This window comes from Felis catus, chromosome C2 (assembly GCF_018350175.1).
Source record: "Felis catus isolate Fca126 chromosome C2, F.catus_Fca126_mat1.0, whole genome shotgun sequence".
Classification (NCBI taxonomy): Eukaryota; Metazoa; Chordata; class Mammalia; order Carnivora; family Felidae; genus Felis; species Felis catus.
In genome coordinates, this window is record NC_058376.1 from 151,847,940 (window position 1) to 151,976,466 (window position 128,527).

The following is a 128,527-nucleotide window of genomic DNA, read 5'->3' on the forward strand; positions in this document are numbered from 1 at the left end:
GTAGTTCAATGTAGTCACTACTAGCCACATGTAGCTATTTAAATTTAAATTTCCACTATCTCCAGGTGCTCTTTTGGGCAGCATTGGTGGAGACCAGGGATTGGCAAATTATAGCCTGTGAGCCAAATCTAGCTTGCTTTTTGCCTTTTTCTTCTTTTTGTTTTGCTGTTGTTTCATTTTGTTTTGTTGGTTTTATTTGTTCTTTGGTTGGGAGGGGGGGTATAGCCTACAAGCTAAGACAGGTTTCAACTTTTTTTTTTTTTTTTTACATCCCTGGAATAAATCACATCTGATCATAGTGAATGATTTTTTTTTAAGTTTTTCTTTTTAATGTTTATTTATTTTTGAGAGAGAGAGACGCACACAGAGTGCAAGCAGGGGAGGAGCAGAGAGAGGGAGACACAGAATTCGAAGCGGGTTCCAGGCTCTGAGCTGTCAGCACAGAGCCTGATGTGGGGCTAAAACTCATGGACAGCAAGATCATGACCTGAGCTGAAGCAGGACATTTAACTGACTGAGTCACCCATGTGCCCCAGTGAATGATTTTTTTAATGTTATCACTGGATTCAGTTTGCCAATATTTTTTGGAGTAGTTTGAGAATAACAGGTATTAAGTCTTCTTTAAATCTTTTGTAGAACTCACCTGTGAAGCCATCTGGTCCTGGGCTTTTGTTTGTTGGGAGTTTCTTGATTACTGATTCGATTTCATAGCTAGTAATTGATCTGTCCAAATTTTATATTTCTTCCTGATTCAGTTTTAGAAGGTTATATGTTTCCAGGAATTTATCCATTTTTTCTAGATTGTCCAATTTGTTGGCTACACTTTTAAAGGGTTGGGAAGGAGGAGGAGACAAATAGATGTCCCACAAAGGCCTAAAACTGGCCCTTTACAGAAAAAGCCTGCTGACCCCTCACGATTGAAATGGCATAATTGACAACAGGCAAAATCCCCACACTGACTCTTGGATATATGGTGTAAGAGCTATTATAATAGACAGAGCCAAGTAGAAGGTGCTTGAGCTTGCTGTTTATCCAGAGAGTAAACCAAAAGCAATATCACGCCCCGGGGGAATTTAAAAGATTAGTGCCACCAACAAAGAGTTTAAAGATGTAGAGGTAATGACATCTATCACTTTCCATTTAACTCACTAGTTTGGCCTATGCAGGAGGTAGACGGATCTTGGAGAATCACTGTGGATTATTGTAAACCTAACCAGGAGGTGGCTCTAAGGGCAGCTGCTGTTTCAGACATTGTATCTTTACCGGAATAAATCAACATAGCCCCTGGCGCCCATACGTAGCTATTGACCTCGCAAATGCTTTTTCCTCCATATCAATTTGTAAAGATTACCGGAAGCAGCTTGCTTTTACCTGGCATGGCTAGCAATACTACTACATGGTTTTGCTGCAGGGCTAGTAAACTATCTCTGCAGCGATAGTCTGCAGAAATCTTCATCTTATTGGCATTCTACACAACAGCATGCTTCATTCTTGATATTGTGCTGATTAGATCTGATCAGCTGGAAGTAGCAAGTTCTTTAGTTGCCTCAGCAAGACAGATGTGAACCAGAGGATGGAAAATAAACTCCATTAAAATGCATATAACCTCGGTAAAATTTCCAAAGGATCTAGAGCCTGTTGAGATTTCCTCCAAAGTGAAATACAAGCTGAATTTTTTTTTAAAAAAAATATACAATAGCACCAACATTAAATTCATGGCATAAATATAACAAAATATGTACAGGAGATGTAAGTTGAAAACTACAAAACACAATGTAAGAAATCAAAGAAGAAATAAATAAATGTGCATGATCTGAATTGTTCATGAATTAGAAGACTCAATATTGCTAAGATGTCAGTTCTCCCTCAGACGGATCTATAGATTCAACACATTCTCAATCAATCCCAGTGTGATTTTTTGTAAAAACTGATGAGCTGGTTCTAAAATTTATATGAAGAGGCAAAGAAAGTAGAATAGCCAAAACATTTTTCAAGAAAAACAAAGAAGAAAGTTGGAAAATTCTCATTACCTGATTCCTTCACCATAAATCATTAGTAATTGAGAAGTGCAATATTGATAAGAGAAGACATATGTAGACACATTCTGTTAGGGAACAGAATAGGGAGCCCAAAAATAGATGCATGTGTGTATCGTACGTATGGTGAATTGATTTTTGACAAAGGCAATTCAGTGGAGAAAGAAGGAAATTACAATGGTGTTGGGACAATTGGACATCCATACAGAACCTTGATCCATACTTACTTTGTATCATATATGAAGATTAACTCTAAATGGACTGTAAACCCTAGAGCTACAAAACTCCTAGAAGAAGATACAGAAGAAATATTTTTTGACCTTGGACTAGGCCAAGATTTCTTAGATACAGCACAAAAAGCAATATACATAAAAAGAAAATAAATAAAGTATACATCATTAAAATTTATTGTTCCTATTCTGAAAAAGACACTTAAGACATTTAAGAAAAGACAATGGGGCTCCTGGGTGGCTCAGTCGGTGAAGTGTCCGACTTCAGCTCAGGTCATGATCTCGCGGTCCATGGGTTCGAGCCCTGCATCCGGCTCTGTGCTGACAGCTCAGAGCCTGGAGCCTGCTTCAGATTCTGTGTCTCCCTCTCTCTTTGCCCTTCCTGCACTTGTGTTCTGTCTCTCTCACTCTCAAAAATAAATAAACATTAAAAAAAAGAAAGAAAGAAAAGACAATTCTGACACTGGAAGAAAATATCTACAAAACACAAATCTGATAAAGGACTTAGGTCCAGAGTACATTTTTTAAAAAACTCTCAAAATTCAATAATAAGCAAATAACAACCTAATACAAAAAAAATGGCAAAAGATTTGGACAGATGCTTTACCAAAAAAAAAAAAAAAAAAAAAAGATATAAGCATAGCAAATAAGCACATAAAAAGATACTCTACATCATTAGTCATTAGGAAACTGCATATTAAAACTACAATGATTTACCATACATACAGAGTTAACATTTTATTTTTTTAATTAAAAAATTTTTTAAGTTTATTCACTTATTTTGAGAGAGACAGAGCACAAGTTGGGGACGGGCAGAGAGAGAGGGAGAGAGAAACCCAAGCAGGCTCTGTGTTGTCAGCTTAGAGTCCAACGGGGGGCTCGAACCCACGGAACACGACATCATGCCTGAGCCAAAATGGAGAACCAGGCACTCAACCGACTGAGCCACCCAGGTGCCCCAGAGAGTTAACATTGTGAAAGACCACATGTTAGTGAGTATGTAGAGAAAGTGGAACTATCATACGCCGCTGGTGGGAAGGTAAAATGGTACAACCACTTTGGAAAACAATTTGATAATTTCTTAAAAAGTTAAATATACATCTACCATACGATCCAGCCATTTCACTCCTGGATATTTACCCAAAAGAAAAAAAAGCACATAATTATACGAAGACTAGTGTCAAATATTCAGAGCAGCTTTATTTATGAAAGCTAAAAACTGAAAACAAATCAAATGCCCATCAACAGGTGAGTGGATAAACAAACTCTAATACAACCATACAGTGAAATGCTGACACATAGAACAACATGGGTGAATCTCAAAATAATTATGCCTCAAGGAGCCAGACACCACCCCCCCCCCAAAAAAAAAACCAGTATGGTATGAGTCTCTTTTTTTATAGACTTCCAGAAAAATGCAAACTAATCTATAGTGACAGAAAGCACCAGATCAGGGGTTGCCCGGTGATAGGGGTTGGGTGTCTAAGGGTTAAGAAGGGGCCCAGGGGCACAAAGAAACTTTTGAAGGTAATGGATACATTCACTATTTTAATTGTGGCAATGCTTTCATGTATACATGTGTCAAAATTTATCAAATTGTGCACTTTAAGTTTGATTCTATGTAAATTGCATCTGGGTGTTGTATGTAAGCAAGGAATCATGGGAATCTACTTCCGAAGCCAAGAGCACACACTGTATGTTAGCTAACTTGACCATGAATTTTATTAAAAGAGACAGAGAGAAAGAACCCATCACAAACTGTGATCCGAGGATCAGTGTTTAAGTTGTCTACGGCTACATAACAACCTAGCTCTAAAACTTCAATGGCTTAAAACAATTGCCATTTAATTTGTTCATAAGTTTGAGGATCAGGAACCTGGGCAGGGCTCAGCTGGCTGGTTTGCTCCCTGTGCCAAGGGCTGGGGTCATTCACTCAGCTACATTCAGCTGGTGGTTGGAGGAGCTAGAAGACCCAAGAAGGTGCTCCTTCACACGGATGACATCTTTCCACCGGGCAGTCTTGGGCTTCCCCACAGCGTGGGAGTCAGGCTTCTTACATGGTGTTTTGTTTCCAAGAGAGCGTTCCAAAAAATGAAAACAGGAGCTGTAAACCTCTTAAGGGGCAGTCCCTGAGGTTACACAGTATCACTTCGGCTACATTCTGTGGGTCAAGGCAAGTTGTCCTGTGATCCTTCAGAGGAAGGAATCATCTGTCTATCTATCCCGTGATGAGGTTTTGCAAAGAACGTGCCGCCATTTTAATCCACCACAATCAAGGAGCCACAGTGTGCTGCCTGTGCCTCTTCATACCCAGAGATCTGGTCCCAGATCGCTGGAATACTGACGGAGCAAAGCCCCCACCTCTCCCCGACCGTGCTTGCCAGGAGTAACAGCCAAAGCCCTGGGAACACGCTTTCTGCTATTCAGATTTCCTGGAGCACATCTCATTGGCGGAATCTAAATTCCAACCCAGAACTCTGTCTGCAAAAGAATCTAGGAAGTCTAGTTTCTGGCTTGGGTACAGAAAGGAGCACCAGAAAAAACGCTAAAGTGGAAGCTAAGTGCCCTGCCCACTACGTCCGCAGGGACTGGAGGGCACCAGAAACCGTCAGACGGCTCTATTTTGCTCCTAAGTGTGAGCCAACAGGTATGTGAGCCAGGAGACAGATGGGGGCTGCTCGCTGCTCTCCACCCCCAGAGGCCTGGATACAACCCTAGAAGGTGTTCCTGTTGGACGCTTATCTGCCTGGGAAGGGCATCCCAGCTGGCAGCTGGGGGCTGGGGTAACAGACTGAAGATATTCCAGCTGAGGTCTTGGACTCTGGGGACAAGCGAGAGCCATTCCATAGGGATTTCTGAAAGAAGAAAAGCCAGGCCAGGGCTCACCCCCATCTACCCCTCTAAAGGTCTGCTGATAAGACCGTGGCCCTGATGTCAGCCCAGGCTGAAGCCAAGCTCCCTAGGAAGTGTGATCGGGTCCCCAACATTCGTCTCCCAGAATGGGGGTGGCCATACAGATCCTGTCTCCACAGCCCTTAGAAATTATAAGGCTGCCTCCATCAACAGACGAGCCCAGAGCAGCCCCACACTCCCACAATGCACATCCGGGGCTCCAGGTCCCCAGACGCTCCCCCGGGGACCCCAGCAATGGCCACAACCACTCACAGGCCCTAGGAGGTCACTGCTTGTCCTGGGCCTGTCTCCCACTGCCAGCGGGAGTCTCAGCCCCGGAAGCCCGGATGGTGTGAGCTGGTGAGAGTGGGAGGCAGCTCTTGTGTTCTCCTGTCAGTGCTCACTCGAGAAGCCTGCACTCCAGCCCTTGCCTCTTTCGCTTGCCGACAAGAGGCGATTTTTGTCAGTCGTTGCCAGTTCTGTGCGTTTTTTCTGGCCCGAAGCATTGACTTCCGGTGAAAAACCCAATTTCCCGACAAAGTCTCCTGAATTCTCTGGTCAGGTCTGGCACCTTGGTTCCTCTGCTCCCCTTGGGAGCATGCCGACGAGGCGAGGTAGGCGGTCTGCCGGCCAGGGCCACCCGAGACCCGTGTCACCAAGGGCGGCGATAAGGTGGGTAGCCCCAGGCAGAGTTCCTCCTTGGTCCCTGTGGACTTAGGGGCTGCCTTCCTTCATTCCTGGGACACGCTTGCTGAATGTTAGAAGGGGACTTCACAGTCCCGTCTCCTAGAGATGGGGAAACTGAGGCCCAGAGGAGTCTGGCCGTGGGTCTGCTCAGCACTAATCAGTTGGAGCCGCCGACCCCACAACCAGCCCCCTTCCCACAAACCATCGCAGTTTTGTATTTTTAGGAAACTGCGAATGCCGGGGCGGGGCAGGTGCTGGGGAGGCTCAGAGGTTCCCTAAGTGTGAGATAGGGACCCATCCCCTGGCTGCCTCCCTCTTCTCTACCCCCGCTGTACTGGGGGAGGAAATGTCTGACTGGAAAAACAACAAGCAGAAGCAAAACACAAACCAAAAACAAAAATTAAAAAAAAAACAAAAACAAAAAACCACAGTCTTTCGCTTCTAAGTCCATGACCTCTGTTTCTGGGCAACAGAAGCCTCTAGTTCAAGCTCATACACAGAGCAATGGAGATTGAATACCTGAAGTCCAGGGACTACTCCAGCTCTTTGAGGCTCCGAAGAGCAGCTCTGACCTCCATCCTTCAAAAACCACACACACCTGTCTTCTCTTCCGCTCACACACCCACCGACTCACACACTCCTGAGGGAAGTGCCACGTCTGTTGGAAAAGGTAAAGACGTCTTCTTTTTTTCTTTTGGAATTTGTTGCTTATTTACGTTTTAATTCACATGCAGGCAAATCCAACCTTTGTGGTGTACAATTTTATGAGTCCTGACAAAGGCAGGGCCACCAGGATGGTCAAGGCACGGATAGTTCCGTCGTCCTAAAGCATTCTGTCCCTCATGTGGTCCCTTCGTATTGAAGCCTGCCCCTCCCTCCACACCCAACCACCTGGCATCACTGTTCCTTTAAGCCTCCCCTCTCTAGAATGTCATATAAATGCAATGACATAGTATAGGTAACCTTTTGAGGCTGGCTTCCTTCACCGAGCATAACACGCTCATATCCATATTAATATTCGTCCAATACATCAGTGTATGAAAATGAACTGTGCAGAAGAGTCAGTGTCCATCTGGTGGGGGGCGGGGGGGTCCAGCAATGAGCACCGCTCCCCAGCTCCTCTCTAACCAGCATCATCCTCCCCCCCCCAACACGGTCCCGTTCCAGCCCCTGACCTGCCGGATCACCACGACCCGCAGCCCGCCCTAGTTCACGTGACCCCTAGTTCATAGGCTGCTCCCCAGTCCTGTCGGGGCTGCCGGGCCCTAATCCAGGAGGGAGAAACCCAGACACCCGCAGAGCCATGCAGGTAGTGTTAATAAGCCTGATGCAGTCAGGAACGCGGGCAACGCAACGCAACTGGAGAGCGAACATCCCAGCGAAAGACATTCACGGTAGTAGAAACTATCTGATACACTGTTCCTGCCCCACCCCCCAAAAAGCTACATCTGTGGACTGCATTCAGGTGCGGGGACTCTGCCTGCCGCCTCTGACTCTCTTGAACGGAGCCTGTTCCGCCACTCCACCACTGCACCGCTACGAACTATGACAGCACACAGGGCGACCATGTCGCCCTTCTGCAGGAGGCAGAACGCAGGGTGACCACGTGTCCCCCACGGAATGCGATGGAACATGGGGAAGCAGGCGACCCTCTGCGGACTTGGGATACTTTTATGGGATCTGCTCCGTGCAGGTAAAGCTGTGCGAGAGGCCAGCTGAGTGGAAGGGATGATGGCAAGGAGACCCCCCACACACACCCCAGTCACAGCAGTCTGGTGCTTCTTACTCTACGGTAACATTCTTCAGGGTACAGATCGGCCATCTTTGGCTCTTTCCTTACTCCTGCCGTGTCACATCCACCAAGAACAGCACAACCCCCCCCCCCACATATACAACCAAGGGGAGGGGGAGGTGGCGAGCTGCCCAGAGCTCTTGGATAGAGGTACTGTTGCCCCTCCACTGCTGATAGCTCACCACTGTGCCCTTTCCTGGTGTCGCCCTTCGCCCAAGGTTATGGCCGCTTGGCAGGTGCAGCCTACGACCACAACCGGTTGAAGTCGACGTAGAAAAGCCTGCTCACTCTCCTCTGGTCTCAATTTGGAACCACTCCAAGGGGCCATCCAGCTCCAGACCCTTCTATGGGCTTGGATGAGGTCTGTGCTGCAACTCCATTGGAGGGAATTTCTCCCCCCCCCCCCAACCCTGCTTCGCTCAGGCCCTGCACATCGGCTTCCCAAGCGCATCCCTAGAAACCGCTCGCACACAAGCCTCCACCTCAGAGTCGGTTTCTAAGGAACCCACCCAAAGGCAAAGGGTGAACAGGCTTTAGTTAGTACAAATATCAGAGTCACCTGTAAAGTATTTACTCCATCTCTCAATTTTCCAGATGTTATTTCGTTTGATCCTGCAAACAACTCAAAGAGGTGGGTGGGTATATAGTTACTCCATTTATACATGAGTAAAGTAAGGTCCAGAAAGGTTGGGTGTCGCATCCAGGGTCAGTCACATGGACGATAATAATCGGATCTAAGCTTCTGACCCTCCAAGCCCTGCTCTCTAGTTCACTACAATGGCCGGAGCTGTTGGGAGAAAGACAGCCCTTTATAGGGACGAGATGGAACAGGTGGGGGTATGAGCAGGCTGCGACGTACACTTGGGCTTCACACAATCGTGGGGCGCGATGCACATTCCTAGACAACAGAGTTTCACGTCTATTTTCTCTCATCTCTCCAGCAGATGGCAGTCAAGTGACTTGAGGAAGGGGCAGCTCTTCATTTGCAGACCAGCATCACTTGGGTTAGTGGGTAGCCAGCAGAGGCAAGGGACGTGTGTGTGTGTGTGTGTGTGTGTGTGTGTGTGTGTGTGTATGTGAGAGAGAGACAGCGAGACAGAGAGACAGAGAGAGACTAGGGCAGAGGGTACATGTAGGAGACAGCCAATCCCACCAGACAACAATCCCTCAGATATGAGCTAACCTGTTCATTTAGGTATAGGAGGGATCAGGTCACCATCTCCATGGAGGTCCCTCCGTGCCCTTGACCACGAATACATTTCTCTTTTTCTCTGCCCCTCCTAAGATAGAAGGTCTCAACTTCAAACCGCTCAAGCTTCGAAATAAAGCAAACTCTCTTCTGAGGAGAGCTCTGACAACCCACGAGGGTCACCTGTAATCACTTCTTAAAATTACCTGGAGTGAAAAGTGAAATGGAGGACTGTCTTCAAAATATAGCAGGGGCGCCTGGGTGGTTCAGTCAGTTAAGTGTCCAACTTTGGCTCAGGTCATGATCTCACGGTTTGTGAGTTCGAGCCCCGCCTCCGTCTCTGCACTGACATTGCGGAGCCTGCTTGGGATTCTCTCTCTCTTCCTCCCTCTATCCCTCCCCTACTCTCTCTCTCTCTCTGTCTCAAAGTAAATGAGTAAACATTTTTTTTTAATTTTGCAAAATACAGCGGAGTGAAGATACCTCTTAAATTGTCACTTAAAACGGCAGTGCAATGATTTAAAGAGGCATAAACACCACAAAAGTGTGGAAGAGGTGGCAACGGTAGTCGTGACAACTTTTCGGAAGTTGGAGCAGCAAGTGACCTAGCAGAGCCGGAAAGCTGGGTTCGAAGTGCTCTCAGAGGGGGGGGTGCCAAAGGAAAACCAAGGACACCCTCCTCCTCGAAACCCTAGAACGTTCTTGGGATTCCGGCGCTGGCACCAGGTAGCTTTGGAAGTGGGGGGGAGGGGGCGTGGCTGAAAAAAGGAGAGGGCTGGGCAACAGTTTGTATTCAGAGCGCCTGGGCTTCCAGATCCCTCCCCACCAGACACAATCTGGCTACATCTTCAGAGAATCAGTGTCATTCGTTCACACGCAGAGTGAAAAAGAAGTATAGAGGTGTGGGCTTGCAGTTGACTGTCCCTGGGGCCAACCTCTGCAAATCTCCTGGCCTTACCCCCACGCTCGTGCAATGGTCTTGCCGCTCCAAGCAGGGTGGCCTCGTTCAAGGCAGGAAGAAGGGGAAGAGGGAGAGAGCTCATCCAGCTGCCTCTGTCCTCTTGTATCAGGAAAGCAAATGCCTTCCCAGAAACCACCCCTCCCCAGCCAAACTTTGCTCATGATTGGTGGCCATCATGCGGCCACATGGCCAGCCCTGGGTACAGGAGAAATGAGGAGGCAAGTACTTCTCTTGGACAGCCTTCCTGGGAGAGACAGGGAGAAAGGGTGAGGATAAATGTGGAGCGGGCAGAGCTCCCGACAGGTGAGCTTTATGGTGGGGATGGTTGGGGGCCCAGCATTGGAGGTCTTATCTCTCGGGCTGGGCATTTCCTCAGTGTGAAATTCTCCAATCCTTTGCCAGAGTTCCGGCACCTAGCAGAGGCAGGAAACCAAGGGTCCCAGGAGATCTTACTCTCAGTAAAGCCCCTCACTTCCGCCCGATGCCCCCTCCCAGAGTCATATGGTTGGTCACAAATGGGGGAGGACCAGCCCCTGGCTGGGAGGGGCAGGGAGAGGCATCTCTGGGTCCTCCTGGCTTTTGTGTGAGCTTTCCACCAAGCCTCCCGCTTCCAGCCCCGACCTGCACCTCCGCCTTCCAAGATGCCTAGTCCTGAGTGTTTATGGGTTCTGAGCCCCAGACCAGCCTGCCTCTTCACCTGCCCTTACCCCAGGCATTAGCAGAGGGAAGAAAACAGAAGCACAAGCTCATTACCACTCTTCCCTCTAATTACCATCTCCTATCCTACCTGTTGTCCATCTCTAGATAGGACAGAATGGATAGGGGAATGAATAGAAAAACTGTGGTGTGTGCGTGACATAGAATGCTCCGCAGCTGTCAGAGCGAGGAATTAACTGCCCACACTACAATGTGGACAAGAGCTCCCAAGCAGAGTGTCAGGGGAGAAACAGAAGAAGAAGAATGAAAGTTAGAACAATACCCATTTATATAAATGAAAAGCACATATACACAAATGGCCAATAAACCATGAAAAAGTGCCCAATTTCATTAGTCATCAGGGAAATGCCAATTAAAACCACAATGTGAAACCTCTGCACACCCACTCGAGTGGCTAAAAGGAAAAAGATAAAAATACCAAGTACTGGGGGTTGCTGGAGGATAAACTAGATTCTCATATAGTCGCTGCTGGTGGAGTTTACGTTGGTAGAACCACTCTGAAAAACTCTTCGGCAGTGTCTACTAAGAGGGAAAACGCTCTCTCCCATGACCCAGCAGTTCCTTCCCAGAAAGGCATGCTTACGTTCACCAAAATCCATATACTAGAACACTCGTAGCAGTGCTGTTCGTGGGAACCCTGCATGAGAAACTACCAAACCCCCATCAGCAGTAGGATGGATAGATTGTGGTAGTGTCATCCAATGGAATTCTAAAAAGCGATGAGAACAAACACACCGGAACTACAAACAGTGGTAGGGATGTATCTCAAGGATGGTTCTTCAGAAGAAACCAGATACTAGAGTTTATATTTGCTGATTCCATTTATTTTCTTTTAAGATTTTTATTTTTTTTTTAATTTTTTAACGTTTATGTATTTTCGAGAGACAGAGCGAGACAGAGCATGAGCGGGGGAGGGGGAGAGAGAGAGAGGGAGACGCAGAATCGGAAGCAGGCTCCAGGCTCCCGGCTGTCAGCACAGAGCCCGGTGCGGGGCTTGAACCCACGAACCGCGAGATCATGACCTGAGCCGAAGTCGGATGCTTGACCGAGTCAGCCAGGTGCCCCTCTATGATTCCATTTTCTTTTTTTTAATATCAAAAGTAGACAAAACCAACATGGGCAACTCCATTTGAGTGCACGTAGTAGTTACCCACAGGGAGAAGCCGCAGTGACAGGAAGAGGGTGTGGACAGGGCTTCTGGGAGGCTCGTGATGTTTGGTTTCTTGATCTGGGTGCTGGTTATACACAGGTTTTCAACTAGCGACCACCCTTGAGCTGAACATTGAGGGTCTGCACTCTTTTCCAAGTGTAAGTTATAATTCAGTAGAAGTAACACAGAGAAAGAAAAGCCTGGGGCAATAAAAACAGAAAACACATAGGTGCGAACCATATTACACATTTTACAGATCTCCTTTTTCTACTAAGGAGGGAAACTGTGTGGGCCAGGGAACCACGTGATGATGGGAGCAAAGGGAAGAACTAACAGGAAGTAATACAGGAGAAGAGTCTTGACCCGGTGCGCGACTCCAGTGCCCTTAACTTTTGAACCAGAAGTGGGGGAGGGGGGACGGAACAAGGAAACACTAGTCTTAAAAACTTTGATTGTTCTCAGACTCCTGACCGTATGTTCCTGCTTTAATTAAATGGGGTCCCGGCAAGAAAAGAAAGTCGCCCAGATCTTGGCAAGGGCTCCTTGTAGAAGGTCCCAGGCCTGTGCCCTTTCCTGACCCCCTGCGGGCTCTCTCAGACCACTAGATGTGTTAGCTGAATCTCCGCGGTCAGAGGTCAGAAGGTCAAAAGGTCAGAAGGTCAGAATCCTGATTCCTCCTTCCCCTGGGCTTCTCTCCCCTGGTTTACAACTGTGGCGCGTCTAGATTCATGCCTTAACCTACCTCTCCCGCGCACCATCCAAATGCCCAGCGCTAAAGAAGACTCAGAATACTCCATTCTGCTCCATGCAGCTGAAGCAAGGGACCTCTCTAACGATCCCCCCACCCCCTCTCCCCCGCCCCAGCAGCCTCCGCTCCAGCTCAGTCTCCTGCTTGGCCCAATGCCCATTTGTAAGTTCCGATCTTCCTTCTGGGGTCTAGAAGCCGGTGGTGGAAAACCTCGGGAGGACCCGCATTGCACAGCCCTCTCCTCCCGCGTAGGAGGCGAGAGCTCAGGGAAGGCGGTGGGTCCCGCGCCCCCGGCTTGCCGTTGACACTGCCTGCACTTCCCGCTCTGACCGCTAGTGGGAGATGCTGGCCAACCTGAGGCCCGTCAGGGGGCTAGAAGCCGGCTGGCTGTTTGTGATTCATCTGTCTGGCTAGGAGCCATCCTACCCAATCCAGGCCCAGAAAGTGTCCTGTGTCCTAAACTTTCCTGCAGACAGACTTCCTCACCGATCCCCCCACCCTGGTCTAGCCGTCCTGAAAGCAGAGATAGCTCCTCAATATATATAAAAGGCACCAGGGGACACCTGGAACCCCACACGCAGGTCCCAAAGGGACAAAGGCCTCAGGGTGACCTGTCCAATATCCCCGTGGAGGGGCAGGTCACAGCCTCTGAACTCTCAGACCCAGCACCTTGGTGCTTTCTGAGACACCAGGACCCGTTTTGCCCTCCAAGAGCAGCTTTAAAGTCAGGAAGGTAAAATGCTACTGATAAAGAAGACAAAGGCTGTGCGTGTGTGCGTGCATGTGTGTGTGTGTGTGTGTGTGTGTGTGCGTGTGTGTGTGTGTCCGCGCTCCTGCACTCCTGTGACAGCTCTGGGCAGTGGCCACTGCACGGGACAAAGCATCATCCCTTCCAATTATCTTACTGGCCTTTGGGAAAGATCTGGTAGCCTGTCTTGTTTTAAAAAGGCGTGTGTTCCCGGGCATGTGTCCCTATGGGTCAGCCCGGGTGCCCAAGCCCTAGTTTGCAGGGTAGTCTCTGTCCGTGTGTGAGAGGCAGTGTCTAACTCAGTGTCCCCACGTTTGAGTGTGTGTGTGTGTGTGTGTGTGTGTGTCGAGGTGCAGGCTGCGTGTGCCCCACCGAGGTGGGCGTACGTGAGCATGTGTGGGTGTCTGTCTATTTGTTGCTTGTGTCCCTGTCTCTGGTCTGCGTGTGTCTGTGTGTCGGTGCAGGCGTCTGGTACCGTGCGGAACTGGGTGCTGCCCGTGCTTCTGCGGGCCAGTGTGATCCCCGTGTGAGCGTGTGCGCCTCCGCGGCAGCGTGTCAGGGGATGTGCGTCTCCGAGTCGCCTGTCGCTGAGTTCGTCAGAGTGTGTCTGCCGATGTCCATGTGGGTGTCTGTGTGTCGGTGCGCGTCTCTCTCACTGCGCAGGTGTGCGTGTGTCCAGTGCGTCCGCGTGTGTCGTGAGGCCGCATCAGGGTACGTCCCTGTCCAGGGGGCCGAGTATCCCTCGTAGGGTCCCCAGGTCGGTGGCGATGCCTGTGTGTACCCGCCGGTGCGTGCCGCCGTGTGCCCGTCCCCGTCCGCGTGGGTGGCTGCATGTGGCGAAGCGTCCCCGGGTCGGTGAGCGTGCACCCCAGCGTGTGCCCGCGTCTGCGTGTGCCTGTCCGTGTCCGCGTGGGCGGCGGTCTGCGGCCGGGCGCCCCCCGGGTCAGCGTGGGGGTGTGCGCCCCGGCGGGCGCCCAGGGGTTCACCCTCTGAGCGGGCGGAGCGCCACGTGCGGAGTCCGGGGCGCGTCGCTCTGGGGCGGAGCCAGCCCGGGGCCCCAAGCCCCAGGCCGAGCCCAGGCGGGGCCCGCCCCCGACCCCGCCCCCAGCCCGAGCCCGCGCCGCCCGCCGAGCCCCGGAGCCCGAGCGGAGCGGCGGAGCCGAGACGGCGGCGGCGCCCGTGGGATGCGGGGATCGCGCCCCCGGGGCCGCTGAGCCTGCGCCCAGTGCCCCGAGCCCCGCGCCGAGCCGAGTCCGCGCCGAGCCTCAGCCGCCCATCCCGGGGCCCGGGCCGGGGGACCAGCAGGTGAGCGAGCGCCCCCGCGCCCGGGAGCCCCGGCCCGGCCGGAGCCCCCTCCGCCTGCCGCCGCCCAACTTTCCTCCCCGAGGGTCGGACCCTCCAGCCCCTGCGCACCCCCTCCCCTGCCCCGGGTGCGCCCGGCAGTTCCCTCCCCCATCGCTGCCCCCCGAGTCTGGGAGGCGGGAGAAGAAAGGGTGCAGATCTGCCGGGCTGGAGGGGACCCCCGGGGGGGGAGGGGGGCGTCTGTAATCGCCTTGCGCCCCCTCCTCATCCCTTTCCTTCCGGGTTTCCCGGTGCGCTGTCGAGGGCCGGGGGGGGGGGGGGGGGGGTTGGAGGAGCCGCGGCCCCGGCTTCCCGGCCGACCCTGGCGCAGGCTCTGGGAGGGTCTGGGATTGGGACCCGGATTCCCGAGGCCGGAGACCCCAAGGTCAGAGCGGCGACTAGGCGCGCAGTGAGTGTGGTTCCAGAGAGCCGGGGAGCCGACCGAGCAGGGCTGGGGATGGGGGAGGGGGCCAATCACCCCCTCTTTCTGGGCCCCGCCGAGCCGTCCTCTGAGGGTATCCTCTCTGGGACGAGATCTCTGCCCGTCCTGACCTGGGAAAGATCTCTGCGCCCTGAGGGGGCAGAGATTTATATGTGTGTCCTGTCTCTCTGCGCGCTCCGACCACGAAGAGATCTCTGTGCCCTCTGACGCCCCAACGGGGCCGCATCTGGTCTCTGTGTGCCTTGAAGGAGGGAAGAACTCCTTGTGGCCTCGACAGAGGAGATCTCTGTGCGCTGGGACTGGCGAGAGTTCTCTGCCCTCCTCGCTCTGACCTGGGCAGATCCACTCGCCCTGACGGGAGGGAGGCGGCTCTCATTCTCTGCGTTATTTGATCGTCTTTGGTGGCACCGGGAGGAAGTCGTGGTGCCTAGCCTGGTGGAGGCCAGAGATGTGGAGAGTGGTAGTGGTGGGGGGATGCTGGGGAGGAGGCCCCGGCCATAGGCCCGCCTTGCAAACACCTGTTGGAGGCCGGTGCACAGATGAATCAGGAAGCCATGACTGAGGTTGGGGCAGGAGTCAGTCTTCTCTCCTGAGAGCCCCGAGTCCAGTCCCAGGAGGGCAGGATCCATCTCCTCTTAGGGTCCTGGGCTGGCATTCCATCCCCCCAGCTGTCTCCCCCCAGCTCCTGCTGAGACCCTCGTCACCTTCCTCCGTGAGCCTGGACAGCTCAGTGGAGACAGACACACCCTATGACCCCACCGCGCTGCAGCACCTCAGCCTTCTCCCTGATTCCCATCAAACCCCTCAGGGTCTACGGGGACCCTGAGTAGCAGAGGCCCAGGCCACTGGGAGCCCAGCCCTGGGCACTGCTGTCCTCAACTCCATCTCCTTGCCCTCAACTCCTCCCAGTTGGAATTGGGCAGGTGCACGTGAGTGGGTGGTAATGGAGCGGGAAGGCGGAATGAGGGTGACACAGGCTGATAGCTGAGACCATGCCGCAGTCACAGGAGCATCGGAAGGGGAGGGTCAGGGCACAGCCAGACCGTGGAACACAGATTTTATGCTAGAAGGTCCAGCTCTGTGCTGAAATGAGCCTCGTTGAAGTTTCAATCTAATCCTGTCATCACTGCCACATTGTACAGGGGGAAACTGAGGCTGACGGTGGGCCAAGGACTTACCCAAGGTCGTCTAGAGAGTCAGTGGATTTGGCGCACCACCTGGGGTGAAGACTCCTTGAGAGCCACTTCCTGGGGGCCAGAAGGACCTAGGACTGACCAAAGAGGATCTGAGCAGACAGGGAAGGGGCTCTGGAGTGCCGAGAACCAGCATTCAGCCCAGGGTGGTGGGGGCAGCTGCTGTGCCTCTGAGGTGCTTGGCCTGTCTCTGTGTGGTGCTCAGAGCTGCTCTGGAAAAGTTCCAGGATTGACTCACTCAGCATGAAGACTGAGCTCGGAGTGGTGGGAAGCATCAGAGACAGCTGACAGTTGTGGAGCAGTGGAGGCTGGTGCCCCAGCAACCCAAGAAGGGAGTCCTGGGAACGTCCTGGGACAGAGGTCAGGGGCAGTCTCCGTTCTGCTCACAGGAGGCTAGTTCCCGCTCACCCATGGGAAGGTTATCGGAAAGGTGTGTAGCGACAGGAGTGCGTCCCCTTGCTCACCTGAAAGAGGGCTGATTATCTTCCAGCCGGAAGAGTCAAGATTATCTATCTAACAAAAATAACCTTCCACATGGGTTTTGAAGGATGCATAGGAGTTTTCTAGATGAAGGAGCTACAATCTAGCCATCAGGACCAGCTACCCAGTGCCGATTTGTGAGACAACACAATTGTTAGTTCAGCGACCCGTTTGGGTCTCATGGTGTGAGGGAGGGAAGAGCAGAAGCTAAAGCCAAGGTCACAGTCACGGGGGCCCTTGTGAGCTCTACTCAGGAATTGGGAATTTATCCTCAGTAATGGTACTAAAAATAGCTAACATTCACTGAGTGCTTTCTGCCAGCCAGGCATGGCACTAATCACTTTATAAGGCTCATCCCCTGAATCCTTGCGTCAACCCCGGAGGCGGGGGACCATACTAAGGACAGTATTGCAGGTGGTGAAACGGGAGACCCAGAAAAGTTAAATAACTTGCTCACACATCTACTAAGTCACACATCTACTAAGAAGCAGGCCTTGGGTTTGAACCCACGTGTCCATATATCTGCTCTAGACTGTCCTACCCCTCTAGTGCAGACCGTGGGTGCCACCAAAAGCCTTTCAATTGAAAGAGAGGAACAGTCAGGTTACCACAGGTGGTGGAACTTGTCGTGTTCCAACTTTCTTCTCTGTTCAGGGACTCACCACTTCTCCCGTCCCTAACTTCGATTGCTCATTAAGTGAGATTCCCCACCGCCCTCCCACACCGCGAGCGAAGTTTAGGTTGGCAAGCTTGATAAAGGACAAAGGAGAAGCGACGGAGGTTGCGGGGCTCTGACTGGAACCGTCGGTGCTTCCAGAGAGAGATGCCAACGTCCAGCAGTCATTTGGAGGGGAGAGTCCAGCGTTCAGGCAGGAGAGCTGGGCTGGCGGTGGAAACTTGGAATCATCTGCAGAGGCCGGCCATGGGAGCCATGGCAGTGAATTAGACTGTCCAGCAAGAGTGCAGACCAGAGGTTCTCAACCCTGGCGATGTTAGCATCTCTCGGAAAGCGTTTTTAAATTGAAAAAAAAAAAAAAAAAATATATATATATATATATATATGCCCAGGCTCCACCCCCAGAGGTTCTAATTCATCTGGCATCAGAAATGTTGAAAGCACCCAGGTGATCCTAATGTGGGATAGAGGGTGCAACACAACAGGGTGGGGGCAGTCCAACAGTCAAGGCCGGAGAAGTCTGCAGAGGAGCCTGAGAAGGAGCAGTCCGAGGGTGGGAGGCAGGCCAGGAGTGGGAGGTATCACAGAAAGCAAGGAGGGAGCCCGTCCTGGAGGAAGGGGTGTCTTCCGTCTCCTTCTGCCGAAGAGTGAAGAATCCTTCGCATTCTGAGAAGTTCATGGATAGATCAAAAAGAATGCATAATTTCAAAACGAGTGTCTGTTAGATTGAGCAACAGTAAGGGTGCCCGTGACCTTGGCAACAGAAACTTCCTTAACGCCTGCAGAATGTGGTGCCCAGCGCAGCCGGACAGTTGTTGAATGAGTGAATGAATGAATGAATGAATGAATGAATCAGTGAGGGTAGGAGCTAGTTTGGAGTGGATCCAGGAATGAGCATGAGGTGAGGAAGTGGAGACAGCATGTGTAGACAGCTCTTTGCAAGAGTTTGATGGTTTAAGAGGGAGGGAAGAGATAGAGGGGAGCTGGCCGGGGGTGGGGTCAAGGTGGGGGGGGTTGTAGGGAGAGCCTGAAGTGGACTCTAGGCATGTGTGTTCATGCGGTGCACCCACAGGCAGTGCTTATAGGGAAAAATACCTTTTCCTCACAGGGAGGGGCCAGAGGTCTCTGCATTGACGTTGTGCCCATGGGGCCTCAGTTGCTCTCAGAGGGGGATTTTGCGGGCAGGAGCTGTGATTCCTCCTGGGGGTGGGGGGGCACGAAGGAGAAGGAAATCTTGCTGTGAGGAGAGAAAGGTGTTCCAGAAAGCAGTATCTGGGGACACGATGAGGTTGTATGGAGCAGGTACCCAGGAGTAGGGGGGCTAGCGTAAAACTCCCGTGGCAAACTCTACAAAGGAAGCAGAGAGGAGAAGGGGTGAAGCCAGGGGCAGCCATGGAGAGAGGCTGGACATTGCAGGGAACAGTAGGCATGGGGGGGGGGGGCGGCTGCAGAGGAAGCTGGGACTGGATGCCCACTGTCTTCTGCCAGCCCAGACTGGCCTGAGGTGGAGGTCTGAGGCAGAGTTCAGCCTGAGGTGGTTGGGGAGAGCCTGGATAGGACATTCAGGACCTACTCTGTGCCATGGAAGATTCTAGAAGGTGTACAATTCAGACACAATAACTGCTCTCATGGAGTTTACCTGCTCCTGGGGAAAGACAGTCTGGATACCACTTAACAAATAGATACAGAAGATAATTTTAGATCATGATCAGGACGATGAAGGAAGTAAAACAGGATGACGTGATGGAGAGACAAGAGTGACCCTAGACTGGCTGGTCAGGGAAGGCCTCTTGAAGGAGGTGATTGAACTGAGACCTGAATAACAAGAAAGAACCAATTCAGAGGACATCTGGAGAAAGAATATCTTATAAAGAGGGAACTGCATGTGCAAAGGCCCTGAGGCAGTGACAGGCTCCTGAGGCATGGGTGGCTTAGGTGGCCAGAATAGAGATAATGAGGTGGAGCTTGATGCCTCAGTTTCTGACCCCCACCCTTTCCATCATCTGCCCCCTTCTGATATGCACGGGTTATACCACTGCCTGGGACTGGCAGTGGTTCCTGGGGACGAGGCTATTTTTAGACACAACTCTTCTCTTTGTGGGCCTAGAACATACCGTGTCTTTTTAAGATGATCAATATGGAATGGGTGCTATTTGTAGAGCCTCCACGTCAATTCTTGGGGCCTGGGACCCTCAAATGGGGGAGGGAGCCCAGGAGCAGTCTCCTCAGGAGCAAGCCCCATGGCTGGCACAGCACTGGGGCCATGTGACTCATGGACTCTTTGAAACTTGTGTCACCTCCCCTGCCAGGCCACCCTCACCCCACCCTGCAGAATCACAGCCCTGGGCTGGGGAGCTGGGTGCCCACAGCTTCCCCACCACCAGCTTCATTTCCTGGAGGAGTATCTGGTATGCCCCAAGCCCAACAGAAAATTTACTGGTTATTGAAGCTAGAGTCTGGTGGGACAGTTCTGCGAATGTCTCTTGTCCGTTCCTCACTTTTACTACTCTGGATGGGCAGAAAAGGATACCGAAGACCCTCGGGGCCTGGCAGGTTCACCCCCAGGGCCAGAGAGAAGGCTGCTCAGGGCAGAGGAAACATGTGGTTGGGGCTGGGGGCTCAGCCTCCCCGGTGGAGGTCAGTGTGGCCCAGAGCAGCCAGGGGAGGGCGCCTGGAAGAGGTGGGATTAGAGTCCAGCTGAGGCGGAGGCACAGAATTTGGAGAGGTGAAAGCAGGCTGTGCTTGCGGGCCTGTTCTGAGAAGCAAACGTGTGTGCTCTGGGGCTGGAGTTCGGTTCTTCCTCCTCCGTTTCGCCTTCTGACCAAATCTCCAGGGAGGCCGTGGGAAGCCGCACCTCCCCCCGCCCCCCAACACGGGGGTGTTAAGGGAGTGAAAGAACAGGATAGAGGTGCTCTTGTGGCAGTTGTGTGGGCCCCGGGAGGTCCCTCTCCCGCTTGGAGACCCCGCTGGTGTCATCTCCAGGGGCCTGTCCCCTCCTTGCAGCCCTGGAGGCCGAGGGCCAGTGCGGGTCAGCCCGTAGGCTCAAGGTCACACAGGCATTGGGGCGGCGCTAAGCCTGGGCCCCTGTCTCCCTCGCCCCACCCAGGCCAGGCCCGGGCAGTCCCCGTGCTTTCTGGGAATGGATTTTGAAGGGCAGAAAGGCTCTTCCTGGCATTAAAAGATGGTAAATGCCTTTCTGGGGGGTATTGATTCCTCGAAGTCCTGTGTGAAGGAGCCTGACTCCAGAGGCAGTGTTCAAAGGGATGGCAGGGCAGGGAGAGGTTTGGCTAGAAGCACTGATTTCAGTTCCCGGGCTACATTAGCCGTCCCTCCATCTGGCCAGGCTGGGAGATCTAAGATGGGGCGGGGGGGGGGGGGGCTGGAAATCAGGCCACGGGAGGGACCAGCCCAGCCCTCACATCAATACTTGCTGTGTGGCCATCAGAGCCCCAGCCTCATCGACCTGGGCCCATAGCAGGAAAGTGGTCCAAAGAGCTCCTCAGAGCCAGAGTGCCTGCCCTCTGCTGCCCAGCCCTGCTGCCTGCTTCGGGGCCCATCCCCGGGGAGGAATCCAGGCCCTCCAGCCCATTCTCCCATCCTCCGACTAAGGGACACCCAGCTGGTGTGGGGGTGCAGGGAGGCAGAGGGACAGAGGCCTGCCCGCCACAGCCGGACTTGAGCGAAAGAAGGCCCGGGAGCTCAGCTGGCCATTTGCAGTGCCAGCCCAGCCACCACCCCCACCGTGGTGGGCTTGGATGAGGCACAGACTGCCAGTTAAATAAAGCGACAGCTAGTTGCTAACAAAACTGGAAACCCAGGGAAAGCCCCCACTCGCTTGCTGAGCTGGGTGCCTGTTAGATGTATAATTGCTGAGTTTCTGTTTCAGGAAATGTCTGAGGGAAGGAGAGAAAAATACTCCCTAAGGATCCCCCGGGGGCGGCCGTCCCCAGAGATAGCTGGACTTTGGGGCCTTTCCAGCCCTTGCCTTTTATGATTGAGTTGTTTCTGAAGGGCTTGTCCCCAGATGGGTCACTTATGGTCGCTGTGCATTGCAAAGGGAACTTAGATGACTTAGACGGCAGTCACCAACAAATACACGGTAAAAATCTCAGAAGCATTATGTCGAGCAAGAACATTCAATGCCAACAGCCCATACAGTGGGCTTCTATATGTGTGAAGTTCTAGAACAGGCAAAACTAATCTGTGCTGATAGAAATCAGAAACGTTGACCGGAAAGGGACCTTAGGGAACTCTCTGCGGTGATGGGAATGTTTAGGATCTTACCTGGGGAGTGGAGGGGGTAGTTACACAAGTATATAGATTTGTTAAAAGTTGTTCACCTATAGCATCTAAAATCTGTGCATTTTCTTGTTTGTGTATTACACCTCAATTTCAGAGTATTAAGGCAAAAGGATTGCACATCCATACTGTGTCAACAGACACTTTGGTGGCATAGATTTTGTGTATCTGTGGGTGGATTGCCTTATCTCAGAGGAGTAAGGGACCCTACGCTCCCCAGGTTTCACTGGGGGAATTTCTGTCTCCCTCAGTGCACACAGTAGGTGCTCCATAAATGCTTCGGTTGCCATGACATCGGTGCACAAAGGCTTTTTTTTTTTTTTTAAGCCCAGGTATTGAGCAAAATGAGTTGGAAGAAATGGTGCTAGAAAGAGGCTTAGGATGCTGATTGCTGTCTCTTGGGCACCTGTGTGCCCTCAAGGTGATTCCCAGGCCATAGGTGGGCACCTTTCTGGCCCAAATGTGTGTAGATGCATGGGTATAGATGGTCCAGGGCCTGGGGCAGAAGTGCCCTGGTTGACCGAGCCAGCTCTCTGACTTCTGAGTTCTGTGGTCGCATCGTGGATCATTCAGGTCCCCACCCTGGAGACCCAGGGCCTCTAGGCAGCCCTGGGCCTTGACTAACAGCTCAGTGCCTCCTGGCACAACATTATAGATCCCTGTGCACGGAGCAGTGAACAGGATTACAAGGCAGACTCGGGCTTGGGGGGGAAGAGGATGTCGTGTGCCCTGTGGAGGGGCCCCTGAATGACCTGGGAAGTTTGCAGTTCTCCTGACCTGGCACTGGGAACACCACTGACCCCGAGATGAAGGAACCGCTTCCAAGCCCGGTGGGCCCTGTCCTTACTGTGGGGAAGGAGGAGTTTGAAAAAACAGGGGCTTTGGCTGAATCCAGGGCTCAAGCCAAAGGTGCCCCCGCCCCCATTCCAGCTCTCCCTTCAGCGCCCACTCCGGAGAGCACCCCCCCCCCCGTCTCGTCTCAGGGACCCCATTTCATCCTGCCTGGGGAAACACTCGCAGAGCAAGCGGGTGGGGTTTTCCTGTCAGCTGAATTAGCCTCGGCTTCAGCCTGAGTGTTGGAATAAATGAGATGCAAATGAATGTAAATGAGGGCATCCCCAGCTTCTGGGGTGGGCGTGTTCGCCAATGGGAGGGATTTGGGGGGGGATTCTGCAGGACTTCCCCAGATTGCTGGGGGCTGGGATAGGGACTAGAGAAGGAAAGCCCCCTCAGGATCCTCACCCCCTCCCCAGAGATAGGGCTCGGACTAGACAGAGTTAATGCGTGTGCAGCCTCAAAGGAGTGGAGCCTGCAGGGAGCCGGTTAGCTGAGGCCCTGCACAAGGACATGCCAATGTGCCTTTGATCCGGGAGCAAGGACCTGAATGCACAGGCCACGAGCACCAGCTGGCACCCCCGCTGAGCCTTTGTCCAAGCTGGTACCCTGGGAGCGCCAAGACTGTGCAGATAATTGCCTGGGCAGGAGGGATGCTGTAGACCCCTCCCACTTCCCCCCTGTCCCCCACCTCCCTCCCAACCACCCACAGCCACTGCCCCAAACCGGGGTGGCCCCTTTCCGGTCTGCGGAGGAGGACAACTGTCCTTCAGCCCATCCCTACCCCCTCCCTGTCCCTCCCCTCCCCCACCCCCAGCTAGCCTGAGGCCCAGCCCAAAGCGGGTGGAGTTCTGTAAGGGTTTAGAGCCTGGTGGCCGGGACACCGTGGTCACGCCATCAGTGGAGATGTAACGTGAACTACAACCGCAAGTCACATATGCAATGTGAAATGGTCTAGTAGCCACATTTTAAAAAGTCAAAAGTAGCAAGTGAAGTTATTTTGAACATATTTTACTTAACCCAGTATATCCAAAATATCGTCTGTGTAAATCGTAATCCACGTTTAAAAGTTAATGATGGGACCGTTGACATTCTTGACCGTACTAAGCCTTCAGAGTCGGTGTGGAGCGAACAACAGCACATCTCGATGGGCACGAGCCACATTCCACGTGCTCCGTGCCATGGGGGCTGGGTGGCCACCCTGTTGGACAGGGCAGTTGGACAGGGCCGGAGCTGGAGAGAGAAACTGCTAGGGAATCACTTCTGACCAGGGAACTGCTGACTCTCTGGGCATGGGCAGAAATCGGCCAGGGCTCCCTGGGAGCATCTGCCCCCGCGTGGGCACAGACAGGTTGGCCAGCCAGAGGAGACCAACAGGGACTAAGCCAGGGACTCCTAGCTCTGTAGTGGGGATCACAGACATGCCCCACCCACGGTAGACCTTGCCCCTTCCTCCCCACCCTCTGTGCCGTCAGAGGTGGGAGACGAGGTAGGACCTTGGTTAGGCCTGCCTTCGCACAGACTGGGGCTCGCTCACTTGACCTGCAAGCATCAGATTTCCCTTTGTGTAACGGAGATAATAACCTCCCCTCTTCCTGCGATTGTTGCAGGGATGAAAGGTGACCCACAGCAGCACTTAGAGCCGTCTCAGACGTATCATGAGCACGTGATACTGCTGGCATGGCCCACCCAGCTCATGGTTGGGGAAACTAAGGTCCAGAAAAAGGGGGCGTTCTGATGCTGTCCAAGCTCACTGTGTGGGCTAGTGGCTGGGCAATAGGAGGGTTAATCTGGTGCTCATTCACTCATTCATTCATTCACCAGGCCCTTCGAGGCATCTCTGCTGGGCCGGACTGTGCTTTGGGAGCTCAGGACACAGCCGAAGGCAGAGGCAGAACAGAAACAGGGAATCTTCCAGAGAGGGAAGTGGGGGAGCCAAAGGTGGAAGCGGAGTTGGGCACAGGGCCCGGCTCTCTGGCCCAGGGCATCGCTTCCTTGCTAATCTCAGCAAGGCTAAGTGGAAATTTCCTTAGAAGCCACCGAGTGGCATTGCGGATGGCTCGGACTCATTTTCCCATCATGACCTGTTGATTTGGGATCCATCACCTTGGGCAGAAAAGTACTCTAGGAAGTCATTTGTAGGACCATGCACACAGTGGGTGCTGCTTAAATGTTCACTGAATCACTCAGTTGATAAAAGGATTCTATGCGTTGAGGTGTTGATTAGTTTTAACTTGTTGTCCTCAAGGAAGATATAAATTCGCTCCTGGTGCCCTTCCCTCCACCTGTGGGGAGTGAGCCCCGGCTTCCTGAGCACCCACACGCTCTCCCTGAGCTTCTTGCTTTAGGACTGAAGAGCAGTGGAAAGCAGGGCCTTGGGGCAAGGGCACAGGTTGCCCGAGCCTGCAGGGTGGGAGGGAGGAGCACAGAACAGAGGAAGCCGGTAGAGATTTTCTAGGAAGCCTGGGAACCACTTCCACGGAGCGCCTTGCATAAATTTACATGGCAAAGAATATTCTTTGCATGTTGTGTTCCAGAGGCTCCGATTCCAAGGCGACCAAAATGCCAGAGGTGACTCAGGATGCTGGAGCATGCCTGCCTTGGGATCCGGGAGCGGAACAGGCAGGAAGGCACCACAAGGAGAGGTTGGGCTGGAGTCCGGTCCCTCTTTACCTGTCAGGTGACCGACCATTCTGGTTTGTCCGGGACCAAAGGGTATCGCATCTCAGGATGCGGAAACCTTAGTGCTGAAACCAGGGAGGTCCAGAGCATCAGTCCCCAACCCTGGACAGTACCCACGGCTGCACCCTGTCGAGTTCCACGTCATGGCATTGTGACCACCGGGAATTGAGCACCAGCTCTGTGCCCCATACGTTCAGGAAAATCTTCCTTCAGGAAGGCCGCCTAAAGAGACAAAAAATAAGAGACAAGTCCAGAAGGGTCCAGTTTCTGGTGTGGACGCTGGCTGTTCTCCCCCACGGCATCTTCACCCTGTTGTGAATACTGGTATGTATAGGCCAGCGACTCAGAGGAGGGGGGCCTAACCCTTCCCTAAGAAGGGGTTTTCAGGCTGTTAGGTGAAATCAGACTCACCCCAGGGACCATCAGAGAACAGTCGAGGCCAGGAAGCGGGGAAGGGCAGGGTACCCAGAGGAGGGAGGTCAGTGTGCGTGGGCAGTCACAGAGGGTGTCCTGGAGGAGGTGGGTCGGTGAGGAGAGCCTTCAGGGTGGCCCTGCCATCGCACGGGGCAGGGGACAGTGTTTGGGAATGTCTGAGCCAGGGAGTGATGGAGCTGAATGTAAAGGATGGAAGGAAAGAAGGAGGAGGCCAGTGGCCGTGATGTCAGCACAGTGCCAGCCGGGTGAGGAGGCCTGTCCCTGGGCAGCGGCAGTGGGAAAGGAGGCGGGGATGTTTGGTGAGGGTGCAGGGGTGTAACCCGGGTCAGAGGAAAAGATCAGGAGGAACCAATTTGAGAAGGAGGGTTCACGGTCTGCTTCCGTGAAGTCTCGGGAGCCAGAAGAACTTTGGGAGACATGCCCCCAGTAACCAGAAACTGATAAACTTGAGAGAGGATGGAGTCGGGGGCCCCTTGAGCTTGAGTGAAGCTGACAGAACAGGGGCAAGTGGGCCGGGAAGGGTGATCGGCTGGGAGAAGCCTTTCCAGCCTTTCCAGGGAGCGGACAGACAAGCTGTCCCGGACGAGGGGAGAGTCACGGGCGTGCTGCTTCCAGAGAGCATGCTCTTGGAATGAAACCAGGTCTGGGCTCCCCCACACGCTGAAGCTGTGCAAGACAGAGGCCCCCTGCTCCTCCCAGCCAGAGGTGGGGCCTCCCTGGAAAGCCAGGGGCCTGACCTCCCAGGCCCGAAGGCTATAGCCGGGCCTGAGCCTGGAGCGTCCTTGGCCCACCCCCAACCCCTCCTTACCTTGGCTTCACCGGAAACCTTGTAGCCAGGGCCCAGCAGGTCTCGGCCACCGGCAGGGCGTGGGCCCTGAGCTGCTGAAGGAAGGGCAAGGCCAAAGCCAGGTGCAGGCAGGGGAAGAACAAGAGAGAAAACAGATCCATCCTGCCCACCCACCACGCACTGCCTGCGGGGGCCAGAGACAAAGGACACTCTTGACTGGTTTACTTTGGAACCTGAGGCTGCCTGGCTGGGGGGGCAGGGGGGGGGGCGCGCTGGCAGGGAACTTCATCTGGAATCTGGTTTCAGAAACCACAGACTTCCCAGACTTCCTGGGACAAGACCCTTCCTAAGGCCCAGGCCCCCATTGTCAGCGCTTCTTTATGAACGTGTTAAACAATAAGATCTAGCAGTGGGTCTAATAAGCATTGTAATTTTGAAGTATCGATAAGCGTTCATGATATTTGAGATGCTTGCGGCACCTGTCATGGGTCCGGGAAAGATCTGCAAGCTTCTACTGGTCACAGGTACCGCTCACGCTATCGTTTTGCTGCCTACATTCATAATTGAGGGAGGTGCTTAATTGCAGTGAGAAGTTAGTGAGAATGAGGTGTCGTCGTTTCCCCTGCCCCGAACTCTTTCCCGAACTCTTTCCATAGACGAACAAAGGTGTGTCTGGTGTCAGCAGGTCAGAAGAGTGGTCGCCCCGACCAGGGAGGTAGTGACCGGAGGGGAATCTGAGTCTGGGGGACCGGAGACAATTATTTTTCTTGACCTGGGTGCTGTTACCAGGTTTGTTTGGTTTACAGACACTCATCCACCTGTATGCTTGGGAGACGCGCCCCGATCTGCGCGAATCATCGATTTCAATACGCGTTTTAAAAACACCTTTACGGGAACAGACGTATATGCAGGTGTCAGCTTGTGCGTGCATGCACACACACTCTCTCTCTCTGTCTCTCTCTGTCTCTCTCTGTCTCTCTCTCTCTCACACACACACACACCCCAGTATATACCGGTGAGCTTCTGTAGGTCCGTGGGCATACACGTGTCTCCAGAACCCTTGCAGGCATGTGGACACAGATGGATACAGTTGAGACAGAGAACACTATTTTTAGGAAATACTTCCAAGTCAAAGAGGAGGCTTCCTGATTTACTTGACTGGTGATTGCTGATGGTGGAGAGAATTGCCCTGCAAAGGGCTGTTGTCATCCAGGCTGGCTTTTTTTTTTTTCTTTCTTTCTCCCCCCCAACCCCCACCTTTTTTAAAAGAAAGACTAATGACTTTATGGCTTTTGTGAACATAATACAAGATCATCCTAACTAATTCAAGCACTAAAGGAAAGTACAAAAAGGAAAGTGTACAATTACCCAAATTCTTACCAGCTAAGGGGGAAAAAATCATTCACCTTTGGTGATGAGTGTTACAGACACCTTTCTTTGTTCACTCGAAGATGGAAGCTACACAGAGATCGCTTTTAGAAAGTGGGAGCCCACTCCCTCACTTGCTATTTTTAACAGAGATGCTCCTTTAACTTCACTTGGATGGAACAGAAGAACAAGACACCGAAGGATGGGGTGGTTCTTACAGTGCTGGGTCCTAGGACCTCTGCTCTGACTTTCCCTCCACACATTCCTTGCTGCGCTTCCCTGGGGAAGGCTGTGTAGCGCTTGCTCACTGTTTACCTGTCACCTGGCCAGGTGCCTGCCTTCCAGCAATCACGGTGCCTGGTCCTGGGCTCTTTGCGGGCTGTGTGCAAGGGCCGATGCGGCAGATCACTGGGGTCACTGGTGACATGTTTCTCGGGAGTGAGATCAAGGCAAAGCCTGCCTTTGGTTGGCGGAAAGGGATTCTGTCCTGGCAGGGATCTCCAACAGGTGTCCACCCTGCCCTCTTGAGCTGGTGCCCGGCCATTCCTGGGTTTGATGTGGTAATTAGCGACACTGCCTCCCCCTTCCCGGTGGTGTCCCAGTCAGGAGCTGTGCCTACCACATCCTGTTTTGCTGGGACAGTCAGGAGCGCATTCTTTGGCCTCCATGTCATAGGCAGAGCCTGTTCGCACCAGGTCCTGGATCGTTTGAGGCCACTGGGGCCCACATTCCCCCGGTCTGGCGTCATACATGTGTGCCGGCTGGACACCCGCGTGGATGGTGGTCACTGTTGTCCGCTTCTGCTGTCACTTGTTCGGATATGGGAGGAAGGGAGCAGGTGGGGAGGTGTGAGGAGCCTGAGATGCTCCATCTGAGTTTCCCATCTTTGGAAAAATGCTCCCCCTGGGGATCTCGGGGTGGGGGGGGTCCTCTGCTGCAGCCGTATACACCAGGGGGCCAGCACCTGCATGACTGTTACCCTGCTGTTTCCAGAAACCCGTGGGATTTGCCTGCGTCTCATTCGGCAGACACAGATGCCCCTTCAGTTACCAGAGGTTGGCACCCCCGTGCCCCAGGAGAAGTCTGGGCAGCCTTCCCCTGCAGGCGCGTGGTGCTGTGGGGAGACAGAGCGGCCCCCACCCTTTGGCCCCAGCGCCCAGGCTGCATCTGCCTGGAAAAGAGACCCAGAGTTTGGGCATTGTCCCAGGAGGCCTGTGATCACCCTCCACAGGGCCCCAGGGGTCTCTATAGAAGGGACAAGCTTGGGAGGAGGGATGACACAGGGTGTTCTTCACGATTCCCTCCATCACTCGCTTGTTCAGGACCAGCCCTGCCACAGACCTGCGATAAAAAGATGACAGGCCCCATCCCTGCCCTAGGGAGCGTCCCTCCTAGTCCAGAGAGTGTCAGCACCTTGGTGGGAAGTATCTCGGTGGGTTCGGGTAAGGAAGCAACAGGTGCAAGGGCTCCCTTTTGTGTCGAGCGGGGCAGAGCAAAGGGCTTCAGTGAGGCAGCCACTCTTGCCTACTTGCCATCAAGCGTGCCCCCTGGGATGGGAAAGGGACTGTCCCGCGGGTCCCCACGCGGAGCCCACAGCCCGGAGGACACGGGGTTTACCCAGGCCAGGGTCAGCCAGGTGTGTCTCTGGAGAGGTTGGGAGCCGCGCCCGGGACCCTGCCCGCCAACCTCGTCCTCCCCTCCCCACCCCCTGGGTCCGGGCACAGCATCAGCGCCGCGTCTGTGTCTCCTGGCTTCCCCACAGGCCACGCGAGGACCGCCTGGGCCCCAGAAGCAGGATGAGAAAATGGCAGACTTCCTGTTACCTCGGGGCACCAGCAGCTTCCGCAGGTTCACCCGGGAGTCCCTGGCGGCCATCGAGAAGCGCATGGCGGAGAAGCAAGCCCGGGGCTCGGCCGCCTCGCAGGAGAGCCGGGAAGGGCTGCCCGAGGAGGAGGCTCCCCGGCCCCAGCTGGACCTGCAGGCCTCCAGAAAGCTGCCGGATCTCTACGGCAACCCGCCCCGAGAGCTGATCGGGGAGCCCCTGGAGGACCTGGACCCCTTCTACAGCACCCAAAAGGTGACGGCCGCCCACCTCCGTGCCCACGCCTTCCTGCGGCTCCCTGTCGACAGCAGATAGGGAGAGGGCCTCGCCTCCACGTGGGGCTGCGTTCGGGGTAGGCTCCCTGGGCTTCGAGGGAGTGAGTCATTGGTGATCTATATTCCGATCATCTGAATTTTATTCCGGAATAAAAGCCAGAATTACGCAGCCTGATACGGTTTGGTGTTAGAAGGGAAGGAGCAGGCAGAGCCGCGGTTGGTTGTCTTGCCTCCTTGTGGAGAGCCCTATTCTGGAAGTCATCTGTGCTTAGACTTTCCCCTCTGGCAGACTTCTCCCCGTCTTGGGTCCCAGCGCACAGCACGTGGTCCCCTCTCCTACTAAGGACACCCTGTGGCCCGCACGCTCTGGCGGGAGGGTTTGCCGGGCGTTGGCCGTGCCTGGGCAGCTCAGGCTGGGGGCCGAGGCAGTGGCTCCTGGGCCTCGCAGGCTGGCAACGGGGACTGTGAGGGCCGGTGGGACATCCGAGAGGGGTGGGGAGGGAGCTTACTCTGCTATTGTCCCCCTGGGTGTGGGGCGGGGAGGTGGCTTTCGTCCACCGGGAAGGGTGACTCAGGCTTCCTCCCAGTAAGGATTTGCACCCAAGAGGTGAATTCCCCCCATCTGGGTACCCTGCCCCGGCCTCACCTCTCAGACCACCAGCAGACATTTGGTGGAGGCCTTTCCCCAGACGGCCAGGTCCTAAGGAAGAAGGTGGCTGGAGGGCAGACAGAGTCGGTATTCACAGGGCAAGTATGAGCATGCGGCAGTGTAAGTCCTGTGTGTCTGTGTCACCAGGTGCCTGTGTGTGTGTGTGTGTGTGTGTGTGTGTGTGTGACCGTGCCATGAGACTGCATTTAAGAGACCAGGAGCCTGAGGGTGGGTGTGCTGCACAGTTGTCCCCATGTGTGATGTGAGTGGGTGTGCGGGTCAATGGGTAAAGGGAGAGCCCACCCAGTCGACATGCACAGCGAGAGAAGACACCTTGCACCTGCTGGCACTTGCCCCTGGTTCAAGTGACACAGGTGAGGTTGAGGTTGAAGGCTGGGGTGACAGTTGGGCTCAGAGTAAGGCTGGAAGCTGGGATCTGTCAGGGTAGGTGGGCCTAGGTCCCAGTTGGCCAGAGCGGGAGGTAAGAATTAGGGTGAGGGTTAAGGCCAGAGCTGGTGGCCAGTCCGGGTTTCAGTGGCAAATGAGAGCGGCAGTTAGGTGGGAGTCAGCTGGGACAGGCCGGAACCGTGGCAGGAGGACCCAACTGAGGATGGAGGGGAGACTGGGCTGGGCTTTGGGGGGCGGGTAAGAGTTGAGGCTGGAAGCGGCCGGGGACACTGGCTTCCATCCCTGTGATCAGGAATACTTGAACCATGGCCTGGGTCTGACTGTGGCCTCTAACCTTCTGTCTCTCCTTGCTGCCCCCTGGCCACACTGCCTGAAGTCCCGAGGGGTGACACAGGTACCACAGCAGAACTTTTTGTCCTGAGACACCCAGTCAGCTTATCTTTCCAGCTCAGATTAAATAGAACTTTGTCTCACCAGCTCAACCTTCGCAGAAGCACAACCCCTGAGCCACCTCAGCTGTGCCGGGCTTAGCCTGGGTGGTGGCGGCAGGGGGCGGGGGGGCAGGGAAGGGGGGATGCGCTGCTGTCCTCGAGGGCTGTATCTGCACGTGGCTTAGCCTCCAGCACCTCCTGTCCACTCCCACATCCCACGGTGCTGTGTGGACAGTGTCTTCTGGAAGCCTGCAGAAAGGGTCCGCCTTGGGCTGCTCAAGACCCCCCCCCCTGGAGAGGGGGACACCCGGGTGGCTCAGTCAGTTAAATGTCCAACTCTTGATCTCAGCTCAGGTCTTGATGTCAGGGTTGTGAGTTCAAGTCCCACAGTGGACTCTGTGCTGGGTGTGAGGCCTACTAAAAAAAAAAAAAAAAAAAAAAAGAGGGGCGCCTGGGTGGCTCAGTTGGTTGAGTGTCTGACTCTTGATTTCAGCTCAAATCTTGATCTCATGGTGTGTGGGATCGAGCCCTGAGTCCATCTCTGTGCTGATGGCAAGGATCCTGCTTGGGATCCTCTGTCTCCCTCACTCTCTGCCCCTCCCCAACTCGTGTGTGCATGCACACACACAATAAATAAATAAATGAATAAACAAACAAACTTAAAAAAAAAAGACACCCCCCCCCAGTGGGGGGAGACGCTAGGTCATCGGTCATCTCCTCTGGTGGGGGCTGCAGGGCTGACACCTGTCCTGGACTCAAGGAGACAGGGCCTCAGGGCTGGGGTCTGCGTTTTGCCATCCCTGCTTCTCACCTGTCACAGTCTTCTCGAGGACCAGCTCCCTCATCAGTCCCTGTGGCCCCAGCGGGCAGGGAGGGGTCGGCAGGGGGAAGGGGAAGGAGCTGATCCTGGCCAGGTCCTGGCCTCTGCTGTGATAACAGCTCGGCTGGGAGCGTGCGAGGCCTCTTCCTGTTAGGGCCGTAATTTTGAAACGTAATTTTGCCAACCTGGCATTCCCCTCAACTTGACCTGATCCCACTGCAGCCGTGGGCGACACCGTGAGGGCCCATTGACCTGCGAAACACACCAGCTGCCTTCCTTCCTCCCCCTCCCCCTCTCTCAGTCCCTCTTTTTCTCCCACCCCACCCCTTAGCCAGGGTTCTAGGGCTCTGAGCCGACACCTGCCCCCCAGAGTCCTCTCTCCACAAGGGCCGAGGGGCCACCGCCCCAACCTAAAACCCCTCTCTGTTCACAGACCTTCATCGTGCTGAATAAAGGCAAGACCATCTTCCGGTTCAGTGCCACGAATGCCTTGTATGTCCTCAGTCCCTTCCACCCTATCCGGAGAGCAGCTGTGAAGATTCTGGTTCATTCATATCCTTTGCAGTCGGTCCGTGCTGTGCATCTTCTCTGGGCCCCACGAGGAGGTGGGCAGGGTGTTTAAGGCTGAGAGCAGGGCCGTCCCCGTCCCGAGGGCCCAGGCAGCACAGTCATCACCTGGTGGCCGGTGGGATGGGCAGGCTCTTGGGCCCCACCCCACACCTGCCAAGTAAGCCTCTGCGTTTCAACAACCTCCCAGGGGATTCTCGGGCACGGGAAAGTTTGGGAAACCCTGCTTCTTCAGGAGAGAAACGTCCTGGAAGCCGAGCTACTAAGGGATCCTTAGTAGGGATCCTACTAAGAAGACACAGGCCTGTCAGGGTCCCCTGACTCCGATATTGGCTCCAAAGTCCCCTCCCGCTGCCTCCCCACCCCCTTGCAGCAGGTCACCGGGGCTCAGCCAAGGAGAAACCGCTTCCTGGTAAAGAGGCCTCGGGTGCAGTCACACGTGGGCATCCTTCGAGGGAGGCGACACTTGCTTTTTGATTAGGTGTTGACAACATGTTTGCAGTTTCAGAGTTATCTCAAAGAACTCCGGTTAGCGTTAAATTATATAAACCGCAGCCTAAAAAAGCTGCCGGCTGTGGAGGAGCGCTCTGGGACTGCTGCAGTGTAATAAGGGACGGGACTGGCCTTTGGGCCCCAGGGGGGCCTCGTTCCGCCGCGTGGGACGTGGGACGTGGGACGGGGCGCCGGCACCCAATCGCGGCGGTTCTGCGGCCTTCGGAAAAGGGGCCCCACAGATGGGGAGGCGGGGAGGCGGGCAGGCGGGGGTCCGGATGCAGCCGGAGGCATCTGCGGCTCAGTGCGCCCGCCTGGGCAGCCTTCCTTGGGCTGGCGGCTGGCTGGGCTGTTGATCGAATCGGGGCCGCCGGGCTCTGCGGCGGTGCGATGAGTCGTGGGTGTGGCAGGCGGGCCCAACAGCCCTCCCCGAGGGCCCCCCTCCGTTCCCCACTCTGGATGGACCTTTTCTGAGGCCAAGGCAAAGACCCGTTCACCTCTGGGCAGGGCAGGAGGCTTCGGGAAAACACCCTGCCCCGTGTCCGCTAAGAGGCGGACCGCTCAGGGGCTCCTCCTGCCCGGGCGGGGATGAAGGGTGCTGCTTCCCGGCTCCGCTTGCTGGCCAAGTGTGCCTGAGCCTCACCCCAGGGGTTCAGCCGAGGGGCGCTTTGCCAGATTTGCTCTCTGCACGCAGTCGCGCTCTCCCCTCCTCCCGCCGGCTCCTGCCTTTCTCACAGGGCTCCAGAGACCTGTGTGTGTCCAGGGAGAGTCTCACCCGCAGCCCCAGCCGCGGCTGTGGCAACTGCAGGGTGGTCTCCAGGGCGGACAGACGCCGTGGGGGAGGGGCCGTGTTCCGGGGACCGCCTGCCCTTCAAAGCGAGGCGCCAGGAGCTCCAGATTGAGTTTTGAGCCGTTCTGCCCACTGCTTCTAACCGCCCCGTAGATGCCCGGGCACTCTGCTGGGCACCGGGGTGTAGGGAGCTGAATAAGACTCTGTGCTTGGCCCCTTGGGAGTTTTGCAGTCCCCCTAAGAGTGATAAGACAGCTGCAGGAACGGTTGTGGTTGTCGTTCCTGCCAGCGTGTGGGCACAGCCTGGGGGGGACAGCGCAGCAGCGGGAGGGAAGGCCGGCCTTGCTCGCTCTGAGCTGGTCCCCGCCTCACTCCAGGGGCGGGGCCTCCCTGAAAGCATTCTCCGGCTCCCACCTGGGGCTTCTCCTGCAGGTATCTAACCAACCCAGCACTGTTTGGCAGCCGCAGCGGGCCCCCAGGGATGCGACAGCAGCCCCAGGATTCCTCCTGCAAGGCTCTGGGCCGGGCGGGGGCGGGGGCGGGGGCAGGCAGATGAAGCCAGGGAGGCAGTCGGGACACTGGAGTCCCCAGCCTGGCCAGGGTCCATGGAGCAGAGGCCCAGCCTGTGGGGTGCAGGTTCCACCGGCGGGACCCACCCTGAGGCCTCAGCGCCGGCCTGTGTCCCCCAGGGTCGCTGCCCCAGGGAAGTGGCTTGCCATCGTTGAGGCCCCGCGACGGTCTCCCAGGGGCTGCCTTGACAAGCCACTGCGTGGGGATGGGAGCGCTCTGCTGGTGCGCCCCCTGGTGGGCTCAGTGCCGCGGGGGAGAAGAAGGGTCCAGATCCGCAGGATTTGGGAGCAGCCTCCGTGCCCTTGAGCCTTGCCATTCAAAGAGTGGGGCACAGACCAGTAACGCCCGCATCACGAGGGTCTTGGAAGACCTGCCGAATCTCGGGCCCCACCCCACCCCTTGCATTTTCGCCAGGGCCCCGTGATTCGGGCACACGCCGCCCTGGGCAGTCGTTTACAAGTGTCGGTCTGTGAGGGCCCCATCATTTAAAATGCCGATTCCTGGCCCTTTCCAGACCAGAATCCCCGGTGGGAGGCCTGGGAGTCCACTAGCTTTCCGTGTATTCCTTTTCTTCGTAATTGAAATATAATCCACATGCCACACAATTTATCATTTTAAAATGTACCATCACCGCTCTCCAATTCCGGCACATTTCATCACCCCAAAAAGGAACCCTGTGCCCATTAGCAGTCGCTATGCGTTTCGAATGCACACAGATTTCGTGTGTTGAATAGTGAGTTTTCACTCTGCTGACATTCCTTTGTATTGTGGTAAAACACACACACACACACATACACACACCCCCCAAAATTTAGCATCTCGAGCCATATTTAAGTATACAGTTCAGCAGTGTTACTATATGCATATTGTCACGCAGCAAAGCTCTACCTAACCCTTCTGCGTCTTGCAAAACCGAAAGTCTGCACCCATGGTCGGCTCCCATTTTCACATCCGCTGACACCCACCGAGCCACACAGGTGCGCATTTCTGCGCCAGGCCCTTCGGAAAGGGCAAGGGAGCAAAGACAAACTTAAGACAGGGCAGGAGGGCAGCCCCTGCTCTCAAAACCCACTCACTAGTAACAGTCCGGGCACTCACAGGGACGTGCTAGCGAGCGCCCCGTAATTCAGTCCAGCTTCGCTCCGTGCTCCGCCCTTGCAACGCGTCCCTGGGAAGTGGCCTACAAAGTAAATATGGGTATGTAGAATTATTTTTTCCGATGTATTTTTGTTATAATCCTGCAGGATGTGTTCCTGCCAGAATCAAATAAAAGAAACCAACTGAACCCCCGATTGCACCGCAGCCACATTCAGAGAGGCCTCACGTTCACGCCGAGAAGCTTTCTGCCTTCCTGGGTGCACAGGATCTGCTCACAAAATCCTCCCACGTTTCTCTAGCAGATTCAAATGGGCAATCAAACCACATGTTTGTGTGTGTGTGTGTGTGTGTGTGTGTGTGTGTGCATGTTCATTGAATAGCACAAATATATGAACATGCCCCCCACGGCATCCCTTCTGTTTGGGAGGGTTTTTTTTTTTTGACTCCCCGGGATCTGAAGATAGACGGGCCAAGTTTCAGGCATTCCCCACCACCCATGCAGGCAGTCCTTGCTGGCATTTTAATCATGAGGCTGGGAGTGGGTGTTTGGGGACAATGACACGACAGGATTGAAGATGTTCAGCTGAGCTCAGACCTCGAGAGCTGGCCTCTGCCTCTGCCCACACACGGGGCCGGCTCAGTCATCGGCCTGAAACTGCCAGACAATACAAGCAGGTGTGCCCTGGCCGGCCGTGCCCCTGACTCATCCCTCTGGTGTCGGCTGCACGCTGAGCCCCATGGGGGACCTGGGGATGCTCTGGGCAGAGTCATGCGGACTCCAAGCACCTCTAGGCAGGAAGAGACCACACACGTACAGGAGTGACTGAGCGCGGTGGAAGGGCCATGTTCAGGGTCGGGAGAGCCAGGCAGGGTGTCAAGCAGTCAAGTGGCAGAGAGAGTAGAGTTTGCTGCACCTCGTCCTAACCTGTCCTTGTGTCTGGAAGAGCCAGGGCAGGCAGCTCCTGTGATTCGCCATCCCGGGACCCAGGCCCCGGCTGTCTGGCTCTTCCCCAAGCCTTGATGCTGGAGTTCAGCTCACCTATGTCTGTCCAGCCAAGTCTTCTGGTCCAAGGCAGCCTGTCCACCCTGCTGTTCTCTGCCAAGGGGCCTTTCCTTCACTCTAGCGAGATGGGTGAGAGGGGTCCCCCCAGTCAGCCCACCTTGCTTCACCTCCACCGGCCGCGCCGCTGGATTGCTGAAAGAACCCTGCCCAGCCGTGGGTGCCCGTCTAAATGACTCCTCCAGGAAGCCTTCCTGCCCGGCCCGGCCAGAGGCGGGTGTCGTTTCTCATACCGTCCTATCTCGGAGCTCTTCAGACGCCTCCCTGTCTCCCACCCGGGGCCAGGCACACGTGCTCCTTAGGCCTGTTCTTTAAAATGGCAGCTAATTGCGATCCTCCCCCGGGTGGCAGTCTGCTCCCACTTTACAGAGCCCGTCACTCATCGGCTTACTGCCCTGAGAATGGCAGAAGCCAAGTGTGGGGTAGCATTCCCCCTTGGCGGGTGGGGACCTGAGGCAGCGGGACTCCCCCCAGCCCTTCAGGCTGGACCCTCGGTGTCGTCATGCAGAGGCAGGACAGCCGGGCTCAGCGTGGGGGGCTCTGTGCTGGGCCAGCCGGGGCTCCAAGCCAGGCCGTGCATTGACCAGCTTTGCACCGGTCGTCTGTGGCTGCCGCGAGGAATTCCTACAACCGTAACGGCTTAAAACAACACAAATTCATCATCTTCCGGTTCTGGAGGTTAGAAGTCCGAGAAGTTCTCACTGAACTCCAATCAGGGTATCAGTGGGGCTGGTTCCTCTCTGGAGGCACCAGGGAGAATCTGTTTCCTAGTCATTCCCGGTTTGTAGAGGCTGCACGGACTCCTTGGCTTGTGGCCCCTCCGTGTGCAAAGCCAGCAACCGCTGGTGGCGTCTTTCCCACCTGGCTCCTGTGTCCCTCTTCCACTTAGAAGGACCCTGTGCTGACATTGGGCCCACCCAGACAATCCAGGGTAATCTCCCATCTCAAGACCCCCAATTTAATCATACCCACAAGGTCCCTTTTGCCATAGAAATTAACATTCGTGCTTGTCAGGGATTAAGATGTGGTTGTCTGGGTGGTGGGGGGTGGAGGGCTGCGGTTCGACCTGCTGTAGTCACTAGCAGCCTAGCGTTGTGCCTCAGTCTCCCCCCGTACAAAAGGGAGACCAAATCCCCCCTCATAGAGTTGTGGGGAGAATTGAATTCGCTAATGGTTGGTTACAGAGAGCAGAGCCTGGCCCCTAGGAAGGGCTCAATAAATATTTGCTCTTTAGGGTCGTTCCTTTCATATTCCGGCAGTCACCTGGGATCCCCAGTAGTGGATCCGTGGGGGTGAGTAAATCTGGCTGAGGGGCGAGTTACCTGCCCAGTAAGGAAAGCCTTGGCACAGAGCCAGGGTGTGGGGCACGTATGCATGTGTCAGGGAGGAGGAGTTAGGCTCGGCCCTGGAGACCTGAACACAGGCAGAGGGATGGGCAGCTGTCGGGCTGAGGGACATCCCTCCCCCACCCCACCCCCACACCCCACCCCCATCCCCGGAGGGATGTCCTCCCACCTGGGAGGAATCAGGACTTCCTGGAGCCGCGGCTCTGAGCTGAAAGGCTCTGCTTTAACTAAGGGAGATTCCCAAAGCCCGATCTTCTTTTACCTCAGGTGAGAAATTGGAGAATTCATTATAAACTGGGGGTGGGCCTTGGGGTGCTATTTCCTAGTCCCCTAGATTCCCTAGACTGACGACTAGAAGCGCCGAGGGCTCGCACCTAGATTCTCCGAGAGGCCTCCCTCGCCTCCCCTCCCTCCCCAGCTGGGGCAGCGCCGCACTCCCCCCACAAGTCAGCACCCCAGCTCAGCCCAGTCTCCAGTCTGACTGCACCAGGCTCCGGCTCAGACCTTGCAAAAGGGTGGAGCTCTACTGGAGAGGAAAGAGGCAGGCCCCGAGGGCTCAATTACTTCAGCTCCCTGGCAGCCCGTGGGGATCCTGGGGATCGCAGGCGGCCAGCTGCTGCACGCGGGGCTGGGGCCGGGTCCTGAGTCTGGGGGCAGCCAAAGGGAGCCGCGGTCTCCGCCTCTCTTCTTTGGCTGGGGAGGGAATTTGTGAGAGTACCAGAGTGTCCCTGCTCTGGATCAGGCCCCTTGGGGGTGCCCTAGCCCGTAAGCGGCCCAGGGCCTGCCCCTTGCTCCTCCACAGGCCTTGCAGAGGTGAGAGAGACCGTGGAGCCTAGTTACAGCTCCATCCAGCTTGACACAGCAGAGAAGTAGCCAGAGGGTCGGGGATCACCCAAGGCCTGCGGCAGTTCAGTTCAAGGCCAAGGGCCCAGAAGGATGCCCAAGACGCAGTCCCAACATTTGAGGAGCTCCCCTTCTCCTGGGGAACAGATGGGCCTTGCTATTTTGGGAGCAACCACACACGAAAAGAGATGCCCAATGCCCTGGGTCAGAGCAGGCTGCTCAGAGGGGGTGCTCCTGCTCAGAGGGGGTGCTCCTGCTGAGGAGTTTCTTGACAAAGGAGGAGGGCACTAAGTGGAGCGTGTGCAAAGGCAGGAAGCAGTTCGAGAAGCCGTCACCTGCACCCTCGGGCAGTGTCTCCTGATGAGGTATGTGAGTTTTCGCAGCCGATGTTCCTTCAGCGAAATCCTAGGCCAAAGGCGAAAAGCCTTTGGGGCAGTGGGGGAGAGACCTGGGAGCCCCACTGCCAGGGTCTTCCTCTCCCCCCAGCCGTGGCCCCCGAGGAACAGTTTATAAATCCCACCTCCCTGTCACTCCGACGCGGCCGTGGGTGAAAGCCTCTGTGGTCTGGGTGTCTTCCTCCCTGCCCTCCAGGATGGACCCTCCATGGAACTCTATCTACTAAGGGTGCGGTGTCAGCTGCCGGGTCCCTGGTGGGGGCTGCGGGGAGGGAAGGGGACAGGACCCGCCTCGGTGGGAAGAGGCCGGCCGGGACTGGCACAGCCCCAGTGTGTCCCCCTCGGGGCCCCCGCCTCATCGATCTGGTGGCACCGGCCTGGCGGTGACAACCCCAGGGGCAGGACCCTCGGGTGGGAGTGGCCCGGCCGGCCCCCTGCACGTGGCTTTCCTTGACCTCTGCGCCACATTCTTCAGTATGCTCATCATGTGCACCATCCTGACCAACTGTGTGTTCATGGCCCAGCACGACCCCCCGCCCTGGACCAAGTATGTTGAGTGAGTATCTTCAGGCCTCTCCAGCCGGCCCCTCCCTCCCTTCCTTCCCAGCCCTCACGGGGGGCCCCTGAAGTCACCGCAGAAGTCTCCCGAGGGACTTCCCCACCTGGAGGGTCCTTGGCCCAGCCCCTTCCTTCTCTGGCCCCTCCTGGTCCTGCCGACTTCTCCCCTTGAGCTGTGTCATCAGGGGAGGAAGCCCTCCGGGTTAGCAAAGTGGGCGATTCCTCCCTGACCCACCCTAACAAGGACTGAGCACACTGGGGAAGGCTCAGAAATAAAATCCTAATAATTTATCGAGCACTTAGTGTATGCCGGGCCCTGCCACAGAACGGTAAGCCTCATGTGCTTTTACCCTCGGGGCAAGCCAATAGGATGGGTACGGCCACTGTCCCCCTTTGACAGGAGAGGAGGCTGGGAAGGGGAGGCGCACCTCGTCCGACGTGGCGTGGCTAGGGGGTGTGGCAGCCGGGCAAGGCCCAGCACGGTCCCCATTTCCGCCCTGTCTGTACTGCCTCCTGTGACCGTTTGCAGTTTCAGAAAACTGCTTCTAGTCCTTTCTTCTCAAATGACAGTACCTTGCCCACAAGTTCTAAAGAGACCTAATAGGCCCTTGGGGCATTCGGTGCCGGGTTTTCGGGGAACTGACAGAATGTTAGGGAAGCCTCTCTTACCAGAGTGGCTTGCCTTGCGGCTCTCTGTGTTCACACAGGACCCCCAGTGTCCTCGGTGCTTCTGGGACGAGGGAGGTTGCACCGGGGTGGGGCAGCTCCCATTCCAGTCCGTGGGCCACAGCCCTGGCATCCGGGCATTGGGATTCTTCAGCCCAGCCCACCCAGCCTCAGGTGCTACAGCCTCAGCCCCCTTTCCAAGCCCACCCTGGACCGTTGTATACACCCTCCTACAGGAAGTTGAGGATGGGCTGTCTCTAGCCACGGAGGAGCCGCAGCAAGGGGGAGGGAGTGACGTGATCTGAGTGTCCTCCCAGGGCCGACCCAGCGGCCACCATTTTCCCGGTGAGGCACATGACCCCCAGGTCTGGGGTGAGGAGAGGAGTCGAGGGTCTTCTTTGGCCAAGACAGCCAAGGGCCAAAATGGAAAGTTCCGGTGGGCACATGGCGGGCACTCAGCAGCGCTGAAGGAGCACGTGGCTGTAGAATTGGTCCGATGTTTGGAACAAAGCTCCGGCTCACGGGGCATGGCAGAGGCCCCGGTCCGAGGGCTCCTTAAGAGAGGGGCCATCCAGGGCCCGTGGCCCTGTGAGGAACCTGGCCACCCTGGCCTGCGGGCTTCAGCCGCCCTGAGAAGCCTCGCCGGTCTCTCCTCCCAGGTACACCTTCACTGCCATCTACACCTTTGAGTCTCTGGTCAAGATTCTGGCTCGAGGGTTCTGCCTGCACGCGTTCACCTTCCTTCGGGACCCATGGAACTGGCTAGACTTCAGTGTGATTGTCATGGCGTAAGTACCTTGCTCTCTGGGCTGCGCCGTGCCACGCCAGGCCACAGAGAGGGTCGTGTGCACCCTCCCTGGCCCCCGACCGCCGGGCCCTCTCGGCCCCCTACTCCAGTCCGTGTAGAGCTTTGCAAGTTCTGTAGAGCAGCCCATCTCACTGCTATGGCAAGAGGAAGACAGGACGGACGCCCTGAGCTCATCCTGGTGGGCCGTGGCGGGCAGGCTTACGGGCGCCCCTGTGGCCCCGTGGCAGCCAGGGACATCATTAAGATTCAGGCTTAGCATCCTCTGCCCTTTCCACCAAGGGAAACCAGTGTTACAGCCCCAAATCTCTGAGCCACTGTGAACAATGACCTGCATTCCCCAGGGATTAAGAATGAATCAGCAGGAAAGGGAAGGAGCCTGGAGAAGTGACCGGGCATCCCCAGGAGCCCGTGCCAGGCACACCAGTGCTGTCTCCACTCGGAGACTCCCCACGGTGACGTTCTAAGGCACCGGTCACTGACATGATCCAAGGGATCCTCACACCGGCCAGAGAGGTATCGCAGATGGGGATTCCTTGTCCCCGTTTGACAGATGAGAAAACAGATGCCAAGGACACACAAGGAGCCTTCCAGAGAGTGAGTGTGAATATCCGTGGCCCTGCTGCCGTGCAGGCTGGGGCCTCGCTTCTCTGTCTAGAAAGAGACCCTCGCTGAGGCTGGGCTGACGCGTTCCACTCGGGGTGTGCTGGCAACGGATGCTGCGTTCTGGTGGGGTGGCTGATCAGGGCGGGCCTCCTGGGCAGGAGTCGTGGCCCGGGCTCGGTCCTCAAGCCCTTTCTGAAAGCCTGATGTGCGCGCAGGACCCCGTGTGCCCAGGCCTGGGCACCACACCTTGGCAGGAAGCGGAGCCTCCGCTCCCCAACTTTTGGAAGCACAGTGTTGGCCCGGCTGGAATCAAAGGTTCAGTTCAGCCTTCTCGGATTCTCAGATTTACCGCATCCGCCCGTTCGCGACAAGGTCCGCTTCGCCCCGGATATGAGCAGTCCTGCTGTCAGCTCAGCCATGCCATGGGGAAGGGAGGGGAGAGTGGGCAGCCAGACCCTGCTGATGGGGCACTTTCCAGCTAGCTGGAGAGTCTGGTGGTTAGAAAATGCATCAGGACCTGTGTTTCTAGGTGCATTGCTTGCAGACCGACTCCAGCTCACCAGTTTACAGGTAGGGGAACTGAGGCTCAGAGAGATGTTGCCCCTTGCCCAAAGCCAGTGTAAACCTCGGCCTGGGCAGAGCTGAGTGAGCAAGGGAGAGCGTAGTGGGGGAGGAGGCAGCACGGCGGGGGACAGCCGTGTGGCTTTGCAGGCCATCGTGCGAGCCCCAGGGGGTGGGAGCCACGGGCAGTTGAGAGCAGGAAGTGATGTGAGCTAAGCTACATTTAAAAACATTTTTTTAAAGTTTATTTTATTTTTGAGAGAGAGAGAGAGAGAGTGTGAGCAGGGCGAGCGAAGCAGGCTCCGGGCTCTGAGCTGTCAGCCCAGAGCCCCGATGTGGGGCTCGAACCCACAAACCCCAAGCTCATGACCTGAGCCAAAGTCAGATGCTTAACCGACTGAGCCACCCAAGGGCTCCCTGAACTACATTTTATAAGTTCACCCGGAAGCTGGGGGGCTGTTTCAGTAGCTGGGAGAGAGACAGTGGCTGGGACGAAGGTTTAAGTAGAAGAGCTGGGGAACATAGTCAGATTCTGGATGTACTTCAAGGGCTGAAAGGAGACCCCAAGGTGGTTTCGGTTTGGGCAGCGGGGTGAACAGGGTTACCGTTTGTTAAAATGGAGGGTGAAGGGAGGAGCTGGCTGAGGGAGGGAGGAAATCAAGAGTCCAGATCAGAACGCATTAAGTTTGAAAGCAGCCAGGATGAGCTATGGAGCAGGCAACTGGATATTCCGGTCTGGAGATCAGGAAAGAGGTCCAAGGTGGAGGTATATATTTAGAAGCCATCAGGGTGCGGACGATACTTGCAGCCGGGAGACCAGATGAATCATCTAGAGTGAGCATGGCTGGGGAAGGGACAGCGCCTGGGGACCACACCATGGGACGCTCCAGCATCTCGAAGTCAAGAAAGAAGGGGTAAGGAAAGGAGCCTGGAGGGCACTGCCAGAGGGGGTGGAGGAAAGCCTGGACAGAGGACTGTCCCGAAAAGCCAGCTGAGGAGCGTCACTCCACTTGAAAGAAGCCCCGAGAAGGCTGAGGAAGGTGAGATCCACGGCAGGACCGTTGCAGACCACGACGTGACACCGCCGATGACCGTGACAGCATTGATGGCCTTGGCCAGAGGAGTGAGGGGACAGACATACGCCTGATTAAACAGGGCTCAAGAGAGAGTAGGGCACGTGTAGACACCCACCTTGTGGGGTTGGCTATAAACAGGACTGAACATAAGATGCTGGCTGGGCTTGGGGAGACAGGCAGAGGAACACGAGTAAAGAAGGGAGGTGTCTTTGTAAGGGGGTGCGCATGATCCGGGGGGGGGGGGGGCGGAAGGGAAGCTTGGCGATGGAGGGGGATGCGTCGCAGGAGCAAAGCCCTTGAGCTGGCCCGAGGGCTGGGAGTCCAGGGCCCAGGTGGAGTAGGGCACTGGCCTTAAGAGCCGGGAGGGCAGAGTTTCAGACGGATTGGTAGAGTCGGTGACGAGAGAAGAGGAATTTCTCTTCCGATTGCTTCGATTTTCTCCACGGTGAGAAGCAGGATCATCAGCTGAGAACCCAGAGTGGGGAAGAATGTCTGTGGTTTGAGGTGAGAGGGAGCCCTCTCCACGCAGAGCTGAGTTGTTGCACTGACTTGGGAAGGGGGTGGGATTCCCATGCCAGGCCCAGGCCCCGGGGTGCCCTGCGGGAGGCGGGCAGCGATCCATGGGCCCCCTGAGGGCCTGGTGTCACAGGAAGAGGGCTTTGGCAGGACAGGACACGGCATCTGCGTGAGTCTTTCCGACCTTCCCATCCTGGAGCCCGAACAGGACTGTGTCACAGCAGCCGTGCTCCCAGACCCTGGGTCTCTTGTTTGACAGTGGGAGCCAGGCTTTGGCCTGTCTTCAGCCCATGTCTCTGGGAGATGCTCTGCATGACCTCGGGCCTTTAGCAAGTCCTGCTGCCTCGTCTCATGAGAGAATCTCGGTCTCGACCCCCGGGTCCCCCCCCCCCCCCCCCGCCCCAGGACACCGCCTCTTCCACTTGGCATCATAAAGCAGCTAGGTGTGCCTCACCGAGGCCTGCCTGCCTCCCCTCTGTACCGGAGCCTCAGAGGCCGGCAGGCTATTTCCAAGTTCCTGAGCATGTCACAGAAATGGCACTCACTTCCCCTGGGGCCGCACGGACCCACCGGAATGTCAGGTTTCTGCTCCGGGCTGGATTGGCCTGGCAGCTTTGAATGACGGCGGTTCTGCCTTATGAAAACAGGGACTGCCGTGGTGATGCAGCGGCATGCATCCTGCCGCAGCCAAAGGGGTTCGGGAACGTGGGGCTCCCAGGATAATCAGAGGAGCCTTGGGTGGCGGAAATGTTGGAGTCAATGAGACTCCCCATCCTCCGTGGTGCAGATGGGGAACTGGGGCTCCGAGGGAGCCTACCACTTGCCCCAAATTATGGAATGAATCAGCAGCAGTGCGGGAACTAAAACCAGGTCTCCTTACTGGAGAGGCACGGAGGTCTGATGTTTCCGGCCAGGTTTCCACCTGATCCCTCCCTCACTCAGTGTAGAGGCTGTGGGAGGGTCCGGGTTGCCGGGAAGCCTGCCAGGCGACCCCCTCCCCCCCCACCCCGCCCCGGGCCAGAGTTCTTCCCGGTGCCCCTCCCGGCTGGGCATTACCTGCCAGTTAGCACAGCCTCCTACCTCCTGGGGTTGTTATGGAAACCGAACCTGGAGGGGAAGGGAGGCAGGGCAGAGAGGAGAGGGTGGGATCTACCTCTGCCCAGCAGCAGCCCGAGGGGGGGGGGGGGTGTCTGCATCGACAGGAGGGCTACACCGGAAGGTGGGGGTGGAGCGGGAGGGGGGCCAGGGGGGCCCTTGCTCTCGGTTCCTCAGCTTCCAAAAGGGCATCCCCCTGCCCTCGGGCTGGTGTGCCAGCGGGAACCCTCACCCAGCATCCTCTGCTCTTTCAGGGCCCACGATCACCACCCCAGCTGGGCGCCCCTGCCCGGCAACGTGGCCAGAGCACAAAGAATAGAGTGGCTTGGAGGAACGCTTTGCCAGGCCCACAGGGGCAGAGCTGTACCCCCAACCCGGCCACTGATGAGCCTGGCCCTTTGCCAGACACCGGGTCTCTCACCACCCACCTCGGGGCCCCAAGAGAGGCCTCGTTGGAGGTCTAGGGCCGGCCCCCCCGTGGGACGCAGCCAGGCAGAAGGAGCCGGGGCACATAAAAGGGACAGCAGCCCCCCATGTCATAGACACGGCCAGAGACACGCAGAGCCCTCACCCAGCCCCACGTCTCACCTTCGAGACTTCCTTCTCAGGATTGCTCTCCCACACGTGTGCTGCCTTCACAGACACACGGCACTCGGCCGGCCTTAAGCCTGCCGGGAGGGAGCACACACCTCGGGATCTTGGCTCCTCTGTGCTCAGTACCAGCTGCTGAGGAGGCAGACGATGAATGGAGGGCGAGCCTGAGGGTGTGGGGACAGCGGGACAGGCACAGACAGGCAAAATCCAAGCTTCGCACAGACAGGGCTTCCCTGGAGACGTGGGGGGACACGCGGGACCTGTAAGGGACGAGAGCGGAGACGCAGGGACGGTTGACACTCTCCGATCTGCACGGCACTTTGCTCACTCCCTGTGACCGGAAGAGACAACCTCGAAACCAGTGTCCTGAGCAGGAAGAGCTTTTGGCCCCGGCCACGCTCACGTGTCCGGCAGCAGGAAATGGGGCCCAGAGCCACCGGCAGGCTGAACCCGTGGATTCCGTGTGATGGCAACCTCAGCCGCGTTCTAAACCTGACAGGCTTGTGGCAGCACCACATCTGGATGGAGAGTCCAAGCCTGAGAGGAGAATGGGGGGCAGAGGTTTGGGGATCTGCGTCATCACGGAGAATGGAATAGCCGTTACAAGTAAAGAGGGAGCTTGGACCAAATGAATAGGTGTAGATGGGCCAGAACAAGGGAGGTGACGTCTACTCCGCATCGGATGTTGGGGCTGCCTCTGATGGCCGCACCAGAGAAAGATTTACGAGCTGAAGTAGCTCCAGGGGGCGGCACCGAAGCCACACCACAGAAGGGATCTGGTGTAGCCAGAGGGAAAGCTCTGAGAATGTGTCTGCTGACTTCCCATCTCCGAAGGGATGTGGTGAGTTAAGGAGGGAGCAGGCATGGGAAGATGGGAGGGCCATATGAGTGAACATGGAGGAAGCTGGTGTGAACCTAGCGTCCGAGCTGGACCAGGCGGGACCCGGCTGGCTCCAGGACTGTGCCCTGACACAGCCGACCGAGTCCTTCCCTGCCGACACCCATAGCCCAGAAGCAGATACGGAAGCTCTGAGCGAGTGGAGGGGCCTGGAGGTCCAGACTGGCGGACTGATTCCAGCTGCACTGTCAGCCCACCCTTGACACTCCCCTGGCCTCGCTGGCCTGACATCCTGGGTCTGATGGCACTCAGCCACCAGGTCAGACACACTTGGTTAAAAATCAGATATCCTGAGTCCCCCGTCCTTTGTTAAACATCAGACACCGTCGCTTAAATGTCAGATACCCTGGATGTGAACTCTTTGGTTAAATATCACAAGTCGCTTGCCAAGGTCCCGACGGCCCTGGTCGCACACCGTCCACGCAGCTCTTAGACACCCTGGTCACGTGGCCCATCCACGCATGCCCTCACACTCTGCTTGGGCAGTCCCCTGCCCCCCAGAGACCGACTCCGTCCCCCTGTGCCTGTGAGGACCACGCACGGATGTCTGTCCAAGCTGTAGGTAGGATCGCTTCCGTCACCCGGCCCTGGTGAGTGTCCCTCGGGCCCAAGCAGACCTAGAAGGCTGCTCGCTCCTGAGGTCGCTCCTCCTGTGAAGACCCAGGGTCATCCTTGGGAGTCTCCGGAGGTCTTGGGGTGAGACTTGAGGGGGCCTCGGCCCTCAGAGATGCTGCTGTGCCTCCATGATGATCTCAGCCAGGACCCGAGGACCCCACGGCTCAAGGCAGCCAGGCACCAGCTGATCACAGATCCCAGAAGATGCAGAACAAAACCAGGACCAGAAACTGGGCTCCCCTGTCACCTGGCCTGATACCCTGGAAAATGGTTTCCCTATCCACCCTGCTGTGTCCTCAGCCTCAGACCCCGCCGTGTGGCTTCGTGTCGGCATCCCCAGTGGCACGGACAGTGAGGCAGGGTAGTCGCCTCCTGGGGCCAGTTACGGGACCGTCACCGAGAGAGCCGCCTCCTGTGTGGGGCTTCCCGTGTGGACATCCTTAAGTCACCTCACCGAGGTCCTGGCGTCCGGAGGGTTGAAATGAGGAGGAAAGCTTGAGGGAGCCCTGGGCCATCCGGAGCCCTCCCTGTGGGAGGGGGAGAAGGGAGCGGGCTGGTGGGGGAGGGCCGGCTGAGGTGCTGCTTTGTAATTCCCAATAACTGTGGTTTGATTCTGCAGGTATGTATCAGAAAATATAAAACTAGGCAATTTGTCGGCTCTTCGAACTTTCAGAGTCCTGAGAGCTCTAAAAACTATTTCAGTTATCCCAGGTAAGATGCCCAGGTTTGCCTCTCAGATCTCAGCTACAAGTGACTCTCTCTCTGTCTCCCCTCCCTCCCTCCCAACCGTGTGTCTCCTATTGGCCTGTTGTCACTGTCTTGTGTGTGACTTTCCCTTGTTACAGATACACAACTGAATTTGTGGACCTGGGCAATGTCTCGGCTTTACGTACCTTCCGAGTCCTCCGGGCCCTGAAAACTATATCAGTCATTTCAGGTGAAAATCAGGTTAAACGCCAAGGCTGGAGGGACACACTCAGGCCTTCCCAGCCACCCGGGGGCCAAGGCAACCGATGGGAAGGCCCCTCCGAATGTGCCTGTCACCAGAATACCTTTCCCAGAGCTTGGGTGGGGGGGCTGTCGGCGGCGGATACGGCTGTCCCCTCAAAGCCTCACAAAGCGTCTTCGGGGCTACCCACCCCGGCAAAGCCCACCTTCACGGATGCCAGGGGGGCACACGGCACCCCTGGCAGGTCCTGCATTGAACCCAAATTCTTCCCGAGATAGTGATGTCCTTCCCAAAGTGAACTCAGTGCTTTGAATAGCTAAAAGCTTGTATATGAATTGCTTCCACCTGAAGCATCGTCCTCCAATAAGGAAACAAAAAAACTGGATTTGAGAGAAACCGCGCACACACACACACACACACACAGCCAAAAAGGAAAACTCAGGGCTGAGTGCCCGGTCCGACATTGTGCCCCCTCTGGTGACATAGCAGCCACCGCCGCTACAGCCGCCTTTTGTGAGACAACGTGTACTCTGTGGACAGGTGTCATCGGGCCTTGGCGTCTAACAGCCCTCACTGCATGGTGCGGTAGAGGTTTAGCAAACCGTGCATGGTAGCCTCAGGAAGAAATTCTCCTCGACAGATGTTGGCAATTGTACCCGGGAAATCTAAGCCCGGATGGCCTCTCTAGAAAGCCAGGCCACCCCATCCATCCAGGAAGGCTCCCAAGAGGCTTATGATGATTTCACAGCCCAGAGGGCAGTGCCCAGAGGTTCCTTCCAGGGCCTTTTCTGGATGCAGCCACAGTCAGAACCGGAGAAGGCACTTGGTTTAAGAAGGCAGCTAGAGACAGGTTGGATGCCGCTGATCTGGGGAGGTATCAGAGCCGAGGGTAGAAGTAAGTGAACCAGACGGTCGCGTCCATTGCTGATCTGGAAAGCCGTACGTCCTGGGCCCTTGATCTGGGCCCATGGAGCCAGTAGCAGGTGGGGCGGTCTGCGCTCAGGGCACGGAGCCACCTCCATTGGGACAGGCATTGTCATTGGCCTCGGCGCCCACATTCATGCTCAGAAGCCTCAGGGCCTGTCCTCCGGGGTCCCAGGGACAACCTCGCATCACATACCCACAAGATTCGAGAAGCACACTGACCACGGCAGTTGAGAAAAGGCAAGTTCCAGTCTGTTTTATAAGAAAGGCTAGCAGAGGAAACTAGTTCTCAGTCCTGGGGAAAAGGAGGAAGCCTGCCAACCTCAGCCCAGCCCCACCAGGACCTCTTCGAGGCATCAGCAATCCAGTGAGACAGCAGGCAACAGACTCTGAATGTGGCCATTAGAAAAATGCTGTGGTCAGCATTATGGAAGGCTCCCTGGAGGAGGTCCCTTGAGCCGAGGCTTAAAGAACCTTGGCCCTCTCCAGACCTCGGTCTCCTCTCCCACAAAATGGGAATGAAATCGGAACGGTTGGGGCTCTTTGCCCAGCCTGTTAGAACCTCGGTGGCAGGAGAGTTTCCCAGTTGATCCCCGGGACTCTTCCCTTCCTGGGTCTTTTCAGAAAGAAGTCCATTGCTTCATTGGACTCACTCTTGCTGCAAGTGAACTCTGTCATCAATGACAACTATTTAAAGGACTGGATCCTGTGCCTCACCAACTGATTGTCCACACGGACACCATGTCCACAGACCAGGAGGTGCTTTGCTGGGCCTTGAACTGGATGCTCTGGACCAAAGATATTTTAGCCTAACAGCTGAGGTAGGGTCCAGTCTGGGTGTGCAGGTTGCCGCCCACTACCCCTTGCTCTGTGCCCCCCGCCACATACAGAACGGGCAGGGTCCCCGGGCCCGGTGAGCAGGACCAGAGCGCGCTCACTGAGGTGTCCCAGAACCTCTGCTAGAGGTGAGGGGTGCTGGGCGACAGCACGGGGACCCACCTCCACCACTCCAGGCCCGGACCCCCGCAAGGTCCGCGCCTGCCCGGGGCGGTTGCCAACATCTGCCAGGACGATTTCCACAGAGCACGCTGAGAGCCTCTGAGCTGTGGGCAGGCGGCAGCTCCAGTGGCACGGTGGGAGGGCTTCCTCTCCCCCTCTCCCGTTTGCCCCTCGCTGCCTCCCTGTCTCGAGGTCACGGGCACAGCAGCTGTGGGCACGGCCACCACGGGTGCTCCTAACATATTAACCGGCTGGACGACGGACGGATGGAGCTTAATCTGAGATCTGGCCGCTTTGATGCGGGGTGGGGAGTGGGGGTGGGAGGCAGGGCCCTGCTGCTGGCAGAGAAGCCCCCTCACTCCCGATGCTCGGCTCGAACTTGTCATAGGACAGTAGCCCAGTGTCAGACCAAAGGCGTCTACACGTGCTGTTCTGTCACCTCGCTGTGTGGTGCTGGCTTCTGCAGGGAGCTGGGCCGTGCAACTAACGTGTCACGGCCTCTTGGCTTTGGGGGAATGGGATGCATGGGGTTGGGTCCCAGAGGGACAAGGCAGAGGAGGGAAAGGCAAATTAGGTCAGCCCCTTTCTTGTCCGTGAGCCTTTCCCATGGCCAGGACAGACCCCTTAGGACATTACCCACCGTGACCTTGCCACACCTCTTGACAGCCCCCCATCCACCATGCACACGCCGCATTCCTCTGCCAGGAATGGCTTGTGTCTCTCTATCTCCGGGACCGAGGCTGATGCCTTTCCATCGCCCTGGAATGGGCCTGGACCTCCCACGGGTTACCTTTAAGTGTCCTTCCCAAGGGTCACATTTAAAGGACAAGGCCTCGCGTACCTTGGGACCGGCCAGATGGGGACAGGCTTTGGGGGTTTTCTTCCTCAAGAAACCAGCATTTCCCACACCCGTTTCACATATGGCTAGTGAAAAGCGAAAAGAACGGGGCCCTCTGAAAATACAAGGCCAGACTGGACTTCTGCCCTGGGGGAATCAGGGCAGAATCTCAGTCGTGGAGGAAATGGGGGTTTGGGTCTGGAAAGCCCGAAAGAGGCTTGCCTCACCTGCCCCCACCCCGGGATTGCCCATCTGGCCCAGCACCCCCTCAGGCCTGGCCCCCACCCGATGGAGCGGGGAGCACGGTGCCCGTGGGTGACCCCGCCCCCTGCTCGTTCTTGCCTCCCCAGGTCTGAAGACCATCGTGGGGGCCCTGATCCAGTCCGTGAAGAAGCTGGCCGATGTGATGGTCCTCACGGTCTTCTGCCTCAGTGTCTTCGCCCTCATCGGCCTGCAGCTCTTCATGGGCAACCTGAGGCACAAATGTGTCCGCAACTTCACGGCACTCAACGACACCAACGGTTCCGTGGAGGCCGACGGCCTGGTCTGGAAGTCGCTGGACCATTACCTCAACGACCCAGGTGCAGGCTTGGTCTGTGGCCCGGGGAAGGGCTTTGTGAGACCTCACAGGCCTCGCCAGGGGGCAGACCTCCCCGGGGCCGTTCAGGCCCCGCTTGATCCCCCGGAGACCCAGAGGTGTGCTCAGGATCCCCGCCCCTGCCCTTCGGACCTCCGGGAGAGGACGGAAGGGGAGCAGACTTTGGGCCTGCCCTTGTGAGTTCTCAGGCTCGATGGCAAGACGCTTGAGGAACAGGAAGGAGGGAGTGAGCTGGAGAGGCAGACAAGGGATGGCAGCTGCCATGGCTGGAGGTGGGACTGACCCTAGAGAATCGAGAATGGGGAGAAGACCGGCCTGCCTGCCGAGAGGAGGGGTACTGAGCTGGGGTCGCGTGTGAGGCTTCCGAGGGGAGGCCCCGCCTGCCTGACATGGGATGTTTCAGCTGACGACGGTGTTCCGTGCCAGGATGTTGATTCCATACGCGTGCCCCCCAGAACCCCGAGAGGGAGTGGGAACGAACTCCGTGATGGCACAGTTTCGTGCACGCCCCTCCTGTACGTGGTTTTCTGTTCTCCAGGCTGATGACTAGCACCTCTCTTACCCGGTGCCGTCAGCCTGGATCAAGGGTAGACACTGGTGCGAGGCCAGGTTCCAGGCCGCAAGGACCCCAAGGGGCATTCTGAAGTTAGGGCCTCTTCTGTACCCCAGACATCCACTCTGGAAAAAAGGAACAGACAAAAACGCAGTGACTCCGTTTGCTCGCGATTCAGCTGTGGCCGCATAGCAGTGGTTCTCAAACTTCCATGTGTCCCAGTCACCTGGAGGGCTCCGGAAAACACTCGCTGCTGGGCCCCAGCCCCGGAGTTCCTGAGTCAGTAGACGGGGGCGGCACTCCGGGAAGTCACGTTGCTAACCAGGCCCCGATTGGTGCTCGATGCCGCGGGTCCGGGGACCACACTTGGAGAACTGATGCAGAAAATTAAGGCGGGTGGTGGCGGGTGATGGGGACTGACAGACGGCCACAGAGAGGAGGGGACAGGACTGGTGGCATGTATGTCACCCGGTCCAGCCCAGCCCTGTCTGAGCAGACCGAGGCATGCCACGGTGAACGTAACAGGTATCACTTGCACTACCTGTGCACAGAGAAGTGGGCCCAGGCAGGGGTGCCTGGGTGGCTTGGTCAGTTGGGTGTCTGACTCTTGATCTCAGCTCAGGTCTTGATCTCGGGTTCATGAGTTCAGGCCCCGAGTCAGGCTCTGCACTGGGTGTGGATCCTATTTGAAAAAAAAAAAAAAAAAGTGGGCCCAGACAGAGCCGGGCAGTAGCCTTCCAAGAGCACGCAGTGACTCAGCTCCTGCCTCCTGGTTCAGGGCCTCTTTTGGCCCCAGTTGTCCTCCTGAGTGGCTCAGGGCAGGGTACGGAAGAAGCTCCCTGCGGGGACTTCCTGGGTCTTCTGGGACTGTGGGGACCACAGGCAGCTGAATGTCTGAGGAGGAGCAAGAAACAGGCCAGGGAAGCAGCTGGAATTGCCTCAGGCCTAGCCAGGCAGGGGGGCGGGGGGGGTGGTCAAGGGCAGGGCAGAGGAGAGACCACCAGCGGTGTCTCTGCCTCCCCAGAGCCCTGGCTGCCAAGCGAGAACCCTGCGAGTCTGGGCCGCACGTGCCCTTCACCGTCGGATGTTTCTCTTTCAGAAAATTACTTGCTCAAGAATGGCACCTCCGACGTGTTACTGTGTGGGAACAGCTCTGATGCCGGGTATGTGGCACCCATCCCCCGGAGCCACCTCACCCAGAAGGGGTGAGGTGAGGTGAGGGAGGCGGGGGCAGGGGGAGGTGTCCCCCGGTACTTTGTCAACTGACTGTGCTTTGAGTGTATGCCCTTGACCCCAGGCCTTCCCCTACCTCTGTTCCCTGCCGGAGCCCTGGTATCTTGTCCACCCCACCCCCACCACAGGGAAGACAGCTATCAGGGGATTAATAGAAAAAAAGGCAGGGGGCTCAGATCTGCAGGGAGGGCGAACAGAGCCTACAGTGCCTCCCACCAGCCCGACCCCGGTTCCATTCCTTTCCAGAAGCCCCCCCACGCCCAGGGCCACTCTCTTCCCCTCCAGTCTTTTACTCCCTCCCTGCCCATCTGTCCTCTGGGTCAGAAGTGAGTATGGCTACCCCTCAACGGCCTAGACTCTCCACCAGGACAAGCAGAGCCTACACCTGCAGGCTGAGTGTGGTGCCCAGAGATGCCCGGTGACCATGTGCAGCTCCCAGGGCCCCGGGCATACGGGGTCTGGGTCAGCGTGACTGTGCCACAGTTGTGAGGAGAAGGGGACACACAGGCCTACCTGGCGAGGGAGGGGCTCTGTGGGGCTGCAGTCCCCCATCTCTCAGTACGAAGCTCCAGCCCTTCCTGTCCCTAAAGAGATTGTCTGGAAGGTCTTAGGACGTTAGCAAAAGGCGCGGAGGCCCCTTGGCAGCAGCCTCCCGCTCGCCGAGTCCCCCTTCCCCCCACCTCTACGTCTCACGCTCATGAATCCAGCCCAGCAGTCCCTCTGAGCAGAGAGGCTGTCCCATCGAGCCCTGCGAATCATCAACGTGCCTCGCTCTGTCTGCGTGCGCAGTCATGCAAATGGGCATCTTCTCCGGACGTGGCCAGGCCCCAGCCCGTCCGCCCCAGAACCATCCCTCAGCCCCGTGGCCTGGCATTCGCCCTGGGCTCCATGCTGCTCAGCCAAGCCTCCCTGCCCTCCCCCCACCGCAGGCCTGCTCTGTGCCCATCTCCCTGTGGGGTGAGCAGCCAGAGGAAGAGACTTGTGAGCCAGCCCTTGGCACTTCCTCTGTGAGAGGAGAGGAAACTCAGATAGCGGCGGGGATGGTGTATTGTGTGGGCAGAAGGGAGCTGGATTTAGGCCCAGCTGAATACAGATGGGTAGGGAGAAGGGGAAGACGGTGTCCCAGGCTGGAGGCACAGCACGAAAAGCCCCGGTGTCAGGCCCGGCAATGCGGTACCAAGTTCGTGAAACTCAGCCTCGTGAAGCAGTGGGGCCTCTGCTGGGCTGCCCAGGGAGAGGAGTCCGGCCCAGGGAGCATCTCAGGGGGAGGGGGCCCCTTACAGCATGGGACAGAGTCTGTGTGTCTGACTGCAGGACATGCCCAGAGGGTTACCGCTGCCTGAAGGCGGGAGAGAACCCTGACCACGGCTACACGAGCTTCGACTCCTTCGCCTGGGCCTTCCTCGCGCTCTTCCGCCTGATGACGCAGGACTGCTGGGAACGCCTCTACCAGCAGGTACGTGGGCGCGCGGACAGCGGGGGGACACCGGGAACAGGCCAGGGGCCCACTTACAAGTCATTAGCTAGAAGTGACCCCGGCAGCTTCTCCACTGGCAAGAGTTGAGGAGGCTCAAGGAACGGGGGACAGGGACGCTTGCATCCGAGGGAGGGGGACACAGGAAGCCAAGGAACTTTCTTTTTGCTGGTGACCAGGTACCCATTCCTTCATATGGGATACTCTGTGCTCTGTGAGTGGGACCCTTCTCCACCCTGTGTGATGCAATAGTCCCCTCCGTGGATGCAACATTTCCTCCGTTGACTGGAACATTCTGCCTCCCTCTACGGGTGGGACGCTATCCCCTGTGCGTGGGTCGTTCTTCTCTGTGGGTTAGAACACTTGCCTCTCCGGTAGAATATGCTCCATTCCCTCCCCAGGCTGTGGCCATTAGAACCCCTGGCACAGCCAGACCGGACACCTTGAAATTCCGCCACCATGACCCGGAAGGGGCCCCAGTGAAGATAACCTGTCTCCCCTTACTCCCTCAGACCCTGAGGTCTGCAGGGAAGATCTACATGATCTTCTTCATGCTGGTCATCTTCCTGGGCTCCTTCTACCTGGTGAACCTGATCCTGGCTGTGGTTGCCATGGCCTACGAGGAGCAAAACCAAGCCACCATCGCTGAGACCGAGGAGAAGGAAAAGCGCTTCCAGGAAGCCATGGAGATGCTCAAGAAAGAGCATGAGGTGGGTGAGCAGTGCCGCCAGGAAGCCTCCAGACCAACCCCTCGCCTGACCGTGGGTGCCTGTGGGCATGACATCTGCTGGGTAAAGCTGAAACCTGTTACGTGTGGCATCTGCGGGATAAAAGGCAGGTCCTGCTGGGTGAAGCTAGTGCCTGTAAACCTGGTGCCTGCTGGGCAAAGCCGATGACCACGGGCATGGCGCCTGCTGAATAAAGCTGGGGCCTATAAGCGCAGTGCATGCTGGGTGAGGCTGCTGTCTGTGAGTGTGATGCATGCTGGGTAAAACATGCCTGTGGGCATGGCTCCTGCTGAATAAAGCTGGTGCCTGTAAGCGTGGTGCCTGCTGGGTGAATCTGGTGTGTTTAAGTGTGGCATCTGCTGGATAAAAAGCAGTTCCTGCTGGGTAAAGCTGGTGTCTGCTGATAAAGGTATTTTATGTGAATGTGCTGTCTGGTAGGTAGAGCTTTGGTATCTAGGTAAAGACGGTGCCTGCTCACGAGGTGCCTGAGAGGTAAAAGGCGTGCCCCCCGGGTAAAGGTGGGCCCTGTGAGTGTGGTTCGTGCTGAGAGAAGCGCTCCCTATGACCGTGGTGTCTTCTGAGTGAAAGTGGTGCCTGCTGGGTAAAAATGGTGCCTGTTGGGTAAAAATGGTGCCTGCTGGGTAAAAAATGGTGCCTGTTGGGTAAACGTGGTGCCTGCTGGGTAAAAATGGTGCCTGTTGGGTAAAAGTGGTGCCTGCTGGGTAAAAAATGGTGCCTGTTGGGTAAACGTGGTGCCTGCTGGGTAAAAAATGGTGCCTGTTGGGTAAAAGTGATGCCTGCTGGGTAAAGGAGCCTATGCATGCCGGACAAAAGAGAACCACGTGTCCAAGGACTGAGTTTATCCTAGTTAAGGGATGCCTCTGGTAGCTTAGTGAGGAAGGTCCAAGGTTGGAGGCCTGAGCCAGCTCAGAAAATAAGCCCTGGCGGTGCTGCCGTGGTTACTCATAGTTCCACACACAGGTCCTGGAGGCTGATGACAGAGCATGCCTGTTAGAAGCCATGTGGACATCCACTTTCTTCTCCCTGCCTCATGCCACCTCCCCCCAGCCCCTGTTTTAGCCAGCTGAACCTTCTAGATGATCTCCTGCCCTCTAGTTCTGTCACTTCCTCTGCTCATCAACATCCTCCCCCCAGCCGTCCCTCACACTCCCCTCTTCCGAGAGCTGCCCACATCAGCCACTTCTTTCCTCTTCCCGGGACTTTGATTTCTCTGAAAACAGCCTGGGTCTGTTTGGGCTCATCTCTCTGTGACGCCCTTGTCTGGGGTGAGCGTTCAAGCCCACTTCCTGTTGGGGAAACAGATACTGAGAGTTGCCTGGCCTGCCTTAGCCCGAGGCTGCACAAAATCTCAATAACCCAAACATCCCCCTCCCACTTTTTCCAGGCCCTCGCCATCAGGGGTGTGGATACCGTGTCCCACAGCTCCTTGGAGATGTCCCCTTTGGCCCCGGTAACCCATGAAAGAAGACGCAAGAGGAGCAAACGAATGTCTTCAGGGACAGAGGAGTGTGGAGATGACAGGTTCCCCAAATCCGACTCGGAGGACGGTCCCAGAGCAACGGTAATCCCCGGCGGGGGCTCCAGCCCTTTCCGGGTGGGTCTGGCATCCAGAGCCCATCGTGTTGGGCCCCTGGTGCAGTCACAGCCCCTCACGGCTGCTCCCCGAGGAGAGTATCCTCGAGCCCCCTCCCAGCACTTCCTGTTTCCCATGCCCATTCTTGGAGCGGAGGGCGTCTGGGCAGAGAGCCGAGCTAGATTTGGGTGTCATGGTGTCCTCAACCTCAGCGAAGTCCCCAGCGTTGGGGCTAGGGCTGAGACTAGGGCTGAGACCACACCCTGTGGTGTGGACCGGAGGCGCCCGAGGACATGCCCATGTGAGTCAGGTGCCTGGCCGACCGCCCCAGGTCCTGCTCGGGCCGGGCCTCTTTGCACCACGAGGAGCTTTGCTGCCTCCTTCTCCCCGGGCCCAGCCAGAGCCCCATCTTCAGGCCCAGGTAAGCTTGAATGTCGAAGGCCCCTGGCACCAGCTGTAGGTGAGCAGAGATCCCAGGTAGCGCAGGATTGCGCTCTGAACGCACCCTGCCGCAGCCCACCCAGTTCCCGTGTGGCCAGCGAAAGCCCCGGATGCTCTGAGAAGCTCTCTCGGTCTCAGAGAACACGGCAAGGGATAGGCGCGAGTACATGAAGAGCGGGCTTCTCCCTGTGCCCCCAGAACCGTCTGAGCAGCGCCCATGGCCTCAGCAGGACCTCCGTGAAGCCACGCTCCAGCCGTGGGAGCATCTTCACCTTTCGCAGGCGAGACCTGGGCTCGGAGACAGATTTTGCAGATGATGAAAACAGCACAGCGGGGGACAGCGAGAGCCACCGCACGTCACTGCTGGTGCCGTGGCCTCTGCGCCGGCCTAGTGCCCAGGGACAGCCCAGTCCCGGGACTTCGGCTCTCAGCCACGCCCTCAATGGTAAAAGGAACAGCACCGTGGACTGCAACGGAGTGGTCTCCTTGCTGGGGACAGGCGACCCTGAGGCCACCTCCCCGGGGAGCCGCCTGCTCCGCCCTGTGATACTGGATCGCCCCCCAGACACGGTGAGCCAGCCCCGTGATGCAGCCCCAGGGCAGATCTGGTCTCCCAAACTGGCCACCAGTGCCAGGTCCAAAACACTCACCTAGTATATACCGAGCACCTGTTGTATACTGGGCTCTGGGGGTGAATAAACCTAGCAAAAAAAAAAAAAAAAAATCTCTGCCCTCACAGATTTTCCATGATAATGGGGGCAGACAGGCAAAAATCAACAAAAGAAGAAAATTAGGTATATATGTATACGTGGCATATAACGTTGATAAACGGGGTTAATAGTTAAATATGTAGCAACTGGTAAAGCTCGGGCACTGAGATGCCATGGTGACACAGGACTCGTGTCCTGGAGGCCCCGTGTGTGCCAGCCATCAGCCTGTATTGTCGCTGGATCCTGCCTAATGCAGGGGGTTCTGGGAAAGGGGCCAGAGTGGCAAGGGGTTACTTACAGGGTTCTGGGCAACAGTTATTGACCAAGCCTGAAATATTTCAGTAACTTACAAACTGGTCAACATTAGCCCAACTAAGAAGTGCGGTTGTAGGAGGGCAAATAAGTGTGGAAGAGCGGGAGCCCTCACTCATGAGGAGGCATTTAAACAAAGACCTAAAGGAGGCAAGAGTGGGAGCCGGGGGCTGCTTTCTGAAACTCTGTGGGGGGGAGGGTGATATAGCACCCAGATTCGGGACACAAACTGGGTTTGAATCCCAGCTCATAGCTTACGAGCTGAATGGCAGTGGGCAAGTTACTTTCTTTCTCTCTATGTCTGTCATCTGTAAAACGAATTTAAAACACCCATCGCGTCTTGTCATGGGGATGAATGGGCTCACGTGTCTATGGATATCAGGACATCATGAGCCTGCTGAGGCTGTGATAATGTCATAATGATGTATATATAGCATCTGAGGGAAGCATGCTCCGGGCCTAGAGAACAGCCAGTGCAAAGGCCCTGAGGCAGAAGCATGCCCACCCTTTTGAAGGAAATGCCATGAGGTCAGAATAGCTGGAACCCAGGGAGCGAAGAGGAAAGGAGTTGAAGTTACCATCAAAAAGGTAGTGGAGGGACCTGCCAAAGTGTGAAAGGCCAGCCAGAGCTCTTATCACTCGGTCATCTGAGCCCGTGACCGACCGATGACTGCCCAGTCAGCCCTGGAGTGTCCTTGCTGACCCTTGCCCCCCAACAGTGCCCAGGGCAGCCCACCCAGGAAAAGGGCCAATGTGTGGCTTATACGCCAGGGCCTGCAGGAGACGGGGGAGGGGAGACTTTCTAAGGAAGCTAGGACGAGACCGGAGCCTTGATCAGGAAGGTGGAGGGGGGGCTGAAGAGAGACCAAATGGCCAGTTTTGCTCCAGCTCAGACATTGGCTCTGGCTGCGGGACTTGATGTAGGTTAACGAATCTCTCTGTGCCTCAGTTTCCTCATCGCTTAAGTGGAAATAAAATAATATCCACGTCAGCAGGTCGTGGTGAGGACGAAAAGGGTTCAAACGTGTCTGGTGCTGAGACCTGTACTTGCCTCAGGTTCGAGTAATTATTATCTGTTACCATTACTATCGAGGAGGAAGGAGTAAAGATTCCTGGGGTGCGTTGCAGTATGCCAGAGGCCCTCACACTCCTCTGGAGCAGGGGGTCAAGGACAGGGTCCTGGGAGTGCCCTGGGCGCAGATCACAGCGTCTGGGAGGGCCTGGGAAGGCCCTAGCCATCACCTGGAAGGCGGGATGTCAGGCCTCCCAGGAACACCCGACCCTGGTGGTCTAGGCCCCCCGGCAGGTCCAGCCCTGGAGCCTCAGCCTTGTGGAATCAGATTCACCAGCCCAGAACACTAATAGAATTTCCTAATCTCATTAGGGAGAAAATCATCTCATTGTGCTGCACACGTCAGGAGGAATCCAAGTTCAAACACTTCATTACTGGGAACTCTGACTTCACCCTTTCTCACTTCTGTGGGGCCCATTTGTAACCTCAAAGGGATTAGCAGGCCAAGGGGCTTATTTGCAAAGTTAAAGGAATTAGCAGACCAGGATGGAGACATTGTAAAGTTAAAGAGATTAGCAGGCATAGGCCCCTGGGAATGCCTTCGCAGCTTCCACCGCATCGGATTGAGACATGTCTGCTCACTTCTGGTCTGAAAACAGGGTACAGTGTGGGGCACGTAGTGGGTGCTCAGCCAACACAGGAGAGGGGAAGAAGGGCCGTCCCAACAGACAGCTCATGTTTAATTTATCCCGATTGAGGGGGTGGAGGGTGAAAATGTATTCTGTCAGCTGTCTATATGAGAGTGCCTGTCCCAGAAGGCCAGATGGGGGTGGAGAACGGCCATTCTTCCTCCTCCACAGGTTAGACTGCATCCTCCTATCCCCTGGTCATCTAGCAAGTTATGGGCAGAGCTAGAACTAAACCCAAGCCCCTGATTCCCAAGTAATTATTCACCCAACCAACATTTATCCAGTGCCAGCCTTGTCGCGTTGAGTTGGAGGCTCCAGGAATATAGCAGTGAACGGCCAAGAGCTCTGAGCTCATGGAGTTTACACTGTGGTCAGGAAGACAGATGGCAAACTGGTCAATATTTCCAGATAGCGGTAAGGGTCATGGGACAGAACGTTGCTAGGGGGAGGGTTGGCGATGGCTCTTAGACTACTCAGGAAGTCCTTCCTGAAGAGGTGACATTCAAATTGGCAGGCAAATGCTTTGGGGAGCAAGCCACAAAGATACGGAAGAGAAGTGTCGTAGGCAGAGGAAGCAGCAAGTACCCCAGAAGAGTAGGCTTGCCGTGTTCGAGGCATGAGAGGGCCAGGCGGGGTCAGGTGTGGTGGAAAAGAAGGGATTTGGACTGTGCGGCACCTGTAGGCAATTGAGTGTGGGTTTACTCTAAGATGGGAAGCGTGGGGTGAGAGGAGGAGAGAACTGTCATGACTTGATTCACTTTTTAAGGGAATCCCTTTCTGCTGTGTAGGGAATAGAGGGAAGAGATGATAGAGTGCACCAGGGTGGTGTATCGGTCAGCTATTGCTACAATAATGCTGTGTAACAAAGTACCCCGAAAGTCAGTGGCTAACAGTAAGCCTTTATTCTCACGCTCACTTATCTGCAGGTTGACCATGGTTTGACAGATCTAGGTGGGGCTTGGCTGAGCAGCACTGCTTCGGTCTGCACACTGTGGGGCAGGCTCAGCGCTGCTCCATATGTCTCTGTGCCGAGGCTCAGGCCGTAAGGGTGGCAGCTACCTGGGGAGGCTGTGTTCATAGACGGTTACTGGAGCGCGAGAGCAAGGCAGACGGCGTTTAAGGTGCTCTTGCTCACGTCACGTCCACTAACATCCCATTGGCCAAAGCACGTGTGTCATCAGTGGGACAGGGACGGGTACCTCACCCCACAGTGGGAGAGCAGCAAGTAAATACTCACTAACTGATGACTCAGACTATTGCAGAGTGTCAAGGAGGAGAAGAGAAACTGGCAGAATTGAAGACATGCTTGTGAGTTAAGGGGGCCCTGTGTGTGGCTCCACTGGGCCTGAGCCACTACTGTTACAGCAGCCCCCGCGGCCCTCTCAGGAGCCTCTGCTTGAGTACTTCCCCGACTGGGGAGCTCACTCCCTCCCGAGGCAACATTTCAGGCCAGTCCCACCGATCGCAAAGGTTGACTTTGGCCTGAGCGCAGTTGGATGTGGTAGCCACCCCAGGCCCTGGCTCTGCCACCCCGGGGAGCCCAGGCCATCTTGCTTCCGACCCACAGAGATCGTAGAGCCTCACCCTTGCATGCTGAACAGCCCGGTGCCTTGCGCAGCCGCGGCTCGGGCTCGTGGACCCTGGTCACGCAGGGCCATGCCGCCGTGGCGGTGTTGTGGGCTCCCCGCGTGGCGCTGAGAGGCGGGGCTCTGAGCCAGCCCAGAGTGCCTGCTGCCGCCTCCCCTCCTCAGACACCACGTCTCCATCTCTAGACCTTCTTTTACTTACAAAAACGGTGCAGGTGCACCGCGACCAAGTCCCCCAGCGCAGAAGTGCAGAAGTGAAGGGCAACTCCGCCCTCTCCTTGGCCTCCCCCTCTCCTCCCAACCCCAGCCCCCAGAAACACTCCCTTGAACAACTCTGTGTGTGTCCTCCAGACCTTTCTCTTGGCTTTTCCACAAACTGTTCGTCTCGGAGGGGCTCCCGTGGGAACGCACACGGGACTGCGTCGTTGTCTTTATTGTCCGTATCCGAGTCCAGAGTTGGGTTGTATCCATAATTGATCTTAGGATTCTTCCCATTGATTAGTTTTGTTTTTATGGTATTAGGAAGCATGCCGCAGTGAACATCGTTGCGTATATATTTTTGGTGCACGTGTATAATTATTTATGAAGGTAGATTTGCTCGATGAGGAACTACAGAGCCAATTTAACATCTTCTTGGCCGAGAGAGCCAAGCTGCCTCCACAGAAGCTCCCACCAGCTGTGTCTAAGCGTTGTGCTTTATGCTTCTATTAATGTCACCTTAGAGCACGGGAGATTTTTTTTCTGTTTCTTTATGCTCTTGACTCTAGGGACCTTGTGGTCAATTAAGACTCCCAGATTGGTTTTGCATGTCCTAATGGATAATGACAGCATCTGGTTACATGTAGTTTCCTGTCCACGCTCAAGAATCACCACTGACGAGAGCAGATGACGAAAAGGAGAATGAAGGAGATAATGAGTGGCGAGAGGGATGGGGGAGTTATTAACAGGGAGGGAGTTCTCTGGGAGCAGAGAAACCCAGCATCCGTGTCCCATAAGGACCCCCATCCTGTCTCCCTGTGGCCCCCGAGACCCGAGTCCGGGACAGCTGCCCCAGGCCCAGCAGCTTCCCCAGGTTCAGCAGGACCCTGGCGCCCAGACTGATGCCTGTCTGCTGGTTGCACCCAGACCACCCCGTCGGAGGAGCCGGGCAGGCCCCAGATGCTGTACCCCCAGGCTCCACGTGCCGATGGCTTCGAGGGACCAGGAGAGCGACAGCGGGCGCTCAGCGCAGTCAGTGTTCTCACCAGCGCCCTGGAAGGTCAGCACCCCCGGTGTCATCCAAACGCTCCTCCTTAGCCTGACCTGAGCCAAACATCCCCCAGCTGCTTGGCTTGCCTTGGACGTCCCCACAGCTGGCCCAGGCTTTCTGGTCTCTGTTGCCTGTCCGTCCTCACCACGTCTGTGTCTCGTCCAAACCTCCCCCTAGCTGTCCTGGCCTGTCCCAGATGCTTACCAGTCTCATCCCGTCCTCTCCCAAGCATCCCCATGCCTTCCTGGGACCACCCTGGCCCAGCACGCCTGTTCTAGACTCTTCCCAGCCATTCCATGCCTACCACAGGCTATTCCAGGCATCCCACATCTGTCCCGGCCACTCCCACCCTAGGCAACCCCCAGCCATTCCAGTCTGAACTTGGCATCGCTCCCCAGTCTTGTTCCCTCCTGTCCCATATGTGTCCATATCTCTTCTAGCCTGTTCCAGGCACCCGCCATCTGTCCTAACATGTCCCAGATGCCCACGTCTGTTTTTCTGTTTTGCGTGTCCTTAGATCTGAACTTGCCTATCTCAGATGTTGTCTCATCCTCTTCAGCTTGTCCTCCTCTGAGCGTCCCCATGTCTATGTGAGACTGTTGTCTCGAGGGAGCCCAAATCTGTCCTAATCTGCCTTGTCCCAGTTGTCCCCACATCCATCCTGACCTCCTGTCCCTGTGGCCCTCCACTGTCGTATTTCCAGAGTAAGGGGCCAGGACACAAGCCACACCTTTCCTTGGCCTTCCGTGCCCCTCTCACGGTCCCCCTGTCATGTAGCAGCCCTGCCATCTCCCCAGCTAAGTCATATGTCTTTTCTGGAATACCAAATTATATGTGAGCCAGTCCACAAAAACAAACCTGCTCACTGGCTACCCCCAGAGTTGGAAGAGTCTCACCGCAAATGTCCACCATGCTGGACCCGCTTCGCCCAACGCTACCTGATCTGGGAATGCTGCCCGCTGTGGATGTCCATCAAGCAGAGAGTGAAGTTCATGGTCATGGATCCGTTCGCTGACCTCACCATCACTATGTGCATCGTGCTTAACACGCTCTTCATGGCACTGGAGCACTACAACATGACAACTGAATTCGAGGAGATGCTGCAGGTTGGAAACCTGGTAAGGGCCACTGGCAGCCGACTCTCAAATGGGCATCCCAGTGTGAAGGGCTCTTGGCCAGCTGGCTCAGCCTTCGTGGATAGCGAGGGGGGATTCAGAGCACAACAGGATCTTCTGAAGGTGGGAGTCATCATGGAAAACATCTTGGAGCAGGAAGTGTGAGGATCAGGTTTTAAGGAGCTGAGAGATGTAGATGAGAGTGAGAAGTTGGGGGTAAAGATGCCCAGAGGCTAGAAAACAAAAGTGAGTTGGGGGAGAACTTGAAATATGCAGGGACATGAGATACGGCCATTAGTATTGGAGGAGGAGCCTATGCAATAAAAGGCAGTTCTCTTAGGGAAAGGATGAATGGATGGAGAGGTGGGAGGAAGGATAGAAAGATGGATGGATGGATGGATGGATGGATGGATGGATGGATGGATGGATGATGGACTGATGGATAGTTGGGTGTAGTGAATCAATCAGGCAGAGCCAGATTTGCATTCTGACTCAGCTCTTACTATGTGACCTCAAGCAAATTACTTAGTCTCAGTCATTGGCAAAATAAGGATTTGTTTAATTTAATAAATGTAAAATTAGTATGACAATACCAAGCTCATAGGAAGCTAATGAGAATTGAATAAGATAATGTGTGTAATGTGCTTGGCTCAGAGTTTGATAAACAGTAAGCACTCGAAATAAATGATAGCTGTGGTCTGTGGTTATTGTCACTGTTGATGTTATTAAAGAGACTGCCCCTGGAAGTCAGAATGTCTGGGTTCTAATTCTGATGGGTTTTTTTTTTCCCCTGGAGATCAAATCAGTTCCTACCTCTTGATTCTAAAGATGGGAAACTGAGGCTCAAGAGGTGACATAGTAGTGGCAGAGCTGGGCATGTGACTACTGTCTCCTGACTCTGACAGGCAGGGCCCTATGGGCTCTGCCCAGCTAAGCACAGTCAGCCATTCCCAGGGGGTTCCAGGTGAACTCTGGCAAAGTGTCCAGTGGCCTCTGAAAGGAGCTCCTGGGATCATCACCGAGATTGGGTGAAGGAGAGGGTCATTCAGCCCAAGCGTTCTATTACTACAGAGACCGCCCTATCTTGGTTTCACAGGTGGTCCCCTCCCCCCACCCCAGGCAGGCAGGTCTCCTACACCATGGACTGTGAGGATTCTCTTCGTTTATAACTTCCCATATCTAGAACTCTAGATAGTTATCTTGGGGTCTACTCAAATTTTTTTCGCAAATGTGAGTCCATTTTGCTATAATTGTACTTTCGTTCCTTCTTCCATATGCAAATAGAAAGCTATATTATAGTCTGTAGGTGTCTCACGGAACAATTGTGCCTGGCTCGTGTTGGGTGGTCTTCAGGTGGGTTGCAGTTGAAGGCAGTTTTATTGGAATGTGACCAGCTGAGTTGGGCCGAGCAGCAAATCAAGGTGATAAAGAACACTGGTGGCTTCCCTGGATCACTGAGTTGTGACTGAAGTGAAGGTGTGTTAAACTTGGGGCTCTGTTATTAGTAATAAGTCATGTAATTGGATTATAGCTGCATTGTGTTTCATTTGGATAGCTTTATTGCTGCTACGTAAGGTTTCGATTGTCTTGAAGCTAATATATCCTCAGTGGTTTAAATGTTATATGTAAAGAAACAAACCATAAAGATAAGCATGGGAAAATAACCTCGGTATGGGAAAAACCTTTCCAAGCATGTCGTTAAAGACCAATTCCATAAAAGAGAAGATCGAGAGATTTGACTTTTAGCCAATCACTTGGAGAGCAAATGCAACTTTTGTTCCTAACACAGTGAACCAAAAATCCTGATGAGTCTCCTACTAGGAAACAACTAAAAATATAGGGCGTATTCTTTGAAATGCATATCAAAGCTCATGAGAAAAATAACAAAAATCCCCAAGTAACAAAAACAGAAAGGAACTGAAAAGCCATAGCAGTTTACAGGTGAGGTGTTTCTGTAGTTCCCCGGGTGGGGGTCAGGAGCAGGTGATATTACTGATTTGGGTAATCTGGGGATTTGGATTTCAGTGAACATGTAGAGACAAGACAAGTCTTTAGACATTGTGAGTAGGGGTTGGAACTGAGTAGCCCCATGAGAATATAGCCCTACATTTGGCAGAACAGTGAACCAGAAAAAACTCCTGGCACTGAATCTGGGAAATGATATAGAAGGAAGCTTGTCAGTCTCAGCCAGGACTGAAGAGGAGGAAAAAGTAAACCCTGGAAGCTTATGACAATGAATTTGGCCTTCTGTAGATGTGGAGTTCAGGTTTATAGCTGAGTGTTTCTGGAACCTATGCCTAAAGTTTAACAGATAAAGTGATCGTATGATATGTTGATATGTTGCTGCAAGAAGCAAGCACAAAACTTTTCTGAAAAGACACACTTTTAACCCAGGCCAAGTGTATTCTCGAAATTGCAAAATACACAAGGAAATACCCCACTATGAAGAAGAGTCAGCAGACACACACACACACACACACACACACACACACACACACACGGAGGCTTATCCCCTTAAGAATGTCCCATGATATAACTGTCGAATAGAGATTATAAAGTAAGAATGTTTGTAAAAACTAAAGACATAAAAGAAGGAATTAAAGGGGCTCCTGGGTAGCTCAGTCAGTTAAGTGACTGACTTTGGCTCAGGTCATGATCTCACGGTTCATGGGTTCAAACCCTGTGTCAGGCTATAGGCTGACAGCTCAGAACCTGGAGCCTGCTTTGGATTCTGTGTCTTCCTCTCCCTCTCTGCCTCTCCCCCACTTGTGCTCTCTCTCTCTCTCTCTCAAAAATAAATAAATAAAACATTAAAAAAAAGAAGGAATTAAAAACATAAAAGAATAAGACAGCTTTGGAAAGGAACCAAATCAAATCTCTAGAAATGGAAAACAGTCATTGGGATTAAAATCTCAATATATAAATCAAATAGCACATTCATATAGCTGGGGGAGAGAATTAAATTAATATAATTTTAGATCTAAGGAAGTTGCCCAGAATGTAGAACAGGGAAGTAAAGAGACAGAAATTATGAAATCAAGGTTGAGAGACACGGAGTCAGAATGAGAAGGTAAGGCATACAGCTGATAGGAGTTCCAGAAGGAGAAAGTAGGAAAATGGGGGCAAAGGAATATTCAAGGAAAGAATAGGTGAGAACTGATAAAAGAAATGAACCCTTAGATTCAGGAATTACATCCTGCACAGGATAAATAAGATATCTAGACATGCTGCACATCAAAAGCAAAGACATCATACAGCAACCAAAACAAGAAAGACTGCCTACTAAAGGAACAACAGTTAGAAAGACGGCAGAGTCCGCAGTTGCTTCAACAAAATCCAGAAGGCAGGGACATAATCATTTCACAATTCAGGGAGAAAACACTAGACACCCTAGAATTCTATACCCATCATCCTACCATTGACAAAGGTATGCTAAACAAAGACCAAGAGCCTACTACACACAGACTGTCTCTCTGAAACAATAACAAAAATTTATACTTCAGAAAGAGGTAAAAATGACTGCAGAAATAGGAGTTGAGAAGATCCTGAAAGGAATAGTAAGAATGTGGGAAAAACCAAGCAAGCATTGACTGTAAATACAATAATAATAAGGATTGCTGATTGGAGGGTATAAAAAGTAGGAACTAAAATATTGAACAACAGCAGCATCTAAGATAGGCATGGAACAGGGATCGGAGGTAGGATGGCCTAAATTCATGTACACTATGAAATATTAATTTAGATGTTATGAACTCAAGACTGATTGTTAAAACTTTTTAGGGCAACCACTAAGAGGATAGGAATGGAAAGTCTTAACTGCCAAGCCGGTAGAGAGGAAAATAGAGGAATTTTACAATTTTACAATTCAACCTGATAGAAGGAAGCAAAAGGAAAAAAAAAAATAGAAGCACAAAATAAAATGAAGACGTAGGTCCAAATATACCAGAAATCGCAATAAACAGAAGTGGGGACTGCACTCACCAGTTAAAAGACAGATCGTCAGTTTGGCAAAGAAATTACACACAGCTATATGTTTTTTTTACAAAAGACGCCCAAACATATTTTGGGAGACAAATCCCTAAAAGGGATTGAAGAAAAAGAAATGGAAAAAAGATAGAACAGTCAAATACTATCAAGAAAATTAATAGAGTTATATTAATACCAAACAAAAAAATACTTTAAAGCAGAAAGTGTTATTGAGGGATAAAGAGATCCAAAACATAAAGATGGAAGAACGATTCACCAGGAATATATAACTCTAAACCTTCATGCACCAAATTACATAGCTTCTAAATATGTAAAGCAGACAGTGAGATCAATTTAACAAGACCACAGTCTTAGTGAGAGGCCGCCCTCCATAACTGATGGGTCAAGCTTACAAAAGATCACCAAGGATCTAGAGGACTTGAATAACAAGAATAAAAAGTTTCATTTATTGAATGTGCACAGCACAGCACCCAACAATTAAAGAAAATACACATGAAACATTTACAAAATGACCACATTTTATGTCTCAAAGCAAGTTGCAGCAAAGACAGGGTATCATGCATTCTTCAATCTCCAACCACTGTGCAATTACATTAGAAATATATGTGTCAGAATCTCATTGACTATCCAGTTCCATCTCCAGAAATTTATCCTAAGAACAGAACTGGGCAAGACGTTTTCAAACATGTATGTGGATGGATATTTATTATGGCAATATATTTAATAGGAACAAAAGAATGCCCATTGCAGGGAGATGGTTAAACTACTTATGGCATATCTGTACAGTGGAATATTCCACAACTGTTCAGGAAGGGAGGAAGAAAGGGAGGGAGGGAAGGAGGAAGGAAAAGGGAAGGGAGGAAGGAAGGAAGGAAGGAAGGAAGGAAGGAAGGAAGGAAGGAAGGAAGGAAGGAAGATGCCATAGATCATGTTTAATTGGTATTGAAGGACGTTTACAAATAATTAAATTTTAAAAGCAAGTTTATGGTTCCATCAGCACTGCGCAGTGGCCCCCCTGCCAGAAGTCAAGGAAAGCACGTCCCCACCCACACAGCCTCTGCCGACCAGATCCCAGTGAGGCTATAAAACGGGCAGAATTGAAGGCAGACCCTACCTGGGCCTGGCACTCTTGGCCACTCGCATCCATCATAATAAAAGCTGCTGCTGCTAACAATAATGGCCCTCTCATAGGAGCCTCTGCCTTGCATCCATTAGCTCTAACCCTTAGAGATCTCCTCTGGGGTTGTTATTATCCCCATTTTCCATATGAGGACACTCGAGGCTCAGGGAAATGAGGAAACTGGCCCAAGATCATAAAGTGGCAGATCCAGCTTTGAAACCTGGGTCTGGCTGCCATTCTCTGCGTGTCTTAAACCATCAAGCTTTGATCACAAGGCCTTAGAAAACCCGAGCTGGTCCTTTGGAAGGAAGACTCAGGCACCAAAATGTATGCATTTGTAAAGCAATGGTTCACAAGCTTAGCTGGATGTCAGCGTCACCTAGGAAGTTAAAAACAAAAACAAACAAACAAAAGACAACTCAATACCTGGGCTGCACTCCAGTCCAATTTAACCAGAATTTCTGGGAGTGGGACCCAAGCATCAGTATTTTTAAAGCTCCCCAAGTGCCTCAAGTTTGAGAACCAGTGCTCGAATCACCTGGCAATCTAGTCAAAATGTAGGTTCTGCTCGAGCAGATCGGGGCTCTTCAAGATGCTGCGTGTCTAAAGAGCTTCCAGTGATCACTCCCCCAAGAGGCATTCCCCAAGAGCCTCTGCTGTCTTCTTCTTCTGACTTCCAATGCCAGCTAATATCTGCTCTCTTGCGGCCAGAATAGCCTTGCACCCGGGCAAAGTGAGGCAGGGATCTTTCCTGAACTCCTTTCCCAGAAATGAGTGTTAGCATCCGTGGGGCTGTCGAACGGGCCTTAAGAACCCACCTACCCTGGCGTGCTCAGGCAGGTGATGGGGGAGACCAGAGGGCCAGCCGGGGTCAGAGGAAGGGGCTTCCCAGGCCCCACCCTTAGGGGTTCCCAGGGAGACCCAGTGCAGGGAGTGTGGCTGGCAGGACACCGGGCACTGCGGGAGCTGAAGGTCGGAAGCCCAACCATTTGTGTGTTTATTCGACAAATATTGGTGGACTGCCCGCTGGCTGGGCACTGTTCTTGTTGCAGTAAGACAGAAACGGTCCCTCCTGTGGAGATTCCAGTCTAGCCAAATCTGCAGCCACATACACAGTATGTCGGATGGTGGTAAGTGAGGGAAAGAAAAATGGAGCAGGGAAGAGGGATGAGGAGTTTGGTGGGAGGGGGTCATGATTTTAAGCATCAGGAAGCCTCATCCATCAGGTGGCTTTTAAGCCCAAACCTGAAGGGAAGGAGCCCGGTGACTGGGGGAGGAGGGGATGGCCCAGGGAAAGGGAGCGGCACATACAAAGGCCCTGAGGAGGGAAGAGCAGGGAGGAGACCAGCGTGGCCGGAAGAGCAGGAGGAGAATGGAGTCAGGGGGATGGAAAGGTTCTGCGTTACAGAACCCGGAGACCGGCTTGGGTGCGGAGGAAAGGGGCAGAAGAACCCACGGGTGTCTCCCCACATGTGAGGGCAGCCCAGGCATTGGAGCTGAGGCTGAGAGATGTGGGGGGCCCTCCCTTCCCCAAGACCACAGCTGGTGGGGGAACAGTTCCCTCTGGGACCGCTGAAGTCATGGGGCCCGCCCACCTGCCATCTGGTCCCCGCTCCACCCACCCCACCGCTGCCCTACCCCCCACCCTGGCCAGTAGCAATCCCTGCCCCCAGCCCACCCCTTATCCAGACAGCAGGGGGAGGGGCTGATGCAGGTACCCCTCCGTCTCTCCTTTCGGCTCAGAGCCCCCTCAGGGTGCCGAGGGCTAGGTGATCCCCTCCTGTTTACTGACCCCGGCAGGCTACCTCAGGCTCCCATCCTGGCCTCTACCTCCCTCACAGCTGCTGAAGCCCTGGTACTGTCCCCAGGGGTGGTCTGGCCCCTCACCCACAGAACGCCCTAGTGCCTCCTCACTGCCCTCACAATAACCCCCTCAGCTCCAAGAAGGCCCCAACTTCCCGCCAGCCGTGCCTGCACAGGCCATCCCCACCTCCAGGAGCCACGTTCCCGTCGAGGCAGCTGGCACATTGCAGAGCAGTTGGTTATGATCACGGCTGCCTGGCACACCACGCGATGGGCTCCTGGACCGCGGGGCTCTGCTGGCCCAGGCTGGGTGGCTCCGAACTGTGTCAACGAACCAAGGGAAACCCAGCCTCTGCCTCCTGGAGACTTTCTTCGGGAGGCAGAGGCGGTTCCTCTAAATCTTGAAGCACAACACTGAGTTCATTTCCTGCTTCTCGAAGGTACTAGCTACGCGTCCCTGAGCACATTGCTTAACCTCTCTGTGTTTCCGTTTCCTCGCCTGTAAAATGCGGATAATGATCCTTTCCTCGTCGAGTTGTTGGTTGGGTTAAAAGGAGCGTTCCAGCCCGGGGCTGGGACATTGTCAAGGCCTCAAGAAGGGGGGGGGGGGGGGCTGGCTGTTACTGCAGTGACAAGAGTTCAGTGCGTGGACAAGGCAGAGCAGGAACAGCAGGGGCAAAGGCCCCGAGACCTGAGAGCCCTGAGTGTTGGCGGGAATGCGTGTACTTGGCCCTCGCGGAGGGAGAGCGCTTCCGGCGGTGACACGGGCTGGAAGGTGTCAGGCTGGGTGGTGTCACCCCCACCTCGGCCTCCCCTGCCCCCAGGTGCCTCCTAGAGCTGTGAGTCTGCCTAGAGCCTGAGGCGGGCCCGGCTGTTTCTGAGGGCCAGGCCAGCGGGTCGCGGGTGGTGAGCTGAAGAGGGAGCTAGGGCCGCAGGTATCCCCGAGGGGCTGGGCCGTGGCCGAGCAAGCACCCACTGGGAGCCGGGGTGCAGCCAGAGCTGGCAGCCCGGGGGGGGGGGTGTGCCCCCGGGGTTGCAAGAGTCAGAAAGCAGGGCGCCCCTCCTGGCCAGAGGGTCTTTCCAGCCCAAACACTGGGCACCCCGATCTGTGTGCCTCCCCAGGTCTTCACGGGGATCTTCACGGCAGAGATGACCTTCAAGATCATCGCTCTGGACCCCTACTACTACTTCCAGCAGGGTTGGAACATCTTCGACAGCATCATCGTCATCCTGAGCCTCATGGAGCTGGGCCTGTCCCGCATGGGCAACCTGTCAGTGCTGCGCTCCTTCCGCCTGGTACCCGGCTGGGCCCGCTGCAGGGGGGTGGGGTGAGGGCCCGGGGCACTGAGGCCACCCCACCCCCCGAGGTCACCACTCAGTTTCCCCTGCTCGGACCCATCGTGCCTTCACCCAACAGCTATTTGCTGGGTACCCCGGCGCTGGTGACGTGGGGGGTACAGAGAGGGGCAAGATCGGAGAGGTTCCTCTGGGGGGACTATTGGGGTGGCCGTCCTGATGACTTGCAAGGCTCTTTGTGGCTCACCGTGCCTCCTTTAGTCCTCATAGAATCCCAGGACAGGAGCTAGTATTACTGTATACCCATTTCACAGATGAGGAGAGCAAGGCTTAAGTGAAACGAATTTCCCAAAGCCACGTGGCAAGGAACAGGTGGGAGCCGGGTCTGCCGACAGCTCCCCTGGGGCTCTGCCCTCCTGATTTCAGAGTCAGCATGTGGGAACCTCTAATGCACATACAAATCATCTGGGGATCTTGTGAAACCACAGACACTCATTTAGTAGGTCTAGGGTGATGCCAAACTGCTGGTCTGTGGACCACTCTGAGTGCAGAATGCCTGAGACGTCCACGCAGGGGGCTGGAGGAGATCAGGGAAGGCTTCCTAGAAGAGGTCTGGGCAATGTTGGGTTCACTGGGGGCTTGGAAGGCAGGATGGTAGGGGCAGTCGAGAAAGCGGAAGCTATGAGTTCTAACCCCGACTCCGCTGCCATGATCCAATGGACGCAGACAAGTTGCCGCACCTTTCAGGGTTGGCTTCTTCATCTGTCAAAGGAGGTAAGTGCCGGCCTCCTGTGGTTATTGGGAGCTCTGAGTGAGGTGAGCCATCCTAAGCACGGGCCTGGCACAGCAGGTATCCAGTAAGCGCTAAGCGCCTGCCCCCTTTCTCCGTGATAACTGAGAGGAGAGAAGGTTGGAGGCAGTTGGGCAAATCAGAGATGGTTTGACCTGAGAAGGATGAGTCTAGAAGAGGAAGGACATTCCATGCTGGAGGAATCTACTGGGAAGTTCCTGGAAGTGAGCCTGAGTCGGAAGCCGGTGTAGGGACGAAGAGCAGGGCTGATGGGCGGGGGGGGGGGGTGATCTGGACACGGTGACCTGACTCCCAGAGCAGCGCCCGGTGAAGTTGCCCTCAGGCTGTAGAGAGGAACAGCAGTGTCCGCTCTTGGGGAGACGTGCCCACAAGCTCCCTGGGTTTTCAGGCGGGAGCTAGTGGGGCAAGGGTGTCCGTGGGCAGCGGGACAATGACGCCTCCCTCCCCAGCTGCGTGTCTTCAAGCTGGCCAAGTCGTGGCCCACGCTGAACACCCTCATCAAGATCATCGGGAACTCAGTGGGGGCGCTGGGGAACCTGACGCTGGTGCTGGCCATCATCGTGTTCATCTTCGCCGTGGTGGGCATGCAGCTCTTTGGCAAGAACTACTCGGAGCTGAGGCACCGCATCAGCGACTCGGGCCTGCTGCCTCGCTGGCACATGATGGACTTCTTCCACGCCTTTCTCATCATCTTCCGCATCCTCTGTGGCGAGTGGATCGAGACCATGTGGGACTGCATGGAGGTGTCCGGCCAGTCGCTGTGCCTGCTGGTCTTCTTGCTTGTCATGGTCATTGGCAACCTCGTGGTAAGTTGGCCGCACATACACCACACACACACTCACCCGCCCGGTCACCCATCTGTCCATTCACTTGGCCTTCCTTCCATCCATCCACTCGTTCTCTCGGCCTTCCATCAAACCGTCCATCTACCCATCAGTCTCGCATCATCCCTTTACCCGTCCGTCCATCCCCCTGTTCGTTACCTGTCCTTTCGTCTGTCTCCTCATCCACCACCTCTGTACCCATTTACTCATCCACCTACGCGCTGATCACCAGTCCATCGATTCACTTATCCGCTCATTCTTCCAACCCTCTGCCCGTCCATACACCTCCCGACCCAGCCACCAGTCTACTTACCAGTCACCCACCCGCCAACTCGCCCGTCCATTTGTCCACCTCTCTGTCGATCTGTCTACCCAGTTACCAGTCCTATCTATTCATTCACTCCTCCGGCCATCCCCACTTCCTCATTCTTTTACCCCTCCACTTCTCTGCCCATCCAAACCCATCCATCAACCCCTATTCGTTCATAAACACACACGCACACCCCTACCTATTCATCCATCCACCTGTCCATCCATCCATCACCCACATTCTTACTCTCTTATCTGTCCCTCCACTCATTAATCCACCCCACATCCATCTGGCAATGCACTCATCCATTCACTCATTCACCAGTCCTATCCATCCACCCATTATCCGTCCAGCTCTCTCCTTACTCACTCACTGATCCATCCATCCACTCACTTCACTTTTCATTTGCTTTTTCCTTCACTCACCCACCTATTTACCTGTTTATTTATTATATACTCGTTTTATATCCCTTAACTTATTTATTTATTCATCTACCCGCTATTATATTAGTTATTTATGACCAATGATGTATCACATCATTTTTCGGTTCAGCTTAACAGCCATTTACTGAGCCCCTGCTGCATACAAAATATTGTGGCAGATGCCGTTGAGCATGCAGAGGTGAATGTGGCCCTGACATTGCTCTCCAACGGGAGAGTGGGGAAGTGGAGAGTTCAAACAGGCCAGAAATAACTGTCGATCTGGTTAGAAGGATCAGAGGCATTAAGGAAGAGCCCATGGGCACTGATCCCCTCCAGCAGGGGAAATCAAGGAAGGCTTCCTAGAGGAGGATTTGGAGCAGACCTGACAGGTGATGCTAGAGTGGGAAGGAGCAGAGGGAGTAAAGCACAGGTGTAGCAGGTGGTGGCCCAGGTAAGGCAGGGCCCACGGGAGCTCGTATGTCATCCTGGGTAGCTATGCTGGCAGTCCCTGCTACCCTGTCATGAGGGACCCAGGCCTTTGTTCCCATGTCCACCTGTCTGTCCTAGGACATGTGCTTCTTGCCTTGTATCTTTAAATGTGGGGGATTCTGGAGTTGAGGGAGATAAAAAATCCAAATGCCAGAGAATGAGCTCTTGGAAGAGGCAAGTGAGTGGTTCAGGAAGAAGTCACTGTCCACTGCGGACATGAAGCTACCTGCCTGAGCACACAGGTGCTCCGTACGTGCTCAGACATCACACCCGCACGGTCTGACTCCTGTGGTGTGGGCCGTGTAGACTCACAGTATAGGGCTTGTGGTTGGCTCAAGTACCGTGGGCTGTAGGCTCCAGAGCCCTTCCCCAAGCCTGCCCGCTTTCTCCTCCAGTGTGCCCTAACCATGCAAAGGGTGGGCCCGGCTCAGGTTGGGATCAGGCTTCCCCCAGCCCCACAGGTGGAGCCCGGAGAGGGGGCAGGGCATCGGTGCACAGTGCACCCCCCTCCTTTCCTTCTGCTGGCCGCCCCTCAGGATGGAGCCTCACTGAGCCCTGGCCCAGCCCCGGGGCCACCAGACTGTGTATTCCAAGGAGGACGCGGGTATGCCAGGCTCTCAGCCCGGGGCCAGGCCCGCTGCCCTCACACATACAGCCCTGCGATTTCCTAGCGGATCTGCCTGGGGATGAGAAGATTAGAGGCCGCTGGAGGAGGGAAGCTAACGCAGCCCACACAGCCCCCACCCTGGTCGCCTCAGGAATTGGGCCGCTGCCGGGCGTGGGTGGAAGCGAGATTGCCATTGAAATGGGAAGTCATGATCAGGCAGGGGCTGGGGAGCGGCAGCGTGATTGACGGGGAAAGCACTGGAAGAAACCAAGCCTCAGAAGCAGGCCACAAGGGAGGACCTGGCGCCTGGTAAGGGTGGACAGGGCTGCCCAGGCACCCCCCCCCCTCGCTGCCCCCCAGCCTAGACCCCAGATACCTGGAGGCGAGGCACGGGCGAGGGCAGAGGGTCCGGGCTGGGCAACTGGGAGCAGAAGCAGGCCAGGCCTAGGCCAGTGTGGCCGAGGCCAGGGGCCAGGCCAGAGGTCAGTGTAGACAGCAGCCCTGAATCACATCACGTGCCCCACCCCCCCAGGGTGACGTGAAAGGGGCTGCCAGGTGTCAAAAGTGATCATCTCCCCATGTAGAACGCCAGATCCTGCTTCTCAACCTTCCCATACTGTCCTTGTGAATGTGCACTCCTTAAAGGCGCGTTCCTGACTCCCGGCGCTCCAACTTGACTGCTGCTTCTTCAGAATTCTCATCCCTAGCCCTCTGGCTGGCACGAGGCATGTCTTGGGGGCTTGTGAGAAGCCAGAGAGGGGCCCAGAGTGGGTTACTAGTGAGAACTGCACACACATCGTCACACAGCTCCCTGCCGTGGGGACCCCCGTTGAGGGAACTCCCTTCTGGGGGCAGCTGGGAGGAAAAAGCACCAAGCCCCCCCGCCCCAGGTGGGGAGGTTGTGTCTCTGGCCTGTCAGCCTGACGACACGTGTGGGAACAAGCCCACCGCCATTTTCACTTACCCTCCACGAGGCTGGGAAATGGACCCACGGCCACCCTCTTGTCACTCAGCAAAAGTGCTCTCTTTTTTTTTTTTTTAACAAAAGCCAAAGCTTTGCACTTGCAGGATGGTTTAACAGCGAGCAATAGTCCAGACCATGCAAAGAGAGACGGGTTTTGCACACCTCACTTAAGGAGTCTCTTAAGGAACACAGTGTGTTCCACAGCAGAAGCCCCAGATTTTCAGGTGTCGAGCCAGTTCAGGGGCCCATCGCCAGCCCCTTCTTCGCCAACAGATGTAGAGGTCCCTTCCCAGGAAAGTCTCCGGGAATTCTAGACTGCTTCCGGGTGGGATTCTGTCTTGTCCCTGGTGATCCCAGACTGGATCCCACTTCCCAGGGAGCAACGCTGTGCCCCTCCTAACCCCCCAGTCCTCCATTACTCCCAAGGTAGCAAGGCCCCGTCTGCAGGCCCCGTCCGGATGAAGCCATGGTTCTGCCATTGACCCTGGGCCTGAATGCCTTCAACTCAGACTGTATCCGAGCCCTTGGGAAAAGGGATGGGAATTGGTCTTTCATTTATAGCCAAACTCACTATGTTCAAGACAACTGGAGCGTTAGGATGAGGGCCCAGGGCTCGCGCCCAGAGCTGTTTGCCGCGGCAGTCCTTAAGGTCTTTTGGCCTCAGTTTCCCCATAACGGACCCAAGGCCGAATGCCTCTGGTGTGGTGCCCGCCTCGATGAGCCGGATCTGTTGCCTCCACAGGTCTTGAACCTCTTCCTGGCTTTGCTGCTCAGCTCCTTCAGTGCAGACAACCTCACGGCCCCCGACGACGACGGGGAGATGAACAACCTCCAGCTGGCCCTGGCACGCATCCAGCGCGGCCTGCGCTTCCTCAAGCGGACCACCTGGGACTTCTGCTGTGGGCTCCTACAGCGGCGGCCTCAGAAGCCCGCGGCCCTTGCCGCCCACGGCCAGCTGCCCCGCTGTGTGGCCACCTCCAGCTCCCCACCCCCACCGCCCCCAGAGCCAGAGAAGGCGCCTCCGGCCCGCAAGGAGACACGGTTTGAGGAAGACAAGCGGCCGGGCCAGGGCACCCCGGGGGATACAGAGCCTGTGTGTGTGCCCATTGCCGTGGCTGAGTCAGACACAGATGAGCAAGAGGAGGAGGAGGAAAACAGCCTGGGCACAGAGGAAGAGTCCAGTAAGCAGGTGAGTGCCCCCCGCCCACCTGTGCAGCACCTGCGCATACAGGGCCCAGGGCTCTGCTGTCCAGGGATCCCAGCCTCGCTCAGAGCAGCTGCTCCAGCAGGAATGGGATGGAGGTAGACGACAGGCCACTCCCAAAGGGCAGCCTCACACAGGGGTGCTGAGGCCAGCTGTCAACCCTCTCTTCCCAAGCCAGCCCGGAGGGGACCTGGGGACGGGCTACCGTCCATCATTCATCTGATGCTAGCCGTGAGAGCTGATCGCACGGAAAGGGGAACCAAGGTACGGCAAGAGAGAGGCTTGCTAGGAGTTCCTCATGCACCTTCGACAGAGCCAGACATCCCGGACCCCCGACCAGAATGTCCTAGTGGGGAAGGAGTGCAGTCTCCTGACCTCGCCACTGCCCTTTCCCCTCCTCCCAGGCCCAGGGCTAACTCTGAGATTTAAAAATAAGCCTCCCTGAGATGGCAGGTGTCAGAGACAGCACTATCTTATCTCCCAACCTGTTATTTTTAACACTTAGGACCAGAGTCTGCACAAAAGAGATGGTGCCCCCCACCCCCTCAGTTTTCCCGTGGCCTGAGCCAGGCTCGGATGGCTTCTCCTTAGGTCTTCAGGTCAGACAGTGAGTGGTTCTCTGTCCGGTGGGGCCCGTCCTGGCTGCTTCATTTAGGCCTGCCCTGAGCGGCTTTGCTGTGAGGAACAACGGTTCCCCGTGTGTAGAAGCGAATCTGAGGCTTCGGGCTAGCTTCCACAGCTTTCTGCCTCCCAGGGGTCCCGGAGGCCAGCTTCCGCCCCTTGAGTCAGACCAGGCTGCAGGACAGTGACAGTAGGAGTTGGGAGAGGGCAATGTGGGTGTTGCCAGGACCACGGCCTCCAGTTATCTCCAGGATGCTCCTTTTCCTTTTCCTTTCCTTCTCTTGAGCCTGTTGACTCTGGCTCCCTGGTGTGTGTGTGTGTGTGTGTGTGTGTGTGTGTGTGTGTAAGGAGTGCCGTGGGAACTCATGGGAGAAGTCAGCGTATCCTTCCTAAGTGGAGTTGCCAGCATTTTGGAGCTGGGCATCACAGCCCAGCTGCACCCTTCCAGGGAATGGGAGGAGGGGGAGATTTATGCCAGGCTGGCCAGGAGCCTCCCAGCGGCCCGCTTCCGGCCCTGGAGGCCCTTGATCTTCAGTGAGAGGAGGCCCCACGAAGAGGGCAGGAGGCAGTGTTCCAGTCGCGTAGGCAGGGCCCTGGAAAACACTCTGGCTGGGTGGCTCACGGGCTGGGGGGTCTCTTCAGCAGGAATCCCAGCCTGTTTCCGGCAGCCCAGAGGCCCTCCCAAAGCCCAGGGCCTGGAGCCAGGTGTCAGAGACCCCCTCCTCCGAGGCCGAGGCCAGTGTGGCTCAGGCAGACTGGCGGCAGCAGCGGAGAGTGGAGCCCCCGGCCCCAGGGTGCAGTGAGGTAACGCACACCTTTGTCCCTGAAGCCGGCCGGGTGCTGCCGCTTGGACTGGAGCCAGGCCGTGAGAGGCCCTGGCACACGCCTGCATTTGCTGGTGGGAACCATAGCTGCTGTCACAGGCAGTGTGGGAAACCCGTCGGCGGAGGGGAACGTGGGCAGGCCGGGGGAGGGATGGCTTGGGGCCCAGGGCTTCCGGGAAATTCTGGAAGCAGCCAGCCGAGACCCCTGATGCAGGACTAACCCTACACCTCCCTGTGTTCGCCCCAGCTCCCTCGGTTCCTGTGCTTTGCTCCTCTCTGCCAAACGTTTGTCCTATGAATTACACCCCATCCCGGGGAACTTCAGGGGGCCCTGAGAACAAGTTCTTGGCACATCGCCCACCCTCCTTGACACTGGCAGGAGCCCTCTGGTTTGCCACAGACCCCACTTGCCTGACTTCATTCCAGCACCTGCCTGGCCCCTGTAAGCATTGGAGTCGGCAACCCCTGAGCTAAGGGACCATGGCTCTGCCCACTACGCCCCCGACCCTGCACACCCACCCCCACTCACCACGGAAGGGGGAGGTCAAGCGTTCAGAGACAGCGCTCCGTGGCTCTCGCCCTGCAGCCTGGCCCTGGCCGGCAGTCGTGACTTGCCCCGGCAGAGCACTGCCCATTTTGCCGGGTCCCTGTCACGGGATGGGCTCGTGGGAGGCCTTGCGATCATGGTCATCTTTGGAGCACAAGCACCCGCTACAGTCTTCACCCTGACGGTGCGGGTCGCACTTCTCCCCTGGAGGGTCTGACACAGAAAGGCACCTGGAAACAGGAGGGGCACAAAAGTCGCAGAGAAGGGGGGGGAGGGGCTCTCGTACTGGAATGTTGAAACGTCCTCCTTTCCTCAAATCAGTTCGTGGTGGGACCCATCAAAGGGAGAGAGAAGTGGGCTGGGTTTTCCTGGGAGAAGGACCCCTCATCTCACCTGCGGCGGGGTCCTGAAGGCTTGGCTCCCACCGGATGCCCTGCAGACTTTACGCAGCTCCGGTGTCTGAAAAAGTAGCACAGAGACCTCCTCGGGCTCGTGCCTTTCCCAGCTCCGCTGCATAGTGAAGCTGGGGGCAGAAGGAGGAAGCCCTCCAAGGCACAGGGACCCCAAAAGGGCCACGGCTCCACCCTACACCCGGGCCCTCTCGACTTTCCCACCAGCGTCCAGCCCTTCCCCATCACAAACACTAAAACTTAAGAGGACTGTGAGAAACCAGAGGAGTGAGTCATGGGAGGAAGGGAAGAGAAGGCAGCTTCAGGAGCAGAGGCAGGCCCGGGAACTCAAACCAGCTCATCTCCAAGCGGAGCTGGAGATGCGGGCTTGCCCACGTAGCTGGCGGCGTAGATGGGATCCGAAGCCATTGAAGGCTTCCCTTCCTTCTCAGAAGCCCCTGCCTCGGCCGTGCCATGGTTGTCTGTAGAGCGGGCTCCTAGAAGCAGAGTCTGAGACAGGTTTGCTGTGCAAATGATTAACCGAGGGAGCGCCCTCGGAGAAGCCGATAGGGAAAGAAATGGGAGAAGCAGGGTGAGGCCAAGGGAGAAGCTGCGAAAGGCCAGTGCTGGATTCAGGCCTCAGCCTGGTCCGCTGGGAGCCCTGGAGCATGAGCTGCACATGGCCTTGTCCCACCCCAAGGCAAGGGGCTGGCCTTTTGTGTTCCCATATCGGTGCAACACTGTCAGCCGCCCTTGGCTTGGGCTGTAGCCCCCGCGCCATTACCAGGGACGCCCCCCCCCCCCCCCCCCCCGCCCCGGCTGAAGACCGTGCTCTGGAGAAGGAGCCAGCTAAGCAGCCAGCGTTCACGGTGCCGTGGCTAAGAGGGAACTGGGCAGGGCACCAGCAGGCTCCACTACTGCGCCCCTGCACGCTGGAACCCACACGAGACCAACACAGACACTCACAAGGGCAGGCTGCGTGCACATGCCCGGCTATAATCAGGTTATGCAAGGTCAGGGCAGCAGAACCCCGCCTAGCCGGGCAGGGACGTTTCCAATCTTTTCTTGCTTTTACTCCAGACCCTCCCTGTGAACCGGGTGAGAAGTGCGGGCTGGGTTGCTGGCCTGTTCTCTGCGGGTCTGACCCCACACCTGTACGTGCCTGTGCTCCTGGGCCTGACTCTGTTCCCCTTGTGGCATGTCTGTTGGCTCTGTGTGCCAAGCCACTACCGTGTATCCTTGGCCGGATGTGTCGGTGTTGCTGCCCGTGTCCGTTTGTTCCCAGCTGGATGCATTTCCCGTCCCCAGTGCCTTCCCTCCCCACACACCCCCTGCACCCCACACTAGACTCCAGCACAGACTCAGGACCCCCGAGGGGCCTCAGTTCAGCCCGGGGCAGGTCCCCACCCACCCGCCCACCCTGGGCTCAGATTTCCAGGGTGTGTAATGGAAAGTAGTCTGGGCACCTTCCCTTAGGGAGCCCCCGGCTGCCCCAGACTCTGGGCTCCAGGCTGGAGGCTTCCTCATGGCCCTCACCCACCCCACCCCACACCCCTGCCCACAGACTCAGGAGGACAGTTACTCGGAAGGGAGCACAGCAGACATGACCAACACTGCTGACCTCCTGGAGCAGATCCCTGACCTGGGTGAGGACGTCAAGGACCCAGAGGACTGCTTCACCGAAGGTACTGCCCGGCGTGGCCCTTCGCCCCGGCCTCTGCCCCGCCCAGAGGGCTACTGGACGACCAGTAGCAATTTGGGGCCAGGGGCCATGTGGCTCCGCACCCTGTCCCTGATGCCTGCCCTCTCTACCCCATTCCTCGTGACCCCAGGGCCCCTCCTCGTGCCCAGGACTTGAATCACGGCAAGTCTGCCCGCGGAGTGCTGGGCTGGGCAGTGTGGGTCGGCGGCACCGAGGACCAGCGACGTTGCGTTGGTAGTCGTAGTGACACTGTGTTGGTAGCACGGCAGGGACGCCATCGTCTTCGCCTGTGCCCCCAGGTGGGCACGGTGCCCGGCACGCAGTGGGCCGTCTGTAAATACCTGTGGGTGTGACCTGTGGCTGTGCTGGTCGCCGGCGTCTGTCACTCTACGGATGGGTGGTGTATTCGCCAGGCCGCTGGGGCTAAAATGAGAGCTCGCCCTCCACGTGGCCTGTCATCTGGGGCTTTCAGTGAGCGGTCTGCCCTTCCCAAGGTTCAAAAACTGCAAACATGGACCAGGCCCAGGGACAGAGCGCCCCAGAGCACCCCAGGGGTTCGGGAATATTTCCCCAGGGGGAGAGTTTCCCAGATGAGCAGAGGAGAAGCAGGAGCCCATCCCAGCCCCAGCCTTTCCCCCCACCCCAGACCTGCCAGGCCCTTTAGCCACTCACTGGGTGCCCAGTCCACGCGGCCTTTCCCTGGAGTTCCTGCTGAGCGTGGGCCCCGAGGACAGCACCACGGTGCTCCCTGCCGTCCACCACCCCCGCCCGCCCCGTTCGTTACTCCACGTCATACCCTCTTTCTCTCAGTCACTCCTTCCACCATCCGACCTTCCGCCATCAGGCGTGGGCATTGGCAGGCCCCGGCCTGGGCCTGACCCCTCCCCCTCCCCACCCCCGCAGGCTGCGTCCGGCGCTGTCCTTGCTGCGCCGTGGACACCACGCAGGCCCCGGGGAAGGTCTGGTGGCGGCTGCGCAAGACCTGCTATCGCATCGTGGAGCACAGCTGGTTCGAGACATTCATCATCTTCATGATCCTGCTCAGCAGCGGAGCACTGGTACCCTCCTGGGGATGCAGGGTTGGGCAGAGAGGGATGGAGGAGGGGAGGAGGGCGGGGAAGGGAAGTCTCCCGCTGGAGAGGCTGGGGAGGAGACCGGAAACTGGGGCAGAGCCTCTGCTGAAGATGTGCTTCCCCCGCCCCCCCCCCCCCCCCCCAGAGCGGGAGTCAGCCCACAAACTCCCAACACCAGGGCACATATGGAGGTCAGAGCAGGAAGGGCTCACAGAGGTCATCTTTCCAGACCCCTGTGTTCCACAAAAGGGGGGTGATTTGCCCCCAGTTCACAGCACCCAGCTGGCATAGGTCGCAGGTCACCAGCCTCCTACCCCCCAAGCTCCGGTGACACACCCAGCTGCAAACAGCCCCGTCAGGCCGTTTCAGTGCAGGTAACAATGCTGGCTGATGTGACACTGGTAGTTTCACTTATTCCACGTGTTCTAGGGCGAGAGGCGGTGCTCTGCAGTCTACACGGTATCACCTTGGATCCTGACAATAACCCTTTGTAAAAACGTTAAATAACTTGCCTAAGGTCCCACCTCACTCAGCAGCAGACGTGGTATTTGAACCCAGGCGGTCAGATTCCAGAGTCCTTTGTCTTGACCTTCTGTTCGTTCAAGAGGCCTTTTCTAAGCTCTCCTTGTATCTAGGCCTATGAGCCATGGGGGGCAGCAAGAGGAGGAGACCCCAACCCCAGCCTCAGTGGCTCAGAGTCTAGTTGGGGAAACCAGATTCAGTAGGTTTGGGGTAGAGATCAGCTCCAGAGAGACAACGGAACAAGAATGGAGTAAATGGCTGGGAGGTCAGGGGGACTGGAGCGATCAGGAAGATTCCCTGGAGACAGCAAGTGCAGCTGGACCGTGGAGGACAAGGAGGTTTGACCAAGCACCCGATTCTGACCTCTCAGTCCTTCTAGGAGGAGATGGGACAGCCCTGGAGAGAGTTCTAGAAGATGCTGGTGAGCAGGGAGACAGGTGGTCAAGCAGGCAGAAGAGATAGTAACTTTCCTGGCCCAAGGGAGGAAGCGCTTGCTATTGCTGGGGAGGTGAGAACCCCATGGATGAGTAGCAAACAGGGAACGCTTTGAACTATAGAGCGAGAGAGAGGGGCACTTTGACCCAAGGCTATGTGCCTCCACTCTGTGCTGCCTCCTGCGGGGGCAGGCCATGGGGAGGCACTGCGGCTGTCACTCCTAAATCTCTGGGCCTACCCCATTCTGTACTGCCCTCCCCTGTCCCAGAGTGGGCCTGGAGCCATGGCTTGCAGGCTGCATGCTGTTTTACCATCGGCAGCTAGAGCCAAATCTCTGTAGGCTTCAGAGAAGGATGATTTGACAATATGTTAACGAGTTTTGTTTTTAAACAGCCACAAACAAGGGCAGCCAGAGCCATGTAGTCTGGGCTGGGGAGGAAAAACTCAGCCTGGCATAAGTGAGGAGGAGTTTTGGCAAGCAAATGGTGAATCTAATCAGGGTAGACAGCCAAGCACAGTTTAAAAAAAAACCACGTCGATGATATATTGAGAAAAAGAAGTCTGAGTGTGTTATTTAAAGTTATAAACTTGTTTAACAGAAAGCAAACTATATATCCCTTCCAAACTGTTGGAGGGAATTTTCTTTTAAAGAACACAGAGCTCTTACAGCAAAAGATAGGAGAAAAAAGAAGGAACAAGGAAACATGAAACCAGGAAACAGAAAATAATATGGCAGAGGCAAAATCAAATATGTGCTTTAATAATAACAGTAACTGGATAAAATTCATCTTTTAAAAGGAAAGGACTCTGGATTTCTTTTAATACTTATTTATCTATTTTGAGAGAGAGAGAGCACAAGCAGGGGAGGGGCAGAGAGAGATTCCCAAGCAGGCTCCATGCTGTCAACGCAGAGCCCTACCCGGGGCTTGATCTCACAAATAATGAATTCACGACCTGAGCCAAAATCAAGAGTCAGATGCTTAATTGACTGAGCCTTCCAGGTGCCCCTGAATGGATTTAAGACAAAAACAGGGACACCTGGGTGGTTCAGTAGGTTAAGCATCCGACTCCAGCTCAGGTCATGATCTCACAGTCCATGAGTTCAAGCCCTGTGTCGGGCTCTGTGCTGACAGCTCACAGCCTGGAGCCTGCTTCCGATTCTGTGTCTCCCTCTCTCTCTGCCCCTTCCCTGCTCATGCTCTGTCTCTCTCTGTCTCAAAAATAAATAAAAACATTTAAAAAAAAAAGAAACCCTTCCACTATGTGTTTTTAAATGACAAACCAAAATGGTGTCACTCAGAAATATTAAATGTAAAATAATAAGATATATCAGGCAAATGTAAATACAATGACTACAAAACTAGAGTGTTTTTGTTTGTTAACATTAAACAAGGTTTAACTCAACATAAGAAGCTTGAGATAAAACCAAGCAGATCCAAGCTATAATTAAAAAAAAAAACTATTATAAATATATTTTTGCTTGGGATTGCACAGCACTTATATCAAACAAAAACCATTAGAATAAAAAGACAAGAAAAAAGTGGCAACAGTGTAACAGTACAGGGAGATTTTACCACACTTCTATTAGTTCTTGACAAATCACATAGAAAGAACAAAACAATGAGAGATCTAAAATATATGTATATATAATTAATTTTATTTAACCTAATAATAGAAATAATAACATTTAAATAGCACCCACTATGTACCAGACCCTGTTGTAAGCATTTTACAAAGATTCATTCATTTGATTCTCACAATAACCCTAAGAGATAAGTACTAGTATTAAGTCTATTTTACAGATAATGAAAGTGCTAGATATGGCAAAAATAGAAATTAAAAAAACAATAGCAACAACAATCCTTAAAAGTGTAAAAGTCATTCTTAAACTTTGGGTCAAACAGAAAATAGTTTGGTGGTAGGTTCATCAGTGTTCATTATATTAATAAGTAAGTAAATAAGTAAAATATAGAGGCTACTCATGGACCAAAGATGACAGTGTGTTGTAAATCAGAGATTATGATTCAACCAATTCTGTCCACTTGAGATCTAGAAAAATAAGAAAAAAAATTAGAAGGAGAGAAAAAAAGCTGGCTGGGGGAATAAAAAACTAGAAAATAATAATACTGAGAGTACTGCTCATGGGATGCAGCCAAAGCTGTAATAAGAGGAAAATTCATAGACTTAAACACTTTTATTATTAAATAGAAAGAATGTAAATTGATTAATTATTTAACTCAAGAACTTACAAATATAACAACAAAATTATCTTAAGGAAAATGAGGAAATAATTAATAAAATTTTAAAAACAAATTAATCAGAAAATAAATAATAAAACTGATATGAAATTCCAAAGCTGATTCCTTGAAAAATTAAAATAATAAAACAGATAAACCACTAGCTAATCTGATCCCTCACATCTCCAAGCATTAATTCTTCTGCATTCTCAAGGAAGAAAATAATTCCAATCCTATTTAAAATATTCTAGTGTGGGGCACCTGGGTGGCTCAGTCTGTTAAGTGTACAATCTTGGTTTCAGCTCAGCTCATGATCCCAAGGTCATGGGATTGAGCCCTGTGTTGGGCTCCACACTGAGCATAGAGCCTGCTTAAGATTCTCTCTCCTTCTGCCCCTGTCTCCTGCTTGTGTGCTCTCTTTCTCTCTAAAATATAAAATAAAATAATGAAATAAAATAAAATAAAATACAAAATAAAATATAAAAATGTTCTAGTCTATGAAGAAAGTCTATACATGCTTTTTATGTAAGTTAAATAATGTTGATTTTTAAAAACCAGTTTTCATACACCATATTTATAAATAGTGATGCGAAAATCCTGAAATACTTGCAAATAAGATCCAACAATATATTTTTTTAAGTAAGTACATCATAGCCAAGTATATTCTAAAATGGCAGAATAATGCCATACTAGGAAATCTATTTATATGAATAGGACAGAGATGAAAACCATAGTTACCTCAATGAATGCCTGACTTTTAAAACTCTAGTAAGAATAGAAATAAATTATATTTCCTTAGTTTAGAGAAAAACTCATTCTCAACTTAGCTTCTATTATCATCATTAGTAGTAAAGCACTTGAAACATTTTTATTAAAGTCAGGACTAAGAAGATGATTTAACTAGTTTTTAGCGGCTGTTCCATTATTTAGTAATAATTTTGAAGCACTAGCTGCCCAATTAATCAATAAAAGTAAACATAAAAGATAAAAATTAGAAAATAGGAGAATTGGGGGCACCTGGGTGGCTCAGTCCATTAAGCAATCAGCTTCAGCTCAGGTCATGATTTCACTGTTCATGAGTTTAAGCCCCACATCAGGCTCTGTGCTGACAGCATGGAGCCTGCTTGGGATTCTCTCCTTCTCCTGTTTTTCTCTGTCCCTCACCTGCTTGCACTCTCTCTCAAAATAAGAAAGAAAGAGAAAGAGAAAGAAAGAAAGAAAGAAAGAAAGAAAGAAAGAAAGAAAGAAAGAAAGAAAGAAAGAAAGAGAAGAAAGAAAGAAAGAAAGAAAGAAAGAAAGAGAAAGAAAGAAAGAAAGAAAGAAAGAAAGAAAGAAAGAAAGAAAGAAAGGAAGGAAGGAAGGGTGGAAGAGAAAGAAAATAGAAGAATTGGAGTTAAGGTAGTCAAGTATAAAATAAGTTAAAATAATAGAAATAAATATAACTGAAGCATTACTTGTAGATAATGATTGCTAGAAAAATTTTAAAACCTATTACATGGCCAGTTATAAAATAAATACACAAAGAATTGTTGCTGCTGTTTTATTCTAACAGAAACCATTTGGTCATAAGTAGTATTTCTGGAATAGTCCTTATTTGCCAGACATTGTAAACACAAAATAAGTGGGAATAAATATTGCATGAGATGTATAAGAGGTACATGAAGAAAACTCTAAAACTTAGCTAAGCAGTGCAGAAAAAGACCAATAAATATACTATAAATATACTCTGCTCTTGAGTAGGAAGATTCCATGTTACATCCTAATGCAGTTAATGCATTAAGTGCAATAACGATAAGTTTGCAACATTTTTCAGGGAATTGGACGAAAGATTGCTAAATTTTATCTTGAAGATTACTAAAAATGGCCAGGAAAATTCATATGATAGTAATTCAGGACAGCACACAGAGAGGTTCAATAAATTTAAGCAAAGACAGAAATGTAGTTTGTGTGATAAAGTTGACTTCTAATCTGTAGATTGGAAGTGTATTCTTTAATAAAGTGTTGTAGCACTGACAAGCCACTCTGAAAAAAATATTAAAATGGATATTTGCTCTTCACCAAAATATATTGGATTTTTAAAGTTGTAATATAAAATAATGAAACTAGAAAGTTAAAAAGAAAAAAGAAGAAAAGGGTCTTTTGTCCTAGCTTTAGACTAGGTAAGGGCTTTCTTAACGTGATACTGAAGGTTTTAGTAGGTGAAAATAATGAATGATATGATTACATTAGATATAATAATAAATGAAAATGAAGTATGGAACTTCAGTACGGTAAACAAAAATAAACAAGATTTTTTTGTAGGTTGAATTTTTTTTGCTTTTTCAAGTTTTTGTTTAAATTTCAGTGAGTTAACATACAGTGTAATATTAGTTTCAGTGTAATAGTAGTGATTCATCACGTATATACGTGCTCATCACAAGTGCCCTCCTTAATCCCCATCACCTATTTCTCCCATCTCCCCCCCCCCTCCAGCAACCCTCAGTTCGTTCCCTGTCGTGAAAAATCTGTTTCCTGGTTTGCCTTTTTCCCCCCTTCCCCTATGTTCGTTCATCTGTTTTGTTTCTTAAATTCCACATAGGAGTGAAATCATATGTCTTTCTCTCACTGACTTACTTCACTTAGCAAAATACTCTCTAGTTCCATTCATGTCATTGCAAGTGGCAGGATTTCATTCTTTTTTATGGCTGAGTGCTATTCCATTGTATAGATCTACCACACCTTCTTTATTCACCAGTCAATGGATAAACTAAACAAGATTTAAAGGCACACAACTAGGACAAGTTGTATATAACAAAGAATAATGTCTCTGAATAAACCAGACACTCAAGTAAAAAAAAAAAAAAAATTAGAGATGAACAGGCAGGTCGCACAAGGAACACTGCCCATATCCAAGGAAATGATGTCAGGATGGCCAGTAATAAAATATATGAAAATGTAACAAATCGCAGTTTCCATGCCTCAGGCTAGGAAAAGTGACGAGAAACCCCAGCACCGTCAGTGGCGTGGGGAAGAAAGAGCCAGAAAGAGTGGCGTGGGGAAGAAAGAGACTGAACTGTGCAGGGAATGTCTATTGGCTTCCCCTGCTGGAGATCCTGTTCCCCATCTGTACCAAAAGTACACCTTGGACCCGGCACCCCAATTCTGGACATGGATCCTCAACAGATAATCATTCCCGTCGTTCGCTGCGATGTTGTTTCTACTAGTGATAGATTGGAAACAGCTGAAATGTTCGTTCATGGGCATGTGAGCTCAGTAAACAAGAGTTATGTGCAAATTATGAAACAGGATGCGGCCTTCTAAAAGAATGCTAGGTAGATACTGCAGGTCACATTACAGAGTAGGTGAACACTCACAAGAGATTGTTTAGTGGAAAAAGAAGCTTAAAAGCAGAGCATATCTTAGAAAATTGGGTGCTGTGATACGCACACAAATAGCGTGTGTTGAAAAGGATGTTCACCTAAATGTTAGCAGTGGTTACTGTAAGGTCATGAAATCAGAAGGGCCTCCTGTTCTTCTTTAGGATTTCTAGATTATTTAATTTTTTTGTAAGAAGCACACATTTTTGTAATCAGGAAAACACACACACACACACACACACACACACACACACACACACACACCTACTTTTCATCTTGAACAACTCCCAGAGTCCATTTTGGGACCTGAGTTATCCTGTGTCCTGTCTAGGCTGATTGGGCTAGCCATATAGTTGCCTGGGCAGGGCACACCAGGGCTGACAGCGCTGGCCAACCGGGGGCCCCAGTGACTCCCTTGGGCCCCGCGGGCAGGCAGGGAGGCCCAGAGCAACAGGCGGAGGTGGCTCCCCGGGGCCCCCAGTGACGTGTTCAGTTGCCTAGACTGGGATCCCCCGAGCACACCAAGCGGGGACAGATGGGGACAGGAGGGGCAAGAGGGCAACTGGGACGGGGCAAGGGTTCCTCTGTTGGCTCAGGAAGCGGGGCTGAGGCGGGAACGAGGCGGTGGACAAAGACACGTTCTAGAGTGTTAGGAACACTCTAGAGTGCTAGGAAGCGGGAGCTTCCGGATCCCCAGGATAATGAGTCGCGCGTCCTCCAAACGTCTTCTTGACAAACCGCCTTCACTGGCGCTTACCGGAAATTTTCCTTTGGATCAGCTCTCACTGGCTTTTGTGTCTGTACATAAACGCACTGGAGAGAGAGACCTAATGATCGTTACCACTGGAAACCAATTTCATTTCCCGTGAAAAGTAGGTGACCTCGTAAAGAGAGGAACGGCGCAGTGGAATGACAACAACAAAGAGAGGGTTTACGGTGCTCTCGGCCGAAGGGCCGTGGGCCGAGCCCGCGCCCACTCACGCTCCTTGTTAACACGGGGGATCAGCACGTCCGAGGAAGGGCTCAAAGGTGCTCTGGCTCAGAACTGAGCCTCGCTCCTCGGTGGGAAGGGAGAAGCCTTCTCACCGCACGTTGCGCCTTGCTGTCCACGTGCCCCACGAGACCCACGAGCCACCGGCGGAGCGCGCGCTCCCGGGAGAGCGCGCGGATCCAGTCCAGCGTGGTCACCCCGGAAGGGCCCCTCCACTACGTGCCTCCCCTCTGCGCCCGCCCCGTCGGGCCGTGATGAGGGGAGGGAGTCTCGCGCGGGGCGGGATCGGCCGTGGTCTGGACGTCACGGGTGCCGCCCTTGGCCCGGTCTGCAGGCCTTCGAGGACATCTACCTAGAGGAGCGGAAGACCATCAAGGTTCTGCTGGAGTATGCTGACAAGATGTTCACCTACGTCTTCGTGCTGGAGATGCTGCTCAAGTGGGTGGCCTACGGCTTCAAGAAGTACTTCACCAACGCCTGGTGCTGGCTGGACTTCCTCATCGTGGACGTGAGTGTGGACCGGAAGGGACGGGAGGAGGGGAGCTCGGTTGCCAGGGTGGGAAGGAGCTGAAGCGGAGGGACGGAAGGGCAGAATGACAGGGCAGGGGGACAGTCCGCAGGCCGAGGCGGAGGCACACGGCTGGGCCGCAGAGCAGGCCGAGGGGAGGGAGGCCACGCCCCCGTCGCAGGAGAGACCCAGGCCCCGCCCATAACGTTCCCCGTCTGGGGGGAATCGGAGCGTGGGTCTGGCCCTCAGCACCCCAGTTTTGGGAGACAGAGGAGCGGGGGGTGGGGAGAGACCGAGGCTTCTGGGGGAGACTGGACTCCCTAAGGGGGAGAGTGAGGAGCAGTCCAGGCAGGAGCGCGAGCCAGGGCAGGGGTGGGGCCCCCTCCCAGGAGGGCCGGAAGTCAGGGGGCAGACCAGCCTGTATCAGAGCACCCGCTACTCGTCTTGTGAAGCGGCTGTCAGGCCCACTAGTTAGGTCGCCGGTTCGGATCCTCTGCGCCCACACATGGTAGGAGGCCGTGTGCACAGAGTGAGCCAAAGGCCAGAGGGGACAGGGCCGGTGAAGGGATTGTGGTCAGGCAGCGCGGGATCCTCCGGGCTCAGGTAGAAGGTACCACTTGGGGAGGATGAGAAAGGGGTACAGGAAGGCAGAAAGCCACGAACGCTGGCCGAGGGGTTCTGGGTGGGTGCCCTGGACGATTGGGGAGGCGGGCACAGCTTCCCTGCCCGTCCCGGGAGGGTGGAGGGCGGGAGGCGCCACGTCTTCTGAGCGCCCGGTTGGCAGATGGAGCAGGGGTGGGGGGCCTGCCCCACGGCTACCCAGGCCCCAGGACGCTGCCGGGTGCCAAGCACGATGCGTGCAGGGTCCCCCTGGGCTCCTGAGCACAGTGGCGTGTGAGAAGAGCCAGGGGGGAGCCCGAGAGCAGGGTGTGGAACAGCCTCGGGCCTGCACTCACGGAGGGCAGAGGGGACAGCCAGGGGCTCAGGTGAGGGCTCGCCATCTGGTTGCAGCGGGCCCTACAGAACAGAAGGTGGGTCCACATCCGAAGCCCGGTAAGAGCTTTCCAGAGGGCTCCTGTGGCTTCTGGGCTTGGCCTTAGGCTCCGCCCACCAGCAGGGGCGGTCCTTCACGTGGCTGCAGAAGAGGCTCAGGTCTCTGTTCAGTCCCCCCACCCCACACCCCACTCAGAGGCCACAGGGAGGGACTCAGCCTTGCTGGGGGGCCAATCCGTGGGTGGCCGTGACAGGAGAGGCTCTTTGGGTTAGCGTGTGCGTGGAGTCCTCAGAGCCTCCCTGAGAGGGAGGAGAGGGCCTGGGAGGCCTCCTGCCCCAGGGCCGTGGCCGAGCCTGGGATCCTGGCGCCTCTGCCCCGAGGCCCCCACCCAGCTATTTCTACAGCTTCTTGGGAAGCCGGGTCTGCCGAGCGACTCCCGTCGAGGAAGGCAGGAGGCGGTTTGCAAAGACTCCTGGGGAAGCCCACCGAGCCCCTCCCACCTGCCACCGTGGGGAGCTCAGAGCTGAGGCCGGGCAAAGGGGACTGTCAGTGCTTCTTGCCCAGTCCCAGAACTGGAGAATTAGCCTGCAGAGAAGGAAACTGAGGCCCACAGCAGAGAGGGGCCTTGTCCGAGGTCAAGGAGAAGGAAGGGGAGAAGGAGAAAAAGGAAGCGGAGAAGGAAAGGGGATGAGGAGGGCCGGGACTCTGGCGAGGGGAAGGTGTAGATGACAACTTTAAATCAGCCGGCCAGGGTGGGTCCACTGAGACGACGTTGGAGCAAACGTGAAGGAAGTTAGGGTCAGCCGGGCAGACATCTGCAGAACCTTCCAAGCAGAGGTTGGAGGGGCCGTGCAAAGGTCCTGGGGTGGGAGCGTGCCTGGCATACTCGAGGAACGGCAAGGGGGCCCGAGTGGCTGGAGCAGACTGAGTGGGGAAGGGAGGTACAGGAGATGAGGCCAGGCTTCAAGGGGCCGAGGGGAAACCACGGGCTTCTATTTAGAACGAAGTGGGAAGGCATTGCGGCGGCTCTGAGCAGAAGAATGACATGTTCCTGAAGGAGCACAGGGGCTGGGGGGGGGGGGGGGGGTGAGGCCACGTGGAGGCAGGGAGGAGGGTCAGGAGGCTCTGGCGGCGGTCCAGGGGAGAGATGACCGTGGCCTGGCCAGCGTGGTGGCAGTGGAAGTGGTGAGAAATATTTGGACTTCTGATGTATTTTGAAGGCAGAGCCAACAGGAAATCCTGCCGGGTTGGACGCAGGGTGTGAGAGGGAGAGGAGGCGGGGATGACGCCAAGGGTCGCGGCCTGAGCAGCTGGAAGGAGGGAGCTGCGGTCAGCTGAGATGGAAGGGCTCTGAGTGGGGCAGGGCCCCAAGCTTTGAAAGCACAGATGACCAGGGTGCGCTGCTGGGCAGACTGGCCCGACCCGGTCCCTGGGCCATAGACACTCCGCTTGTGCCTACCTTCTTTGAAGATGGCCGATGGCGCGACGTCCGGCTTTGGGGGAAAGCCCCAGGATGGCCTGTCTGCTCACAGTCAACCCAGGATAGTCCTCCCTTCCCAAAAGGAATTTGACCTGAAGGCAAGCCCGCGGGGACCAAAAGCCCAGGCTTTGTGTGCCTGTCCCTCCATGCCAGCGGCTGGCTTTGGAACTCGGTTTTCTACAGGAGAATAGGGATAAGGCACCCCAAGTCCTTGGGTTAGTGAGTGCACAGAGCAGGCCCTTAGTAAAGATCTGAAAGCGGGGACGCACTGGTCTCACGCCCAGCCTCGTGGGCCCCAGCAAGGCCAGCCCAGGGCGCGGCAGCCCGTGAAGACGACGCAGCCAGAAATAGCAAAGATTAGACGCGGGGAAAGCCTGCTGGCCCTCTGACACCAGCCGTGCTTTAGGTGGGCCAGGAGCCCTCCCACCTGCCTCTAGCGCTGTCCCCATGGCGCTCCTGCCCTCCTTACCTCCCACAGGTCTCGCTGATCAGCCTGGTGGCCAACACCCTGGGCTTCGCAGAGATGGGCCCCATCAAGTCACTGCGGACGTTGCGTGCTCTCCGACCCCTGCGAGCCCTGTCCCGATTTGAGGGCATGAGGGTAAGGGGAGTGGCTGCTTTCCTGCCAGGGCAGTGGGAGGTGACTCCACTGAGGGGCCCCCATGTTCACCCGCTGACCAAGCGGCCCAGCCCGGAGCTGGGACCGTGGGCCCCCCCGCCCCGGCCCCAGTTGGAGCATGGTGCAAAACCTCCAGGACAGGGTCAGCTGGGCTCACAGGCACCCAGAGGGTGGAGAGCTGTGAGATCCCTCCCTCGAGGCCTGTCACCTCCAGCCCCGAGGGCCCCGCGAGGGCCAGGAGAACCCGACAAAGAAAAAGAAGTGAGGTCTGGGTGTGGGTTTCTCGGCTGCCGCCCAGCCCCACTGGCCAGGGAGCCCCTCTGCTTCTGCTCCGGGGCGGGGGCCATCCGTGTGTTCTGATTCCATGTGCCCATCTGTGCGCCCTGCCCTCCAGCAGACACAGGCTGTCCTCCTTGGTCTGCGATGGGCAGTAGGGCCGTGGTCATGAAGGTCGAGGAAGCAGAGGAAGCAGCTATATTCTCAGCACCAGCTCTTAGTTGTCATTTGCTTAGTAAACTCTTACACGGATTTCTTTTTCGTTTTTAATTCTTTTCTACATTTATGTATTTCTGAGAGACAGAGTACAACTGGGGGGAGGGGCAGAGAGAGACGGAGACACAGAATCCGAAACAGGCTCCAGGCTCGGAGCCGCCAGCACAGAGCCCGACTCGGGACTCGAACCCGCAAACCGTGAGATCCTGACCTGAGCCGAAGTCAGACGCTTGACCGACTGGGCCACCCAGGCGCCTCTACACGGATTTTTAAGTACAGAGCCCTAAGCATTTTTCAGGTCACCAAATTTTACCAAATATGGCCACGCAGGGCAAATTTAAAAACCCCACCAAGAAAAAAACTTTACCTGTCATACGTAGCAAGAAAACACGCACGTACGTGTACTTGTGTGCGTGTGTGTTTTGCATTACTTGTTTTTTTACAAAACATACACAGTTCTGTTGTGGCTTCAGCAGCCACATCTGTGTGCCTGAGTCTCGCTGACCTTGCAGACACCGCCACACCGCCCCCATTTTGTTGGGGTTTTATTTTTTAAGTTTTTTGTTCTTTTCTTTGGATTCTAGTTAGTTAACATAGAGTGTAGTATTGGTTTCAGGAGCAGAATTCAGTGATTCATCATCACTGAATTGTAACACTCAGTGCTCGTCCCAACAGGTGCCTTCCTTTTTTTTTTTTTTTCCTTTTTTTTTTCTTTTTTTTTTCAACGTTTATTTATTTTTGGGACAGAGAGAGACAGAGCATGAACAGGGGAGGGGCAGAGAGAGAGGGAGACACAGAATCAGAAACAGGCTCCAGGCTCTGAGCCATCAGCCCAGAGCCTGACGCGGGGCTCGAACTCCCGGACCGCGAGATCGTGACCTGGCTGAAGTCGGACGCTTAACCGACTGCGCCACCCAGGCACCCCCAGGTGCCTTCCTTATTGTCGGTTCTGACCTTTGCCCACACCCCCAAGAGAGAAACAAGTCACTTATTCCTGGTGGGAAACCATTCGCAAGTGAATCATCCTGCCTAAGCCAAAGGTCTCTTGGGAGTGAGGGCATCTGTTTCTAGAGGGACACGGGGCGATGTGAGCTGCCAGGAAGGCCTCTGTTGTGGCTGTTGGCCACAGAGCCGGCCGAGGGCAGACCCGGGGGTTGGGTGTCCCACCCTGTTCGTCATGCCTGCCGGGACCAGGGGCCCTCTCTCATCTGCATGTGTCGCACTGCCCGTCCGGCCCCAGGCCCACCACACAGCCCCGCACCAGCCTCCCTTCCCGTCTGCACAGCAAGCACCTTCCCGACTCCCGGACGGCTGGGCGCTTGGGCCCTCAGTGGAGCGGAGTGCCCCATATGCTTTTGCCAGGGGAGCTTCTGCCGGGCACTGTGAGTTTCGATGAAGAGAACGACGCCAGGGCTCCATGGGGTCAGAGAGCCGCTGGCTGCCGGGAGGGAGAGGGGCACCGGGAGTGCCCACACGCCCTGCCCTCCCCGCTCGGCTCTCACCGCAGCCAGAGCACCCGCCAGACACGCCGCACAGAGGTCCCCTGGGCGTGCTTTAGGGAGAACGCCCATCCTTCCTAGTAGCAGCAACCCCAAAATAAACCAGAAACTTAGCTCAGAGAATGTGTCTCCGGGGGCCCTTTCCCAACAGATCGCCGGCACACTCAACCAGACAGACCCTGTTGAAAATTCAGTTTGAAGGTCATGGATTCAGGGCAGGACCAAAAACATAAGAAAGGTGTCTGTGTGTGTTCTCTCCCCGCCCCCCCCCCCCACTCGCCATCATCTCTCCTTTTACTCCCCATCAGGGCTTCCAGCCAGGGGTGGCCCTTCCTTGGGGACAGGAAGTGTTCCACCCCCCCCCCCCCCCACCCCCACAGGGACCTGCAGGCAACAAGTTCAGGGAGGGAGCAGGGGTGGGTCTCGAAAAGGGCCTATGTTCTGGGCACCCCCAGGAACTGAGCCTCTTCTCTGTCTCCTTGAGGTTGTGGTCAATGCCCTGGTGGGCGCCATCCCCTCCATCATGAACGTCCTCCTCGTCTGCCTCATCTTCTGGCTCATCTTCAGCATCATGGGCGTGAACCTCTTTGCGGGGAAGTTTGGGCGGTGCATCAACCAGACTGAAGGAGACCTGCCTTTGAACTACACCATCGTGAACAACAAGAGTGACTGTGAGTCTTTCAATGTGACTGGCGAATTATACTGGACCAAGGTGAAAGTCAACTTTGACAACGTAGGGGCCGGGTACCTGGCCCTTCTGCAGGTGGTAAGTCCTTCTTCCCACTGGTCTTCCAGCAACAGGCACCGTCACCCACAGTGTGGGCAGGAGGGGGACAGTGGGGCCACTCTGGTTCCTCACGATAGGGTCACAGTGCCCAAAGAAGGCTAAGGATTCTCCAGAGACTTCGTGGCTCCTTGGGAAGTCTCTGGATTTTCCATTCTAGAACAGATACCACATTCTCCCAGAGGCACGGCATGGGGTTTCGGCACTGACGCAGAACCAACCCCCCAGCCAGCAGTCAGGTGGACAACCTCACGCCATCAGCTTGGCAATGTGATGGCACAGGTTAAAAATCAAAGACCATAGACATGCAGAGTCGGAACTATTAGCCAAGCTGCGACTCCAGCCTTGTGTTATAAAAGGTAACAATACCTCCTGTGTTGTTTCAGAGAACATATTGACTTCTACCTCTGCTGTGCAAGATGTGTGATGTTGAAACATACATGACCCGACCCAGTCTTTCCAAAGTTTCCATTGATTTGGGAGGACGGTGGCTTCAGTGAGCATGATACATGCCATAAACTTAACCTACAAATAGCCGTAACACATACAGCCACAGCTTCTTGCCACCCCAGTCTTGAGACCAGATACCTGTCTCTCGTCCCCAAAGCAGAGGGACACTCAGTGGACTTAATGTACATCTCCTCACTCTTGCGGGCCTCCCTTAAATCCCAGGGGTAGCTCTCTCCAAAGACTCCCCCTGAAATACCTCCTAGAGGACAAGATTCAAGCCAAACCCAGAGAGCCTTCTGTTCCTGGGACTTCCCTCTGGATGACAGAATTTGAGACTGAGAACTGCCAGCCGTTCCAGACAAAGCAACACAGTGGCTGGAAAGAGAGTCACAAGCATCTCATCACCCTGGATGCTCTCCAGCAGTTTCCAGAGCATTTCCAGGCCTCTCTCCCCAGGGCAGGGCCTCCTGGCACGGCGAGCTGAAGTAGCCTGCCTCCTCTGGGGCAGCCTCAGTTTCCCCATCTGCCCTACCTGTGTCATAAGAACCCTCAGGCCTGAAAGTGTGTGTGGGCAACTGTACCCTGAAAGGAGGCTTGGGCAGGTTTGGAATTCGGCCAAGGACACAAGTGAGATCCCCCTGGGCAGTCGGCCTCGCCACCACACGTCTCTCAGGCCCTTCCTGAACCTTCATAGCAGCCCCGACTGGGGCAGACAGTGTAGCCAACACCGGAGCCCCATTTCGTGCGACCTCCTCCTTTACCGCTCTGGAGGGTGGGCTGGAGCAGGTTTGTGTAGCCTACAAGAGCTGACTGTTGCATTTTCAGATACTTTGCAAGCCCTGATTAAAAATTAGATTTTATAAACTGATAATTCACTAAATGACATTAACACAAAATCATGGGGCGCCTGCTGGCTCAGTCGGGGGAGCACACAACTCTCCGTCTCAGGGTTGTGAGTTTGAGGCCCATGTTGGGTGTAGAGATCACTTAAAATAAATTTAAAAACTCAAAATTCACCATTACTGCCTATTACTCTCTATGCTCTTGAGGTTATTTACATGAGCTATAGCTGTACAGTGGAAATACTGTAATGCTAGGCTCCTGTGCGTGTCTTCCCAAGTCTGTGTTCAGTAAGGAGACGTTGATAACTTGAAATTGGCCGTGAGGGGAGTGTTTACACTGAGAGATTGGCGAACACAACAATCAGGGCTTTGTTTGCTTCTGGAAAGCCATTTGTTAGCCATTCACCAACACACCCATGGCAAGAGGACCCCCGTAGGTCCGAGGGGAGGTTGAGATGTTTCAGGACCTTCCTGAAAGGCCCTGGAGCAGAAGCCACGTGGTTCTCTGAGGGACACGGCAAAGGGGGCCAGGTCAGCGCTGGGGCGGGATGCTAGCTTCTCATAGGAGGATAGTCCCTGGCCTCATCTGTCCAGATAGGAGCCCTAAGTACCTCAATAGATGGAAGTTAAGTGATTGTCTTGTCTTTTCCTTCCAGGCAACATTTAAAGGCTGGATGGACATTATGTATGCGGCTGTGGACTCCAGGGGGGTACGTAACCACGCTGGCCTCTCCCACCAAGTCAGGCACCTGAGTCTCCCGGATGCTTGGCCACTAGGGAATCCGTGTCCACACCCATAAGCCCACCCCATACAGGCCAGATGTCTCGTGTCAACCTGCAGTCGAGCCTGTCTGGAACGCCCAGGCCTGGCCCTGGGGCAGAGTTGCATGGTCTCCCAAGGAGCCCCAAATCCGCAAATGTCTTTCAAATGAAATTCACTGTCATTTGCTTGATTCTTAGTCTTGCCCCAGGAGAGACAGGGTAGAAGGAATAGAAATGCAGATCAAGTTTCTTCTGTGTCTTTGCACCCCACCTAATCACACTGATGGTTCAGTGAAGACTGGGGGTGCTGAACAGACTCGAACCTCCCGACGGCCCAGGGTGGAAGCCAGACGGCACCACCGTGTCAGCCCTGAGCCGTCACCCTCCTGAACCCCTTCCCCACCCACCCTGGCCCTGCTCTGCACGCGCATGCACACACAGCCCCGTGCTGGTGACCTTCCTGTGGACACACCCTCTCACCCGTGGAGGGGACACCTCCAGCCGGCCCTCCCCCGTTCCCGCCTGTCTGATCCCCCTGTCTGATTTCTCCCCCTTAGTTTGAAGAGCAGCCCCAATGGGAATACAACCTCTACATGTACATCTACTTCGTCATTTTTATCATCTTCGGGTCTTTCTTCACCCTGAACCTTTTCATCGGTGTCATCATTGACAACTTCAACCAACAAAAGAAAAAGATACGTAGAGCGCCTGCTCCCTGTGGGCTGGCAGGGCTGGGCCGGGGGCCGGGGCACTGAGGAGCCATTCTGGGCCCCGGCCCCGTGTGGCCTGCCTGCTGCAGGTGGTCCTTTCCCCGCTGCTGCTGGAATGGGTGGGAGAGGGGCGTCCATGAGGTGACAGGCCCAGTCTGTTGGAGTGGAAGGAGGGGCCCCAGGCCTGCCCTGGTCTACCCGACAGGTGAGGCTCCTGAGAGGAGCTGGGCTGATGGGACTATTATTCACCGGGATCAGGAAGGTGGGAAAGGGGGACGGTGGCCCCGGGTCAGGCCATGATTGGGTTGTGGGCAGACCAAGTAGACAGACAGAACCTCCGGGTGGCTGAGCTGAGCCGGTGGGGGGAGGGGGGGAGATGGGGAGTGGATTTGCGTCTCACAAAGCCAGAGAGCCCTCAACGTGAAGGGAGACAGGGACCCTGGAAAAGCAAATTTGGGGAGGAATCTCTGGCGAATCTCCAGCAACATACTTTTCTCCAGCAGGAGAGGAAGTGAGGAGGAGGCCGACCGAGGCACCCTCATCAAGGAGGCAGGATCCCTATGCCCCCCATGCCGGAGCCCCTGGGAACCCCAAAATGAGTCTGGTGCCTGTCTCTCTGCACTTAGGGGGCCAGGACATCTTCATGACAGAGGAGCAGAAGAAGTACTATAATGCCATGAAGAAGCTGGGCTCCAAGAAGCCCCAGAAGCCCATCCCTCGGCCCCTGGTGAGCCAGTTCCCGATTCAGCAGGAGTGGGGAGGATGTGCCGAGGGGGCCTGGGAAGCCCCCCTCCCCAGGACCAGCTATCAAGGCCTCTTCACAGTCTCTCAGCCTAGCCCAGGGCCCTCGGTCAGCCCAGGGACAGAGGGGCTCTGTCAGGCCTCTGACCACACGGAGGCCTCAGACTGCTGGAGAAAGTGAGGAAGGCCTGGGAGGACTGTTACAACCAGGAGCACTCCCTCCCATGGGAGTCCCTCTGCCTCCGAGCGCCCCCTCCCCCCCTGCCGGAGTGCAGCCTTTCCCAGGGAGAGCAGGACGGCCTCTGCACACCCACCCGCATTCACAGCCTCTTCCTGGCAACCCCTGAGTGGGACAGACGTGGCCCAGAGTCCCCTGGCACGTGGGCTGACTGACGAAGCCACTCTCTAGAGAAGGGGGTGGAGGACAGTGTTCAAAGTAATTAGGTGACACAACCCAAATCACTAGCTAGGAAGTGACAGGCCCAGTTTTGAAATCCATCTCATCGATTTTGCCTAATTCCTACCCTTTCACCATGCTTTATTCCAGGTTAGCTGTGTGTGTGTGTGTGTGTGTGTGTGTGTTCACTTATTTTTTTTTAAATGTTTGTTTATTTTTGAGAGGAAGACAGAGCGTGAGTGGGGGAGAGGCAGAGAGAGAGAGGGAGACACAGAATCCGAAGCAGGCTCCAGGCTCTGAGTGGTCAGCACAGAGCCCGACGTGGGGCTTGAACTCATGAACGATGAGATCATGACCTGAGCTGAACTCAGATGCTTAACCCACTGAGCCACTTGGCATCCCTGTGTTCACTTATTTGTAATCTTCTGTTTTTCCCCCAAATAATCGGAGGTGGCTAACAATTAAAGACATACAAATATAGTTAATCGAATAAATAAAATCAATTCCAGGGGCACCTGGGAGGCTCAGTCAGTTAAACATCAACTCTTGATTTGGGCTCAGGTCATGATCTCAGTTTGTGAGGTTGAGCCCTGTGTTGGGCTCTGTGCTGACAGTGTAGAGCCAGCTGGGCATTCTCTCCCTCTCTCTTTCTCTCTCTCTCTCTCTCTCTCCTTCTCCCTCTCCGTCTCCCTCTCCCTCTCAAAATAAATAAACAGCTAAAAAAAGTCAATTCCATAAAGAGTGGAGAAAATTTGTTAACCTGAGGGCCGATCCAATTTCCAGATTGAACTTTAAACCTGACCTTGAGCCATCGGTACAAACAAAAAGAGAAGCACAGTGCGTGTTCTAAGGAAGCTCAGGGTAGGAGAAATCCCTTCCTGAAGGTGCATGGGGAAGACCTCAGAGAAGAGGGGGCCTGAGGGCCGGGCCTGGAAGCAGGAGAGACCGGCTGTTTCCGTTTCCTGACTCCTCCCCTCACCCTGACAGTCTGGCTGGGGTGTCGGCCTCAGCGGAGGGTACAGTAGGAGGGTGGAAGGTCTGGGCAGAGGGGCAGCAACAGGGGGCCTACTAGCCCATCTGAGGCCCCTGCTGAGCCCATCCTTTCCCCCTCCCTTCAGAACAAGTACCAGGGCTTCCTGTTTGACATTGTGACCAAGCAAGCCTTCGATGTCACCATCATGTTCCTTATCTGCTTGAACATGGTGACCATGATGGTGGAGACAGATGACCAGAGCCCCGAGAAGGTCAACATCTTGGCCAAGATCAACCTGCTCTTCGTAGCCATCTTCACAGGCGAGTGTATCATCAAGATGGCTGCCCTGCGTCACTATTATTTCACCAACAGCTGGAACATCTTCGACTTCGTGGTTGTCATCCTCTCCATCGTGGGTGGGTATGCAACTTGGCCTTTCCTCCAGTCCCGGGTCTGTACTTAATGCCAAGTATACTAGTCTTCTTGGTTCTTTTCTCTGCATTCCTCACCTCTCCCTACCACACACACATACACACACAGCCACAGAGAACTTGTCTGGGAAGGCCTACTCAGTCCAGGGGAGCCATTCTGGCAGAGAAGCCGGCAGCCCCTCATGCCCCCCCACTCCGTGGGACCCTGGAACACAGCTTTCTGCTCTCTGTGAGAGCTTCAAGAATGAGTCTGGGAAGGAGAGAAAGGCCCTCCCGAGGGAAAGCCTGCAGCCTAGGTTGAAGGAAGAAGGGGCTTACTCAGGGTGAGGTGAGTCTCCAGGGATGGGAGCAGGTGGCCCTCTAGGCTAGAAGTTATCCCTGGAGATGGAAAATTCTAGAGTCTAGCCACCACATTGTGGGCCAGGCTCCTTCAGACATCACTCACCTCGTGCATTCCGCCTTATAAAGTCAGCGGTGAGACGAGGATATCAGGCAACTGGGAACGGAAGAGAGAGGATTCACACTTAGTCTGTCTGGGGTGCTCTAACCAAACACCAGACTGGCTAACTCAGAAACGACAGAAATTTATTTCTCACAGTCCTGGAGGCTGAAAGTCCCCGATTAAGGCACCAGCACGGTCATGTTTTCTGGTGAGGGTCCTTTTCCTGGTTCATAACCAGCACAACTGTATTGAGCTACAATTCACATACCATAAGATTTACCCTTTAAAGTAGATGTAGTCGTTTTTAATATATTCACAGAGTTGTGCAACCATCACCGCCATACCTTTTAGGCGACTGCCCTCACCACCAAAAGGAACTCCATACCCTTTTAGCAGTCACTCCCCATTTTCCGTCCCCCCAGCCCCTGGAAACCACTAATCTAAAATTTTGAGAGACTGCCACGCTGTTTTCCAAAGTAGACACATTCCCATCATCGATGTATAATGGTTCCAGTTACACCACCCACACCCTCGCCAACACTTGTCGTCGTCTTCAGTTTCTTACTATTAGTCACCTTGGTGGGCACCAAGTGATAACCACGTTGAGGTTTGGGTTCACACTTCCCTAATGACTAATGACGCTGAACATCTTTTCATGTGCTCATTGGTCATTTTCTGTGGTGTGTCTGTCTTGGTATGTAACACGAGAGATGTCTTGGAGAAGCATCTATGCACATCCTTCGCTCATTTTTTAATTGGCTTATTTATGTTTTTGTCGTGGAGTCGCGAGAGTTCTTTACGTATTCTGGATACCGGTCCCTCGCCCGATACACGATTTGCAAATACTGCCTCCCATTCGTGGGCTGTCTTGTCACTTTCTTCGTCATCGTCTCTTGAAGCACAAAGATTTTCATTTTGATTAAGTCCCAATTTTTTTTTTGTCTCTCATCGCTCGGGCTCAGAGCCCAAACTCTTGACCCCTCCACCGTGCAATTCTGCCATGAGGTGGCTGACTTTCCTGTTTCTGCCACGTACAGCTTTTGCCTTTGGTGAACTCAGAGGGAAACACAGGGGCTGAGGCAGGGGCTGTCATAGCCGCAGTGACAGAGGATGGCTAGAAGCTGGAAGTAGAGTGAGGAAGTACTCTGGGAGGTCCCAGGCAAGAGTGAGGGTGAGCACGCCTGGGGGGGCTAGAGAAAAGCTTTAGAGAATGCAGGAGGTCAGCCGCAGCAAGGGGGCCGATGAGGGACACTCTCAGAGGCTTCAGGGAACACTACCGGTCCTGGTCCTTGGCCATACTGCAGAGGCTTGGTTAACAGGTCGACTTGGAGCCAGAGTGTCTGAGTCGAGTCCCAGCGTCTCACTGACTAGGTGACAACATGGGTAAGTTACCTCACTTCTCAGTTTCCTCTTCTGGAAAATGAGGATTATGGTATCAGCTTACTCCCCCCTAGGGTGCCCGGAAGGCCTAAATGGATGGATATAAAATGCTCAGCCCAGTGCCTTCTTGACAGTAAACAGGACACGTGTCAGCCAGTGACATTACGTGAGGAATCTGGAAAGGTCATGTGGGCCAATACAAAGCAAGTGCATTTCACTCTTTCTCCTATAACTTATATCCCTGCCTCTTCAAACTCCAAACCCAGGGTTAGTCAATAGAGACCCAGGGGTGGGAAGCCCTGGATGCGAGCAGGGTTGGGAGGGTGACAGAAGCTATCTCAGAGAGGCTGAGTTGTGACAGGTGTGGCGTGGGGGAGAACCCTGACTTCTGGGCCGGTGCTTCTTGCCCTCCAATGTGCCCGTGAATCATCTGGGCTGATGAAAACACAGTGGGTCTGGAGGTGGAGCTGAGATCCCACATTTGTGATAAGCTCTCGGGAGATCCCAGGGCTGCTGGCCCTCGGACCACACTTTGAGTAATGAGAAGCTGAAAAGCCTGAGCTCTGGTCCATGCTAGGCCACCCAGATGCTGAGCAAGTCCCTTCAGACCTCAGTACCCAAGACCTAGAACATGGGCCCTGTCCAGCTCTGCTGTGCAGGTGGTCCCAGAAGACTAAGGGTCGAGAGGTCTGGGAAGGCACTTTGCAAAGGATGTGGTACTTTGTGCAGGTACCTCCTTTCCTGCATCAGAGATGAGAATGAAAGACCAAGAGAGGTGGGGGGACGCAGGGTCCTTGCTTGCCCCGGTCAACCCAGTCCTCCTGAAGTGGCCTCCTCTCCTTAGCTCCTGGCTGTACAGAGACCCCCTCCAGTGATGTGGGGCTAAAGGCAGGACAGAAGTGCATGGGTGGCCATGGTCTCTGTTGTTTCCCATAGGCACTGTGCTCTCAGACATCATCCAGAAGTACTTCTTCTCCCCAACGCTATTCCGAGTCATCCGCCTGGCCCGAATCGGCCGCATCCTCAGGCTGATCCGAGGGGCCAAGGGGATCCGCACGCTGCTCTTTGCCCTCATGATGTCCCTGCCTGCCCTCTTCAACATAGGGCTGCTGCTCTTCCTCGTCATGTTCATCTACTCCATCTTCGGCATGGCCAACTTCGCCTACGTCAAGTGGGAGGCTGGCATCGACGACATGTTCAACTTCCAGACCTTCGCCAACAGCATGCTGTGCCTCTTCCAGATCACCACGTCGGCCGGCTGGGACGGCCTCCTCAGCCCCATCCTCAACACAGGGCCCCCCTACTGCGACCCCAATCTGCCCAACAGCAACGGCTCCCGGGGGAACTGTGGGAGCCCGGCCGTGGGCATCCTCTTCTTCACCACCTACATCATCATCTCCTTCCTCATCGTGGTCAACATGTACATCGCCATCATCCTGGAGAACTTCAGTGTGGCCACGGAGGAGAGCACTGAGCCCCTGAGCGAGGACGACTTCGACATGTTCTATGAGATCTGGGAGAAGTTCGACCCGGAGGCCACCCAGTTCATCGAGTACTCGGCCCTGTCCGACTTCGCCGATGCCCTGTCTGAGCCGCTGCGCATCGCCAAGCCCAACCAGATAAGCCTCATCAACATGGACCTGCCCATGGTGAGCGGGGACCGTATCCACTGCATGGACATCCTCTTCGCCTTCACCAAGAGGGTTCTGGGTGAGTCCGGGGAGATGGACGCCCTGAAGATCCAGATGGAGGAGAAGTTCATGGCGGCCAACCCGTCCAAGATCTCCTACGAGCCCATCACCACCACGCTGCGGCGCAAGCACGAGGAGGTGTCGGCCACCGTCATCCAGCGGGCCTTCCGGAGGCACCTGCTGCAGCGCTCCATGAAGCACGCCTCCTTCCTCTTCCGCCAGCAGGCAGGCAGCAGCGGCCTCTCCGAAGAGGACGCCCCCGAGCAAGAGGGCCTCATCGCCCACGTGATGAACGAGAACTTCTCCCGGCGCCGCGGCCCGCCCTCCACGTCCTCCACGTCCTCGCCGCCCTCCTATGACAGCGTCACCAGGGCCACCAGCGATAACCCCCAGGTGAGGGTGTCCGACCGCAGCCGCAGCGAGGACCTCGCGGACTTCCCCGCCTCCCCAGACCGGGACCGCGAGTCTATCGTGTGAGCCGCACCCCGGCCGGCCAGGACGCGCCGGGAGGCAGCCACGAGCCAGCACCCCCTGGGCCCTCCTCGCTTTGGGCTCCGGCGTGGGAGACGGGCCTCGGCCCCACGGATCGACGAGGCGGAGTTCTTTCTGTGGCCGCCACGCCGCCGGCCAGAGGCCGTTGGCCGAGCCGACCAGACGGGGCACACGCCGGTGGCCGGGTCTGGCCAGGCAACGCCCCGGCGCTCTGCGAGGCAGCGCCGTCCCAGCTGCTGAGGCGAAGTACAAAGCTGAGACTGTACGTGTCGTGAATGGGCTTTCATAAATTTATTATATTTGATATTTTTTTACTCGGGCAAAGAACTAACGTTTTTTCCACGGACGTCGGCAGTAGTTCACTCTGCCTTTTCTTCACTCCAAACGGGAGTGTCTGTGGAGCTGCTGGAGGTCTGTTCTCAAAGCAAAAGTGAAACCCAGAAGGGGTTTCCCCTGCTGCTGGGGCTGTGGTGCCAGGAGGGCCGACCCCCTTGCCTCACACGCGTGGCCCCGGCCCCCCTCAGGCACGTGTCAGGCAGAGGGGTTCTTGTCAGTGGGGGCTCACTCTGGCCTTCCGTGGTCCCCAGGGTCCTGTTCGCCGCCTGCGTTTTTATGCAGGCCATACCGGGGTCACGTCTACGAAACGGAAAAGCTTCCGGGAGGGAATGGCCCGGGTCTCAGGGCCGGTCCTGGGCACTGATGTTGCCTTTTCTTCCCAGGAGGGCCCGGTCTTCTGCAAGAGTATTAACGTTAAGGTGAAGGGCACAAGGGAACCAGCCCCACGCACAGCCTGGCCCCCAGCTTATCCCAGCTCCCAAATCCGGCAGGCCCTGCCCCACGGGCCGGAAGAGAAGTCTGAGCCCGGCACCGTTAGGGCTAAGAAGCTGAACAGGCTTCAGCCGTGTGAAGAAGGGAATCTGTTGTCATGGCCAGGGCTCTCTTTCCAGACCTTTCCGCCTCTCACCTTGTGTGCGGGTGTGGGGAGGGGGGATCTCCTGCGCGGTGCCCAGCGACGCTCCAGATGGAGCAGGGAGGGCATCACGGGCCCTGTGCCGGGAAGGAAGGAGCCTTGGGGTGGTCAAACTGTTCCCTGCCCTGGGAGGAGCCTGGACTGTGGGCTTCCTTGGGGAAGAGAGAGGCGTGGCCCCGGACCAGCCCCTCTCGCTCAGCCTGGGGTCCTGGTGGCACCTGCCCGCGGGACAGTCCGGGGCAGGGTCCAGGCGGTCCACGGGTCTTGTGAGAAGGCCTTTTCAGGGAAAAATACTTTTTCTAGTCCAATTCCCCCCGGGGGCCTCTTCAGCTGCTGACAATCCTATTTAGCATATGCAAATCTTTTAACGCAGAGACCTGTCACCCCGCGAGTGACAGTGTTGGCTGGCGGAGCGATCCCAGCTCTCCAGCAGAGCCGCCGCCCGCCTCGCGGGGCAGCCCGGGAAGCCGGAAGCCCGCTGCCCCTAACCTACCTCGCCGAGCCGTCGGAGGGCTGGACGATCGTGAGCTCGTGGCAGTGCTGAGGGGGCATTGCCGGCGAGTCAAGTATTACGTTTCTTTTTGTCGCCCCGAGTTCCCTTGGTGGCGGCCCCAGCCCCCACCCCACCCACCCGAGGGACTTCTCTTCTCCCGTGTTCCCCTTGAGTCCAGTGTGGGACGTGGTTTGACCGTCCCAGGCATACTTCTCCGAGTGGAAACCTTATTTTCGTAGCTCCCTGTGCTTTGCTCCGGGCTCCGAGCGGCGTGGGCCCCTCCCCGGCACTCAGTGCCCACTGCAGGGCAGGAATGCGGGTTTGGAGGCAGGCCGGCTGGCCGCCCAGCTGGCCGGAAGGGGCTGTGGTTTCATGTGTCTGCGGACGGCCCGGGAGCCCTGAGACAGGTGCCCGGGCTGTGGCCGAGGCAGGGTGAGCTAGGCCCGACTCCTTAGCTTTTAGCGTGGCTCTCTCTCTCTCTCTCTCTCTTTTTTTTTTTTTTCCAGAACTGCACGATGACCAGCAGGAGGGGAGAGGAGGGTAGGAAGAGGAGGGAGCGTCAAGTGCCAGCTGTTGTCTGAGCTAATCGAGCACTTCTCACCAAACTCCGTGTATAAATAAGATACATATTTTTAAAACAAACCAATAAATGGCTTACATGACCTGGCCTGGGCTCTGTTCTTGTGATTTGATGAGGGTGGCAACCCGGGACAGCGGTGGCGGTACAGGGGGGACGGGATGAGATCCCGAGAATCACGCGGGACTTCCCGTTGCTTTCCCGGGAAAACAGCTGGCAGAGTGGCCGGTCCAGGAAAAGTGGGGTCACCCCGGTCCTGCCTTCCAGGACCCCCAGTCTGGGGCACTGCGGAGAAGCAGGGCCGGGATTTGGGGCTCCCACGATGGGAAGGGTCGGGAAGAGGGAGGTCATGGAGAACAGCCAGATGGTCTCCGTGTCAAGCCAGGCTTGGACCCAGGACACCGGACCCTGGCTTCCTCGCCCTCACCTCCCCCTGGCTCCTCACCACCGCCCCTGCACCCTACCAAATGCGATCTGCGGCCAGCAGAGGCCTCCTCGTGGCTGGGTCTCTGTCCCATCTTGCGGGTCCCCTCCACAGCACCTAACTCAGCAGACAGCAGCCCCTGCTCTTCCGGGGCCTTCCGTGGCGCCAGCCCCTCCCGGCTCCCCTCCGGTCTCTGGGTTCGCCTCCCTTGGGGGCACGGCCTCCAGCATCCGCCTGAATGACCGAGGGCGTTAGGCCCTGGGCCCACTTGCAGGAAGAGGGCAGGAAACCCCCTCTGCCCCAACCCCGGCCAAGCTTTGAGTCCTGTCTTTATCTGGAGCCCAGTTTTCTCCACTGAGCCCCAGGCTGGCATATCCGGCTGCCTCCTGGGACATCCGCAAAGCCTTCAAGCCCAACCGTCCAACCTGGGCTCTTCTGTTTCATCCGGAGCCCCACAGATGCCACCTTCGACTGCAGTCTCTTCCACGCCCCGTCGGCGCTGCCTTCTCCGTGTCCTGCACTGGCCGCTGCCGGGGTTGAAACCAGGGCAGCTCCTCAGGGGCCTCCCACCCTCCGTCCTTGTCTATTCCCAACCGCTCAGCTACCAGAGTGTTTTAATCCAAGATCATTCCCTCCAGGATAAAACCCTTCGCTGGCTTCCTGTTGCCTCAGGGCCCAGGCAAGCCGCGGCCGGCCCCCGGCCCCCGCCAACTTCCGTGAGGTCCTCTCTCCCCAACCCCCAGGGACCCAGGCTCTTCCCCCTCACGGCCCTGCCAGCTTCTGGGTCCCTCCACCCAGAACCCTGGCCTCCTCTCCACTCAGCCCTTAGGCCTCGTCCTAACGTCACCTCCTCTGGGAGCCTTCCCTGACCATCACTTGTCCCCACTCTGGTACTTCATACCCCTCGTTGCAAACACCTGCAGAGCCCGTGTGGGAACAAACATGACGCCCGTGTCATCACACCCGGCCTTTATTTTTGTCTCTCCCTGTCCCTCTCGGTTTTATTCAGTGGAGACAATCGCCGGGGCCCCGGATGAAAACAGGGCCGATCCTGGGGCCGTTCGGCTCAGTCTGGGATAAAACAGCAGCCTCCGGCCGTGCTGTGAATGTGATCTCAGCCTGGTCCTGAGACCGCCCGATCCCACGAACAGTCGATATGGGGTGGCCGCGCTGCTCCTCTTCCGCACGCCACACAGGCAGCTGAAGGGCACTCTCCTGGGGGCTTCTGGGGGATTTTCGGAGACTCCTTGCTGGGCCATCTCCCTGCAGTTTCCTCAGCCCAGGAGGTGCGCTCTCTTCCAGGGGCCCCTGTGACCCCGACCTTTGCCCGCGGGCACCTGTGAGTCCATCCATGGCCTCCTCCTGCCAAGCCCCTCCCTCGACCCCTCAGGCGGCCCTGCTGGGGTGGCGCCCCCAGGCCTCTCTGCCGCCCGTCACCTCTGGTTCTGGAAGAAGCACTCAGAGCACCTGCTTCCTGCCCCACACACCACTCTGGGGTGCGGCCATGGCCAGCCGCAGCCTGCTCCACAGCCGTCACCGGAGCAGCCGGCCCGTGACCAACCCCCCCCCCAAACGCCTCTGTCCCAGGCAGAGTCAGGCCCCGTCACCTGTCCACCTGCGCTTTCTCAGACCCCAAACTTTGTCAGCGAGGCCCCGTCCTCCGTGTCTCCCACATGCTAACACTCTCCAAGAGGCCCCCTGCAGACCCAGGGAAGAAGTCGGCACACCCCACCGGGCCTTTTTATACCCGCGATGGCACTGTGGGGTCCCAGCGTCCGGCATCATTTCCCTCGACAACCACCTGCGTACGAGACGGGGCTTGGTGCCCTGACACCCTCGGTGTGCGTCCCTTGGTCACAACCGGGGCAGAAGCAGGCCACCCTAACCTCCCGTGGCACTTGTTTAATCGTCTTTCCCCAACGGGACGGAGGCTTTCCAGGGGGCCGGCCACATCCCCGTGGCGTGGGCCACCACCAGCTGTTTTGAGAATAAAGGCAGATTTTGAAACAGCAGCGTCTCCTCTGCGGCGAGGATGAGTGTGGCCGTGTGCGACCGGCGTTCCGGATAGGCAACACGCCTCGGGTGGGCGCCCGCGGGGACAGCGGGCAGGGGTGGAGGGGCGGCGCCTCCCAGAAACCCCCGTGGAAACGGTGAGAACGGCCCGAGGACAGGCTCGTGGCCGGTCTGCTCCCCGTGCAGCCGGGACCTCGCGCAGCCGCCGGCCTGGCCGGAGCCCAGCCAGTGCCGGTGGAGGGAGAAAGACTGGGACACCCACCCTGCACCGTGAAGCCTCGGCCTCGTCTCTGGCAGCCCCGGGGACACGGCCGCGTGGTCTGGGCCCGCGCAGCGGCTCTCCCCTCATTCTCAAAGCCCAGGCCTGGCATCTGGGCTTCCCGGGGGCCCCCCGTGTGGGGCCTCCCCCGGCTGCCCGAGGCGGCCCTTCGCCTGGCGTGGCAGGGGGCAGGCTCCCCCGGAGGGAGGTGCCAGCGGGGCCACGGCTGTCACGCGCCGTGCTGGGGTGAGGCCGGGGTCCAGGCGGCGGGCGGCTCTGAGGGACGGACGCCGGCTTCTGTGTCACGGTGAAGGCATGCGGCTCAGAGAGCTCGACCCTTGGCAGGCAGACAGATGCTCCTGGGCAGACGTCAGCTCTCACCCCGGGGGCCACGGCTTCGGCAGACGCCCTGCCCCGTGCCAGCGGCGTCTCCGCCCGCGGCCCCGGCGGCCACGAGACCCGAGCCCTGGTGCCCGGAGGGAGGGCGGGCAGAAGGGACAGCGACAGAGCGGGGACAGAACGGGCGCAGCCGCTGCTGGCTCGGGGAGGCCACAACGGGGTCCGCTGGCACAAGGCGTCCACACCGCACGCACACGCCTGCTGCGAGCAGGTCAGCGGGAGGGTCTGCCGCACCCTCCGGGCCCCTCTTCTCCCCCCCCCCGAGTCCTTCCTGTCCTCGGCACTCCCTGCCCCTTCCTCACAGGCAGTCCCACCCGCCACTCTGTGTTCCCCTGGAAGGTCAGGCACGGGGCCATCTGACTCCTCACCTACATGGGGACACACGCGGATCCACACACGTGCACATTCAAGGCACCGTAATCTGGGTCTCCACTCTGGGAGCAGCAGCGTGACATCAGGGAGATGCCTGAAATCCCACAGATGAGCCTCAGGCTTCCTGTCGCCACCCCTCCCCCTGCCCCCCCCCCCAGGGGCCTCAGGACATTCCCAGGACAGAGGCAGGCAGACAGGCCAGAGGGGTTGGCCGAGGGCCTTTGTTCAGATATTACTCTCAAAGGCTGGTGCTGCCGAGTTCTGTCTGGGGAACCCCAGGGGGGACCATGGGGACACTGCCCGAGGCACCCCTCTCTTGCAGGTGTCCCAAGTCAGTCTGAACGGCAGGGGTGGGGGCTGGGCCAGTTCAAGCCTAGCACGGATGACGATCCCCCGGACAAGCACTTCCTCCCGTGCCAGCTCACGGGGCTGGCATCCCCGGGCGGCTGCCAGGCACCTGCTGCCGGAGAGAAAAGCCCCATCATCCCAGCCTTTGTGGAGAGACGGACTGGCTCAGATTCCAGAGCGGCGTGCGAGTGACACGGAGCCCCCCTCCCCGGATGTGGGCTGGCCGGGCAGGCGGTATGTCCTGTTCTCCTACCCTGCTCCGCGCCCAGCCTCTGTGGGCAGAGCCTCGGAGAGCGGGAGCTGGGATCTTAGGTGCAACCAGCCAGGGGGCCGAGCTCGCTGTTCCAGCACTGGCTCCTGGAGCTGTATCTCCTGGGGGACCATCTGTCGGCCACTCACCCTCCCAGGCTGCACCCCCTCTTCCTGGAATGCCAGGCACCAGGCCGGCTCTGCGTGCCCGGCTGCGGGAAGAGCCGCAGAACCGCTGAGGGCCGGGAGGGCTTGAGCAAGAAGAGAGGCCGGCTTCACAGAGGTAATTGGGCCTCCTGTATCCTGTATCAATCCATCACATTTATAGTCTTCTCTCCAGACAGGAGGCAATGAGGAAATGACAGAAGCCAATAAGGCTAATAAATAAAGAGTAATAGAATAACCAGCATGTGCAGCCCATCCCCTGAACCCCAGAGCCAGGAGCAGGGCCGAGCCACTCCCCTCTGTCTCTGTCTTGACTTCGGCCACAGGACTAGGGGACAGTGAAACCGGTCCCCACGGCGTGGAGGATGGGGGTGGGGGACGGCCGGATTCCCAGCCGCTCAGGCCAAAACGCTTGGGGTCCTCCCTGCCTCCCCTCTCCCTCACACACACCCCACATCCAACCCAGTAGGAAATCTTGTTGGCCCTACCTTTGAACTATATCCCAATCCAAACACTTCTCAACACTGCCACCGCCACCATGCTGGTCTGAGCTCTGCCTGGATTGGTACAAGGGCCTCCCAGCTGGTCCTGGCCCCAGATCGCTCCTGACACAACAGCCATTCGGATCACAAATGCTCAGCACAGAGCCCCCAGGGACCCCTTGCGCTCAGACCACAAACAGCCTGAACCCTAGGCAGCCCTCCATAACACACCCCTGCCCCCCAGTGCCTGTCTGAGCCATCCACAGCCGTGTCTCTTACTCCACGTCAGCCACACGTCTCCTTGCTAGTTCCTCCAGCAAGGCTGAGTGCTCCTCGCCTGGGGACTTCAGCATGGACCGTCCCTTGCCTGTCACCCTCTTCTCCCAGAGAGCAGCGTGGCCCTCCCTTCCCTCACGTCTCTTCTGTCTCTTTTGCAATGAAGCAGCCAAGATCATCCTATTTTCTACCCTCTGCGGCCCACCGTTGAATCAGGTTCGGGGAGGTATGATTTACACACGATAAAATTCACCCACTGAAATGCACGGTCTGATGAGTTTGACAAATGCATAAGCAGTAGAGTCACCACCAGAATCACTCTATCCAACATTTCCATCGTTCCAAGGAGGTCCCCCACCCTCGTCCCTGGCAACCGCTGAGCGCTTTTCTGTTCCTACACATCTGCTTTTTCTGGAGAGTTCGTACAAAAAGAATAATACTGCACGTACCCCGTCGTGTCCGGCTGCTGCCACCCAGCACAGGGCATGTGAGCCTCGGCCACGCTGTTCGCGTCGTCAGCTCCTTTCCAGCGAACGGTGTTCCGTCACATGGATGTGCCACGGCTTATTTTGCGTTCAATAGCTGGTGTAAACATTTGGGGTGTTTACAAGGTTTGGTCGTCGTGAACGAAGTTGCTCTGAACATTCGTATACGGGTGTTTGCGTGGACACATTTCTTTAACCTCTTGGGTAGATCCCTAGAAATTGAGCCCCAGGGTCCCACGATCAGCGTATGTTTGACTCTGCACGTTAGCAAACGCTTTCCAAAGCGCAAACGCTTTCCAAAGCGCGTGCGCGGGTTTTCATCCCTCCCGGCAACTGAGAGCTCCTGGTGCCCCGACTCCATATCCACGCCACCGTTTGGTATTGTCAGTCTTCTTATTCTTTAATTTTGGCCCTTGGAGTGGGTGTAGCCTGTAATTTTAATTTGCCTTTCCCTGATGACTGATGACGTGGAATATCCCTTCATGGCTGATTGGTCCTTGTCCCTTCTTTGGTGGAATGTCTGCCACTGTAGGTAAGGAGCTCTCAACAAACGCTCTACTTATCGACATCGTTATCTGAAGGAGCAAAGCCCCCGGGCGCCGTGGCCACATCCCGTTGCTCTGCCTGGGCAGAGGCCGGAATGTGTGGTCCGGAGTCTGGTGTCCCGTTTCCTCATCTGTGAGATGGGCGAACAGGAACGTGAAGGGTGGGGTAAAAATTAGGATGTGCAGAGGCTCACAGCGATCTCAGGTACAGAGTCAGCGCCTCATACAAGTCTAGCGTGGTGATGACAGGTATTCTCCCTAAGCAACCCACAGACAACTTGCTCCTGTCAATGCCATCGCCCTCCCCAGAGCCCTAGGTTTTCTCTGCGAGGGGTTGGGACCATCCCTAAGGCCCTTCTGCGATTCCGAGCTGTTCTCTACTGACACACCTCTCTCAGGTCCCTTCCTCCACCCGGGAGCACCCTCCAACGGCCACGCACCCCCGGGACCCTCAGCACACACACAACACCGCAGAACGGCCTGGGGCCAGCTTCTTGGTCACCAGTGAGAGGGACCGCGAGAAACGGGAAGGAGTCTAAGGAATAGCCAGAGGACAGATGACGCCAGACAGGACAACAGGCCCTGGGAGGCCGAGGAAAGTGGTATGGCCTTGCAGGGCTGCCACCCCTGCCCCACAGGGGCTCAGCATGCTCTCCCCCCTGCCCCCCTCCTGCCCCAGCCCTCTCCTTGGCTCAGTTCCAGAGCCGGGCCACCAGGCCTCCCCATGAGCCCGCCCTCGCCCCAAGTGACCTCTGGAGGAGAGCTGGGCCCCCTTCCCCAGACAGGAGCAGGACAAGAGTGACCGGGAAAGCAGACCACCCAGGTCTGGGGCCCGAGCCAGGGCGCCATGGGGAGTGAGGAGGAGGGGCTGAGAGAAGGCCCAGCAGGCCAGGTCCTGCCTGCCAGGCCGGTGGCTGGCAAAGCTTCGAAGGCTTAGGGGCCGGTGGCCAAAGCAGGGAGGATACGAGGCAGTGAGGGGCAGGGGTGCAGGAGGGGAATCTCTGCCGTCCCCCGCCCCGCCCAGTCACTTGCACCGGGCAAGCTCTTCAGGCTCATTGTCACCGCAATTGTGGGTAGCCCCGCCCAGCCACCAGCCCCCGCCAAGACCGCCCTGGTACCCTGCTCATGCCCTCCTCCCCCCAGGATGACTCATCACCTCAGAGCTGTGCCCTCACCACAAGCCTGCTGTCAGGCCCCAGCCACATGGCCCCCCGAGCCAATTTCTTGGCTCCCAGGCCCCAGCTGAAGACCACCCAGCCCCAAGGAAAGCCTCACCATGAAGCCCTGTGCCAACCCTACGGGGGTATGACCGAGCCGTCCCCGCTTTCTCCGGTGGAGACCACCATGTTTGCAAGATAAACAAAAGCTGAGCAGTGGCCAAGGCCCAGCCAGCAGGGCGGACGCCAGGAGTGAGTGTCAGTAGGCCTCAGAGCCAAAGGCGGTCTCCCCTTCCTCACTCACTCCCACTGAATGATGTCGGCCGACACACAGGACCAGCTGGGGAAGCTGTGACATCTGTCCAGTCCTCCTTTAGCAAACACGCACTGAGCATCTTACAGATTCTGGAGTCCTAATAACAAGCAGAAACAGACAAGGCCTCTGTCCTCATGTAACTCACAATCGAGCTGGGAAGACAGATGTTAACCTCAAAAGCCACAAACGAGGGCCGTTCAATAGTGACAAAACTGGGTGTTGCTGGGAGGCAGGGGGGGAGAGTACTAATTATGTCCGGGCGGTGGAGTCGGGGAAGACCCCTAGTGAAGGCATGGCATTTTTGTTTTCCCGAGATGGGTACTTGCAGGCAGAGGGAGGAGCGAATGTGAAGGTCTGGATGTAGAAGGAATGTGGCCCCTTCCAGAAGGGAAGATGGCCCCTGTGGCTGGACCCAGAGCGTGAGAGGGAGTCCCTCCCAGGAAAGGAGTCAGACGTGCCCCTGGGGCACTGTGGAGCTGTCCGTGAGGTTTTCCGTCTGTGCTTTGTATTATTTGGGGAAGGGCCTGACTGCTAAATGGGTTGAACTTCCGTAAGGCTCACTTTAATAAGACTCCGCCTCCTGCCCTGAGGGAAAATTTTGTGGGAGGCAAGAGCGAATGGCGAAAATAGGTCAGGGGGGCCTCTGCCAGGAGAGACCATGGTAGCTTGAACCGCGATGAGCACTGTGGAGAGTGAGAGATCCGGGAGCTGTTGAGGATGCAACATGGTGAGACAGAGCACCCAAGAGTGGGTGAGGAGGCTTCCTTGGGGAAGGTGCCACGGAGCCTCCTCAGGTCCCCTCCTGAGCTGGCTCTCAGGCCTCCTCCGTCTGCCCCAGGGAGCACTTGGCAAGTAGCATGGGTAATTCATCGGGGGCTTATTCTATTTAGGAATCAGTTCTAGGCCCCATCTTCCCTAATTCTGTCCTATATCCACCATAAGCAGCATGAGCTCAAAAAGACAGCATGTTCCCGGCACCTGCTTGAGGCAGTCACACATCGCCAGTGACGGGAAAACGTTGGCTTCCCCGGGGACTGTGAAGGCACCTGTATGAACTGCCTCCCGCCCCGCCAGCCCCCTGCCTGAACTGCCCCAGAGCACAGAGCGCAAAGGTGGCCTCAGGCTGCTTTCAACTTTTTCTATTAACCAATCAAGGATTTACATGACATATCCCCCCCTTGAGGGAACTTTGCCTTCAGCTTGACTTGTTTAAAAAACACAATAGAATTTGGGGCCACATCACTATCAAGGACACTCGGGCACCTCACTGGGTCCAGCCCAGGATACCAGAAGATAGCACCATTCCTCAAAGTCAAGGGGAGCCGGGTGGGGGCCCCTACTTTAACTCCCCTCTAGGCGATGGTCCTGTGGATAAATAACCCCAGTCCCTAGTTGAGAGCACAGGCAGAATCTCAGCATGGCGGGGCCTCTAGAACTCCCGACAGAAGCTTCACTCCATGCCGAAGTCATGAAACACCCCATGAAACACCCCATGAAACACCCTACCCCATGAAACACAGGCAGACCCTTGCTGTAAACCTCAGCCACCACCCCAGACTCCCACTGTCCTCGGGATAATTTCATTTCCGAAGGCTGTGGCCCCAGGTCTTTACGGCGGGCACCCCGCTTCTACCCCAGCAGATCGCCTTCCCTTCTCATCTCAAGAAGGAGCAGCTGGATATTTTCTTCCCTTCTGGAAGCTTGGACTTCTTCTGTAAATTGACGCGTTTCCTCCAGGGGCCAGCGTTGCATACCAGCGCTCCCAGGGAGGGGAAGACTCGGATCTAGCCTCAAAACAGTTAACTAACTCCTAAGTGGGGGACCACGGCTACCCCGCTCACCCTACATTTGTGTCACGGAGAAAGCCAGTCAAGTGGCCTTCACTGGACTCCAGGCATTTTCCTTTAAATTCTAGGGGTACCTGCAACCTATGGACACAGCAAGTGGGCTGTACTGGGCAGTTAATCTTCCCTGCTGGCCCCAGAACCCTGAGGAGGCTTATTAGAGAGCAGACCTCCAACAGTACCCCCTCCCAGCCTCAACACAGGCTTTGGTCTAAGTGTTTTTCATGCAGGAAAAAGGAAAGTTTCCAGGTGGAAATCTTCCAAATGTGTCTTCCCCAATCACCTTGTCACTGGACTGTTCTAAGCAAAAACTTTCTCATAAATTATCTTTGCCTTTGGCTGTTCACACACAAAGGTCACATAGTTGTCTGCCTCTGATATCACACACGTAGCTGGGGAAATGGTTTCAGAGGTTCCCACAGCTGGAATCTCCAGAGGAATTCTGACCAAGAAAGGGGAGATGAGGTCACGATGAAGAGGGACAGAAGGAAAAAGAAGGCGGGCAAGACTCAGACAGTTAGAGAGGGAGAGGGGACTCTCTCCCTCTCTGGGTCGTCTCACTCCTTTCCCCCTTCCATCTCTGATTTGCAGCTTCCTCAGCGCTCCCCCCACCAGCTCATCCAAGTGAACAGATGATAAAAGCAGTTAACCAGAAGCAATAATACACCAGTGTCACTGAGCACACGCAGCACCCAAATCTTGGTTTGTAAATACTATTCTCCATTAAAAAACAGGACTCCTTGGTGGAGTGGCTGATTCATTGTTAGACCAGAGAAAATAGAAGATGCTCCCGGAGCATCTAGTGTCAGAAGATAAGTTGGGGCGCCTGGGTGGCTCAGTTGGTTGAGCATCTGACTCTTGATTTTGGCTCGGGTCATGATCCCAGGGTTGTGGGATTGAGCCCCATGTCAGGCTCTGGGCTGATCATGGAGACTGCTTGGGATTCTCTCTCTCTCTCTCTCTCTCTCTCTCTCTCTCTCTCTCTCACACACACACACACACACACACTCACACAAATTAAAAAAGAAAAAAAGGTAAGAGAGTGCTCAAAGACTGGCCAGAAGCCAAAAGACACAGGAACCAGTTTGAATGGGCTGATTAGTGAATTTGGAAGGAATGATGGAGATTGAAATCACCAATGGATGGAAACTAGTGGGTAAAAGTATTTCTCACGGTTACTTTTTAATTGTGAAGAGAAAACGGCAGTTGTACTCAGGGAGAGTTTGGTGCATACCACATAAACCGAATGACCAAAGGCAACACCTCTAACAAATGGGCAGTTGGACACTGGGAGCCTCCCCATGTGGTACTCTGAGAAAGACAGAGTCACCTTCATGGTGATCTTGCCAAAATGCATAACCTAAAACTAACAATGGAGAAAGAGCACAACAGAATTTGAGCAACACCATTCCACAAAATAACCGGCATGAACTCTTCAAAAATTTCAAGTTTACGAAACACAGAGAGGCTGAAGAATTTAGCCAGATTAAAGCAGGCTACAGAAACAGGACAACTAAATGCAGTGGGTGACCCTGGAACAGGAAAAAAAAAAACAGACATAAAGGAGATGTGATTGAGGTAATGGATGAAATTTGAATATGGACTGTGGATTAGTAACAGAATTATAGCAGTATTAAATTTTCTGTTTTTGATAACTGTATTGTGGTTTTGTAAACAATACACACTGAGTTATTTCAGGCTAAAAAGACATGGTGTCTTCAACTTACTCTCAGGTGATTCAGAAAAAAAAAAAAGTGTGTGTGTGTATGTGTCGAATGTAGAGTGTATTATATGCACACAAATGCACAGAGAGAATAAAATAAATGGGCAAAATATGAATAATATACGAATGATATATGGGAATGGCCTGCAACTCTTCTGTAAATTTGAAATTATGTTAAAATGAAATTTACATAAATCATAACAATGGCCAACAATTACATGTCGCTTACTCTGCCCTGGGCACTGTTCAAATGCTTTATGTGGATCAACTCGATACTTAGAGTCCTACAAGGCGTGCTATGCAGTTTGCCCAAGCTCCCTACCTGGTAAGACAGCAGAGCAGGGATCCTACACCAGGCCAATCCGCCTGGCTCCAGAGTCTGTGCTCTCAGCCAGTGTTAGAGAACAAGCACCCTTTACACACTCACACACACACACACACACACACGGGCTGCCTGGCACAGAATGGTTACAACCTGAGAATCAAAATAACCTTCAGGTGTGAACTCAGAAGAGAGCCTTTGAGAAAGTAGAAGGCAGTTTAGCGCCTTGGGTTTGGGGCGTGCACAAAGACCCTCCTCGGGGGTCCAGGGAGTGCCCTGGACTTTCTGTGGCCCCTCCTCAGTCCTATTTGCCTTTCTGTCCCCTTTCCCAGAGCCCCAAGCCCTGCGCCTCTTCCCCTAGCCTTCCCTGCTCCCCCAGCCCCGATGCCCACCAATGCAGAAATTAGGGGTTTCTGGCCTTGGCCTTCTGAACATTGGCTGGGGCCAGACGGAGCAGTGACCCCAAAGCCAAGGTGGAGGGAGCACGACTGAAAGCTGATGGCCACAGGGACTGGAGGCGACGGGACGAGAAGACACGGGAGGAGTAGCCTTGAGGCGTGCCCCGTGGTAAACGGGGGTTGCCAGGCCTCAGCACCACGGTCACTGCAGGAGCGGGCTTGGCTGGGGGTGGCCATCCTCCTCGGCACTTAGCCACAAGATAGAGGGAGGTCTGTCCCCTACCACCCTGAGGAGGCTGAGGCCTCACGGGCAGGGACAGAGTCACAAAGCCCAAAGGGGGCTGAGCGTCAGGAGGACGCTCAGGAGTTGGGCCTGTCCGGTCCGGCAGGGAAATGGTGGGGGGTGGGGGGGAATGAGATGCTGACGTCTGAATTCAGAAGTGGAGTGGACCCCGCCGTCCCCTCCCTGCTGAAGGGCCTGTCACAAGGCTGCCGTGGCTCACACCTGCTTATCAGGGCCGGGGTGTGGAGAGGGTGTCGGGGACGGGAGATAGGGCTGGGACAGGGCTGTCCTCACCGGCCTGCTCTGCCTCCCTCATTCACACCTCCTCAGAGGCCCCTCAGTGCACTTATCCGCCGCAGCCTCCAGCCTCCAGCCTCCGTCAGCATGCCTCCCACAAGCTGCCGCTGCCGGCTGCCTTTCTTGAAGGAGTACTCCACCCTGGACAGTTCAGACACCAAACAGGGAGGGACCCCGGAGACCATCTAGGGAGGAGATGCCGCTCACCTAAAACCCTACTGCAAGCACACATAGGAGCCAGAGTTAGGCTCTGACCCTAGACCAGAGCGCAGAAGGGTCTAAGCCTTAGCCTGGAGCCCTGTGAGGCAGGGACCCAGGGCCACGGTGAAGGGGGAGTGAGAGGGACAGTCACCCGGAGGAGCGCCATGCCTCATGTACATTGCCTCCGGCACACTGCCCTGGAGCCCGCCGCCTGGATGGACGGCAGTGGACGGCAAGGGATTAAAGGCTCCTTCTGAAGCGATGGGCAGAGAGGGGCAGAGAGACGGGGAGCACAAAGCACATGAAGCGGGAGGCCGGGGGGAGAAGTCAGGGGCCCGGTGTAGGTGGTGGTAGGAAAGGAAAACATTTGTTCTGCCTGGTGGCCTTGGGCCCCAGCTGTGCCCTGGCCTCGGAGGAGGTGGGGAAGCTCAGCAAAGTCAAAGCCACTGCCTGCCCCTTCCCCTCGCTCCGCTCATAGCCTTAGAGGTCATTTGGGTGGAAAGGCCCATGACCAGAGAGGCGGGACAGTTCAACTCATGCCTGCGGAGGAACCAGGACTGGGCGGGGAGGGAGGGAGGAAATGGAAATAATTCCAAGATCCTGGTTCGGGGGAGGGGAAAGGGCGGGATTCCACACCTGCACACAGCTGGAAGACCTAATTTTAGCTCTGCTTCCCCAGGCCCAAACACACAAAAGCCCCTGCTCATACTCTGACTGCCACCCCCTTTCTCCCATCTTTGCAGCAGGGAGGGCTGCCTCAGACCAGACACCAGGCCCTGCAGAGCCTGAAGAAGGGTGCTGTGGGGAGTGCCCCGGACACCCAACCTCCTGGAAGCAGTGCTCGGCACCCGGGGTGTTATGTTATCAGAGACACAGGCCCCTGCTCCGCTCTGCTCGCTCTGGCCGGGCCAGCACAGAACCAGGGCCTTGGCAGGAGACTAGTACCTGTACCTTCCTGCCTCCTCCGAGCCACCTTCCCCACAGCAGTCCTCACTGTCCTCATCTGGTCTAACTGGTCCCCAATGGGACCAGCCGCACCCTAGTCCCTACCTTTCCTGGGTCCCCCCACAGAGACAACGAGCACATGGGACTCAAGCAGGATTGTCTCAACTTTGCAGTTTTGCTAACTGCAAAACATCTTTCGAGCATGTGCTATTTGCAGAACCCTCTGGAGGCCCCAGAAAGGAGCCGACTGCATCATTTGTCTGCTTCTAGGAAGTTAGCAGGGCCTCACAGGGCTAAGATGAGTAAATGCATGAATGACTGACTTACAAAGCAAATTAAAAGAATTCCAACAGCCTTGTGGGGTGGAGGGCACACTATCAGATCGAGAGCCAGAAAACCTTCGTAAGTCATACGCTCCTGGAGCCTGTTTCCCCATTTGTGAAATGGGATGAAGAGTAGCTATTCGAATGGTGCCCTGAGTAAGTTCCGATGTGAAAGCACTTTGGAGACTGCAAAGCAGTGACATAATCAAAGAGCTGCTAGCAACACATTACACAGTCTCAGGATTGGGGAGAGACAGAACTGCTTCCACCTGGTCCAGAGCTTGACGCCATATTAAGGTCAGGCTCTGCCCTTCACCTTCTCAGGACAGGATGACCTTCATCAGTTACGGTCTTGGTCGGTTCCGGCTGCGATAACAGCATCCTTAAGACTGGGTGGTTTACAAACGCATTTTTCTCACAGTTCTGGAGGCTAGGAAGTCCAAGATCAAGGTGCTGGCAGATTCAGTGTCTGGTGAGAGCCCACTTTCTGCTTTGGCATTCATCTGTAGTGTTCTCACATGACAGAGGGGCAAAGGAGCCCTCTGGAGTCATTAATCCCATTCGTGAGGGCGGAGCTATTCACCCTCCAAAGGCTCCACCTCCTAATACCATTGCACTTGGGGATAAGATTTCAAGAATGAGTTTTGGGGGGGACACAAACATCGTCTATGGTCACTGATAACAAGAACTCATAGTAACTGGCTACCATTTATTGAGGGCTTGCCAAGGTACATATTAGCCTATTCAGTCCTCAAACAATCCTGCCAGTCATCCTCCACCTGTTCTCGGATCAGGAACCTGGTTTAGAAGGATAAATGAGGGCAGTTGCAGAAGGCTGCCCAGTCGGTAGGTGGGAAGGTGGGATGAGGACCCAAGTGCGCCTCGCCTCCCTACACACAGCAGGTGTCCCGAGTGCTGGCCCAGCCGTGCCGTGTGCAGCAAGAAGATTCAGTGGGCACTCTTACTGTCCTGGAGTGACAGCATTGTGCGACTTAGTGTTGCTTTCCCTTTTAAAGAATTAGAAGAGAACTGAACTTAGAAAACATCAGAACACATCATTATCATCCGAATCCTACCGGGGGAGTGTGTGAAGGTTGCCATATAAAATGTTTACCAAAGGGATCTTCCCTGGCTCTGTCTCCTTCAATGTTTTTAACAGGCCCGTTGAAGGCTTGTTTATCCAATCTGCAATCTCAAAGCTGGGAGGCAGAGCTAACGTGTCAGATGGCCAAATCAGCATCATCAGGAATGTGAACTCACTCAAGATGGGTAGAAACTACACTGAAACGAAATCTTACCAGTACGGCATGCACACAACCCCACATTTGTGTTCCAAAACTTGACTGAGTGCATGATGGGAAAGTGACGTGACAGTAGACCACATGAAAAAGACCTGAAGCAGGTGGCTGGAGCGAGTTCCATATGGACCGACGGTACAGGAAGAGAAGTGGAGTGTCCCTAACAAGGGAGCACTGAATTCAGCACTGCTACCATCGCATCCGATGCTTTGCCCAGACGTGGCTGCCACACCGTAAGGCCATGTAACATGATGGTGGTGGGTCTGAAATCCACAAATGCCTGAGCATTATGGGCTTGCTATCTCTAAAGGACCATCAGCTGAAAGCAGATGCCAGCCAGCTCTGTGTAGCCTGGGATGGCCACTGGGGCCTGTCACTGATCAGTGAGTTACAGGGACAGTTTCAGCTTAATGTTATGAAGCTCAATAATAAAGGAAATTGGGTACTTGGGGACCCAAAGCGATAGAAGAAAGTTCTCCCTTGATACTCATGAGCTCGTAGACCACCTTTCAGAGGATTCCTATCTAGGGAACGTGTTTGTTGGGGGAGAGTGACAGCAAAATGGGGCATGGTCTGGTTCCAAATCTTGGGAGAATCATCAGAATTACCACTGTTGCTTCTTTAAAAAATATAGACTCCAGGGGCGCCTGGGTGGCTCAGTCGGTTAAGCATTTGACTCTTGATTCCAGCTCAGGTCATGATCCCAGGGTTGTGGGATCCATGCTAAGTGTGGAGCCTGCTTAAGATTCTCCTTCTCTCTCTCTCTCCCCACCCCAACCCCTGTCCCATTCACAGTCTTTTAAAAGAACTTAATCTTCAGAGTAGCTTGTGAAGCAGCCATCAAGTACACCATTCTACATATTGGGAGTTTTGGGCCAAGCTCCTGGCTAAGTACAAAGGCTTGAAATGGGATAAAATACTGCAGCTAGAGGAGGTATAGGCCAAACTAAGGGTGAGTCTGGAAGAAATGCTGAGGATCACAGAAGATGTTCTTCACCTTGAACCCTATAGCCCTGAAGAGGTCTACAGGTATCTGGGAATTAGCCTGCAGGAGCTTTGAACCCAAATTCTGAGCCCGAACACTCAAGACGTGCTCATCTTCAAACTCCACCAGCGGGCAAAGCACGTGTACAGCAAGGCTGCACGGTGCTCCAGTTTAAGATTTGTGAAGAAGCACCTGACAACATGGTCCAGCTCCTGGCGGTTAATGAACTGGGGCCACGTGAGCTGCCGGGACATGTCCGAGTGCAGTTGCCCTGAGCTGGACCAGCTGGTGGACATCTGTTGGAAGTTTGGGGCTCAAGGGTCACGACTCACTGGAGCACTCTCTCTCGAAGCTCTCTCTTTGAAGCTCACTGGGAAGAATGTTCTAGATTAACAAAGACTACACATGACAACAAAATACAATAATCAAATCTTGACTGAGACATGGATATTCAAAACAAAAGTGTAAGACTTTTGGGGAAAACCTAGGCGAATGTTAAGACACTGTTCATTAGATGATACTGAATTCTTGATCATTCTTACAGATATGATAACAGTATTCTGAAAATATGGGGGAAAGTCTTTATTCTTAGGTAATACCGTGCAAAGTATTAAAGAATAAAGTGTCATGTCTACAACTTTTTTTAACCAATTACTTTTATTTTTTTAATTTTTTTTTTTTTTTTTTTTTTTTTTTGAGAGAGCAAGAGACAGAGAGCAAGCAGGGGAGGGGGCAGAGAAAGGGGGAGACACAGAATCCGAAGCAGGCTCCAGGCTCCAAGCTGTCAGCACAGAGCCTGACCCGGGGCTCGAACTCACCAACTGCGAGATCATCACCTAAGCCGAAGTTGGGACACTTAACTGACTGAGCCACCCAGGTACTCCCCCCGGGGAACTACTTTTAAATGGTTCAAGAAAAAGAGAAAGCAAATGGGACAAAATATCAAGGGAGAGAGCATTCTTTACTCTCTCCTCAACTTGTAAGGACATTTTTCAAAATAAAGTTGGGGGAAAAACTCACATTCTGATGAGTCAAACATGAGGCCTACTGAACAAGACGGCCTGTTTCATCTGGCCTGAGAGCCTGGAGCCTGACGTCTGAAGCTGACTGCACCCTTCGTGGCTTACAGAGCTAGAGGTAAGTTCTTTGTCGGACACAGTCCCAACAGACTCTTGAGTCTTGCAGTGTGGCATGAGGCCACAGTGACCCCTAGAGGCACTCTGCACTCAGGGGCCGACCAGCCCCTAGGCCATGACGGCATGTTCGGGAACACTAAAGAGAAGTCCATTCACCACATCCCCACTGCACACCCCAAATTACACAGGCTCCACACTGAGGTCCAGTTCCTGCACTTGGTCTTCTCCAGGGACCCTGTGGGTTGGTCCCTGGAGGTGAGGCTGGACTGAGAGGTGGGGCGTGGAGGCAGGCAGGAGCAGGAGTTCCAGGCCAGATGAGAGGCCCCCTTGACCACTTCCAGCAGAATGAACTGAAGGATCAAGGGGGAAGGCGGAGTGTGCCCAGGACAGGTAAGGGCACACTGGGGGAGGCTGTGCAGGAGTGAGCAGGGACAGCTTCAGGGACGGGCTGCTGATGTAAGTGACACTTACATGCTCCCAGGGATGAGACAGAGAGCACAGGTGACGGCAGCACTCGGTCATTCCGAGAGTGGGGCTGCTCCGGGCTGAGCCCAGCCCTGCAGGCGTGCTCCCTCAAGATCACACTGTCTCTCCTCTGTGTGCTTCAGAGGCCTGACGGAGGGGCAGAGGTTTGCAGTTGTTTGAAGGTCAAGGTACAAGGCAGAAATGCTAGCCCGCAGTAAGGAACTGGCACACCCGTCCTACCTCTGCCGCATACAACACTGGTCAAATATTCTCAATCCGGAGACCAAAGAGCCTGGAGTCTCAAATGAAGATGTCCCCGGGGGTGGGGACATCAGGGGGTGCTCCTCACCTACAGATGGGGTTGCTGGCAGCAGAGCCCGTGCAGATGGCTGTTCTTCCACAGCAGCCTCCCCCTTGGCCAGGGTACTCCCCTGAGCATCAGCGGACAGAAGGCGGAGGCCCAGACCCAGCCTGAGAACTCAGCAGACCCCAAGGAGGGACCAAGAGGATGGTTCCTTGCTAAGGTGGGTAATACGAGCTTATTTGGTCAGAGGGGACAGACCTGGTGCTGGGAGTGGCTTACGGATCTCCTGCAGCTGCGTCCAAATAATCAGCAGGCCTACCAGGGGAGTCCCACCTTCTCTGCCCCGAATGCCTCCTACCTCTGTGAGTTACTTCTTTGGAAAGGTGAAGCCTGGACAAAACACTTAAGCTCCCTAATAAGCTCCCTAAGCCTTAATTTCCTCGTGTGTAAAATGAGGACAGTGGGATTTACCTCGGAGAGTCGCTGAAAGATAACACGTGTCAAGCATCGATCTGATCCAGGGGAAAATTCTAAGCTCTATCTAGTATTCACATTTCAGTTTGTTTTGGAGGGACTCTTAGTGGACGTGTTCAGACAATTCAAGCTTCACTCCTGTAGACCAACACAACTTCTCCATGTTAAAATGAAGACTGGGAGACTGCATTTTTCGTTATAAGCATTTCTACTTTTCACAATGACCAGGTAGCACTTTTCATACTAAAAACCTAAGGCACCTAAATTTACTGATCTAAAAATCAAGATTCTCACCATCTAGGCGGAGGGTTAGGAGGGAGGAGAGCATGGGAAGGAAGTCCAAGGCTGAAGGAAATTCAGGCTAGAACAAGAGCACAGTGCCAGACGTGGGGGAAGAAGATGGGAGCTCACCTCCAGAGATGCATGCTAAGCGCCCGGGACTTCTCCCACAGAGCCGCCCCCTCATGCCGAGAGAAGCACCGCACTGGGAGGCCCCACCATCACCTCTCCAGTGAGGAGAGAAAGTAACAGATTTTGTGGTCACAGTGACATTTTGGCTCTTCGTCCCTGAGAAGAGAGGACTGGCATAAGCTAATGGCAAACAGTGTGATAAAACACACTGGATTCGTCAGGCTACTGTGTTCTGACCCTCCCAACTTCTTTGTTTTTTGCCCAAATAAAGGAGAACAAGGTCAATCTCTACCATCTTACCTTTAGCTCAAAGCCTTGCATTTCTGTTAGAGACAAACACACCAAACACCACGAAAACTGTTCTCGTAATACCGCACGGAACAGCACTGATAGGACACATTTAAACGCTCCTGTGCCCTATTTTAAGGTATTTTGCGGCCTATACTTATGGTAGTCCCTGAAAGGATTCCATGTAAACCCAAATCTAGAGATCTGGCTCAGAAAAACAGCCGTCGTTTCCCCTAGAGATAATTGGAATGGTCTCTGAGCCTTTGGCCCAAAGCACCCCCTGTCGTCTCCTGCCCAGGTAGACAAGCAGGCACAAGGGGAACAAATCATGAGCTGGCGACTCTGTGGGCACAGACCCTCGTTAGGTCGCTTAGTCTTTGGAACAAATTGCTCACCTGGAAAGCAAAGAACATGTCAATTTGGTACCATTTGGTCACTAAAAGAACTGCATCCCTGGAGGCAAGTAGGGGCTCTGATAGACTCCAAAAAAGCAATGCCCCCTAACTTTCAAATATCTGTGATTATTTCTTCCCAAAGAGCTAAGGAGGGTTTAAGTCAGAGGATTCAAGATTTGGTTCGATGGCAGACAAGCAATCTCTTAGCAAGCAGGCCCAGGATCACCAATCCCCATGTGTATATATATATATATATATATTTCTGAGTCAAAAGCCTCTGTGTGAGGACTATTTGAACCTACCTCACGCTGTCCTTTCTTCTCTGCCCCACATGCCTCCTACCTCTGTGAGTTACTTCTTTGGGAAGGTGAAGCCTGGACAAGACACTTAAGCTCCCTAAGCCTTAATTTCCTCGTGTGTAAAATGAGGACAGTGCG

At 55.1% G+C, this 128,527-nt stretch overlaps 1 protein-coding gene and 3 long non-coding RNA genes across 16 annotated transcripts; 1 reads left to right on the forward strand and 3 right to left on the reverse strand.

Moving 5' to 3' along the window:
* Nucleotides 1–14,261: 14,261 nt before the first annotated feature.
* Nucleotides 14,262–108,593, forward strand: SCN5A (sodium voltage-gated channel alpha subunit 5). 13 transcript variants are annotated; one of them, XM_045037857.1, is made up of 29 exons: nt 14,262–14,455; nt 29,450–29,764; nt 32,526–32,644; nt 39,720–39,809; nt 41,137–41,265; nt 48,089–48,180; nt 51,304–51,534; nt 53,204–53,267; nt 54,652–54,793; nt 55,324–55,521; nt 56,945–57,121; nt 57,773–58,144; nt 63,009–63,141; nt 64,012–64,250; nt 72,280–72,453; nt 73,714–74,070; nt 77,623–78,069; nt 78,259–78,348; nt 79,348–79,509; nt 82,030–82,150; nt 83,071–83,225; nt 91,116–91,289; nt 94,242–94,364; nt 96,858–97,139; nt 99,106–99,159; nt 99,769–99,906; nt 100,544–100,648; nt 102,178–102,448; nt 108,438–108,593. In XM_045037857.1, exons 2-29 carry the CDS (start codon nt 29,492–29,494, stop codon nt 108,473–108,475), a joined length of 4,950 nt encoding a protein of 1,649 aa, XP_044893792.1. In that variant the 5' UTR covers nt 14,262–14,455; nt 29,450–29,491; the 3' UTR covers nt 108,476–108,593. The 13 variants fall into 13 exon arrangements, with proteins under 13 accessions (XP_044893792.1, XP_044893788.1, XP_023116494.2 ...); XM_045037853.1 differs by lacking the exon at nt 108,438–108,593 and adding an exon at nt 105,222–108,433 and having other exon boundaries at nt 14,264–14,455; nt 102,178–102,352; XM_045037851.1 differs by lacking the exons at nt 48,089–48,180; nt 108,438–108,593 and adding exons at nt 47,863–47,954; nt 105,222–108,433 and having other exon boundaries at nt 14,265–14,455.
* Nucleotides 78,556–81,260, reverse strand: LOC123380185. Its single transcript, XR_006585656.1, has 2 exons — nt 80,470–81,260; nt 78,556–80,306 (listed from the first exon to the last, which is right to left on the reverse strand). It is a non-coding gene; the product is annotated as an uncharacterized LOC123380185 (long non-coding RNA).
* LOC123380184 lies at nt 85,559–91,121 on the reverse strand. The gene is made up of 2 exons (XR_006585655.1): nt 90,059–91,121; nt 85,559–86,246 (listed from the first exon to the last, which is right to left on the reverse strand). It is a non-coding gene; the product is annotated as an uncharacterized LOC123380184 (long non-coding RNA).
* A 10,406-nt stretch (nt 108,594–118,999) lies between the features above and the next one.
* Nucleotides 119,000–125,379, reverse strand: LOC109491595. The gene is made up of 2 exons (XR_002145072.2): nt 123,633–125,379; nt 119,000–123,341 (listed from the first exon to the last, which is right to left on the reverse strand). It is a non-coding gene; the product is annotated as an uncharacterized LOC109491595 (long non-coding RNA).
* Nucleotides 125,380–128,527: the final 3,148 nt, after the last annotated feature.

Bases quoted from the DNA above. Each gene is read 5' to 3' on its own strand.
- SCN5A (XM_045037851.1), top strand. From the start codon at position 29,492: ATGGCAGACTTCCTGTTACCTCGGGGCACCAGCAGCTTCCGCAGGTTC. The intron at 39,810-41,136 runs GTGAGTATCTTC...CTCTCCTCCCAG, and splicing joins CCCTGGACCAAGTATGTTGA to GTACACCTTCACTGCCATCT. The intron at 99,160-99,768 runs GTACGTAACCAC...TCTCCCCCTTAG, and splicing joins CGGCTGTGGACTCCAGGGGG to TTTGAAGAGCAGCCCCAATG.